Consider the following 144,179-nt stretch of genomic DNA (forward strand, 5'->3'; position numbering starts at 1 on the left):
GAAAATAAGTTAAAAGGGAGACTTTGAAAAAAATATTTACTATTAAGGTAGCAATACACAGTTAGGGGTTTAGTTTCGCATTATGGCCCCTGTGAATTTTTCAAATAGGAAAGTTATTGTGTAATAAAATTCATTTTTAGACAGATGAGTGCTAATTTAGCCTTCAAAGGTGGTTTATAAGAGCATCAAGACTATTTTTTACATGTTTTATGGGCTGTTTTCTGTTTGACAGTCCGTATTTTCATAGCTAGACCGGTCATCGGTCCAGAAATTAATGTACTGTTTACAAACACTCTTTTTCTACACGAAGTTTTTGACGCAATTTTACAAAAAAATGAGACGAAAGACATATGATTTTCATTGGATTTGCTGAATGATATATGTACACAGTTTCAGAAAAGGTATTACTTCAAGCGATTGAAATTCTACTTTTAGCCAAATTTTGGGGAAATATGTGACATCTTTCCCCCCCTTTTTGCAATATTTCATAACAAATAAATGCAGATTGTTGCCATGGATACACCAAAAAGAAATTATATTTTACCATTTTATATACTGGAAATAAAATCTATGGAAGATTCTGATTACATACATATGCCCATATATGACACAAACAGTAAGCTTGATATTGCAAGAAAGCAATGAAAAGGGAATGGTAAAATTCATAAGGGCAAATTTTAGTATTTTTTCCTAACTGTTTATTGCTACCTTATGGCATACTTACCAAGCTCAGAATTGTATACTTTAAGACTTTTCATGCCACAAATCTATTGATATTTAGATTCAAAATCAACTTCTGAGTAAATTAAGTGTTTAACAATGACAATATGTGTCAATTTTATTGTTTACAGTCCTTAGCAACCAAAATTAGACATTTTGACACTAGGCTTATATTTGTACTCTATCGGCTTAACGTTTGCTTCTGATGGATTGGACTGCATGTAGTAGCCCAAGTATTTAACGCGTTGGTTTTTTTCTTGCGAATATATATAATTATTGTTTTTATCAAGATTTCATGTTACATTTTGGCATATATTAAATGTATAATTAAATCAGATGTAAGATATTGATTCCCTATCAACAATTTTTTTAATCAAGTCTTTTGTATGCAATAAGCATAAAGATTAACATTTTTATGCTTAAAATTGCTAAATTTTGTACAATGTTGCATCATCAGAGATCTTATTATAATATTCAACATTAAAAAACTGACAAAAGAGGTACAGTTTTTAAGATTTGGCTAAAAATTGAGGTAGAGACAAGATTTTACACTTTGACTTGGCACCTTTCTTAAAATCAGTTTTTGTCGCGTTTCAGGGTCAACTGCTAACCTTCATAAAATATTCATTACTCAACCAATTTTCAAAAAATAAAAGGCCATTTTACTCGTTTTAGCTAGCAGAACTCAGAAAATAAGTTAAAAGGGAGACTTTGAAAAAAATATTTACTATTAAGGTAGCAATACACAGTTAGGGGTTTAGTTTCGCATTATGGCCCCTGTGAATTTTTCAAATAGGAAAGTTATTGTGTAATAAAATTCATTTTTAGACAGATGAGTGCTAATTTAGCCTTCAAAGGTGGTTTATAAGAGCATCAAGACTATTTTTTACATGTTTTATGGGCTGTTTTCTGTTTGACAGTCCGTATTTTCATAGCTAGACCGGTCATCGGTCCAGAAATTAATGTACTGTTTACAAACACTCTTTTTCTACACGAAGTTTTTGACGCAATTTTACAAAAAAATGAGACGAAAGACATATGATTTTCATTGGATTTGCTGAATGATATATGTACACAGTTTCAGAAAAGGTATTACTTCAAGCGATTGAAATTCTACTTTTAGCCAAATTTTGGGGAAATATGTGACATCTTTCCCCCCCTTTTTGCAATATTTCATAACAAATAAATGCAGATTGTTGCCATGGATACACCAAAAAGAAATTATATTTTACCATTTTATATACTGGAAATAAAATCTATGGAAGATTCTGATTACATACATATGCCCATATATGACACAAACAGTAAGCTTGATATTGCAAGAAAGCAATGAAAAGGGAATGGTAAAATTCATAAGGGCAAATTTTAGTATTTTTTCCTAACTGTTTATTGCTACCTTATGGCATACTTACCAAGCTCAGAATTGTATACTTTAAGACTTTTCATGCCACAAATCTATTGATATTTAGATTCAAAATCAACTTCTGAGTAAATTAAGTGTTTAACAATGACAATATGTGTCAATTTTATTGTTTACAGTCCTTAGCAACCAAAATTAGACATTTTGACACTAGGCTTATATTTGTACTCTATCGGCTTAACGTTTGCTTCTGATGGATTGGACTGCATGTAGTAGCCCAAGTATTTAACGCGTTGGTTTTTTTCTTGCGAATATATATAATTATTGTTTTTATCAAGATTTCATGTTACATTTTGGCATATATTAAATGTATAATTAAATCAGATGTAAGATATTGATTCCCTATCAACAATTTTTTTAATCAAGTCTTTTGTATGCAATAAGCATAAAGATTAACATTTTTATGCTTAAAATTGCTAAATTTTGTACAATGTTGCATCATCAGAGATCTTATTATAATATTCAACATTAAAAAACTGACAAAAGAGGTACAGTTTTTAAGATTTGGCTAAAAATTGAGGTAGAGACAAGATTTTACACTTTGACTTGGCACCTTTCTTAAAATCAGTTTTTGTCGCGTTTCAGGGTCAACTGCTAACCTTCATAAAATATTCATTACTCAACCAATTTTCAAAAAATAAAAGGCCATTTTACGCGTTTAAGCTAGCAGAACTCAGAAAATAAGTTAAAAGGGAGACTTTGAAAAAAATATTTACTATTAAGGCATACTTACCAAGCTCAGAATTGTATACTTTAAGACTTTTCATGCCACAAATCTATTGATATTTAGATTCAAAATCAACTTCTGAGTAAATTAAGTGTTTAACAATGACAATATGTGTCAATTTTATTGTTTACAGTCCTTAGCAACCAAAATTAGACATTTTGACACTAGGCTTATATTTGTACTCTATCGGCTTAACGTTTGCTTCTGATGGATTGGACTGCATGTAGTAGCCCAAGTATTTAACGCGTTGGTTTTTTTCTTGCGAATATATATAATTATTGTTTTTATCAAGATTTCATGTTACATTTTGGCATATATTAAATGTATAATTAAATCAGATGTAAGATATTGATTCCCTATCAACAATTTTTTTAATCAAGTCTTTTGTATGCAATAAGCATAAAGATTAACATTTTTATGCTTAAAATTGCTAAATTTTGTACAATGTTGCATCATCAGAGATCTTATTATAATATTCAACATTAAAAAACTGACAAAAGAGGTACAGTTTTTAAGATTTGGCTAAAAATTGAGGTAGAGACAAGATTTTACACTTTGACTTGGCACCTTTCTTAAAATCAGTTTTTGTCGCGTTTCAGGGTCAACTGCTAACCTTCATAAAATATTCATTACTCAACCAATTTTCAAAAAATAAAAGGCCATTTTACTCGTTTTAGCTAGCAGAACTCAGAAAATAAGTTAAAAGGGAGACTTTGAAAAAAATATTTACTATTAAGGTAGCAATACACAGTTAGGGGTTTAGTTTCGCATTATGGCCCCTGTGAATTTTTCAAATAGGAAAGTTATTGTGTAATAAAATTCATTTTTAGACAGATGAGTGCTAATTTAGCCTTCAAAGGTGGTTTATAAGAGCATCAAGACTATTTTTTACATGTTTTATGGGCTGTTTTCTGTTTGACAGTCCGTATTTTCATAGCTAGACCGGTCATCGGTCCAGAAATTAATGTACTGTTTACAAACACTCTTTTTCTACACGAAGTTTTTGACGCAATTTTACAAAAAAATGAGACGAAAGACATATGATTTTCATTGGATTTGCTGAATGATATATGTACACAGTTTCAGAAAAGGTATTACTTCAAGCGATTGAAATTCTACTTTTAGCCAAATTTTGGGGAAATATGTGACATCTTTCCCCCCCTTTTTGCAATATTTCATAACAAATAAATGCAGATTGTTGCCATGGATACACCAAAAAGAAATTATATTTTACCATTTTATATACTGGAAATAAAATCTATGGAAGATTCTGATTACATACATATGCCCATATATGACACAAACAGTAAGCTTGATATTGCAAGAAAGCAATGAAAAGGGAATGGTAAAATTCATAAGGGCAAATTTTAGTATTTTTTCCTAACTGTTTATTGCTACCTTATGGCATACTTACCAAGCTCAGAATTGTATACTTTAAGACTTTTCATGCCACAAATCTATTGATATTTAGATTCAAAATCAACTTCTGAGTAAATTAAGTGTTTAACAATGACAATATGTGTCAATTTTATTGTTTACAGTCCTTAGCAACCAAAATTAGACATTTTGACACTAGGCTTATATTTGTACTCTATCGGCTTAACGTTTGCTTCTGATGGATTGGACTGCATGTAGTAGCCCAAGTATTTAACGCGTTGGTTTTTTTCTTGCGAATATATATAATTATTGTTTTTATCAAGATTTCATGTTACATTTTGGCATATATTAAATGTATAATTAAATCAGATGTAAGATATTGATTCCCTATCAACAATTTTTTTAATCAAGTCTTTTGTATGCAATAAGCATAAAGATTAACATTTTTATGCTTAAAATTGCTAAATTTTGTACAATGTTGCATCATCAGAGATCTTATTATAATATTCAACATTAAAAAACTGACAAAAGAGGTACAGTTTTTAAGATTTGGCTAAAAATTGAGGTAGAGACAAGATTTTACACTTTGACTTGGCACCTTTCTTAAAATCAGTTTTTGTCGCGTTTCAGGGTCAACTGCTAACCTTCATAAAATATTCATTACTCAACCAATTTTCAAAAAATAAAAGGCCATTTTACGCGTTTTAGCTAGCAGAACTCAGAAAATAAGTTAAAAGGGAGACTTTGAAAAAAATATTTACTATTAAGGCATACTTACCAAGCTCAGAATTGTATACTTTAAGACTTTTCATGCCACAAATCTATTGATATTTAGATTCAAAATCAACTTCTGAGTAAATTAAGTGTTTAACAATGACAATATGTGTCAATTTTATTGTTTACAGTCCTTAGCAACCAAAATTAGACATTTTGACACTAGGCTTATATTTGTACTCTATCGGCTTAACGTTTGCTTCTGATGGATTGGACTGCATGTAGTAGCCCAAGTATTTAACGCGTTGGTTTTTTTCTTGCGAATATATATAATTATTGTTTTTATCAAGATTTCATGTTACATTTTGGCATATATTAAATGTATAATTAAATCAGATGTAAGATATTGATTCCCTATCAACAATTTTTTTAATCAAGTCTTTTGTATGCAATAAGCATAAAGATTAACATTTTTATGCTTAAAATTGCTAAATTTTGTACAATGTTGCATCATCAGAGATCTTATTATAATATTCAACATTAAAAAACTGACAAAAGAGGTACAGTTTTTAAGATTTGGCTAAAAATTGAGGTAGAGACAAGATTTTACACTTTGACTTGGCACCTTTCTTAAAATCAGTTTTTGTCGCGTTTCAGGGTCAACTGCTAACCTTCATAAAATATTCATTACTCAACCAATTTTCAAAAAATAAAAGGCCATTTTACTCGTTTTAGCTAGCAGAACTCAGAAAATAAGTTAAAAGGGAGACTTTGAAAAAAATATTTACTATTAAGGTAGCAATACACAGTTAGGGCTTTAGTTTCGCATTATGGCCCCTGTGAATTTTTCAAATAGGAAAGTTATTGTGTAATAAAATTCATTTTTAGACAGATGAGTGCTAATTTAGCCTTCAAAGGTGGTTTATAAGAGCATCAAGACTATTTTTTACATGTTTTATGGGCTGTTTTCTGTTTGACAGTCCGTATTTTCATAGCTAGACCGGTCATCGGTCCAGAAATTAATGTACTGTTTACAAACACTCTTTTTCTACACGAAGTTTTTGACGCAATTTTACAAAAAAATGAGACGAAAGACATATGATTTTCATTGGATTTGCTGAATGATATATGTACACAGTTTCAGAAAAGGTATTACTTCAAGCGATTGAAATTCTACTTTTAGCCAAATTTTGGGGAAATATGTGACATCTTTCCCCCCCTTTTTGCAATATTTCATAACAAATAAATGCAGATTGTTGCCATGGATACACCAAAAAGAAATTATATTTTACCATTTTATATACTGGAAATAAAATCTATGGAAGATTCTGATTACATACATATGCCCATATATGACACAAACAGTAAGCTTGATATTGCAAGAAAGCAATGAAAAGGGAATGGTAAAATTCATAAGGGCAAATTTTAGTATTTTTTCCTAACTGTTTATTGCTACCTTATGGCATACTTACCAAGCTCAGAATTGTATACTTTAAGACTTTTCATGCCACAAATCTATTGATATTTAGATTCAAAATCAACTTCTGAGTAAATTAAGTGTTTAACAATGACAATATGTGTCAATTTTATTGTTTACAGTCCTTAGCAACCAAAATTAGACATTTTGACACTAGGCTTATATTTGTACTCTATCGGCTTAACGTTTGCTTCTGATGGATTGGACTGCATGTAGTAGCCCAAGTATTTAACGCGTTGGTTTTTTTCTTGCGAATATATATAATTATTGTTTTTATCAAGATTTCATGTTACATTTTGGCATATATTAAATGTATAATTAAATCAAATGTAAGATATTGATTCCCTATCAACAATTTTTTTAATCAAGTCTTTTGTATGCAATTAGCATAAAGATTAACATTTTTATGCTTAAAATTGCTAAATTTTGTACAATGTTGCATCATCAGAGATCTTATTATAATATTCAACATTAAAAAACTGACAAAAGAGGTACAGTTTTTAAGATTTGGCTAAAAATTGAGGTAGAGACAAGATTTTACACTTTGACTTGGCACCTTTCTTAAAATCAGTTTTTGTCGCGTTTCAGGGTCAACTGCTAACCTTCATAAAATATTCATTACTCAACCAATTTTCAAAAAATAAAAGGCCATTTTACTCGTTTTAGCTAGCAGAACTCAGAAAATAAGTTAAAAGGGAGACTTTGAAAAAAATATTTACTATTAAGGTAGCAATACACAGTTAGGGGTTTAGTTTCGCATTATGGCCCCTGTGAATTTTTCAAATAGGAAAGTTATTGTGTAATAAAATTCATTTTTAGACAGATGAGTGCTAATTTAGCCTTCAAAGGTGGTTTATAAGAGCATCAAGACTATTTTTTACATGTTTTATGGGCTGTTTTCTGTTTGACAGTCCGTATTTTCATAGCTAGACCGGTCATCGGTCCAGAAATTAATGTACTGTTTACAAACACTCTTTTTCTACACGAAGTTTTTGACGCAATTTTACAAAAAAATGAGACGAAAGACATATGATTTTCATTGGATTTGCTGAATGATATATGTACACAGTTTCAGAAAAGGTATTACTTCAAGCGATTGAAATTCTACTTTTAGCCAAATTTTGGGGAAATATGTGACATCTTTCCCCCCCTTTTTGCAATATTTCATAACAAATAAATGCAGATTGTTGCCATGGATACACCAAAAAGAAATGATATTTTACCATTTTATATACTGGAAATAAAATCTATGGAAGATTCTGATTACATACATATGCCCATATATGACACAAACAGTAAGCTTGATATTGCAAGAAAGCAATGAAAAGGGAATGGTAAAATTCATAAGGGCAAATTTTAGTATTTTTTCCTAACTGTTTATTGCTACCTTATGGCATACTTACCAAGCTCAGAATTGTATACTTTAAGACTTTTCATGCCACAAATCTATTGATATTTAGATTCAAAATCAACTTCTGAGTAAATTAAGTGTTTAACAATGACAATATGTGTCAATTTTATTGTTTACAGTCCTTAGCAACCAAAATTAGACATTTTGACACTAGGCTTATATTTGTACTCTATCGGCTTAACGTTTGCTTCTGATGGATTGGACTGCATGTAGTAGCCCAAGTATTTAACGCGTTGGTTTTTTTCTTGCGAATATATATAATTATTGTTTTTATCAAGATTTCATGTTACATTTTGGCATATATTAAATGTATAATTAAATCAGATGTAAGATATTGATTCCCTATCAACAATTTTTTTAATCAAGTCTTTTGTATGCAATAAGCATAAAGATTAACATTTTTATGCTTAAAATTGCTAAATTTTGTACAATGTTGCATCATCAGAGATCTTATTATAATATTCAACATTAAAAAACTGACAAAAGAGGTACAGTTTTTAAGATTTGGCTAAAAATTGAGGTAGAGACAAGATTTTACACTTTGACTTGGCACCTTTCTTAAAATCAGTTTTTGTCGCGTTTCAGGGTCAACTGCTAACCTTCATAAAATATTCATTACTCAACCAATTTTCAAAAAATAAAAGGCCATTTTACGCGTTTTAGCTAGCAGAACTCAGAAAATAAGTTAAAAGGGAGACTTTGAAAAAAATATTTACTATTAAGGCATACTTACCAAGCTCAGAATTGTATACTTTAAGACTTTTCATGCCACAAATCTATTGATATTTAGATTCAAAATCAACTTCTGAGTAAATTAAGTGTTTAACAATGACAATATGTGTCAATTTTATTGTTTACAGTCCTTAGCAACCAAAATTAGACATTTTGACACTAGGCTTATATTTGTACTCTATCGGCTTAACGTTTGCTTCTGATGGATTGGACTGCATGTAGTAGCCCAAGTATTTAACGCGTTGGTTTTTTTCTTGCGAATATATATAATTATTGTTTTTATCAAGATTTCATGTTACATTTTGGCATATATTAAATGTATAATTAAATCAGATGTAAGATATTGATTCCCTATCAACAATTTTTTTAATCAAGTCTTTTGTATGCAATAAGCATAAAGATTAACATTTTTATGCTTAAAATTGCTAAATTTTGTACAATGTTGCATCATCAGAGATCTTATTATAATATTCAACATTAAAAAACTGACAAAAGAGGTACAGTTTTTAAGATTTGGCTAAAAATTGAGGTAGAGACAAGATTTTACACTTTGACTTGGCACCTTTCTTAAAATCAGTTTTTGTCGCGTTTCAGGGTCAACTGCTAACCTTCATAAAATATTCATTACTCAACCAATTTTCAAAAAATAAAAGGCCATTTTACTCGTTTTAGCTAGCAGAACTCAGAAAATAAGTTAAAAGGGAGACTTTGAAAAAAATATTTACTATTAAGGTAGCAATACACAGTTAGGGGTTTAGTTTCGCATTATGGCCCCTGTGAATTTTTCAAATAGGAAAGTTATTGTGTAATAAAATTCATTTTTAGACAGATGAGTGCTAATTTAGCCTTCAAAGGTGGTTTATAAGAGCATCAAGACTATTTTTTACATGTTTTATGGGCTGTTTTCTGTTTGACAGTCCGTATTTTCATAGCTAGACCGGTCATCGGTCCAGAAATTAATGTACTGTTTACAAACACTCTTTTTCTACACGAAGTTTTTGACGCAATTTTACAAAAAAATGAGACGAAAGACATATGATTTTCATTGGATTTGCTGAATGATATATGTACACAGTTTCAGAAAAGGTATTACTTCAAGCGATTGAAATTCTACTTTTAGCCAAATTTTGGGGAAATATGTGACATCTTTCCCCCCCTTTTTGCAATATTTCATAACAAATAAATGCAGATTGTTGCCATGGATACACCAAAAAGAAATTATATTTTACCATTTTATATACTGGAAATAAAATCTATGGAAGATTCTGATTACATACATATGCCCATATATGACACAAACAGTAAGCTTGATATTGCAAGAAAGCAATGAAAAGGGAATGGTAAAATTCATAAGGGCAAATTTTAGTATTTTTTCCTAACTGTTTATTGCTACCTTATGGCATACTTACCAAGCTCAGAATTGTATACTTTAAGACTTTTCATGCCACAAATCTATTGATATTTAGATTCAAAATCAACTTCTGAGTAAATTAAGTGTTTAACAATGACAATATGTGTCAATTTTATTGTTTACAGTCCTTAGCAACCAAAATTAGACATTTTGACACTAGGCTTATATTTGTACTCTATCGGCTTAACGTTTGCTTCTGATGGATTGGACTGCATGTAGTAGCCCAAGTATTTAACGCGTTGGTTTTTTTCTTGCGAATATATATAATTATTGTTTTTATCAAGATTTCATGTTACATTTTGGCATATATTAAATGTATAATTAAATCAGATGTAAGATATTGATTCCCTATCAACAATTTTTTTAATCAAGTCTTTTGTATGCAATAAGCATAAAGATTAACATTTTTATGCTTAAAATTGCTAAATTTTGTACAATGTTGCATCATCAGAGATCTTATTATAATATTCAACATTAAAAAACTGACAAAAGAGGTACAGTTTTTAAGATTTGGCTAAAAATTGAGGTAGAGACAAGATTTTACACTTTGACTTGGCACCTTTCTTAAAATCAGTTTTTATCGCGTTTCAGGGTCAACTGCTAACCTTCATAAAATATTCATTACTCAACCAATTTTCAAAAAATAAAAGGCCATTTTACTCGTTTTAGCTAGCAGAACTCAGAAAATAAGTTAAAAGGGAGACTTTGAAAAAAATATTTACTATTAAGGCATACTTACCAAGCTCAGAATTGTATACTTTAAGACTTTTCATGCCACAAATCTATTGATATTTAGATTCAAAATCAACTTCTGAGTAAATTAAGTGTTTAACAATGACAATATGTGTCAATTTTATTGTTTACAGTCCTTAGCAACCAAAATTAGACATTTTGACACTAGGCTTATATTTGTACTCTATCGGCTTAACGTTTGCTTCTGATGGATTGGACTGCATGTAGTAGCCCAAGTATTTAACGCGTTGGTTTTTTTCTTGCGAATATATATAATTATTGTTTTTATCAAGATTTCATGTTACATTTTGGCATATATTAAATGTATAATTAAATCAGATGTAAGATATTGATTCCCTATCAACAATTTTTTTAATCAAGTCTTTTGTATGCAATAAGCATAAAGATTAACATTTTTATGCTTAAAATTGCTAAATTTTGTACAATGTTGCATCATCGGAGATCTTATTATAATATTCAACATTAAAAAATTGACAAAAGAGGTACAGTTTTTAAGATTTGGCTAAAAATTGAGGTACAGACAAGATTTTACACTTTGACTTGGCACCTTTCTTAAAATCAGTTTTTGTCGCGTTTCAGGGTCAACTGCTAACCTTCATAAAATATTCATTACTCAACCAATTTTCAAAAAATAAAAGGCCATTTTACTCGTTTTAGCTAGCAGAACTCAGAAAATAAGTTAAAAGGGAGACTTTGAAAAAAATATTTACTATTAAGGTAGCAATACACAGTTAGGGGTTTAGTTTCGCATTATGGCCCCTGTGAATTTTTCAAATAGGAAAGTTATTGTGTAATAAAATTCATTTTTAGACAGATGAGTGCTAATTTAGCCTTCAAAGGTGGTTTATAAGAGCATCAAGACTATTTTTTACATGTTTTATGGGCTGTTTTCTGTTTGACAGTCCGTATTTTCATAGCTAGACCGGTCATCGGTCCAGAAATTAATGTACTGTTTACAAACACTCTTTTTCTACACGAAGTTTTTGACGCAATTTTACAAAAAAATGAGACGAAAGACATATGATTTTCATTGGATTTGCTGAATGATATATGTACACAGTTTCAGAAAAGGTATTACTTCAAGCGATTGAAATTCTACTTTTAGCCAAATTTTGGGGAAATATGTGACATCTTTCCCCCCCTTTTTGCAATATTTCATAACAAATAAATGCAGATTGTTGCCATGGATACACCAAAAAGAAATTATATTTTACCATTTTATATACTGGAAATAAAATCTATGGAAGATTCTGATTACATACATATGCCCATATATGACACAAACAGTAAGCTTGATATTGCAAGAAAGCAATGAAAAGGGAATGGTAAAATTCATAAGGGCAAATTTTAGTATTTTTTCCTAACTGTTTATTGCTACCTTATGGCATACTTACCAAGCTCAGAATTGTATACTTTAAGACTTTTCATGCCACAAATCTATTGATATTTAGATTCAAAATCAACTTCTGAGTAAATTAAGTGTTTAACAATGACAATATGTGTCAATTTTATTGTTTACAGTCCTTAGCAACCAAAATTAGACATTTTGACACTAGGCTTATATTTGTACTCTATCGGCTTAACGTTTGCTTCTGATGGATTGGACTGCATGTAGTAGCCCAAGTATTTAACGCGTTGGTTTTTTTCTTGCGAATATATATAATTATTGTTTTTATCAAGATTTCATGTTACATTTTGGCATATATTAAATGTATAATTAAATCAGATGTAAGATATTGATTCCCTATCAACAATTTTTTTAATCAAGTCTTTTGTATGCAATAAGCATAAAGATTAACATGTTTATGCTTAAAATTGCTAAATTTTGTACAATGTTGCATCATCAGAGATCTTATTATAATATTCAACATTAAAAAACTGACAAAAGAGGTACAGTTTTTAAGATTTGGCTAAAAATTGAGGTAGAGACAAGATTTTACACTTTGACTTGGCACCTTTCTTAAAATCAGTTTTTGTCGCGTTTCAGGGTCAACTGCTAACCTTCATAAAATATTCATTACTCAACCAATTTTCAAAAAATAAAAGGCCATTTTACTCGTTTTAGCTAGCAGAACTCAGAAAATAAGTTAAAAGGGAGACTTTGAAAAAAATATTTACTATTAAGGTAGCAATACACAGTTAGGGGATTTAGTTTCGCATTATGGCCCCTGTGAATTTTTCAAATAGGAAAGTTATTGTGTAATAAAATTCATTTTTAGACAGATGAGTGCTAATTTAGCCTTCAAAGGTGGTTTATAAGAGCATCAAGATTATTTTTTACATGTTTTATGGGCTGTTTTCTGTTTGACAGTCCGTATTTTCATAGCTAGACCGGTCATCGGTCCAGAAATTAATGTACTGTTTACAAACACTCTTTTTCTACACGAAGTTTTTGACGCAATTTTACAAAAAAATGAGACGAAAGACATATGATTTTCATTGGATTTGCTGAATGATATATGTACACAGTTTCAGAAAAGGTATTACTTCAAGCGATTGAAATTCTACTTTTAGCCAAATTTTGGGGAAATATGTGACATCTTTCCCCCCCTTTTTGCAATATTTCATAACAAATAAATGCAGATTGTTGCCATGGATACACCAAAAAGAAATTATATTTTACCATTTTATATACTGGAAATAAAATCTATGGAAGATTCTGATTACATACATATGCCCATATATGACACAAACAGTAAGCTTGATATTGCAAGAAAGCAATGAAAAGGGAATGGTAAAATTCATAAGGGCAAATTTTAGTATTTTTTCCTAACTGTTTATTGCTACCTTATGGCATACTTACCAAGCTCAGAATTGTATACTTTAAGACTTTTCATGCCACAAATCTATTGATATTTAGATTCAAAATCAACTTCTGAGTAAATTAAGTGTTTAACAATGACAATATGTGTCAATTTTATTGTTTACAGTCCTTAGCAACCAAAATTAGACATTTTGACACTAGGCTTATATTTGTACTCTATCGGCTTAACGTTTGCTTCTGATGGATTGGACTGCATGTAGTAGCCCAAGTATTTAACGCGTTGGTTTTTTTCTTGCGAATATATATAATTATTGTTTTTATCAAGATTTCATGTTACATTTTGGCATATATTAAATGTATAATTAAATCAGATGTAAGATATTGATTCCCTATCAACAATTTTTTTAATCAAGTCTTTTGTATGCAATAAGCATAAAGATTAACATTTTTATGCTTAAAATTGCTAAATTTTGTACAATGTTGCATCATCAGAGATCTTATTATAATATTCAACATTAAAAAACTGACAAAAGAGGTACAGTTTTTAAGATTTGGCTAAAAATTGAGGTAGAGACAAGATTTTACACTTTGACTTGGCACCTTTCTTAAAATCAGTTTTTGTCGCGTTTCAGGGTCAACTGCTAACCTTCATAAAATATTCATTACTCAACCAATTTTCAAAAAATAAAAGGCCATTTTACTCGTTTTAGCTAGCAGAACTCAGAAAATAAGTTAAAAGGGAGACTTTGAAAAAAATATTTACTATTAAGGTAGCAATACACAGTTAGGGGTTTAGTTTCGCATTATGGCCCCTGTGAATTTTTCAAATAGGAAAGTTATTGTGTAATAAAATTCATTTTTAGACAGATGAGTGCTAATTTAGCCTTCAAAGGTGGTTTATAAGAGCATCAAGATTATTTTTTACATGTTTTATGGGCTGTTTTCTGTTTGACAGTCCGTATTTTCATAGCTAGACCGGTCATCGGTCCAGAAATTAATGTACTGTTTACAAACACTCTTTTTCTACACGAAGTTTTTGACGCAATTTTACAAAAAAATGAGACGAAAGACATATGATTTTCATTGGATTTGCTGAATGATATATGTACACAGTTTCAGAAAAGGTATTACTTCAAGCGATTGAAATTCTACTTTTAGCCAAATTTTGGGGAAATATGTGACATCTTTCCCCCCCTTTTTGCAATATTTCATAACAAATAAATGCAGATTGTTGCCATGGATACACCAAAAAGAAATTATATTTTACCATTTTATATACTGGAAATAAAATCTATGGAAGATTCTGATTACATACATATGCCCATATATGACACAAACAGTAAGCTTGATATTGCAAGAAAGCAATGAAAAGGGAATGGTAAAATTCATAAGGGCAAATTTTAGTATTTTTTCCTAACTGTTTATTGCTACCTTATGGCATACTTACCAAGCTCAGAATTGTATACTTTAAGACTTTTCATGCCACAAATCTATTGATATTTAGATTCAAAATCAACTTCTGAGTAAATTAAGTGTTTAACAATGACAATATGTGTCAATTTTATTGTTTACAGTCCTTAGCAACCAAAATTAGACATTTTGACACTAGGCTTATATTTGTACTCTATCGGCTTAACGTTTGCTTCTGATGGATTGGACTGCATGTAGTAGCCCAAGTATTTAACGCGTTGGTTTTTTTCTTGCGAATATATATAATTATTGTTTTTATCAAGATTTCATGTTACATTTTGGCATATATTAAATGTATAATTAAATCAGATGTAAGATATTGATTCCCTATCAACAATTTTTTTAATCAAGTCTTTTGTATGCAATAAGCATAAAGATTAACATTTTTATGCTTAAAATTGCTAAATTTTGTACAATGTTGCATCATCAGAGATCTTATTATAATATTCAACATTAAAAAACTGACAAAAGAGGTACAGTTTTTAAGATTTGGCTAAAAATTGAGGTAGAGACAAGATTTTACACTTTGACTTGGCACCTTTCTTAAAATCAGTTTTTGTCGCGTTTCAGGGTCAACTGCTAACCTTCATAAAATATTCATTACTCAACCAATTTTCAAAAAATAAAAGGCCATTTTACTCGTTTTAGCTAGCAGAACTCAGAAAATAAGTTAAAAGGGAGACTTTGAAAAAAATATTTACTATTAAGGTAGCAATACACAGTTAGGGGTTTAGTTTCGCATTATGGCCCCTGTGAATTTTTCAAATAGGAAAGTTATTGTGTAATAAAATTCATTTTTAGACAGATGAGTGCTAATTTAGCCTTCAAAGGTGGTTTATAAGAGCATCAAGATTATTTTTTACATGTTTTATGGGCTGTTTTCTGTTTGACAGTCCGTATTTTCATAGCTAGACCGGTCATCGGTCCAGAAATTAATGTACTGTTTACAAACACTCTTTTTCTACACGAAGTTTTTGACGCAATTTTACAAAATAATGAGACGAAAGACATATGATTTTCATTGGATTTGCTGAATGATATATGTACACAGTTTCAGAAAAGGTATTACTTCAAGCGATTGAAATTCTACTTTTAGCCAAATTTTGGGGAAATATGTGACATCTTTCCCCCCCTTTTTGCAATATTTCATAACAAATAAATGCAGATTGTTGCCATGGATACACCAAAAAGAAATTATATTTTACCATTTTATATACTGGAAATAAAATCTATGGAAGATTCTGATTACATACATATGCCCATATATGACACAAACAGTAAGCTTGATATTGCAAGAAAGCAATGAAAAGGGAATGGTAAAATTCATAAGGGCAAATTTTAGTATTTTTTCCTAACTGTTTATTGCTACCTTATGGCATACTTACCAAGCTCAGAATTGTATACTTTAAGACTTTTCATGCCACAAATCTATTGATTTTTAGATTCAAAATCAACTTCTGAGTAAATTAAGTGTTTAACAATGACAATATGTGTCAATTTTATTGTTTACAGTCCTTAGCAACCAAAATTAGACATTTTGACACTAGGCTTATGTTTGTACTCTATCGGCTTAACGTTTGCTTCTGATGGATTGGACTGCATGTAGTAGCCCAAGTATTTAACGCGTTGGTTTTTTTCTTGCGAATATATATAATTATTGTTTTTATCAAGATTTCATGTTACATTTTGGCATATATTAAATGTATAATTAAATCAGATGTAAGATATTGATTCCCTATCAACAATTTTTTTAATCAAGTCTTTTGTATGCAATAAGCATAAAGATTAACATTTTTATGCTTAAAATTGCTAAATTTTGTACAATGTTGCATCATCAGAGATCTTATTATAATATTCAACATTAAAAAACTGACAAAAGAGGTACAGTTTTTAAGATTTGGCTAAAAATTGAGGTAGAGACAAGATTTTACACTTTGACTTGGCACCTTTCTTAAAATCAGTTTTTGTCGCGTTTCAGGGTCAACTGCTAACCTTCATAAAATATTCATTACTCAACCAATTTTCAAAAAATAAAAGGCCATTTTACTCGTTTTAGCTAGCAGAACTCAGAAAATAAGTTAAAAGGGAGACTTTGAAAAAAATATTTACTATTAAGGCATACTTACCAAGCTCAGAATTGTATACTTTAAGACTTTTCATGCCACAAATCTATTGATATTTAGATTCAAAATCAACTTCTGAGTAAATTAAGTGTTTAACAATGACAATATGTGTCAATTTTATTGTTTACAGTCCTTAGCAACCAAAATTAGACATTTTGACACTAGGCTTATATTTGTACTCTATCGGCTTAACGTTTGCTTCTGATGGATTGGACTGCATGTAGTAGCCCAAGTATTTAACGCGTTGGTTTTTTTCTTGCGAATATATATAATTATTGTTTTTATCAAGATTTCATGTTACATTTTGGCATATATTAAATGTATAATTAAATCAGATGTAAGATATTGATTCCCTATCAACAATTTTTTTAATCAAGTCTTTTGTATGCAATAAGCATAAAGATTAACATTTTTATGCTTAAAATTGCTAAATTTTGTACAATGTTGCATCATCAGAGATCTTATTATAATATTCAACATTAAAAAACTGACAAAAGAGGTACAGTTTTTAAGATTTGGCTAAAAATTGAGGTAGAGACAAGATTTTACACTTTGACTTGGCACCTTTCTTAAAATCAGTTTTTGTCGCGTTTCAGGGTCAACTGCTAACCTTCATAAAATATTCATTACTCAACCAATTTTCAAAAAATAAAAGGCCATTTTACTCGTTTTAGCTAGCAGAACTCAGAAAATAAGTTAAAAGGGAGACTTTGAAAAAAATATTTACTATTAAGGTAGCAATACACAGTTAGGGGTTTAGTTTCGCATTATGGCCCCTGTGAATTTTTCAAATAGGAAAGTTATTGTGTAATAAAATTCATTTTTAGACAGATGAGTGCTAATTTAGCCTTCAAAGGTGGTTTATAAGAGCATCAAGATTATTTTTTACATGTTTTATGGGCTGTTTTCTGTTTGACAGTCCGTATTTTCATAGCTAGACCGGTCATCGGTCCAGAAATTAATGTACTGTTTACAAACACTCTTTTTCTACACGAAGTTTTTGACGCAATTTTACAAAAAAATGAGACGAAAGACATATGATTTTCATTGGATTTGCTGAATGATATATGTACACAGTTTCAGAAAAGGTATTACTTCAAGCGATTGAAATTCTACTTTTAGCCAAATTTTGGGGAAATATGTGACATCTTTCCCCCCCTTTTTGCAATATTTCATAACAAATAAATGCAGATTGTTGCCATGGATACACCAAAAAGAAATTATATTTTACCATTTTATATACTGGAAATAAAATCTATGGAAGATTCTGATTACATACATATGCCCATATATGACACAAACAGTAAGCTTGATATTGCAAGAAAGCAATGAAAAGGGAATGGTAAAATTCATAAGGGCAAATTTTAGTATTTTTTCCTAACTGTTTATTGCTACCTTACATACACTCTTTTTCTACACGAAGTTTTTGACGCAATTTTACAAAAAAAATGAGATGAAAGACATATGATTTTCATCGGATTTGCTGAATGATATATGTACACAGTTTCAGAAAAGGTACTACTTCAAGCGATTGAAATTCTACTTTAAGGTAAATTTTGGGGAAATATGTGACATCCCCCCTTTTTGCAATATTTTATAACAAATAAATGCAGATTGTTGCCATGGATACACCAAAAATAAATTATATTTTACCATTTTATATACTGGATATAAAATCTATGGAATATTCTGATTACATACATATTCCCATGTATGACACAAACAGTAAGCTTGATATTGCAAGAAAGCAATGAAAAGGGGATGGTAAAATTCATAACGGGAAATTTTAGTATTTTTTTCTAACTGTTTATTGCTACCTTATAAAAAGATGAAGAGCTATAATCCAAAAGGTCCAAAAAGTATAGCCAAATCCGTGAAAGGAATCAGAGCTTTGCACGAGGGAGATACATTCCTTAATTTATAATAATTTCTATCATTTTGTAACAGCAAATTTTAATAACACAAAAAAATCCATATTTTCATGCCAGTACCGAAGTACTGGCTACTGGGTTGGTGAATCCCTCGGGGACTAATAGTCAACCAGCAGAGGCATCGACCCAGTGGTAGTAATAAGATTAACGGTACCAATTTCTTGCAACAGATGCGCATTTCGACAATACATGTCTCTTCAGTGATGCTCGTGCCAAAATATTTGAAATCCAAAGCTTATATAAAAGATGAAGAGCTATAATCCAAAAGGTCCAAAAAGTATAGCCAAATCCGTGAAAGGAATCAGAGCTTTGCACGAGGGAGATACATTCCTTAATTTATAATAATTTCTATCATTTTGTAACAGCAAATTTTAATAACACAAAAAAATCCGTATTTTCATGCCAGTACCGAAGTACTGGCTACTGGGTTGGTGATACCCTCGGGGACTAATAGTCCACCAGCAGAGGCATCGACCTCATCAGTGACGCTCGAATCAAAAATTGTTTAAAGGTCAAATAAGTACGAAGTTGAAGAGCATTGAAGACCACAAATTCCTAAAAGTTTTGCCAAATACAGCTAAGGTAATCTATTCCCGAGGTAGAAAAGCCTTAGTAATTCAAAAAATTAAAATTTGATTAACAGTTAATTTATAATTATGAACATTTCAAGGCTATCTCAAGTCAACACAGAAGTGCTGACTACTAAGCTGGTGATACTCTCGGGGAAATATATCTCCACCAGCAGTGGCATCGACCCAGTGGTTATAAATAAACTCATGATAGACACCAGGATTAAAATTTGATATTTACGCCAGACGCGCGTTTCTTCTACAAAAGACTCATCATAGTGCTGGAAATTTGTTATCGACAATATATGTGTTTGACGTACATGAATCATATTTAGACATGTTCAACAATAAGTCTGTATGCCAACGGGAACTAAAAGGTCAACTATCCTGACCTAATTGCTTGTGCACCCATATCAATCCGAGTTCGTAAAATGCTAAAAACAGAAATGCATCTTTCCAAGTTCTTAATTTCACTTTTAGATATATTGGTGATATTATTTTACCAATGGTAACAGGCTTATAATTTATTTTGTGTCATGTGTACTATTGTTTGTCTGTTTGTCTTTTTTTTTTTTTGTCATGGCGTTGTTAGTTTATTTTCGATTTATGTGTTTGACTATCTCTCTGGTATCTATCATCCCTCTTTTTTAAGGACATACGACACAGTTACAGGGGAAGTAATGACGTTGCTAACGTAAATTGTTACTTTCGCGACGTCAAACTGTGACATATCGGGAAAAGATGCAGTAATTCATTTATCTTGAAAACGAGTTCATGAAACCCTCTTTTTAAAAATGACATTTGGTTTGATAACATATGAAGATTATGTGTACTAATTTTCATGAAAAATTCAGTAATGCATTTTATTTAAAGGAGAGGTAATGACGTTGCTAACGTAAATTGTTATTTTCGCGACGTCAAACTGTGACATATCGGGAAAAGATGCAGTAATCGACTGTTTGTTATCATTTAAACTTATTTATCTTGAAAACGAGTTCATGGACCCCTCTTTTTAAAAATGACATGTGGTTTGATAACGTATGAAGATTATGTGTACCAATTTTTATGAAAAAAGCAATAATGCATTTTATTTAAATTTTATAAATATACAGCAAAAAAAGACGTTTCTTTTTCTACATTCATGAACATTTGATAAATATAAGTTGCTTGTAAAAATAAAATGTACAAATTGATAGGACATTTATTTAAACAGAATTTAAAAATAATTTAACAAAGACAGCTTGTGTTTACCTTTTAAAACAAAAAAGTAATGCATTTCTGTTGAAAGGAAAAATACATCAACAAATCCGAATTTTGAGCAAAGATCTGAAATTTCGACCTCAATTTACTCAAAAAGTAGCACATGGAGGCATATTTGATTACATCAGGTAAAAAAAAATAGCTTATATGCAAATATTCATCAAAATTCATTATGGGTTCAAAACTGCATCGTATGTCCATAAAACGCAAGACGCGCGTTTCTTAAGCAAGGATATTTAGGTAAGCACGTGTTTAACATCTAATTGCCGACATTAAGATGAGTACATGCATCTCATTTATCTAACTTTAGATTTAGAATATCACCGAAATAGAAGGTTTTGGTTCAGATCTTGATATTTTTCGTGATATCGACGTATTCACATCATGCGATGTGTCTGTGTCTTAACCCACAAGCTACATGCTCAAGAGATCATAGATTAGTCGACTAATCTGTAAACAGTACCAGGCTTAGAATTTTATATACCAGACGCGCTTTTCGTCTTCATAACATTCACCACACTGGTGAATGTTATGAAGACGAAAAGCGCGTCTGGTATATAAAATTCTAAGCCTGGTACTGTTTACAGATTAGTCGACTAATCTATGATCTCTTGAGCATGTAGCTTGCTCAGATCAAAAAAGTTATAAAGCCATACTAGTATAATGTTAAAGAGCATTGAGCGACCAAAATTCCAAAACATTGTGCCAAATACGGCTACGGTAATCTATGTATTGGATAAGAAAATCCTTAGTATTTCGAATAATTTATTCTTTGCCAACAGTAAATTTATAAAACTGACCATACATTTGATATTCATGTCAACACCGAAGTGATGACTACTTAGCTGGTCATATCAAAGGCTTATAATTTGATACGTAAATCTACCGATAACACCCTATTCCCTGTTATTACTGGATTTTTATTTGGAGATACATGATACCCTGGATCATACTAGATGTTTCACTGTTTTAGGTGCATACGAATCCATCATGGTTGTTTTAGATATTGATGTTTATATGCAATTACGAGATTTAGCTTACCTAAACTTCAAATAGGTCTGATTTTAGACAACGAATGTACCTAGATACCAAAACATGTAGTCTCTATAATTTAAATCATTATAAGGGCAGTGTACTCAAAATTATTGTAGCAGTTGTGAATTTAAATAAGCATATGATACTGTTTCCAGAGTGTACGACATTTGCATCCCGAATAACCTTTATCAGTATTCAATTACCACAATGTTTTGAACCAACTATACAAAATATTTCTCATAAATTGCAAAAATAGCGCACGGTACATGATTGTGAAAATACATTACACTATAAAACTATTCAATAAAAAAGTTTTTTTTGTTTGCAAATGAAGTGTTCGATAACGAATATTTTTGATTATTTAAGTTTTACATAGTGCGTCTATCTAAAACGATTGAAGATAGCTAAATACCTTCAAACACAATCACTTTGCTTATTTAAATTGTACCAAATGTTCAATGGAGAATTGAAAAATAGCATCGTATGGCATACATGTTGTCATTATTTTATTGTCAAATGGACGAGACGTTCTTTGACATACCCCTGGTTCATCAACTTTCTGCTCAGACACTGCTCACTAATGATTAGTCAGATTTAAAAAATCGGTAAACATAAAGATGATGTACCATAAATCTGAAAACAAATCACACAGTAGAGCATCTTCACATGAACTTCAATTTTAGGAACCTCTTATTTATAGAAAATAGGACGAAACTATCGTACATGGCCAATAGGAGTTAGAGTGAATAAGTATTCGGTAAACAGGAAGATAAAAAAATCGATAACCACACAGCATATGGTATGTTGTTCCTGAGAAAAAATGCGCAGGACGAACCGAAATGCGTTCGGAGAGACAGAGGTGAAATAGTATACCACTCCTTCGGAGCGGGGGAATAATTATTGTTCATATTCATATTATGTATTAAAAGTTTTTCTTATGTAGAACAATTTAAATTCTTACCTCATATTGGATTCTGCTAAAACTTCTTTAAAATCTGAAAAGTCGTCTATCGAATACACCAGCCGTTGTCCTCGTAATGCACAGTAATCATAAGCGTTTTCCCATGTCAATTTAATCATTGCAAAATGAGGTCCTTGTTGCCCTATGAGATCAACAAAAAGAGGCTAAATATGATGTTATATATAGTTTATATATGAAAGGTATTTCAGGCTATGATAACGTGAAGATATGAATTTAGATCCATGATATTCACATAAATGTTGTTTGCGCGTCATGAAACAATAGGCCAACAATACTAGTTCACCAATTATGACACAATAAATATTTTATGAAATAGCAAATTTAGCAATTAAGGAAAGAGTTGTACCATTCACATGTCTTTTGACAGCAGATTCAATTTGGCATACAAACCTCCCTGACAGCAAACGCATCCAGCGTGTTGTGTCAAAGTCGAACGGAGCGACCAAAATTATTCGACTCATCCGACTTTCGACTTATCCAAGGTCAAGTGTGTCGTCGTAAATTTGGAATGCTTGAAAAACGGTATCAGATATATACTTTGAACAATGTAACTGTTCAAGATATGGCACTTGTTGGTTGCATTTTCAGTTTCCATTTTTATAATAATTATACATGAGTACAGATGGAAATCATGAGCAAACATGACATATAAAACAAATTGCAATTTGGTCAGAAATTTGAATTTGAAGTTGCAATTGGTGGAGAGCAACACTTACAGTTAAGAGTCAAGTCAAAGCAATAATCAAAATTCACAGAAATTTGACGAACTGTATTATGACTTTAAATGATAGAGCCCGAGGAAGTGGAGAAATCAAAAGAAAAAAACACAATAAAATATGTGGGATTACCTTCTATAAATCTTTGGAACAAGATCCTTGTGAAGGTGAAATATATCTGGAAAAAAAAATGTTATATGGTGCATTGTATTGGAATTAGTACATTGACATGAATACCTGTTTATGCATTGCTTTTATGTATTTTTCTAATGTTTGTTCCTTGATATTTATTGAACGTCAGGTGGCAGGTACCAGTTTTGATGTACTAGAACATGTGTCTCACTTTGTTATAGTTAAGCAATGAGGTATATAATTGCATCAAGTGGACTAACAATAAAAAATAAAAGCAAATTCAAGGCTATAATACTACATAAGTAAGTAGTTGTATACTCAGGTTTAGGATTTCCTTCACATATGGGTCCAATCAGAAGTCAAAATGGTGGTCACCTCATTTGACGGCATACAATCAAAGTGGGGGGGGGGGAAATTCAGTTTTATGTAAACAAAAATATTTTGAGATTTTGGTGGTAAGGATAGGTGCGACACAACTCTACATCATTGAATACCATTAATCTCTTGAATTATGCTTAGATTCTTGACTGCAATTAGGAGGATTCTGAAGGTGAGAATTAGATTTGTATAAGACCATCACATTTTTTTACTTATTTTTAATGCATTTAAAAATTTAAAATTTCCATGCGGGACAGACACCTTAATCTTAAGATTTTCTTTATATTCAATCAAGTACATACACATCACAGTTTAATACTTGAAACCATACATTTTATTTGTAATTAAGCTTGGTTGATTTTTTAAAGAAAATGAAATCATATCTCCATGAAATTCGCAAGATTCATTGCAAAAGAACTGGTTTCTGTATTTCAACAGCATACAATAAAAGTGGCAGGAAATTCAGTTTTATATTAACAAAAATATCTTGAGATTTTGATGGTAAGGATAGAAGCGGACACACGTCTAAATCATTGAATATCATTAATCTCTTGAATTTTGCTTAGATTCTTGTCTGTAATTAGGAGGATTCTGAAATTGAGAATTAGATTTGTATAAGACCATCACATTTTTTGCCTTATTTTTTATGCATTTATAATTTTTTTAAATTTCAATGCTGGACAGACACCTAAATCTAAAGGTTTTTCTATATATTCACATAAGAACGCACACACATCACAGTTACTTGAGACCATATATTTTATTTTTGAATGAGCTTGTTTTTTTTTAAAAGAAATTTAAATCATATCTCCAGGAAAATCTAAAGATTTGTTGTAAAATAATTGGTTTCTACAACCTCGACTAGTGTTAATCGTATCAGTTTCTCCTGCATTAGAATTTAACAGGATTAAGATGAATTGCTTTATATTGACAGAGGCAAAATAAGTGCATCCTCATTGAGTAAATAAGGATAAGATAAATGCATTACAAATGTATATTTTAGTTATTGTAGAAATATAAAAATTCGGGCTCGTGATAAACATTGGAGGTTATGGGTTATAGACCACACATGTTTTTTATATTTTTCTATTCTTCAACTTAGTTTAACGAGCATAACTAGTTTGTTCAAAGTCATTTCCTTGGTAGTGTAAGATGTCTGTGTACGATTTTTTATTTTATGAGCTAGCATAGGTCTGTTCTTTGTTCCTTTGGTATTTCAACCAAAGATGAAGAACTTGATCTTCCATCACTGTATTGGATACCTAAGCTACATAAGTGTCCTTACAAACAACGGTATATTGCTGGGTCTTCCAAGTGCTCCACGAAACGCCTTTCTAAATTCTTAACATCCATTTAATCAGCAATCAAAGACGGGCTTCTAAGTAATTGTGAAACTGCCTATTCTAGAGATGGCGTGAATCAGATGTGGATACTTAAAAATTGATGATATCGGATATGTTCCTTACGTCGTAACTACAATCCCCTTCCCTTTCATGAATTTGACCTACCGAATTATACTATTTACCGGATTTGTAATCACATAAGCAACACGACGGGTGCCGCATATGGAGCAGGATCTGCTTACCCTTCCGGAGCACCTGAGATCACCCCTAGTTTTTGGTGGGGTTCGTGTTGTTTATTCTTTAGTTTTCTATGTTGTGTCATGTGTACTATTGTTTTTCTGTTTGTCTTTTTCATTTTTAGCCATGGCGTTGTCAGTTTGTTTTAGATTTACGAGTTTGACTGTCCCTTTGGTATCTTTCGTCCCTCTTTCAAGTGCTGATCTAGTACTACGCGGTGAACATTTTGTGTCATTAGCGCGTAGGCTTGTTTTAGATAAAACTAGTAGATGGGTTAAACACTTATTATTGACTCTATTATCATGAAAATTAACATAGGTATACAGTTATTTAAATTGTGAATTTATATAGATAAGAAATAGCTAAGGTAATATAATCCTTCCACAACATTTTGTTTATGAAATTCAAATCAGTTCTTGTTAAAAAAAAAAGAACCGCATTCAAGTCATAGGAAACGAGTGTGTGGTGAAAAATAATGTTTATCCAATTCTTGAACCAATGCGTGTATATATCATAAACTTAGTCCTCTGTGCACGATTTTATCATTATTTTCGCAAATATATCATATAATCGTCAATCTTTTTTCTTCTCTGTTTGTTATGATTTGACAAAGATGGCTGCTCATTAAATGCCGTGTTTTGAAGCCGAGTTTTACCGATTGTCACTTTATAGTAAACAAATCACAAAAAGCATGGGTATTGAGCACGTGTTTAACATGTATAACGTATTGTGATCACCGGATTTTTTCGAGGAGGGTTACGCTCGGGTCACTATGCATACTGAAAATATGTCGGCAAATTGCTTTTCCTGGAAACAAGCAATTAAAAATAAGTAAACTTCTTCTAAATGTGGACAAATTAAAGAATTTTCCTCAGAAAAAAGTATATGTACATAGGTTGTATAATGAAAACTATCCATTTAGATATAAAAAAAACAATTGCATATTTTTTTTTTATTTGAGGTTTCTTATGACTTTAAGTTTATATTTCGACCATTACATACTACTTTATATAGCATTCAACGGAAACAAATGCAATTAAGAACAAATCAATAATTTGATCATCTTGATCAAAAATGCAGATATGCAAGTTGGTATTTGGTCTAAAATACTAGTACCTGTTTGTTTTTGTTAGAACTCATAAACTTCATTCGATATTACTTATTGATAACTACTACTAATCAACGTACCCAAATATACATGACATAAGTATTCATCAATATATTTTTCATCTCGTTATGTTTTCTTGGCATGCAAGTTTGTCTTTCTTGTGACTGTTAATTGAAAAATACACTTGTTAATACAAAAAATCAACTGTAAGCAAGCTTTAATAAAAAAAAAATCACATAACAGTCCAATAATATTTGCCTGTTGCCATACTATATTACGTAATTTGTCTTGAATCTAAAAGTATAGAAAAAAACCGCTCAATGTAGAAATAACGGTAAACACTATTTTTCTATTCATAATGACCCCATACGTCAAACGCTATCAGTACGAATGATACATTCTGGAATAGGACACAATTCAGTAACGTTACAGAGCAATCGAGTTATGGTATCTAAAGATCGTAGACTGTGAAAGACAATAACAATCAAAACCAAGGAGTAAACAAAGACTCATACAACCAAAGGACATTTACATCAACAGTTATAAATAATAAATAAGAAACAACACAAACTCCACTAAAAACCGGCAGTGAAATCATGTGCTCCAAAAGGGTAAGAATTTCCTGCAACGTATACGGCACCCGTGAAAACACGTCACTATTGAGTTACGACACGTACTGAATCGCTCAACTACCAATGATGACTGATAGAACGATCAATTTCAGTACACATGTAATTGTTAATTACTTTAAATCTTTTTTTATATTTATTTCCATTTCTTTATCTAATACGTTTCTGGTAATGGTTCACATATGAATGCGCATATTACTCTATCAGTCTGCACACAGTCATCTGTTTGCAAAAGTATGAATTTTTCGAAATACTAAGGATTTTCTTATCCAAAAGTATAACCTGAGCCGTATTTGGTACTTCTTTAAAATTTGGGACATCAATGCTATTCACCTTTGTACTTGTTTGGCTTTCTAACGTTTTCTATCTGAGCGTCAGTGATGAGTCTTATGTAGACGAAACGAACGTATGTCGTATTAAATCGTCAGACTGGTACCTTTGATAACTATTTACAGATATATCTGGATATAAGATGAACAAGCCTACCAAGCATTGGAAGACAGCTTCCATGAAAAAAAAATGATCAAACAGATGCCAACGGCGTGTCATAACATTTTTTATTGGTATGTTTGATCTCGTTATGGTTTAAAATATATGGATATCATTGTTTCACCTGTATAAGAATATTTTTGTGGGTTGGATCAGTCAAATAAATTGTTAATGCTGGTGTGTTTCACTTTTTAATGTTCACATTCTTTAAATGAATGAACCACGTGTTTAAAACATGCGTAATCTCCACGTAAGATCAACTAAAAAGGTAGCATTTATACATGCAGATGTAATGCATATGGAGCTTGTTTTTCACTTCCAAGTCAATAATACATCAGCGATGTATTTCAGCTTCTTTAAACTAAATTGGACAAAACGGATTGTAAATGGGGAAATATTATTTCGTTTGAAATACGTTTGATGTGAAGGTTACATTTACCCCAAGTCAAGTCATACCGAATGTAGCATCAGCTCACTAGTCGATGATTCTTTATAACATACCTCTCTTTACAGTTGCCGTTGATAGATTTAAGAAACTAAGATTCAAACTCCCAAAGGCAAAGCTTTCATTTGAAGGTCAACTCCCAAGGGAAAAGCTGAGATTGGAAGATCAATTCCCAACGGAAAAGCTGACATTTGAAGGGAGTGTATCATTTTCATCTATCTTACGTCAAAATGGTCTTTACGTTAACATCATTGGCTTTGAACTGTTTTCTGTTGGGCGTTCTTGATAAAGATGCATTTAGAAAAGCACGTTGGACGCATACAAGTGTTAATTTTGTTGTAAGGTTGATATAGGTGCTGGTGGACTATTCGTACCCAAGGATATCATCACCTCAATGGTCAGTGCTTCGATAATTATTTTATCTGTGAAAAACTTCTCTAAAATGTTTCGTTGATAAATTCAAATATTATAAAGAAATAAAGCTCCCTCAAGGAATTCTAACCTTTGATTGGTTTTGGTGTCTCTTTCGGTCATAATGGGTTTGGTCATAATGGTATCCACCCGTTTCGGTATTTTTACATCATAGGCTTTCATCTTTTTTTGCTATGGACGCTTCGGAAGCATAAAACTTAAAAAATATGTGCTTTGTTTTTTTTTTTTTTTTTTTTTTTTAAATTTCTATTTTCTAGTCAAAGCGCTGATAAAAAGGGAATAGTATGTCAACAAACAAATGTTGTGTAAAAAGGGATGCATACATAACTTATGTCGGTATCACGGCACCCAGCTAAAAAAAATCTATATAGTCCGTTCTGTCTAACCAAACATTTTAGCACAATAGTGTCAGATAACAAGAGCCGTGGTGTAGTGGTTAGTGCATCGGACTACTAACACAAAGGTTCCTGGTTCGATTCTTGTTCTGGGATGAAAATTTTCAGTACTGAATTTTCGGCTCTCCCTTGACACCATTTGCGAGTATGGTCTTGAGAAACGACGATAGTCCGTCGGAAGGGGACGATAAATGACTGACCCGTATTAGGAGAGAGCCATATATCTTGCACGTAAAAGACACCCTTGTAGATTTCGAAAAAGAGCAGGCTAATACCGCTACAAGGCAGCACCCGCAAAGTGGAAGGGGATTAATATAAGTTGCAAAACTTGTTTCCCAATCCACTATAAATAAATATGTTTGAGCTAAAGAGAACTTTTAAATTTTTTAAAGAAAGACATCTGATTATTGTGATTTTTTTTATCGAAAAATTAAAAAAAATAATACTATTCACGACACTGGAATACACTATATTATCAAATGTCAATATCACATTCATCATTGGAAATCTAAATAATAATAAAGTCTAACCTGAACCATCTAACGTCTGCTATAGTTGCAAAGGTTTCAACATATAAACTAGTAAACTCCAAATGTCAATCTCTGCATATCGAAACACACAATTTACTTTGAAATTACGAAACTGTCCTATCAGTAACACGTGCATTTTTTTCTGTTTTCTTTGATGCGATATTAAATTGTATCTTTTTAGAAAGGATTCTATGCAAATAATGGATCAAATATCTATTGTAACCCTATCATCAAATGTATAAATTGCAAAGAAATGAAATGATAAAGTGTATTATTTGCTGTGATGATCATTTATTTATGCATAAACAAAAACAATAAAAGCGTTTGGAATATATCTTTAAAACATGTACATAATTGATTTGTTCCCCAAGGTTAATTACGATTTACGATGTTTATCAGATAATAACGTGCAAATGTATAAGAGTTTCTCTAATGCTTACTCGATTTATCCTTTGCATCACCTGTTGATTATTTAACCAACGTGTGATTCGTATGATCTCAGTTCTTCATTGGTCAAAATTCGATTATGACATTGAATTCCCTTTTATGACGCCTTGAAAAAAGGCGACCATGCCTGATGACGTCAAGCAGAAAGAACACATTTTTTATAGGATTTTTCGAAAAGAAGGATGAAGGTTGTCTGCATATTGTCTAAAAATCATTAGAGAAACAGATTCCACTACTGAATCTCGTGCAATTCCATATTTATCCACTCACTGTCAAGAGTTAAATTCCATATTAATCTAACGGTCTCTAGTGGATAAATATCGTATCAAACTCTATGCAGTGGTAGAATCTAAATTATTTTCTACTTCGTAACCTCAACCTAACACACGACATCTGTCAATATAATACAAAACTTTCACATGGGAGTAGCCACTTGCAAAAGTCAAGTGCATTTTTATTCAGGTATTAAGTATACACATAATTCATTTCACATCAATGAAAATTGTCGGTCTCTTTCTAACACATTAATATATTGCGACCCAACTTGGACTGTCCACGTGTAAATAAATGTTTTATAATTGAAGGATGAAGGTTGTCTGCATATTGTCTAAAAAACATTAGAGAAAAGATTCCACTACTGAATCTCGTGCAATTCCATATTTATCCACTCACTGTCAAGAGTTAAATTCCATATTAATCTAACAGTCTCTAGTGGATAAATATCGTATCAAACTCTATGCAGTGGTAGAATCTAAATTATTTTCTACTTCGTAACCTCAACCTAACACACGACATCTGTCAATATAATACAAAACTTTCACATGGGAGTAGCCACTTGCAAAAGTCAAGTGCATTTTTATTCAGGTATCAAGTATACACATAATTCATTTCACATCAATGAAAATTGTCGGTCTCTTTCTAACACATTAATATATTGCGACCCAACTTGGACTGTCCACGTGTAAATAAATGTTTTATAATTATTTATTTCGAAAACAACCTTTAGCAAACTTGACTGCAATGACTCGAATGACTCAAACCACTATTAAACCACCGTGTATGAAATTCTACCCGTATACTTTATATACATTCAATCAAACAGACCTATTCATAAATAGCATAAACACATATACCTTACCAAACACACTTGAATCGATATGTGTACAACTTATATAATATATTGCTCGACTTGATTTTTAATAAATTTGCTGTTGACAAAACTTTTAAAATTGTATTATTCTCTTGCTGTTGTCTATTACATGATCGTTCTGGTATCTGTAACCCCCCTTTTTTCCTTGGCAATGTTCCACAATCTTCAAAGGTATTCTATATAAAAAAATAAGATTTGGTATGATTCTTAACGAGACTTCTCTCCAACAATTACCATCTGACACATTAGTTAATACTTATGTGTCACCGTACTGCCTTCAGCAATGATTAAAACCTATACTGCATGGTCTTCAATTCCAAAAATAACAAATGTATACGAATGATTTAACATCCTAATAAATGAACAAAATAAATTTAGAAAACACACACAAATATAGCATACAGAAAGAAACAACAACCACTGCATAACAAGGACTTGAGATAGACACATACAGAATGTAGCGGGGATTAATTATTTTGGAGGCACGCCAACCCTCCCAGAACTTGAAACATTGTGTACCAGCTAGTGCAACAAGCAACACATTTGCGCGTTATCTCCGTCATCTTCATTTTCAGCAAGAATCACAAGACGTGTATTAATATTTTTACACATTTCACTTGCCTGGCATGACCACAGGTCTGTACAGGAAAGGTTCTGCTCAAAGCATACACATTCTTTTGAGCATACAGATTTTCCTTTACAAGTACAAACAAGGTCTTGTAGGAAGTCTGAGGAAATTTGTCCCTCGAAAAACACAGGCTTCAAACCATCCTTATCAATCCATCCAAAATTTAACGGAGATCTAATAGGTGGTTTTGGGAGGTGCGATGACATCCATATGCTTGTCTGAAAGGATGATCGAGGCAAATGTTGTGTAAATGTTGATTCACAGGGGGGAAGCTTGGCCAGAGACGCATCTTTAGTTGTCGCTAGTTTTACACGCATTTTATTGAGTTCACTGTGAAGGTTTTTGAATTTACCCTTTTGGTCATACAGCATAGCAACGAACTTTCTTGCAACTGAAACAGATTCCTCAACATCACAGTTTGCCATGTTTACTAAACCGAACACATCACCACACACCTGCTTCAGAACTTTGAAAACCGTTTTTTTACCTATTCCAAACTTTGCCGATGTGGTGTCACATCCTGAAATTGCATGCACTACAGGTAAGCATTGACTAACGATGGAATTCAAAGAATTGCATAGTTCATGTATAGGTATAAAACGTCTTGCATCTTTGGTGTTCGTTACAGTTCCTGTTTCAAACCATAGTTCTGTTGTGTTTTTCATAGAAGAAAAGTAGTGGACACAAAGAACTATAACATCCGTGTCAGGGGATTTCACTATGATCCTGCCTTTCAAGTTACCACTACCAAACTGCTTATCAGCATAGATTGCGTGCAAAATCATACGAGTATCAGCTTCTTCATGCGTACTGTAAAGATCAACGCAGTCTTTGACAGTTTAATCACAAATGCGTTTTACGATTTGAGGATCTGAAAAAGTTCCAGCTAACGTAAGTTCATTATTATTTATTAGAGCATTAGCATTATTTGTGTGGTAACCAACTATAAAACTACCAAGAAACTGGAGCAATGCTTGCTTATTTTCGTTAGAAGATAAAAAAAATTCGAGTCTGGAAGGGATCGACCTTCGATTATTTGGAAATCCTTTGCTGTAAAAATGTTTTGATCTACGATCACATTCCGCGGCTTTGATAAAAAGTTTGATGTCAAAGACATCAACAACGGAAGATGCTTTTGAAAACCGCGGAGCTGAGATTGAACGATCTCTGTCCCAATGTCACCAAAAGTTTTCAATTTTTTAGCATTGATACACTGGATAAGAGCCATACCATCCCTTATCAAAACGGAAAGCGATTTATCGAAGTCAGGGAGCGTATGACAATATGATGTCTCGTTTTCGAGTTGATGGCAAAGATCGGCTTTACATGATTTTCTCATGGTTCCTTCACGAAAAAGGGCTGTAGGGATTGGTCCAATCGGAAATGAAAACACCTTTTCAACAGTGACGTCATCTCGACTATTTGCTTACACCAAAGCTCGACGGAACACGAGTTCAGGATTGATATGAAGATTCAAAATTTTACCTGTTCTTTCAATTTTGTTTTTTTCGTTAGGTCCTCAAATGATTTTAACTTTGACCGAGGGATAGAACCAAAGAAACTACGAACCTTGCCTTCACAAAAAGCCCCGTCGATGAATGATTTTGCCATTGTGTTACCATCATCAACAGCTGACGTCAAAGAGGCCTGTATGTCTTTTGAAGCGTACATTCCAGTAGAAATGTTTATTAGTGAAGGTGGATGGAGTTCTGTGGCGAACGGGTCTGTCATTTTTTCTAGAACATGGTCTAAAAATTTTTGAACTTGTTCTTCATCTCGAATCAAAGTTGTTGGCTGAACCTCATCATGCTCAACGCTTTTGTCGTTGATACAACCAGACCGAGTTTTCATTTCTGACGTAAAGTCTGCAAGCACATGTCGAGTCAATGACCATCTCATCAGGGCTGGTTTTTGTCGTGTTATGCCATTGATGCCACCACAACCTATAGAATCTTTTATGACAGACTTTTTAGTTGTCATGTCACTCCATACTCCGTTGAACTTTCCAGGCTTCTGGCGTATAGAAAACTCACCTCGTTGAAATCCTAATTCTACATGTAGTGGTAATGATAGCATATCTAGCAGGTAGACAGGTAGCCATCTTGAGTAGTTGATCCTATTTGTAACATATATATAGGGCAACATTGCAGCAGTAGAGCTTAAGTGAAGGGACCAATTTCCCTCTCTTTCTGATCTTATATTCTGTAAAAGTATTTCTATGGCTTCCAAAAACATGTTCCAGAACATAAATGTAAATTTTCACAACCCCAAATCCGGAACTCTTCGGTCAAAGGCAAAGTTTTTGTTTCCAAAAACAACTTTCACCTCAGCAAAATGTTTGGCTTCTACAGTTTTCCCTTGCTGAAACATTGACATAAACGTGGAAAAAAGGGTCAATGTATTTTCTGGAAGTTTTTCCATCTTATCATTAAGCCAACGAAAGAATGCGCCAAACCACAAAGAGCAAAGTGCCTCGTAAACTAATGTAAGGCCTCTTACTGCACGGTTAAACTGTTTCCCGCATAACATCTGATCAACAGTTGCAGCAGCATACACAGATAAATCAACTAACAAATCACGAAGACCACCATCGCCCCATAATTTAACAATTGCAGCAATAAAACACGATAATGTGTGAAATCCACCCATTCGTAAGACATGGCAGTTAAATGTTGTTGGCAAAACCCACTTTACTTGCTGAGCAATTGCATACAGTTGTTGGTCAAATGTCTGGATAGCATGATCTTGTCCTATAGACTTGGTCATGTCCAAGCATTTTTTCATGGTAGTAAATACTGTAGACATATCACTTGGCTTTGAGTCAATTATGGGTGGGTATGAAATAACTTAATATTCTGTCCTAACTTCTGAAAGAGTGCTATTGTACCCACTCCAGAAAGGAAGCTGGGGAGTGTCAGATGGCAATGCAAAAGGTAATTCAAGTATACCTCTAGACAAAGATCTCAATAGCACCCATAACATATCATGTGAATTTCTATCTGTGGCGCAAAGTGAAATTTTTCCATATGCATTAGGAACTCGGGGTGGTTCTGTTCTATTTTTTGGTTTATGGAAAATAACACAATTCATCATGGACATGGCATCCTCGGTCAGTGTCAACGATCTCTCATTACCACGTTTTATCTTAACTGGTTCAATAGACGATTCTTTGGAATTACTGACTTGGAAAACTGCCCGTGCCATTGAATGAAATGTGTTTTTTCCATCTATTGTGTCCGTATTTAAATCAATGTTATCGGAACCTTCTTGAACAAGACCGCCACCATTTGCAACATGGGAAACATTATAGGGAACGTACACACCATCTTGGATTCGGTCAATTTCATGATTGGCAACACTTGTTAGATACCGTCGAACTTCACTATTCGAAGCACAAAATCCATTGGCGTTCAATGTTTCGATAAGGTGTTTCGAACCAAACTCATGATACACTTGTAACTTGTAAGGCCAATCCTAAATGAAAAGGAGTAAAACTGTTTTTGGCCACAGAAACAATAGACTCAACAATTGCCAAGCATTTACGCAATTTATCAGGTGCCACTTCTTGTGAATATGCTTGGTTGTATGCAGTATCATCAAGTAACCATAAAATAAATTTCAATAAAGACGAAGGCATTGACTGAATTGAAGAAGGAAGAGACATTTCATCCGAAGTGGGGTACTCGTCTGTGGAAATATGTAGAGTTTCGAAGTATTTCCTTAATATACTTGCGGCGGAATGCAATATCGGTTCGTTATTTGTGTCTATTAAAGTTGACATTGATGTCTGCATTTCTGAGATTGTGAGGTAAGTTTTTAATTGACTAGTAGCTGATATGGCATCTCCAATAATTAAATTGCTACTGAATATGATGTTAGACTTACCCTGACCCTGTTGTGTTTGTATGACAACTGAGTTCCTATAAAAATCAATGAGTCAAGACTGCAACTTCCAAGTAGAATATTTAAGATTAGAATCAGGAGGAAGGAAAGATCTGTATTTATCAAGTAACGTTGTCATGAGGAATACTTTTTTCTCCACCATTAAATCATTGTCAATAGCCAAAATAAAATTAGTAAAAGCAGTATCGTGATGTGAGATTTCTGCTTCAACGGGTTCAGATTTTTGTATTTTCGTTTTTAGCAAATATTTTGTAATGCAACAAGAATGATAAAGTGCTTGAAGTTCAAAAGATTGATGGGAAACAATTTCAACTTTTAAATCATTGTCATTGCTTTGCGCCATGGATAAAACATTCTTAATACGCTCATCTGATTGAAACTTGCGTAGTTTTCGATCTTTCTTAAAGGTTTTCTTGCAACAACAAAAACAAGAGCTCCAGTCGAACGATTGCATACTCGAACGCGTACAAACCCCGGAAACTGAGGGGCAACAGTACGATAATTGTTTGTCGTCATTATATATGTCAGACAAGTAGCTTCATCACTCTTAAAGGGGGATCAATTATGTTTACTTGTGTAACTTTTGTAGCAGGACCGATGGTAAACTGCCTGCATTTCTTCAAATGCACAAGTATCAAATGAACCAAATTCATCTAGAACCTTGCTGTACACCTCATCCAATCTTTTATTCATTGCAGAAACAATTATTTAGTTTTTACAGTAACAATTTTCTGATATATTTGATGTTTTATAACCAAAAAATAGAATATAAACATATACAAACAAACTATGTACTATATACTAGTGCATTTAATTGAAAATATTTGTATATAATAGCGAAAATGTATCTTACTCAGGTGGCACGGTAGTATTTCCTGGCCCATAAGGAATAATGATAGCCTTTTTAGAATTTTCACCACTTTCTAACACTGCAAAAAATTCTACATTCACAGTTAACTGAAGTACTTTCATTTTAGTATTCAGAAAAGAATTTGAATATGTACCATGACCGTTTACTTTTTTTTGCTATTTTTAAAAATGGAAGGCCACTAGTACTTTTAGGTCTTTTATGGTGCAGTGAACACAAAATTTAAAAAAATTCTCAAAAATTAATTTTCATCTGTATGTAAAATTATTTCATATTTGTCTACACCTGATTCATCACTCAGTTTAAGAAAGTATGTTCAGTTGATATTTTATTATTTGTCCAATCACACTGCTTAGATACATTTACCTAAGTAGGGTACACAAAAGAGCAACCTAAATTCTGGAAAGCAACCTTCAAATATCAGTTGAGAGTAATTGACCATAAGGTTTAATAATACACAAAACGTGATGGAAGTGAATTGATCAAGTTCCGTGTTGGAATTTCAGTGTTTTAGTCTATTCTTTTTCCTTTGATATCTAAAGGCCTTTTCATATTTAGGTTCCGAAATTTTTATCAATAACTTGTTTTATAAAGTACTTGATGGTTAAAATGTTATTGGATAGCTTTTAATACTACTATAAAGAAGAAACTAAAGTTTGTGTCTGAATTTGCAAATAAAATTACCTCAATTTTCAACAGTCAAAATTAAGTAAAATTAAAAGAAAATAGAATACTGAACATAATAGTTCGACATATGATAATAACTTAAGAAAAAAATATATCAATTAAATGTAAACAAATATGTTCAAATTTTCATTTTGAAAAAGGGTGGTTGAAACATTTCAATAAACTACTAGTCTTTGTTTGTTAGCTTTTTGGTCATGAATGTCTGTCTCTAATATTTAATTAACTGTGCATTTGCATTCAGATATCGCAGATCAAATTTATTCGTTCATTGTGTAATCATGCGTTTTTTGATTGAGTTAAGTCTGCCAATTGATATTTTATCGTATGTTTTTCTATGTTGTGATGTTATGCTATTGTTTCAGAAAAAGGGAGAAGGTTTGGATCCATTAAAACGTTTAATCCCGCTGCAAATGTTTGCACCTGTCCTAAGTCAGGAATCTGATGTACAGTAGTTGTCGTTTGTTTATGTAATATATACGTGTTTCTCGTTTCTCGTTTTGTTTATATAGATTAGACCGTTGGTTTTCCCGTTTGAATGGTTTTACACTAATAATTTTGGGGCCCTTTATAGCTTGTTGTTCGGTGTGAGCCAAGGCTCCGTGTTGAAGGCCGTACTTTAACCTATAATGGTTTACTTTTTAAATTGTTATTTGGATTGAGAGTTGTCTCATTGGCACTCACACCACATCTTCCTATATCTATTTAAAACGACTTTTTAGAAAAATGTGACCATACGAACTTCTGACAACAGGGCAAAAAATAAAGAAGATACATTTGTCTTCAAGTTAAGACCATTTTTAGCCGTGTGTTATTCAGGGAGATTAAACTCGCTATCTAGACGACTTTTTACACTTCTGTCACCGCACTATTATTCCAGGAATAGATTACCTTAGCAGTATTGGCACAACTTTTTGGAATTTTGGGTCCTCAATGCTCTTCAACTTTTTACTTGTTTGGCTTTATAACTATTTTGACCTGAGCGTCAATGATGGGTTATATCAGAGACATATAAATACATGTCTCTGGTCTTATGTAGACGAAACGCGTGTCTGTCTGATGTATTAAATTATAATCCTGGTACCTTTGATAACTATTTAGTTTTTTACCTCATAAGTTAAGTGTTAAACTGAAAATATAAATTAATTGATTTGTTACACTTTTCTGTCTTCTAATCATTCAATTTAAATAATTTGCTGTTTCAGGTTTGTGGTCTTTCTATAATGTTTATCTATTAGAAGTCACTTATTTCTTTTTCCCCGTCTTTGTTTATTTCTAGAATAGCAGGCACCAACTCCTCAACCACTTTGTAGAAAATCATCTGCCTCTGATGTTTTCCTTGTTTCTGGAGTGATGGTGGTTCAGCTTGGAAATCATATTTGTTACACATCATGTTTCTCTTCATGTGTAATCGTGTAGGATTTAGCATGCTTCTCTTTACTGTATGTTTTATTACCTCTGTATTTACCCGTTTGTTTATGAGTTCAAAATGGCAACACCATTATTGAGGAACGATTTTAAAGTAGGCTAGTTTTTTGCACTCAATGGTATAAGATTCTTATCATAAAACCTATCGTACATCTTTTTTGCTTGTAATTTACCTTTTATGGCCAGTCCACTTTATGTCATCTGATTTATTAAGACCAAGACACCGATTACTTTGAAATTGCTATAATATGTTGAAGACTATTTTTTTTCATTATTGTTTAAAGCTCATTATGTAAAATATTTTAATTCTCAAATTTGAAACTCAAAATACAAAAGTTTTCAGATCTTCTTGGAGAATTTTATGGTCTATCGAAGTGATGATTCCTCAAAAAAGTTGGCTAAAGGTAAAATAACATAAATACCGAACTCCATGGAAAATTCAAATCAGAAAATCCATTGTCCAATTGCAAAAACAAAATCTTAAACAAATCAAACAAATTGCAAAATCAAATGCTAAAAAAAAAAGAAAACAACTGTCATATTCCTGACTTGGTACAGGCATTTCATTATGTAGAAAAATGTAGATTTAACCTTGTTTATTAACTAGCGAAACCTCAAACTAAAAGACGAATTGAAAGAGTTGGTATTGCTTTGTTTCATAAAAAAGAAAAGCCAATGTAATTAAATACAAGTATCTTGTAAAGGGATGGATGAATCCTACTTTGTAATGAATCACTCTGATTTTAACAAAAAAATCTCTGAACCAGACAGTATCAAGATGCTTGATTTCTTGACAACATATTTGTTATATTTTGGAGGATGTGTTTTCATACATTTATGTCTTAAAATTTTGTACCAACTATTCCTGATGAAGGTTCCAGATTAATACTTCCAAATTCATTTCTTTTTAACGTTCATTTAAAAATATCTCCCAATTGATACGATATTCCTGTGCTTGCATTTCCTATCATGATTTTCTTGATAGAGGGTTACTGCTCACAAGGAAGCTATTAAACCAAGAGTTCCAAATGGTGAAGTTGAAATCATCCCTTCGTAAATTTTACGGATGCCATCACGATTTGGTTTACCGTTATGGAATAACCGTTTCACAAATGATATCGGATATGTTCCTTACGTCGTAACTACAATCCCCTTCCCTTTCATGAATTTGACCTACCGAATTAGACTATTTACCGGATTTGTAATCACATAAGCAACACGACAGGTGCCCTATGTGGAGCAGGATCTGCTTACCCTTCCGGAGCACCTGAGATCACCCCAGTTTTTGGTGGGGTTCGTGTTGTTTCTTCTTTAGTTTTCAATTATGTTGTGTCATGTGTACTATTGTTTTTTCTGTTTGTCTTTTTCATTTTTAGCCATGGCGTTGTCAGTTTGTTTTAGATTTATGAGTTTGGCTGTCCCTTTGGTGTCTTTCGTCCCTCTTTTAAAGAATACTGCCTCAGAAAACAACAGATAGCTTAAACATATTATCTATCACAGGCTGTTTAGAGAGTTTGCTTCTCAGTTTCAAAATAATTGACTTTTCAAAACACTAGTTTATATTGTTTTTGAGATATTAGCTGTTGAAATTTTGGCGGGAAAAATTCTCTCTTGACTTTTGATAGCTTTATCATTAACAAGCTTAAGTTCTCAAAAACTATTAAAAAATAATTAAAATTGTATAAGACTTTTACAAATGGCTTATCATTATACATGTAAAAGATTTATAAAAAGGAAAATGGGGGTCAATGGGCAATTTTTTTTTAAGGCATTCAAATGGATAAAACCAGAGAACAACAAGAGATATTCAAATTTAAAATATCATCACTTTAATTCACGTATATGATAAATAGTATATATATAACAATCATTTGCACTAAGGTCTTGAAAAAATAAATAGTTTGGAATGTTTCTTTTCATGTACTGTGGGTGCATCATTTTTTTAGGGTACCAATTTTTTTTTATTTCTGTTGTATACACAAACTAAAAAATTGCACATATTTTTTTAAACCAAGAAATTGAGCAAATACAATGACCATTTTATTCTCATTCCAAATAAGTTAGTAACACAATAGTAATGGAGCATTGGAAGTTGATGCATTTTTGACTAAGTCTGTTAAAAGCAATGCAGTATAACAAAAACCAATTAGCAACACAAGAAATGCATCACATCTTTAAAGTGTTTCCTATTTTCCTTTATTTTCGCATTTCAAATTCACTTCTATCAACTGTAAATTCTTTCAAGTATCTTATAGCACTCAAGGTAATGCTGATGAACAAAATTTCCTTTCCACAGTTTTCATTTATACATATTTTGTATAGAAATGAGGGGGAAATAACTTTTTCTTTTCTTTTCTTTTCTGGAACTTCCAGAAGGTCTAAGTTTTACACATTTATGCAGCAAAAAAACTTTGATCATTTAAAAAAAAAATAAATACATTAGATTCATTGAAGCATCTCTTAGAATTCGTAATATAAATTAAAATAAATAATATGAAAGGACGGAATTGTAATAAATCAGAAAATTGTTGAATATAAAAAAAAATCTTTAAAAAATATCGCAATTTAAAATTATCACAGTAAATGCTATTATTAACAGTTCTTTCAGTATAATTGTTTGACTTTTTCCACTGAAGTATTCCAGCTATCCATCCATCTTTGTTCTGCTAATAACAATTTCTGTTTTTCTTCTTCTATCATTTCTAATGTCTTTTCAAACTTATTTTTATACTCCTGAAAGAGAAGATAGTTTTATAAGTAAAATCATCAAAATGAAAATCTATCAAAAATTTATAAGAATAATTGGTTGTTTTCTCCATAATTGTAAATGAGGTTAATACACAAGTAAACGGTTTTATGAAATTAAGTTGGTTTAATACATGTGTTTTTAGTTTTTACACAATGTGTGAAAATAAATATTTTCACATTTCTTTCTCATCAATATTTTTAATCCATAGCTAATATGTTTACGTTTCAGTGGCATAGATGGGAGAAACTTCTAAAAGTGATAAGCAAAAAACTTCAATAGTTTAATAGTCCAAAATTTATTCAGTATCATCTTTGTTTATAATTTTCATATTCTAAATTTTAATACTTTCCTCAGCTCTTTCAGTCGTTCTGCTTGCTCTCTCTCCCTTGTTATTATATGAAGTATATTTTTTTACATGTAAATTGGGGCTTAAATTTTGGTGGTATATTTTTAAACAAACCTGATAAGCTTTATCTCTGGCAGTAATAGTAGCAGTATGTCCCAATGTAGTTTTGGCTGTAGTGACCGAGGCTGTTAGTTGAGGTTTACCGGAAGCTTCAGTAACCAGTTCATTAGAGGGCATACCTAAATGTTAAAAAAAATAATCTAAAAATTAACAGGTTTATGTAAACAAAACAACATATATACTATAAAAAATACATTTTTTTTTTTAAAGAAAAACGAACTATAATAATATTATTCTTATATCATTTGCATATCTACATATACTTGAATGTGAATAGTCTTTGGTTTACACTTGAAGGTGGTACCTAACACTACAGGGAGATAACTCTGTAAAATCAACAGAACGTTTTAATGACGTTGTGTTCTTAAGGGAATACTAAACTTCTCAATGATCAAAATAAGTGTTTGTCAAACTGCTATATAACCAGTGTAATTTTTCTGATTAAACCGTTGGTTCAAATCTTTTGAAATTTTTATATTTTTGTCAACTTTGTCAAAATTTTAAGAAAATTACAACGAGCCAAATTAATTTTATTTAAAGTGTTAGGTATCACCTTAACAGACTCTGATGCCAAACTACTTACACAACATATGAAAATACTATGTCGATTTCACTATGATAAATACACAGACACTAGACATGATTGGAATCCTGGGGTTCAAAGAAATTAAAATTGGGTGAGAAAAAAATCAAACAAATGTATTGGTTAAGATTCAAAAAATTAAACACATTTTTGCTAGATGTTACTGGTGTGTAAAACTCCAAGACTCCATAAAATCTTCAGTTAGTGAGTTTTAAAAATTGGCAAAGTTTTCAAATCAATAACTTGTTAAGGATATTTATCTTTGTTATAAACTACTAACCTGTCCATGTATTTTTTCCTCGTGGGAGGGCATTTTTATCCTCATCATCTTCCAAAGGCAAACCTTGGTTCCTTCTTCTTATGAGTTCACTAGTTGGGTATTTCTTTGGCTCTACCCCTGCAAACATAGATTAAAGATCATGTATATCATATAAGATATTTACCTGCATAGACCATTTCAATGTAATTTATATACATAACTAGAAAATGCGCATCATAATTCAGCATTCAGCAAAGTGCTAAACTTGTATGAACTTTTTTTAAATTGTAATTTAAAGTTTTATTTAACTAATATGATATGACTTTCTATAAATTTAATGCCTCCACTTTTGTTGTCAGTTGTCTGTAAAAGGTGCTTGTAAGTATGGAGAGGTTAAATTACTGCTTTCAATTTGAATAATGGAAACTAAAAAAACAAAATTACACTGTTTGTTTATCAGTAATATTCTAGACTGACTTTCTCTTCATCTTCATCATCATCATCATCATTTATGCTAAAAAAAGGTTGACATAGTATATAAAATTGAAAAAGGAAATGGGGAATGTGTCAAAACGACAACAATCCGCAGACAACAGCTGAAGGCCACCAATGGGTCTTCATTGTAGAGAGAAAGTCCTGCTCTGGTAGGTGTGCTATATGAATATTTTTCATTCTCATCTTCCTTCCCAAAGCGTTCCAAAAATATTTCTCCTCAACATAATGATAAATCATGACTTACTTCCTTTCTCCACATCATCCACTGTCAGAAGATTATCATACTGAACTAGTTGATTTTCTGCAGTTCTGGACAACTGTTCCACAAATGTCTTAGCTTGTTCTAATGTCACAACCTATTGTAAATAGAACAACATTGATAGAAAAATGTTACAAGATAAATAAATCTTTTTCAATATTCATCAAAATCATGTTTTTGTGATAGTTTAATGTAAATGTGATAATTAGCACCCTCATAAAAGGTGTGCATGAGTCTTAACTTTAAAATTTTGTCAATGTGAGAAATTAATGAAAATGTGGTTTCAAAACCCAAAACCTTTATGTTGGAAGCTGTGAAAGGGATTTACATTCAGAGCATGACTTCAAGTAAAGATAAAAGGTAAACTTATAACTTTAACCTTTAATGGTTTACTTTTTAAATTGTTATTTGGATGGAGAGTTGTCTCATTGGCACTCACACCACATCTTCCTATATCTATTAACATCTCTCTAACTCAAACAAAATCCTCAATCTTAGTTAATCCAATCCTACCTGCAATTCTTTAGTCTGTTTTTCTACAGCAGAAATATAGGAATTATGTCTTTCCAACTCCTTCTCACCAAGAGAAGCTATTCCAGTCTTCTGATGTGGGTGTCCTAGAGTAGGACGTAACAAAGTTGAATGTTCATTCTGAAAATATATACATGTATGTCAACAATATAGATAGTGCATCATCTTATATAATGCATTTGCCATTTTAAAATTGTATGATTTTTCAGAATATACCTTATAGTTAAGTACACTTGTTATTCCTGTTTTAAAAATTAAATCTCACATAAATAACATAAACTGTCCGGCTGGCATGAAGACCTTGTAAGGTACAAATATACCAAATATAGGTATCCTATTACTCATAATAAGAGAAAGACAATGAACAAGTGCAAACAGAAACTTAGTAACATAAGGCATATATATACAAAGTATGAAGCATCCAGGTCTTCCATCTTCTTAAATATAAAGATTTTATGATGTTAGTTGACCCCTCTAATGCAGCCCCCGCCACCGTCTCAGGATAACTTTACCTATGTCAAGCTTTCTGCGACAAAAGACGCTGGCTTGACAAAAATTTGGATAACTGACAGATTTTCCTGATTTTTGTGAATTTGACTTAGATTAATTAGATACCAATTGGTACCTGTTTTGTTTTATATTGACAGATCAATTAGATACTGATAAGTTTACCTGTTTTTTGTGAAGTTGACTGAGTGTTACAGAGAACTGTTCAGATACAGTGTCTCTGGCATCTTTAGATTTGTTAAGCTCAGCCTCCAGTAAATCTTTAAGTAATAAATCAGGTACATGGGAAACAGCCTCTTCAAGCTGCATCAACTGATTTCTGAATTCTGTAAATTTAAATAATAAATTGAAGTAAGAAAAATACATATAAGTCCTATAGTTATTATGGGGACGTAGTCCCTAATAACAGTAGAAAATTCAATAAAAAAAAAGGAAAATTTCCCGAATTTTTCATTGTACTAATGAACTCAAAATCAATCAATTTTTTTTATGTCATGTTTTGAAATCCCGGACCTGCGCAGAAATCTACAATGTACTTCCTTTTTCCAGTCTCGTTTGTATGAAACTTTGAGTAAAATATATATTTATCAGTCTAGTATAAAATATGAAGGAACGCAATACCAATTTCATTTTTTAATAATTCCTTGATATGAAAAAACGTTACCTGATGAAAGCGTTTCTTGTTTACATTGCATATGACATCATAACTTAAATAACATCACAGCTAAAATCCCTTACAACAGAACCAAAATCGGAAACGTTACGATATTTCCGTTTCTTTTTGTTTTTACAAATATTGAAGTTCCAAAAAAATAATTCATACAGACTTCGTCCCCATTTACAGGTAATGCCTGCCTCATATTATAGGGATAGCTTACAATCAATTTTAATTGGATGATATTTTTAGACAAAGAAGCATATGTTTGTGTCAAACATTTGATCACTTTTGTTGAGTAAATACACAATTTATCCAAGACATTATATTCTACAGAGCTCGTTATACAGTGTAGTTGGGTATCATATAAAGAAAGTAAGAGGCTGACCTCAAGATATCCTTTTGGCTACCTTGTATTCTTGCTTTGCTTTTAAATTCAACTTTGCACTACATCTCTTTATATAATTATTTACCAGTAAAATTTACCTGAAATGACATCATACAAACCTTGTAAACATTGATTGTGATACTCATCAGCCTGTGTGAAATACGACTGTAATTTCTGTACAACAACATCAGCACATAGTTCAAATGTCTCTTGTAAAACCTGTGGTCTAGTTACTTGTCTGTTACCTTTGTTCTTGTAGTATAGCTGTTCAAAACAACAAAAATCAGTAAATGAATTTTAAAGCTATCAAAATAACAATGTTGACATCCTAAATGCTAGCAGATATAGAACATATAACCATTCCAGCAGTATGAGATATTATTGCTATTTTACAAAATTTTCATTTGATCTTCCTGACTGACAATTTCCCTTCTAAGAACTGAGGACAAACAGGCAGTGTCAATGAAATTAACAACTTCGTAAAAGGCTAAATACTAATAAACAGATTATCATTGGTCATCTGTACTGACTCAAGTAAGAAAATCAATCTTGTTGAGATGACCAACAATAATCTATAATTATATTATTAAATACAGTTTTATATTTTATTCTGGAGAACAAAATACATGTATATCTAAAACATGTTTTTGAAAGCATGTCCCAATTGAATACACTATGTACCTCTGTTGTTAACTTTACACCCTAATGGAGCTATTAAATGAAGGATTTGATTCTTAAATAATTAAAAAAAACCATTCAAATTCTTATATACAGCTGTGGTAATGCTTATCTTAATTTATTTTTAAACAGAATGATTACCTCTGCAGACGTCAAAAGACCATCTAATGCTTCACGTAAATTTCTCCTTATAATTCCCAACAGGTGGTACTCTTCTCCTTCTTCATCTTTCTCTCCAAATATTAAATATTTTTTGTCAAATTTAGTAGATTTACTACTTCTCCTTAACCTGAAAAATCATAAAATGAGCATGTACTGCCTAGATTTTGATGTATTACAATGTTATAAATAAATTAAGATACACAAATTGAAATGATGGGATGATGAAAATGACAATCCCTGAAATCAATAAAATAAAATAAGTTATAATGGAGCAATCCCAAAACATTGAAAATAACTAGCATTAAGTTAATAATTATCATAAAATTCCATAAACCCCAAATGCACATGAAAAAATCTTTGAAGAATTTAAAAAAAATCATTTGCATGTAAGTCTATGAAGCAGTAAATTACAAGACGACAACCAAAACTGATTATTTTTTTAATACATTTCATAGATAAATACTCCAACAATCCTGCAAAAAAGGATAAAAAAATTCCATAACCAGAAGTCACATGCAAATTATCAACAATTAAGAAAATACCAAACAACTGGAAACAAAATTAAAAAAATCTTGCTTTACAACAGAAACCTTACATATGTTGAATGAATGCATATGTAAGAGGGTAAAATATGTAAACAAAACAAATTTTACAACTCAACAATAAAAAAACTGTAACAAAATTTTCAGTAAAATTTGTGTTAACCAAACCCTGAAGAAACCTAGAAGTTGTATTTGAACTTCACTTGTTCTGTTTCTCCATGAATAATTTCATTGTTTTAAACCAACTAATCAGAACAATCTATTCAAACTTTTTAGCATCAGAAGGGTTTGGTTTATACAGATTCCCTGTCTAAAATTACCCTGGCTTTATGGCTGCTTTCACACTTACAATCATGCCAATTGTTTGTAATGGTACCATACTATTAAAACAATACTAATTGATATATTTTTATAAAAATAAGAAGCTGTGGTAGCTTCCTTTAAAGTGGGGTATAATTTGGTTTCAAAGAAGCTTTCTTTTCATCCCATCACCAGTAATTTTCTTTGTTTTACATATTTTACTATCAAAAAAATACATGTCAAAAGGATAAGACACAAGTTATACAACTTGTAATTGCCTACCCTAAATTTTTAACTTTAACTTGCAGTGAGGTGTGTTTTTTTCTCCATGTAACACCCTCACTATGAATTTGATATCAACAGCAAGACAATAGCTGTTTCTTTGCTTTGCATGTACTGATTTTGTATAATGGAGGGATACCCCCAATCCTTTGTCTTTCTATTGAATGCTAACAAAATATCATACAAAAAACATCCTTATCCCTTAAATATGAAATATTTTCTGATTGTTTTTACCTGTTTATTTTGACCAACAACAATGAAAGTTTAACAACCTTGACTGGCTATACAACCCTTGCACGGTCAGTGTTTTTACCAGAAATGAAATGGTCCTTTATGTACATGTGATTGCCACTAGCATAAAAAATGAACAGAACAATACTAAAACAAATTCTTTTATAAGTTGTCTAGTAACTATTGATATACAACAAAGGCATATTTTCTAGCTTTACACAAGATGTCTACCAAATAAAACAAAAGTTTTGTCAATCATTTATATATTAATCTTCAGGCCTTTGGGGAGTCTTTAGTTAGGATTGTATTTAAAAGTATTCAGCAATGAACTTATCCTGAACCTGACATTAGATTTTAAAATAACTGTATATAATTGTCAATTCTTCTTTACTTATAGTCATCAAATGACCATAATATTAACTGATAAAGATATGGTTCTTATTCACATAAGATCTGACAAGCTAAAAAATTAGGCAGAAGACACCAAAAGAACAATAAATTCTGTTTTTTATACAGAATACTGTAAATTCAAATATTATTGCAAGCTTTTTGTAAAAGCAAATAATGCGACTGGATGACCAGCACAATAATAACAATGTGCACTCTGATATCAGAAACACATATCTGTATGAAACTTTTTCTTAAATGGCAATGATTGATATTGCAGTTTTGTCCATTCTTCGAAGAATTGCAATATCTAGTGCACGCAATAATTCCTAAATTTACAGTATTAGAATTTTTTTTTATTAAGACACTAACACTTTTTATAGACTGTCATGTTTTTAGTTAAGCTTAGGCTTCATTATAAGTTGATGTTTGATAGCAGGCATCCTGGAACAAAACATGACCACCAAAATAATAAGTTAATATATCAGACAAGTTAAGGAAGGGGAGATAACTCAAATCAAATAATTAGTAAAATCTGTTGTCCAACACCACCACTTGTTAAAACGTGCACCACACAACCACACTTTACCTAGGGGCCGCAGTAGGCGTCCCATGAAAGCTTGGTTCTCTAAAAAATTAATTCTCTTGTAAGTCTTACAAAAGGTTAAAAATTTACCTAGACACCGATCCTTCTCTTTCACTAACAAAAAAAATTTCATAAAATACATAAAATGCAAGTTTTCAATTAATAGTTAGTTTTCCATTAATGATTATAATAAAGAACACGGTTTTCTATTTTGATTTAATTTTTTTGTTTTACTTCATGCTATTTTTTCACCAATATAAAAATAATGAGCAAAAATCTCCCCATTTAACCAGTAACATTCACTGGTCGTTTAACATTGAAAACTATTTTTCTATGTTATAATTTCATTAATTCCATACTAGTTTTTCTTTTTATTAATATTTGAATTTGTGGTTTATGCCAAAGTCTGCATATAAATGTATAGGAAATTTGAACTTATTGAACTTTTGAATTTGTACTTTACCTTTAAGGACTTAATCCACGAAAATTGGTAATTATACCACAGTACTTAATTTTTTCTTCTTAAAAGATTTTACATAATGGTAAATTTGTGCTATACAGGAAGTGTACATTTATAAGGCCATTAACTATACATTTGATAAATACAATTTCACAAAGACACATATATTGCAATACACAACTATGAATATATGAATACATTGGGATATACAAATATAAATATTGGGATACACAAAAATATATAGATTTTGGAATAATACAGTTGAATTCTATTTTTTGTTAAACAATCTTAACCATATGTTATTTTTTTACAAGTCTAGAGATATAAACCAAGTTAAATTGTTTAAGAATCCCCGCCATATTGTTTTTAATACCATAAACTGTAGAAATTATCAAATTCTATCTTTTCAAGTTAAAGCAATTTTTTTTTATTATTTCAAATTGAATATTGGTACTAACTTAAAATCTATTCATCAAATATCAACAGCAGGTTTAAAAAATTAACAAATTCAATAACCTAATCAATTAATTTGATGTAAACCCTTGAAAAGAAATAAACAACAAAATTCAACTGTATGTGGTTGTTTTTAATATTAATCAGGAGAGAAATACATACCCTGATTGGACTCTCTTGGGAGGACTATCTGTTGGGAGTCCACTATTTGGTCCTCGTTTCTGTTTGGATTTGTCTGTTGGGGTGCTGACTGACAATGATGACTTCATTTTCTCTCTCATTTCCAACTGCTGTCCAACTAAAAATAATTACAAAATTGATTACATTTATAAAATATTAATTGGTAAAGTTAAGTTTTTCAACTTATCTGTAGTACTAGAATATCTAAAAACAGTCATGTAATTTTTGCACTATCAATAAAGAATTATTTTCATTTATATTTAGAAAAAGGAAAGGTTTCCTCATCTGTAGGGTCTGTATGAAAATAGACCAATGGCAAATTTTGAGGAAGTGATCATCATATGATGGGTTAAATCAAAATATTGAAATAAATTTCAAATTCAGTTAGACATACATAGAGTTGTTTTTGTTTATTTGCGTTTGTGATATATATGGCTCATATGAGTGCATATACATTTTAGGGGTATCTTATCTCTATGATACTTTAAATGGTTGAGTTGTGACCAATTTAAAATTGAATGATTTACACTTACATGGAGTTGTCTCCCCATCTATGTCAGCATCCATTCCAAACCTCATCTTTGTTTTCTGTGTTCTGTTAATTAGCAAAACAGAATATATCAGTGAACCAAATCATATGTTTAGTTAATTCATGTTACAACTTTCAACTAAACTAGAGGCTAGTCAATTCATTTTACAACTTTCAACTAAACTAGAGGCTCTAAAGAGCCTGTGTCGCTCACCTTGGTCTATGTGCATATCAAACAATGGACACAGATAAATTCATGACAAAATTGTGTTTTGGTGATGATGTGTTTTTAGATCTTTAATTACTGAACATTCTTGTTTCTACAATTATCTCTATCTGTAATGAACTTGGCCAAATAATTACAGCTGAAAATATTTTCTAAAAATTTACAAAAATTTACAAAAAATTTACCATAAAGGGCATTAACTCCTTGAGGGATCCACTGACCATTTTGTTCATGTTAACTTATTTGTATATCTGACTTTGCTGAGCATTATTGCTGTTTACAGTTTATCTATCTATAATAATATTCAAGATAATAGCCAAAATCTGCAAAATTTCCTTAAAATTACTAATTTGGGGGCAGCAACCAAATAACGGGTTTTCTGATTTGTCTGAATAATTCAGGGCAGATAGATCTTGACCTAATAGACAATTTAATCCCTGTCAGATTTGCTCAAAATACTTTGGTTTCAGAGTTATAAGCCAAAATCTACATTTTACCCCTATGTTCTATTTTTAGCCATGGCAGCCATTTTGGTTGGTTGGTCGGGTCACGCAACACAATTTTTTAAAGAGTTAACCTAATGATGATTGTGGCCAAGTTTGGTTACATTTGGCCCAGTCGTTTCAGAGGAGAAGATATTTTTTAAAGTTTACAGGCGACGGACGCAGGACGCCGGACGACGGACGCCAAGTGATGAGAAAAGCTCACTTGACCTTTCAGGTCAGGTGAGCTAAAAAGCAAAACTGATTTTATTTTAAAATTTAACTGGAAATTATTTGAAAAATGTAATCTTAAGGAAATGTTGAATTAACTTACTTCTTGGAAGTAAATGCTACTATGAATAAGATGCTCTTAGGAAGAAGATGCTATTCCGCTAGTTTCATTCAGGCAAAATGCATTTCTGTTTTTAATACTGTACATAAAAATATATATCAACAGTTTAAAGAGATTGCTTATAGGCTTGCTGATTGTTGAAGGTTGTACTGTGACCTAAAGTTGTAAACTTTTACATCATTTGATTTTTCTAGTGGTTGCTTGTCTCCAAGTCTCCAAGTCTGAGACTTCCACAACTACCAAGATTTAGTTGCAAAAGTATCATAGAGTATTAGAACTGACATAAAAAGCATGGCATTTTGGCATGAGAATCCTAAAATGGTTTTCTCCTGAGTACATGTGAAGTATTTGGCCTTGTCTGAGGGAGACTTACTTTAATATACTCTTGATAACCCCAACAGAGGGATCTTCCGTTGGTTGTTTTCCTGCTTTACTGATGGGTGTTGGTGTTGAGTCGGCTCCAGTGAAGACAACACGTGCTGTCAAAATACAGTATAATAAGTTTGCATATCATACTCAGATGATGCAGACATAACATTAATCTCTAAATTGAATAAATGTAATAAGGTTACTGTAAATTCAGGAACTATTCCATGCATTTATTTTGCAAATTAGTATTGCGATTTTGTCATTTAAGACTAATATGTGATTTTAAATTTTGAGATATTGAGAAAATCCTGTTTAATTTATGTAAAAAATTTCATAATGCGAATTTAAATTATTGCAATTATAACCATGTCACATTTTGCAAAGATTTCTGAATTTACAGTATCTAAATTTACTGATTTAATAACACATTGTGAGGTATTTGATACAGGAGTTATTTCTTATTAAGCAGCTGTTTTTACAGAATATCTCTTGTCGAAAATTGTGGATTAATTTATATTGAATTGTTAAATGACCAGTGGCAGATCCAGAACTTTTCTCTGACTGACCTAAGGGGAGCCCCGCTCCAGTGATTCTCTATATAATTAACTAATTTTTTTCCACAAAAGGGGACTCACCCTCGATTCCCTTATGATGACCTATCTTCGGTAAGTGTCATAATGTCTAAATAACATGACAGGGGTTTATTGTAACTATCTATCTATAAAAATTTGCACAAAAAGCTTCAGGATTTTTTTTTTAACAATACTATTTAATTCCACAGACAAAATATTCAATAACATAAAAATATTACCAATAGCTGGAGGTCCCTGCATTGCAGAGGTTGGTCTGGTAATTGTGTCCTTTGTACAATTCAAGAATATACTTCTGGCATGGTAGGAATCAAACACTAACTTCAGGGATTCATTCAATTGTGTTGATGTTATTTGCTGTAACAATAAATTCAACATAATTATTGTACAGAACAATGAGAAAACTGTGATTTTGCAACAAACAGAATTGCTTAATTCAATTCCAATCGTCAAAAGGTCAACATCTGAACTGAATTTTAATGTGCGTATTGTTATGCGTTTACTTTTCTACATTGGTTAGAGGTATAGGGGGAGGGTTGAGATCTCACAAACATGTTTAACCCCGCCGCATTTTTGCGCCTGTCCCAAGTAAGGAGCCTCTGGCCTTTGTAAGTCTTGTATTATTTTAATTTTAGTTTCTTGTGTACAATTTGGAAATTGGTATGGCGTTCATTGTCACTGAACTAGTATATATTTGTTTGGGGGCCAGCTGAGGGACGCCTCTGGGTGCGGCAATTTCTCGCTGCATTGAAGACCTGTTGGTGACCTTCTGCTGTTGTTTTTTTATTTGGTCGGGTTGTTGTCTCTTTGACACATTCCCCATTTTCATTCTCAATTTTATCTTAGACAAACAGATAAAAATTTATTAATCAATATCCACAGAATAAACCCTTGCCAGCAAATATGTTTAACCCCACCACATTCTGTATTTACCTGTCCCAAATCAGGAGCCTATAATTCACTATTTGTTATCTGTTGCTGTATATTGTATTTGTTACATAAATCAGGCTGTTAATTTTCTCCTTGATTTGGTTTACAATTGTCTATTCATTGTCTTTTATGGTTTTCTATGCGGTATGGGCATTGTTAATGGCCGCACTTGAACTTATCATTATTGACTTTTACATCATTACAGCGTTTGGTCTCTGGACGAGAGTAGTCTCATTGGTAATTTCACCACATCTTTTTATTCTTATATTTAATTATATTTTTTCTTTTTTCAAAGAACCTTTTTTTGTTTATTTCACCTCTTTATCCAAGTTAGGTCTTTCACAAGCATCAATCCTCCTGATAACATCATTGAGGTACTGGGCTAGTTGTTGAGCCTGAGAATTACTATTGGCTACCTCAGCCTTTATTTTTACTTGTGTGTTTGTCAACCATCTAGCTATCCTCTCCATAAATACAAGGTCTATCATATGGTGTTTAAACCTAAAAGTATAAAATGTAATCAGCAAGGTATTCATTTTCAAAATGTTTGAAGTAGACATTTTAGTAACTTACTAAAATAAAGACAAAGTTCTTGGAATAAAAAAATCTATTCACTTCTTTTAAGGCTGAGCTGTCCATTTATATATATACCAGTAATGGAATCCACTTTGAAAACACATGTACAGATAGGCATGTAAAATATAAATAAAAGGAGATGTAGGGTAAAAGTACATTTTGGAGTTAAAAAAAATCATTTATCTTATATTGCAAAATACTGCTACAATTTTCCTGATTAACATAATAATGTTATATTAATGTTTGAATGGAATTGGCCTGTTATGTATGTCTTGATGTTTTTTTGTAGACAGCTTCAAAACAAACCTCCCTGCTTACTATTTAGTGAGTACACAAAGCAGCATGCCATTTTTCTTTTCTTAATTTACGATTTCATTCATCTTTGCTTTATATTTGTTTCATTAGGTATATTCAGCAATAAACTATAAATCAATTTGGTTGCTTAAATACTATAACCACAATAATGAGTACATTTACTTAAGTCATATCAGTTTGAGATCATTCATTATTCACTAACCTGTCATCAAATTCTACGACCACTTTAGTGACCTGTTCTCTACGTTTAGATTCTAGTCCCTCCAGTTCTAACATTATAGCACCCTCACATTTATCTATTTTCTGGGAAGATTGGTCCAACTTTTTACAATATTCTCTAATTTCCTCTGGACAAAAATTACCACCATCAGAAAATACCCTGAAAATAATTTCCCAATATCTCAATGACTTATCTTATTAATTTCTCTACACATATTTTGTTTGTTTGTTTGTTTTGTATTTCTAAACTCATTGAATGACTGCATGGGTATTATCATTTTTTATTTATTAGTAACTAAATTTTGTAAAATATGTAGGTCTTGATAAATATAATATTTAAATAACTTTTATGTTGACGGTACTTTTAAAATTTAAGGAAATACTGTCCTATATTCAATGAATACCCAATATAGAAATCCTCACTTCAAGTAGCACTAATGTGCAGTCTTGCTTTTCTGTATAAATGAAAGGCCAGTTATAATTTCAAACAAAAACATAGTTTTCTATAAATTGTACTATACAAAGTCATTAACAATGAATTTAACAAATCAAGAACCATCAACAATCCACGAAAAAATCAACATCAAAGAAATTAATACACTTATTGCTGATTATGTGGATCATAAAGAAAGACTATCAAAACCTACTTAAATGATTTTATAAATCTGGCATTTGATTCACGTAATCGCTGAAGTGTGTCATCTAGATGCTGACGGAAATTCTTCAATGATGTTCTTATCATTGTCATAAACTTTTCTGATTCTTCTTTCAACTGCATACGTAGAGAAGCCAATCTACAAGAAAAGAATTAAAAAATGTAATTTCTATTCTTCAAATATGTGAACCTCAAGATTCATTTGGATTTCCAGTTACAAAAAAAACCATCATATGTATTAAAAAACTTCTTAAATCTTCAGTTTTGCGCAATTTTGTCCACATGCACATTTTTTTTAGAAATAAAAAAATAATAATGGGAAAATAACTAAGTTAAACAAAACCTGCATTTTCTCAAAATATATCCAATATAAAACACAAAGTAGGTTAAAATAGCTTACAATTACACAAATATGGAAAAATAGCTTACAATTACACAAATAGGGAAAAATAGCTTACAATTACACAAATAGGGAAAAATAGCTTACAATTACACAAATAGGGAAAAATAGCTTACAATTACACAAATAGGGAGAAATAGCTTACAATTACACAAATATAGAAAAAATAAAGCAGGTTAAAATAGCTTACAATTACACAAATATGGGAAAAAAAGGTGCAAGAACTACTTTAAAGGAGTCGGCCGAGAACTACAGTCCTTACTAGATAATAAACTGAATAATACTTACTTTGAAGATTTAGTAGCATTGATAAAGACCAGTTCTAGAGCCTCAATATCTTCTCTGAACTTGTGTGTTAGTTTATTATGCTGTTCTTCCATGTTTGTAAACTCTTGTTTCAGATCAGTCAGAGCCTGTTGAACACCTTTGGTGTGTCTTGACACTCTCTCAGAATGCATTACAAGTTCAGCTGAAAGAAAATTAGATAGTGATTGTTTATTGATACATGCCAAGTTTGAAATAGTCATAACATTGAGAATAGAGACAACAACCGACCAAAGGTAACAATTTACGTTGAGCAGAATATATGAATTTATTTTTTATTTTTCTGAATTTTTGATTAATTAGATTTTTTATATGATTGATAAAATAATTGCACACAACTTTTTTTTTCATCCTATATCAATTATAATGAACAGTTCCTCAAAGAAGTGTTTAATAATAATGCTGAAACGTAAAATATTTAAATTTGTACAATGCCCTTTCCTTTGAAAATAAAATAAATTAAGAATGTCTCTATAGGCCACAGATGCCCCAATTTATAACTAAGGACGAGTGGGGGTGGGGGGGTTGGGGGGGGGGGGGGGGGGGGTAGGGGGGAATTAAAACCAAACCTTAAGGATGTTCTTAGGTGATCTAAGGTAAAATTAAATAAATCAAGAATTAAAAATTGATACTTTAAGCAGAAAGAGTATTAGTTAAGGATCAAAATAAGCTAAAAATGTTAGGTCATGGGACTCCTTTTTGAGATATTTGATTTATAAAATATGACTGGAAAAGGCTGACTCAGACTTTATATTTGCATTGCTAGCATTTGGGTCTCAAATCAACAGTAAGAAAATCAAGAATCTGCTTAAATTTTGTCAAATGACCTTTTATGAGCTTTTTTAAGTCTTATGTTAAAAGATTAGTAGGTGCTATGGGGCAAATTATTTTGCCTTGTATGGTACGGAAAAACACCAAGGAGTCCAAACATTTGACACTTATTCCAAAACCTCACCTAAGTACATCCTTAAATAAAGTTAGTAACTGTGAAAATCTAAATAATGAAGGGAGATAACAAATTACCTGCTCTGACATTATGTACATCAAATTCTGCTCTACGAGACCTTGGTTTGTGAAGATGTAACCGTAAATCTAATTCACTGTTCAGTTCTTCACACTAAAATATAAGGAAATAATTGTTGAATAAATGTTATGTATGTTATAAAGAGATCTCAGATTATACAAAACTTGTACACTCTTTCAATAATTTTTCTGAAAAATGGCTGAAAAAGCTCTTAAAGTTTTTTTATATTAGAACTGTCAATTCAATATCAAATAAATGCATGTAATACTGTAATTCATACAGTAATGTCTGATAATATATTCAGAAGTTAATACTAGTTGCTTACTTTAGAAACAACCACACTTTCAGACCTCTCTGAGGCTTGTTCTGTCCACTCTTCTAAATGGTTCAGGAAATTCAATCTTATGCTGTAATATATAATAATATAATCAGTGGAAATCAAACCATGTTATTGTGTTAAATAAAAGAGAAATACAACGCAAACCATAATGTCTAGTAGAAAGTCCTGTCAAATATCACAGACAAAACTTATCTGAGGAAATCTATTGTGGACTCATTTATTTTCAACGGTACCAATTTTCGTTGATTGATGAAAACTTGCATAATATTCATTGATATTTAAATTTATGGTTTTGACAGTCTGCATACATTCCTTTCCCAAAAAAATTGTCATTGAACATTTAAATCAGTGGTTCCCCTGTACTTGTGAAATCCACGAAAATTGTTATCCAACGAATATTAACGAATTCACAGTAGTGTCAAGGTTCATTATGACATATAATCCACCTTTTCCTCTAAGAATAACTTAACTATTAAAAATCATTGAAGCATAAAATTTAGGTTTATATATAATAAGGTGATTTTAATACAATATGTTTGAACTTTTTGCCTTGCCCTTCACTATGGAAAGGCTGGATGTCTTCCAGCTTTTCATTACATCCTTGTGCAAAAATCTGATGTTCTATTTGGAAAAGTCATAATTAAAAATCTCAGAAAATCCTTGTTATATTTTCATTGTTTTTGAAGGAAAATAGTGCCAATGTTAAATGTTTAGAAGATCTAGAGGAAATATTTCCCGCCATATTTATAATGACTTTTATATTGAAAACAAGCACACATACCCATATTTTTTTATACTATTAATTTATGACAGTCTTTTAAAAAGTTTGTTATTTTGAAACAGAGTAGCGAACATCCTTAAGAATCGTTTCAACTTACCCCTTTTTTGTCTCATTTATTAATGAGACTTCCACAGTAATATTCTTAATATAATCTGGTTGTGTTCTTGGTGATTCTACTTCAGTTAGGAAGGCAGCAGTCTGTGATTTGTCTCCTGTCAGACCATATTCCCCTGACTCAGTCGATATATAAAACATTGTTCCTTTTTCTGTCCTTAAAATCTCTGTGATGGCTTCAGAATTAGTAGTCTCCTTAGCTTTTCCCTGTTAAAAGTTTCGGTTATTAGTAAAATCATGTAAATAAACAAAACAAAAACAAAAAATATAGATATTGGAATTCAGGGTTTTTGCACAGCAACTTAGATTTTTTTAGAAATAAGATAAAATTTTATCTTTATATTTATGCACTACTGAATTGAATATTTTAAATATAATGTTGAAGGAAAGAAGTATTAAGGCTATCCCCCCCCCCCCCCAAATTCATATTACACCAAGTTTGATTTAACAAATTCATTCAGGAGCTTTTATCAGACTTTCATGTTTATTTTTGTTTAAGTCAAATAAGAAAACCAACCAGTTTGCCTGCAACATGAGGACCACATAGGAAATAACTCAAATTTACACAAATTATTTAAAAGACAACTATCTATAGACCTTTCATAATTAAATCCCACTTGGTAACTGTATAAACAAATTTCTGATTTTACATTTTGCAAATAAAATGAAATAAGGGAAACTGCCTTTGAATGGAAAAAAAACATGAAGTTTTTAGAATATATCTGAAAGAAAATTTGTAAGGGTTCCGAGGAACCCAGTGTCTTGCCTACTTTTTGCTGTAAATCGCAGGCTCAACAAAAATGAGGAAAAAACTCAATAAAAATATTCCTCTTGATACAATCTTCTGATTGTTAGAAGCTTTTTTCCAAGTTTGATTAAAATCCAGGATAGTTTATGAATTTAATAAATGTTTTAAAAACAACTGCAGACTGTACATGTATGTATGGTTAACTGGAAGAAAATCTTAAGTCCATTAAAAAGTAAAATACGGAAAAAACAGATTTATTTTTTTACAAAATTAACTTCTGGATGCTATTATAAGATCATAATTAAGCTTCTGTCCAAGTTTGGTACAAACCCAGGATAGTTTAAGAAAGTTATTAAAATTTTAAAAACTTTAACCACAGAGTGAATGTAATGTTTCACCGCAGAAAACTAAGTCCATTTAAAAGTAAAATATGGAAAAAATAGATTTATTTTTTTACAAAATTTACTTCTGGATACTATCTTATGATCATAAACAAGCTTCTGTCCAAGTTTGGTACAAACCCAGGACAGAAGAAAGTTATTAAAATTCTAAAAACTTTAACCACAGAGTTAATGTAATGTTTCCCTGTAGAAAAACTACGTCCATTTATAAGTAAAATTCGGAAAAAATGGAATTTTATTTTTACAAAATTTACTTCTGGATACTATTTTATGATAATAAACAAGCCTCTGTCCAAGTTTGGTAGAAATCCAGTATAGTTTAATTTCAAAAACTTTAACCAGAGTGAATATTTGTGGACGCCGCTGCAGCAGCCGCCTACGGAATGTAGGATCGCTTAGTCTCGCTTATTTGACTAGGTCAATGGCTCGACAAAAAATGATTCTCTGATATGTTTCCAAGTTAACTTCTGACAGATTTGTTTTCCTATAGGAAGGCTTGCACTCTTAATACATTTTGTTTTTGTACCAATACAATATTTACTGGTAAACAATGAATTTAACCTGATATCAGTTTGCAGAACTACTCAAAGGTGATCTTTGTTTGTTGTATTAAAAGAAACATTTTAATTAAATGTACAATCACAAACAAGTTTGTCTACAAATTAGAAAGGAGACATGATTAGGTGAAAACATGCTTGAGGAGCAAGAGGAATTCCTGAAATAGGAAATCACAGCAACATGCATATCTGGAATAGAAAACTGAATAGACAGACAATGTGCAATATAAAACATGCAATGTGCAATTTATTATTGATCACAGATTGGTAAAGTTGCTACAAAGGTTCCATGCATATTGCTATGTCACTCACATCATACTCAAAATCATCATCTTCATCGTCCTCATACTAAAATACAATATACAATGAAACTATCTATCTAAATAATTCATCATCGTGCTTTAATAAGGTACAATGTATACAGGGTCAGGGAAGTTATATTTAAAAAAAAAAAGTATACGGGGGGGGGGGGGGGGGGGGGGTATTCTGGCTGATCTAAAAGGGGGGGGGGGCGCAGTCACATTTCAGTGATTCCCTATATAATTAACCCACAAAAGGAGCCCCCTTTAATTCCCCAATGCGTTTTCAAATTTATTTCTGTTTAAGCAGAAACCTAAAATTTGTGTCTGAGTAAATACTGATCAGTGTTAAATAACTTTTTTTCTAGAACTATCATAATTTGTATAATTATACTTTTAATGATGTGAAAAACTTAATTAACTTTTAAAAATCTAAATAAAAAGAAACAATTAAAAAAGGATAATCTTTAAAATATCTGTGAAAACAAAAGGGGAGATAATTTGACCATATGTTTGTCCTTCTTTAACCCCAGTGTATGTACTTTCCCATGTTGCACCTCAATATTTAAAACTCAGTATTGATTTCTTCATGGTCTATAACTCTTCAAAAGAATTCCAAACCAGTTCTACAGCTCTAAATAAAGCTACTTGTTTACCTGTGACATCAAAGTAAAACTACCCAGGTGACTTAATACACAATTGGAAATCTTATTCAGTAAAGAACAGGTGAGATTTAAAAATCATTTTTCACTTATCATTATTATAGATTGACCTTAAGTGTGAACTCTGTAATTATAATATGGTAAAATATGGATATGTGCTTTATTTTTATGGACATTGATATTGAATATTGAATTTCATTTTGAGTTTTACTAATGCCGGTCAAAAATTGTGTCTTTCATATAATTTCTTTCATTCACGATTTTTAATTATGCTTATATGAAATCTTTAATTCAAAATAATCTAATTCTGTTCATATTCTTAAAACGTAATCCCCAAATAAAAGATGGATTATATTTTTTAAATTAAATTACATTTCAGTTCTATACCATATGTGCGTATCCTATTTGACAAGATAAGATACAAAACAAGACCCCAACGATCCCAACCCCATACCATTTCATTCCCCTGTCTTTGTTTCCATCAAAGAATATATTTTACTTATAATTGGTGGTAGAAAGGGTGAACAATCTTTAAAATCATAAAACTCAAATGTTTTCATTTGTACTTGTAAGTACCAACTAAAAACAGGTTTAAAATTCAGGGTTTTGCATGCATGTGAAGCCTGTTAATATCCATAAGGAAATATCATCTTAATTCTTTTGTACTGTAAGTATTTCCATGTATACATAAACTATTATTGCTTATAAGTCTATGTTATACAATTCAGCTCCATGGAAGAACTGGTTCATGTTAAAATTATGCTTATATTTTATGCATCAAATAAGCCAATCCCACTCAGAGAATGATCAATACCTTTATACTTTATTGTCAATGTTTTATTTACGTTTTCAAAAAACTTTGGACAACAGTTATAGTGTCCGAACACCTGATTATGCATGAAATATTTGTCACTGGACATGAATATATATCATTCAATCAGTTTCTGAACAATTTTGGATTCTTAATTTAACAACCTTTTTCAATCCAGAGAATTAATGATCAAGAATAAGTCGGTAAATGTATCAATTCATTATGTGGCCTTTAAATAATGAACAACCATTAAAAAGGTAACAATTAAAGAAACTAAATAACTGAACAGTCTTTAACAAAATACTATTGTTATGAACATCACAAAATATCCAAGTGTTTTTTTAAATTAAAAAAAATGTTATATTTTTGTGTTTATTGTTTGGCTATACTGATACCATCTTTTAAAAACTTTTCAATGGGGCATGAAAACATTATTTTTGCCTTAAGTATACAATAAATAAAAACATATCTTTGTTTCTTAGTAACCTCAGATCAAATCAATAATATATTCCTACATAATATCATTAAATAACTTTGATGTCAATATTTCAAGTATAGGTGTTGTAACCTGTTATCAAAATCATCTTAGAAACAATTATATTTTCAATAGCTAAAAATTCTTTGTCATTGGAATTTTTCTTATCCATTGTACATTTGCAAAGGTAATTAAGGAATACATTTATTACTGCTGTTGGCAGTTTACTTAATTATTTACTTCAAGAACATTGATTAGAATACATATGTTTAAGCACTGATTAAAATGAAGGTAAATAATTTATTTATATATTTTTTGCTTACAATGTATAACATAAAATGCATATCTCTACATGTACAAATAAATCTTAAAGGCTGAAAACTGATCTTACAAGTGTTTGTTTAATTTAAATTCACAGTGACTGATTTCTGCCAAGGAACTTTAATGAGTGATAAAATACTTATATGTTGATGTGGGTGGGTGTCTGGGTGGGTGTATGTGAGAAGTGTCTGCTCCTCTTTTGTTAACAACAACAAAAACCTTCAAGGTCTGCTTTTCTTTAGACTGGTTTATTTGTTTTGGGTCTTGTTGCCATTTACCCTGTATATCCTTCTTTTTTAATCAAACAGTATAATTTCTTTCTTAAAATTTCAATTCCAAAAGTACATTATATCATTTCAACTTTTTAGCAATACATCTTTCATTTGAAACACAGACATGAACTTCCTTGCCCCTTAGTAATTGATATTAGCTTGTTCAAGTATATAAATGTACCTAAAATATGTCCAAAATGACACAAAAAAAATTAATACAACAAATGCAGATTTGGAACATGTTTCTCAAAGTGGTGCTTGAAACCAGTACTGAATTTATTTTTTTCAAAGAGAATTTAAATTACTTGAATACACATTATTCAAAATATGTCAAACTGAAAACTTCTTTAAGAATATATCAACAATATTAGAAAATCACAGAAAGAAGAAGCTGTAAGGTTGGCATACAGACATAAAGTAGTAAAAATATGTGAAAATATGTTGAGTTAGAATACTAGAAATCCTCAATTATCCAATGAAAAGCTAAATAAATCCCCAATATCTCTTTAAAGCATAGGAACATCCTTATATTAAGTAGATAACCATAGATTTCAACTTCTTCACCTTTACATAAACTGAAAAATGCATAGTTTTCTATATCATTAAATTTCAAATCTTGTATTGTTGTCACAACATATGTCTATACTTTTTTCAACAAAAAATATTAATTCATCTTTTAATTCTTTTATAGAAATGAATAAAGATCAATGTGATATATACTGGTGACCATGGGTACTGCTATAGAATCTTTAGAAGTAGACCTAGAACATGATATAGATGAACAGTACCAGTATCAACCAGGTGAAATACTACGAGGATATATTTCTGTAACAACGTCTCGCCAAACTTTTATCACAAAAATCTATATTTCAATAACAGGACAAGGTGCGGTAGCATGGGAAGACCCCCAGTTTGGGTCATTCAATGCAAATGAGGAATATATCAATGCTAAACACTCGGTGGAAGACAGAGGACTGAATGATCCATTACTTCTTGTAAAAGGAGAACATAAATTTCCATTTGAATATCAACTTCCCGATAATCTCCCTTCCTCTTTCATTGGAAAATTCGGTAGTGTGACTTATGTCCTCAAAGTAATTGTAAATGGTGAAAAAAGTGAGACTAATATTACAAGTGAACCATTTCTGGTAATAAGGAAAGCAGAGATTCCGGAAACATCACGAAAATCTGAAAGCAGGTCAATGGAACAACGATTTTGGGGCCTGTGTTCAACTGGAAAAATAAAATTTGATATTACAATCGATAAAGTGGGTGTTTGTCCGGGAGAAGATATTTACATTCAAGCTGAAGTTGCTAATACAAGTCCTCTATATATAACAGCTGTTCAGGCATCTATTGTAATGAACACTCTATACCATGCACGTAAAAAACTTATTCCCTTCCGTCAAGTTGTAAATAAAAGACGTGACGAACAGGAAATGACAGAGGGAGATGGGCGCAAGTGGCATAATGTACGATTGACAGTGCCACCATATATACCAGAATCAAACTTGGATTACTGTGATATTATAGAAATATCTTATTCTTTCCAATTCAGGGTGGAAATATCAGGAGGAAAAGAATTACGAACAGAAATTCCATTATTAATAGGATCCAAGCCAAAAGGATTAGAAATTCCAACTACACACAATCCATTACTTAACAAAAACTGGGGCAGTCCAGGTGACGATATCATAAATAACGGAAATAATCAACATGAAGTAGATTACAGTCATGAGGCAAATGAATGGCATCGTGGGATTGTTCCTGAATTACGACCTTTTGACACCACAATGAAGAATCCTTTGTTTGAAAATACAGGAAAAGCTGATTTACCAGAAGAAATCATTGAAAGTTCTAGACTTTGATCAAAATACTTTTTAGTAATAACATTTTTGAATTAATGTTCAGTTCAGCAGGTTCACTCAAAGCTATCAAACTGACTTATTTTCTTAAAATTTGAGGAAACTGCTGGAAATGAAAATATCAAGGTAGCCAAAACTATCACTAATAATATAAATGGTGCTTTATTTAAATTATTTTTTCAAAAATGCAATGTTTTATTTTCTTCCTTACTCGAAACTCGCCAAAAAAAATAAATATACATAAAGGTTATAAAAACAACAACTGTGTATAATATGTCAATCTGTGAATGGGGGCATGTGGCCAAGTGGTCTAAGTAGTTCTGCCACTGTAATCAATAGCCATTCAACACTGAGGTTATAAGTTGGAACACTGCCCGTGCAGGTGCACTCGACTACAATCTAAATTGACTAGGATTATGATTGTTAGTTTTCCTATCAAAGGTCCAGGCACACTGGCTTCCTCCAACTATAAAAATTACCCAAAATGGCACATGAAAGTGTCGTTAAAACACCAACAATCAATCAATCTGTAAAATGAAATGCTATTCATTTGTTAATTTTTTTGAGCCCAGTTTTTGGCAAGTTATATAAAAGTGTCAAGGAAAAGTAGCTTTTGATAACAACTGTCAATGAGCAAAACCCATACCACAGTCCACTATAAAATTGTCTCACCTACCTTCCAAACATGTCATCATACATATCAAAGTTAACTGTAGGACTGAGGAATTATAGAAAACACTGCCATTCTATACATGACATGACCCGTATTTTCAAGTTACATGTTATATGCAACAATTGAGGAAATACAGTCTGTTGTTCAACTTGTGGTTAAACTAATCATATGATTAATTTTAAGGACTTGTTAGCACTAATGACTAGCTGAACATTGGATCCCAGATATCGTATGAATATAAAAATAAGGAGATGTCGTATGATTGCTAATGAGAAAGCTATCACAAGAGAACAATGATGTAGATTTAAGCAATTGCCTTAAAACACCAATCTAATACTAGTGTAGAATCTAGAATTTTGAAAAAATGTTACTTCTATTTCTTCTTTCCCCTTTGCTACTGTTTAATTGATACAATAGATAAAGGAAGATGTGGTATGAGTGCCAATGAGACAACTCCCTATCCAAGTCACAATTTGTAAAAGAATAACCATTATAGGTCAAAGTACTTGGCTCATACTGAACAGTAAGCTATAAAGGGACCCAAAATGACCATTCAAACATTGGTCTAATGACTCTAATCTATATAAAAAACGAGAAAACAAAAACTCTTATGAACCACATCAACAAACGACAACTCCTGAACATTAGGTTCCAAACTTAGGACAGGAGCAAACAAATGTGTCCGGTTAAAATGTTTTTAGAGGTACCAATCTTCACCCTTACCCGAAACAATAGTGCAACATCACAACATAGAAAGACACTATAAGATATCAATGGAAATGGCTCAATTCAGTCAAAAGACATTTAAACACAAGTGAATATGTATAAACACATTTTTTTTTTAATCTGGTTTAAAAAAAAATTACAACCTAAAGCAATTCTTGCTCCTGATTGATTAATAATTAAAAGTTTTTTTCCACACGCTATAAAGCCAAATGCATTAAAAATTCATAGGAAAGTTCATTAGTAGGAGATCCATTACAATGAATTGCCAATGTGTAATCATTGATTACCTTACATTACAGCAATGATTTTATATCTCAAACTCAGTACCAATCTTGTCGCAATAAAGTACAGACTCGTATCCATGTTTTGAAAACAAAAATGCACTTTCAAAGTCGTTGTTGGTTATGAACTGTAAGTTAAGATATTGTTTATTTCAAGTAGATATCACCCCTCCCCCCCCTCCTCTTCCATTTGAAAATTCCATGCTACAGGCTTGAAGTATGGAAGTTAAAATCAAAATATAATGTTATAAATAAATAATATATCAACTGAAATAAAAAAGCAAAATATTTTCAAACTTTGCAGGATTTTTGAGGAGAAAGCCTCTACAAAACCTTCTGATAGGTTGCAGATTAGGTGGCAAACAGGACCATTATAAAAAATTACAATGTAAGAATTTAATAAAATAAACCACACAATTTGATGAAAAACATGGCAGCCTAGAGAAATTTTTGGTTCCTGTCATGTAGTAATTTTTTTAGAGTACATTTTATCTACTGTTGCAAGTTCTGTTGAATGATATGATATATGCCAAATAAAACCATAGTGCAAGATATTCATAGAATGAGATGTCTATATTAATGGCATGTTTTAAACATCTATATGTTAATCAGGTGTATGAAAGATCCTTGGAGCCTCTAGTTACAACTGTATATTCCTTGCAAAGTAGAATTCAAACTATAATTGGAAAGATTATTTAAATTTTTGTCCTTGAATAATTTTCTATTTAAATTTTTAAATTTTAGAATCTATGCTTTTATTTAACTAGGAATACTAAATAAAGCTTTACTTCCTTATAGCTAAATATAAAAAAGAAGATGTGGTATGATTGCCAACTTTCAACAAAAGGTTGCTCTATTCAAGAATATTCAATAGGATTGTAACCTCAACTTATTTTTAAACATTGTCCTATTCATGTCAGAACATACAATGCCATTGTTACTCAACTTATTTTTGAATCTATATCCATTTTTTATCTATGTATCACTTAAATGACCTCCTTTAAATCAGTAAGATTGCCTTTTTATATTTTTTTAGTTTCATTAGAAAAAAGTAAAATCACAAAAGTTCTGAACTCAGAGGAAAATTTTAAATTGAATGTTCCTAATCAAATGGCAAAATCAAAAGCTCAAACACATCAAACAAATAGATAACAACTGTCATACTCCAAACTTGGTACAGGCATTTTAGAGTATATTATTTTAATTATTGTTGCAGAGTAGCTGTGTTACATGGCTATAGCAATAAATATACAATTTATCTTAAAACTAGATGTGTCAAAGCGACACGAATAGCCTCGTCCCAAAAAGTTGAAAAATCTGCAATTTCAATATAAACACATGTGGACAAAAACATGATGGTAGTCTCACATATCAAAAATCAGCACAAAATCTGGAGGCACAACAAAAAAACCCTGTATAACTGTGATTTTCAATAATTTATCAAAGTCCAAAGCCCATAATTTCAGCAAAAAATTAGCAAAGCAGAACGAAACTTTAACTTGACCTGTAACTCATCATGGTTAACTCACATGCCAAAAAACAGCCCAAAATCTGCAGGCATTTAGAAAAAAAGTCTGTATAACTTTGATTTTCAACAATTTCTCAAAGTCTAAAGCAAGTAATTTCAGCAAAAATTAGTTGAGCGGAACAAAACTTAAACTTGATATTAAACTCATCATGGTTAACTCACAAACCAAAAATCAGCCCAATATCTGAAGCATTTAGAAAACAAACTCTGTTTAATGGTTTGTTGCGGAATGACTGAATTACGAAATTTTGGACAAGGGTAAACCTACATGGCACCGACAACTTCATTGTGGGGCCATACAAATTTAAAGTTTATATCATTTATTGCAATTCTTAAACTTAGATATATGAATTTTTCATAACTCAGCGTTGTACAAGTCATTGTATTCAAAATAATCCAATTTAATATGAATTTATGGTAATAAGTTACATAATGGCAACTGGATGTCAACTACTTAAAAACTTTTCCATCTCATTTTAAATTGATGCATCTTTATATTATAACTTGTAACTGTACACATCAATGATCATATTCATAATTCATACAATTTAATGCATACACAAATTTTAAATGAAAATAAAATTGAAAGCTTAGGTAAAGAAATATATGGTAATTATTCTTTAAAGTTGTTAAATTAGGTGATGATTTATTAACCATGCAAAACTGATACATAAAAAAACATATACACTTTATCAAAAGTATAAAGGTAGTAGTCCAAAGATAAGGGAATTAACTCTTAAAATTAATTGGTACATTTTTGTCATACATTTTTTCATGGGCTGTTCATGAACTGAAATTATGTGAGTGGCACTTGTTTAGGACCGAAACCATCCATAATATTAAATTTTCATTTTATAATCATATGCACAAATTTCAACCACTCAAAATAAATTGAAAGAATGATCACAATCGTTCTTTATTCTTTTTCATTGACAACTCCCATTTTTTAAAATTATTTTCTGTGGAACTAATCTTTTCAATTCAGTAATTTTATCCAACATGTTCTTGCTCATACCAACACTAAGTAGTTGGTGCAAATATATATTTGTAAAATTTTATGCAATCTTACTCAACACTAAATATAAAGTTCTTTTTTTGTGTACTAGATTAAAATAAAACTAGAAGTGACAGTTTTGTCTTGCTGATACATGTATTGTCCATGAAGAGAAAAACAAACTTTTTTTTTTGGTTTTGACTTGAATTTTATATACTTTATTCATTATGTGTATGTGTATGTTTAAAGTTACCTTGTGTTCACTGTACAATCAATAAAGAAAAAGAACAAAAAAAATCAACAATGTGTAGCTTACCCATTCCTAAATCACAACAGAAAGAGAATTCAACCTTTTCAATTAGTCATCATAATAAAGTTATCCCTTATTCAAAAAGTATAAGTTATAAATAGTACACAATTATCTGGCCTGCTTTACCAACTTTCTGGTTGAGAGTCATAGAAAAGAAAAAGTGATTTGCACAAAACATGCTTATATATATAACACTGGCTTACATTTTGAATATATATAACACGTGATTACAGGTCAATGCAAAACAATCACTTTTATATATTATATATTTATGATGTAATAATGAAGAAATGATTACCTTTTTTGTCTTTGATGGACTTTTAGTAACCTTCTCTGATCTACCTTGGCCATCCTGGAAAAAAGTTATACAATCCTCAAAATAAAATAAAATAAATTTAAATGCAAGTACTAAAAACATTTATAGTAATATAATAATTATATTATAAAATGATTTAACTATGTTTTAACCTTGTGGATAAATTTCATTTGTATTTATTACTTTTAAAATAATGAAAGGATTAAAAAAAAAAATATGCTTTGATTGGCTTGTGGAGCTGAGTTGAAAATAGAAATGTTGACTGCACGAAAACTATGACAAAATTTAACAATTTTTTTAAAACATTGAGTTATTTCTCTTTGACATATTAACAAGTTTGTTAAAAACAAGAAAAAGGTTTTGAAAGCCCTAACAATTATCTTGTTATAGCTACCCAAGGAGGTTATATTAGAAGGAGAGTGAACACTCTGCTTGATACAAAATTAGCATCCCCAGAATAGCAGTTCGATCAGAGAAAAATGGTAAAATTATAAAGAAACCGACATGTTTAGCACCCACTTGACATGGCCCTCTGATGTACCGGGCTGTTACCGCGAGAAGTTAGGACCATTAGATAAATCGCATATGTCACGTGATTGTTATCAGTGACTGGGTCATTAAATTTCAGGTGTATTTTCGGTACCAATGCAGTGTATAGGTGTTTATGATACGTAAAACGATCGGACGCGCAATTTCAAAATCAATCGTCTGTCTACGGTGAAAAAGGAGAAAGAAATGACAAAGTTATGAGGGTTTTAAGGAAAGTTAGTTCACCTGTCACTTTCTGCTTATGAGAATTGGCAGGTAATAATCATAGAAAATATACGAATATGCAAAGTACTTTAGTTTATATGGTGACCTGTAACGACCGGAAGGAATATTTACAATTGAAACATAGAGAAATTTATCGGGAACAACGTAAAAGTGACGTTCTGTTATGACTGTTGATATTAACATTGACGACAATGAGACGGATATTCGTTTTATTTCTATTGGTAATAAGTTTACTTTTAACATAAAATTTTAATTTTTATTTATTTTATAAAAAATATCACAAAAAATCTTATTAACATTTAAATAACTGTATATCCGGTCAGTTTATGACACCTCGGGTGTTTCCGTTCTTACTCGGGTATGTAATTAGGACAAATCTCCCTCTGTGACAGGGTCGATCACAACTAATTAACACCCACTTACAGAAAAGTCGGTAATATTTTATGTGTAATTATCGTCTTTCGTCCTCTCTCCTTCTAATATAACCTCCTTGAGCTACCCTTGATGGTAAAATGCATTGATCTCATTAAATGTAGATATGCAAGGAACTTCAAGGTTCAGCAAGCAAGAAAACTAGTCAAAAATATTACCTTTACCTACACACTCAATGCATTTTGCTGTAATTTATCTCACAGAGATCTGACTAAGCATGCTCCAAAGCTAATACAAAAGGGTCAATACTTTACTTTTATTCTTACCTCTGGGTTCCTTCCAACCATAAAGAATTTGCAAACAGCTAAATCATAACCCTCCAATTCTTGTAATACCATATTTGGGTATGTCTTTACTATTCCTGTCTGGTCTTGATGAAATATTTCATACCTATAGTAAAAAATTAACATACCTTTGAAGTTATTAGTTCATGTATATTTACCATTTGTTTTAAAATTCAGTATAAAATACTAACAATGATTTCTTTTTTTTTTTTTTTTTTTTTTACATATTTGCCTGTGTCAGTGATGAATATTTACGGTACCTTTCTTTTACAAAATGCAAATAATTTAACAATGACAAATTTCTCAAATTACTTACGCATCTTTAATTTTGTCCAACATTTCTAAAGCTTTATTAAGATTGACTTTGAGTGCTCCTTCAGTAGCATCCTGTCTCATCTTATCCATCACTATATCTAAATTAGCTTCTTTATCCTGAAAAATAATCCAATAATATACCCTATTGCTACATTTTTCATAAACATTTTGGTGCTTTTGTGTTTATAGTAATAAATTTATATTAAAGTTACCATACATGATCTTAAGAGATCTTAAGTTGTATTTTACTTAAAATTTGGACACATTTATACTTTTCATATTTTTTAGTTTAAAAGTTTTATGTAAAACACCAAAAAAAAGTCATTATTATCTACTTTTTCAGAAAGATAACATAGCTTAAAAAAAAGAAAAGAGAAGATATTTCTTCCCATTTCTTTTTTCTGCTAATCATTAGCAATGTTGCAAAAACATTAAATTTGGATGCAATATTATCTGCCCTTGCTACTATATCATATGTCATTAAATTTGAACTAACATTGCTAAGAAAACAGATATTCACAAAATAAAAACAAATTTCAATTGACAAGTTACCACAACTTACCTTCAGAAAATTGTATAACTGGAAGAATAACAACTCTAAGAGTCTCAATCAACCTACTACAGAGTTATCTTCCCTTATCACTAATTTTCATTTCTAATGTTTCTGTGATTCTGCTCTTTCTAAATACCTTTAAGAGTTATCTCCCGTTATACCTTAATTCAAATGTTAATGTTTAATTCTCCTTCAAGGATAACCTTATTACCTGGTTTTGATTGTCATGTTGTTGTCTACAGTTTTCTAGTTTCTCCTGTAGAGCTCTCTCCTGCTTAGCCAAACCAATTTCATGTACATCCCAAACATGGGCGGATCCTTGTGCATATTTAAATAATGACTTCAGCTGATCATTGGTCTTTGTATTATGGTCATCTAAATTTTTCTAAAGAAAAAGAATGGTTAATATATTATATTTTCTGAAATGGATTTTTGTATTCAAATTCTGTCTTCAAGGTGAATAATTAAATTCGTTAAATTTTATACTGTAAATTCATAAATTGTTTCAAGATTTTTTTAATGGGGCAAATAATGCAATTGAGTGAGTAGTATTAATAAAATGTCTCAAGTTTCTATTAAAATACTGCCACCAATTTGGCAATGTGTATCCTACCTCATCAATGATTTACCACCAAAATTTCTGAGTTAACAGTTAGCTCAGACAGATATCATTGGGGTATTTGAACATATTCAAAAACTCCTATTATATATTTTTAAAACACAAGTATGAAAGATAAAATGGTTGTTGCCATACCTCCATTGTCTCTAAGTTCTCTTCATATATTCTTTGTCTATCGCCAACCAATGGTAACATCTTATTCTCCACTATATGTTTAGCTTTCAACAAACCACAAATTCCTGCTTCTATCATATATTTCTATAAACAAAATAGAAGTAATATATTGTTTTTGTGGCAATATTAAATTTGATGATTTCTTTCCAACACAAATTTTGTTTCCAGCTGACTGAATTTCCCTGATAATTGTTTTAGTTCAAAATCACCATCTGAAATTTGTTTTGTAGGAATATAAAAAAAATTGATCTGAAACATAAGAAATTTATTCAAAATTAAACTTTTATAATCTGACTGTGCATTTCCAAATAAGGACGTTTTTTATCCCCTTGGTCATTCTTTGAAACTAAAAAACAACAATAATAAACTTGAACCAGTTTTTTTTTAAATATACTTTAAACTAAATTAAAGTACTTACTTTTATTGCATCAACTTGTTCTAAACAATCTTGACAGACTTTTTCATATTCTTCATGTAGTTTAGTTAAAAATATCTGGTTAGTACTGTCTGTAAAGAGAAAAATAACATGAAAGAGGAAAGCATTTTATCATTTGGTAGTTATCATATCTGAAACATTTTAGACTTGAAAATAAATCTCAAAATCACTACTGAAATAAATCATCGAACTGCATACCCAATCTTATGTGGATTAATTTATATTTGTTGGTATCAATTTTCGTGGATTGCTTAAATCTTACAGTGTCATGGATATTTGATTTGGTGGTTTTGCCCATCTCTGTATACATAGGGTATTGAAAATATGTTATTCATTGAACATTTGAATTTGTGGTTCACCTGTACCCAAGAAACCCACGAAAATTGGTAACCTACCAATAATAATGAATCCACAGTAAATAGTAAAAGTTTGTATATAGCTTTGGTAGCTTATTTTTTTAATTTTGTGAATAATACTCTTTAACTAGAGGCTCTAAAGAGCCTGTGTCGCTCACCTAGGTATATGTGAATTAAACAAAGGAAGCAGACAGTTCATGACAAAATTGTGTTTAGGTGATTGTGATGTGTTTGTACATCTTACTTTACTGAAAATTCTTGCTGCTTACAATTATTTCTATCTATAATGAACTTGTCCGTGTAGTTTCAGTGGAAAATGTCAGTAAAAATTTACAAATTTTATGAAAATTGTTAAAAATTGATTATAAAGGACAATAACTTCTTAGGGGGTCAATTGAACATTTTGGTCATTTTGACTTATTTTTGAGTTTTTTATTAAATTGCTGTACATTATTGCTGTTTACAGTTTATCTCTATCTATAATAATATTCAAGATAATAACCCAAAACAGCAAAATTTCCTTAAAATTACCAATTTAGGGGCAGCACTCTAACAACAAGTTGTCCCATTCATCTTAAAATTTCAGGGCAGATAGATCTTGACCAGATAAACAATTTAACCCCATGTCAGATTTGCTCTAAATGCTTTGGTTTTTGAGTTATAAGCCAAAAACTGCATTTTACCCCTATGCTCTATTTTTAGCCATGGTGGCCATTTTGGATGGTTGGCTGGGTCAAAAAACACAAACTTTAGACTAGAAACATCAATGATGATTGTGGAAAAATTTGGATTAATTTGGCCAAGTACTTTCAGAGGAGAAGATTTTTGTAAAAGATCATGGATATTTACGAAAAATGGTTAAAAATTGACTATAAAGGGCAATAACTCTTAAAGGGGTCAACTGACCATTTTGGTCATGTTGACTTATTTGTAAATCTTACTTTGCTGAACATTATTGCTGTTTACAGTTTATCTCCATCTATAAGAATATTCAAGATAATAACCAAAAACAGTAAAATTTCCTTAAAATTACCAATTTAGGGGCAGCAACCCATAAATGGGTTGTCTGATTCATCTGAAAATTTTAGAGCAGATAGATCTTGACCAGATAAACAATTTTACCCCTGTCAGATTTGCTCTAAATGCTTTGGTTTTTGAGTTATAAACCAAAAACTGCATTTTACCCTTATGTTCTATTTTTAGCTATGGCAGCCATTTTGGATGGTTGGCCGGTTCAAAAAACACAAACTTTAAACTAGATACATCAATGATGATTGTGGCCAAGTTTGGATTAATTTGGCCCGGTAGTTTCAGAGGAGAAGATTTTTGTAAAAGATCATGGATATTTACGAAAAATGGTTAAAAATTGACTATAAAGGGCAATAACTCCTAAAGGGGTCAACTGACCATTTTGGTCATGTTGACTTATTTGTAAATCTTATTTTGCTGATCATTATTGCTGTTTACAGTTTATCTCCATCTATGATAATATTCAAGATAATAACCAAAACAGTAAAATTTCCTTAAAATTACCAATTTAGGGGCAGCAACCACACAACGGGTTGTCTGATTCATCTGAAAATTTCATGGCAGATAGATCTTGACCTGATAAACAATTTTACCACATGTCAGATTTGCTCCAAATGCTTTGGTTTTTGAGTTATAAGCCAAAAACTGCATTTTACCCCTATGTTCTATTTTTAGCCATGGCGGCCATCTTGGATGGTAGGCCGGGTCAAAAAACACAAACTTTAAACTATACATCAATGATGATTGTGGCCAAGTTTGGTTTAATTTGGCCAAGTAGTTTCAGAGGAGAAGATTTTTGTAAAAGTTAACGCCGGACGCCGGACGACAGACGACGACGGACACCAAGTGATGAGAAAAGCTCACTTGGCCCTTCAGGCCAGGTGAGCTAAAAATGGAGAATTAACCAGTTTTCTGGCAAGTGGTCAAATCTTCATTGTCTGTTTTTGAGTTATGTCCCTTTAAAATAAAGCTGTTCAAACCAAATAACAGTTTGCCTAAGAAAATATTATGTACATTAAATGAGTAATTTTGTAATAAAATCATTTCAACCTATATTGTTTGGATTGAAAGAATATAACTTAATACTACAAACCTATTTCTTTTGATACCATTTGAATATTTTTATTCCACTGGTAAACAGCTGATTTAGTGGATGCTGGTGGTTTCAAATCCCTGAAATGTTTAAAAAGCAAGTTAAAATTTTATATTTATTTAACTTTTAAAGGCAATCTAAGAAACCAGGAAGATTTAGATTCATAAAAAGTTGAAATAATAATTATGCTACATCCGTACTATCATTTTCTATGTTCAGTGGATTGTAAAAATGGGGTAAAATCTCTAATTTTGCATTAAAATTAGTAGAAAGATCATATCGTATGGAACATGTTTACTAAGTTTAAAGTTGATTGGACTTCAACTTCATCAAAAACTACCTCAACCAAAAACTTTAAACTAAAGCGGACAGACGGACGAACGGATAGAGGAAAAGACGGACAAACACATGCATAGACCAGAAAACATAATGCCCATAAATGGAGCATAAAAAGAGTTGATTGGTTGATTGATTCTTATTTAACACCCCCTCAGCACTGTTGGCTTTCTAGTGGTGCTCAGTTTTTATCAAGAGGAAGCCATGTTGCCTTGATAAAACCACAAACCTTCATAAAGAAAACTAACAATCTTAAACAATAAGGATTGAAGTTTTACACACCTGCTACGTGCAGGGTATGAATTCACAACCTCAGTGTCGACATGCTAGTGATACAAGAGTTGGACTTTTTACACCACTTGTTCACCAAGGATCATAGGAAAAACTCAATAGAACCTACCTTAATTGTATGACTAGTTCTTTCCTCTTATTACTGAGTATGTTCTGATCTTCAGCCAGTTGTCGCATAACTTTCTGTACACTTGGTGGGTCTATAATATTGTCTCCTTGGATATAGTCACTGAAAGGAAATTGGACCAAATTCTTATACTTTATATTATACAAACTCTATAATATCAAAACAAAATGTCTGATCTTTACTACAGAGAAATTCTAGTATCTGGACTTGATCAACAAACTTTAAATTTAATATTAAATCTCATATGAAACTCATCAAAGAAAAAAATTCACACTTACAATATTCATTTTCAAAATAAACACTACAAATACGAAACTGAAGAAAACAAACTTTTTTGTCTACTGACTGTGTGAATCTTTGACAAAGTTTTTGATTGGGAATTTGGTAACTATTAACTTTTGCATATTTTCACAAAATTGTAAGCAAACTGTTTTTTGCAAAAAAAGTATTTTACAACTTCCAAGAGAACAGAAATAATGCAAATAAATGTTGTATATTTGTCATCTTGATCTGCCCTTTTTCATATATGTACACGTACACCCAAAAAAAAGTTGGAAAATTGTAAACATAAATTGACATGAATTGTCCATAAGGGACTCAGAAGTCTACAGTAACACTAGGTTTCCTAAGTTATTTAAGAACTTACATGAACTTTTGAATGGCAAGGTCAGTCTTCAATTGTCGCCAGTCCTCTACACGTCGTTTCCAAGTTGTATGTTGTGTCTTTTCCCTCTCTATGTCAGATGACATAAGTCTAACGAACAAGTCAGAGTAGGCTCTTCTATTACTCAACATGGTCTGATTAATTACCTACAAATATGAACTACATTAGTGTTTGTTCTTTAACTAACTTACCATAAAAATATTTAGTTGAAATCCCAGCGAATAAAGGAACAAAAGTTTGATTCCGCAAATTTGAAGATCCAATATTGCTGTGGTGTTATTTAGAGTAATTATGAATATATGTATTTTACAGTTTACAATTATGATCTTTGATTATCTGATATTTAGCAATCTTATGACTTTTTGTCTCCTTTTCTTATTCATGTAATTTGCATTTATTTGGAAATACAACTAGAGGCTCTAAAGAGCCTGTGTCGCTCACCTTGGTCTATGTGCATATTACACAAAGGACACAAATGGATTCATGACAAAATTGTATTTTGGTGATGGTGATGTGTTTGAAGTTCTTACTTTACTGAACGATTTTGCTTCTTACAATTATATCTATCATGAACTTTGCCCATTAGTAACAGAGAACTATATTTGGTAAAAATTTACATAAATTTACCAAATTAATGAAAATTGTTAAAAATTGACTATAAAGGGCAATAACTCCTTAAGGGGTCAATTGACCATTTAGGTCATGTTGACTTATTTGTAGATCTTACTTTGCTGAACATTATTGCTGTTTACAGTTTATCGCTATCTATAATAGTATTCAAGATAACCAAAAACGGCAAAATTTCTTTAAAAATTACCAATTGGAGGGCAGTAACCCAACAACCAGTTGTCCAATTCATCTGAAAAATTCAGGGCAGATAGATATTGACTTGATTAACAATTTAACTTCTTGTCAGATTTCCTCTAGATGCTTTGGTTTCATAGTTATAAGCAAAAAACTGCATTTTACCCCTATGTTCTATTTTAAGCCGTGGCAGCCATCTTGGTTGAATGGCCAGGTCATCGGACACATTTTTCAAACTAGATACCCCAAAGATGATTGTGGCCTAGTAGTTTCAGTGGAGATTTTGTAAAAGATTACTTAGATTTATGAAAAATGGTTAAAGATTGACTATAAAGGGCAATAACTCCTAAAGGGGTCAACTGACCATTTTGGTCATGTTGACTTATTTGTAGATCTTACTTTGCTGAACATTATTGCTGTTTACAATTTATCTCTATCTATAATAATATTCAAGATAATAACCAAAAACAGCAAAATTTCCTCAAAATTACCAATTCAGGGGCAGCAACCCAACAACCGATTGACCGATTCATCTGAAAATTTCAGGGCAGATAGTTCTTGACCTGATAAACATTTTGATCCCATGTCAGATTTCCTCAAAATGCTTTGGTTTTTGAGTTATAAGCCAAAAACTGCATTTTACCCCTATGTTCTATTTTTAGCGGTGGCGGCCATCTTGGTTGGTTGACCAGGTCACGCCACACATTTTTTAAACTAGATACCCCAAAGATGATTGTGGCCAAGTTTGGATTAATTTGGCCAAGTAGTTTCAGAGAAAAAGATTTTTGTAAAAGATTACTTTAATTTACGAAAAATGGTTAAAAATTGACTATAAAGGGCAATAACTCCTAAACGGGTCAACTGACCATTTTGGTCATGTTGACTTATTTGTAGATCTTACTTTGCTGAACATTATTGCTGTTACAGTTTATCTCTATCTATAATAATATTCAAGATAATAACCAAAAACAGCAAAATTTCCTCAAAATTACCAATTCAGGGGCAGCAACCCAACAACCGATTGACCGATTCATCTGAAAATTTCAGGGCAGATAGTTCTTGACCTGATAAACATTTTGATCCCATGTCAGATTTCCTCAAAATGCTTTGGTTTTTGAGTTATAAGCCAAAAACTGCATTTTACCCCTATGTTCTATTTTTAGCGGTGGCGGCCATCTTGGTTGGTTGACCAGGTCACGCCACACATTTATTAAACTAGATACCCCAAAGATGATTGTGGCCAAGTTTGGATTAATTTGGCCAAGGTAGTTTCAGAGGAGAAGATTTTTGTAAAAGATTACTTTAATTTACGAAAAATGGTTAAAAATTGACTATAAAGGGCAATAACTCCTAAAGGGGTCAACTGACCATTTTGGTCATGTTGACTTATTTGTAGATCTTACTTTGCTGAACATTATTGCTGTTTACAATTTATCTCTATCTATAATAATATTCAAGATAATAACCAAAAACAGCAAAATTTCCTCAAAATTACCAATTCAGGGGCAGCAACCCAACAACCGATTGACCGATTCATCTGAAAATTTCAGGGCGGATAGTTCTTGACCTGATAAACATTTTGATCCCATGTCAGATTTCCTCAAAATGCTTTGGTTTTTGAGTTATAAGCCAAAAACTGCATTTTACCCCTATGTTCTATTTTTAGCGGTGGCGGCCATCTTGGTTGGTTGACCAGGTCACGCCACACATTTTTTAAACTAGATACCCCAAAGATGATTGTGGCCAAGTTTGGATTAATTTGGCCAAGTAGTTTCAGAGGAGAAGATTTTTGTAAAAGATTACTTTAATTTACGAAAAATGGTTAAAAATTGACTATAAAGGGCAATAACTCCTAAACGGGTCAACTGACCATTTTGGTCATGTTGACTTATTTGTAGATCTTACTTTGCTGAACATTATTGCTGTTACAGTTTATCTCTATCTATAATAATATTCAAGATAATAACCAAAAACAGCAAAATTTCCTCAAAATTACCAATTCAGGGGCAGCAACCCAACAACCGATTGACCGATTCATCTGAAAATTGTAGGGCAGATAGATCTTGACCTGATAAACATTTTTATCCCATGTCAGATTTCCTCAAAATGCTTTAGTTTTTGAGTTATAAGCCAAAAACTGCATTTTACCCCTTTGTTCTATTTTTAGCCGTGGCGGCCATCTTGGTTGGTTGACCAGGTCACACCACACATTTTTTAAACTAGATACCCCAAAGATGATTGTGGCCAAGTTTGGATTAATTTGGCCAAGTAGTTTCAGAGGAGAAGATTTTTGTAAAAGATTACTTTAATTAACGAAAAATGGTTAAAAATTGACTATAAAGGGCAATAACTCCTAAACGGGTCAACTGACCATTTTGGTCATGTTGACTTATTTGTAGATCTTACTTTGCTGAACATTATTGCTTTTTACAGTTTATCTCTAACTATAATAATATTCAAGATAATAACCAAAAACAGCAAAATTTCTTAAAAATTACCAATTCAGGGGCAGCAACCCAACAACGGATTGACCGATTCATCTGAAAATTTCAGGGCAGATAGATCTTGACCTGATAAACATTTTTACCCCATGTCAGATTTGCTCTAAATGCTTTGGTTTATGAGTTATAAGCCAAAAACTGCATTTTACCCCTATGTTCTATTTTTAGCCGTGGCAGCCATCTTGGTTGGTTGACCGGGTCACGCCACACATTTTTTAAACTAGATACCCCAATGATGATTGTGGCCAAGTTTGGTTTGATTTGGCCCAGTAGTTTCAGAGGAGAAGATTTTTGTAAAAGTTAACGACGACGGACGACGACGACGGACGACGACGGACGCCAAGTGATGAGAAAAGCTCACTTGGCCCTTCGGGCCAGGTGAGCTAAAAATGAAACATATGGAAATTACATGAATTCATTGATTGATAGCCTAATATACCTATAGTTAACTTCCTACAACTTTTATGGAATAATAAACCTATTAGAAAGTTTTGATTTGGTGTATGCTTTACAAATAGGGCTCTTTACAGTTGGTTCGGCCATATTGAATAGGGGGCAAATTTTCATAAAAGAGGTAAAAATGGTGTGAAAAAAACGTGAAAACATCAGTAAATCAGAGCAGTTGCTTGGAAACATACATAGTTTTTCCCAGTCTTTTATCCTATTTCCACCTCTATCAAAAAAATGTGACCCCTATCCAGTATGGCCGAAATTACCATGAAGAGCTCTATTATTACCCAATATGTATACAATTTAAACAACATCTTTAATACTTCATTCCAAGGTGAAATACTCCAAATATTTCTAAAGTAAAGAACTTTGTCTATCTGATGAGTTAAGCCTTTTTCAACTGATTTTTATAATTCGTTCTTATGTTGTACTGTTATACCACTGTCCCAGGTTAGGGGGAGGGTTGGGATCCTGCTAACATGTTCAACCCGCCACATTATTTAAGTATGTGCCCCAAGTCAGGAGCCTGTAATTCAGTGGTTGTCGTTTGTTTATGTGTTACATATTTGTTTTTTCATTCATTTTTTTACATAAATAAGGCCGTTAGTTTTCCTTGCTTGAATTGTTTTACATTGTCTTATCGGGGCCTTTTATAGCTGACTATATGCGGTATGGGCATTGCTCATTGTTGAAGGCCGTACGGTGACCTATAATTGTTAATGTTTGTGTCATTTTGGTCTTTTGTGGATAGTTGTCTCAGGATTGCGTACACTGGTAACTAACCTGAGCTTCTTGGTCCATGAACCTTTGTAGATCTGGAGACATCAAATGTGATATTTTTTCCAGTTTCTTGGCATAGTCCAGAAAAACATCTCTGATCTATAAATATAAATAAAGTTTGCAAGATTAATACTTTGAAATAATCTTAATTCTGGTTTCTAAAGAGCTTTGAAATTTGAAAAGGAGTCATATAATGTTTACCAACTTATTTTTTGCAGATACTTTATTTTGCATTTAACACTTTCTATACCACTTTGCAGCAATTTAGTTTTTTGATTTCTTGAAAAAAATATTTTATTATTACATTGTAATATAAAAAATTTATTAAATTATTCCAATAACATTTGTCAAACTTAAGAATTTTCAATCATATGAAACATAATCTTTTCCAAAGAATATTTAGCCTTTACTTATTTTCATAACTCACATAAGGTTTTTAGGTCATATTTAACTTTTTATATTCAGAAATTTTTGGGTACATTAATTATGGCAATCGTTGAAGAAAGTACAAAAATGCAAGAAATTTTTTGCGATTTCATAAAATGAAAAATACAAAAAGTGCTTTCAGAATGTAGGTTAAGTTTTTGAAACACCTATCCTCCTGTATCATATTTTTCAGTGGTGACAATATCAGAAAATTTCTGAATGTACAGTATATTTTTGAGGTTGATGTGTTTATTTGTTTTACCCTATCCATTCTCTCATCTTCTATTTCAGACAACTGTACGTCTAGAAATTTAATCCATTCCTGTCGTTTGTATGTATGTCCTTGAACTTCTTCCCAGATTATATATAAATCATCTAAGGTGTAGGTCAAAATATCCTGAAATGAAAAAATCAAGTTTACATTTTTATTTTTTTTCATAATTTAAAAACTTCCAATGCTAACTTATAATATTTATTACATTGATTGCATGTGTAATGTTGACTTAAACTAGAGGCTCTAAAGAGCCTGTGTCGCTCACCTTGGTCTATGTCAATATTAAACAAAGGAAGCAGATTGAAAATTGACTACAAAGGTCAATAACTCCTACAGGGGTCAATTGACCATTTCGTTCATGTTAACTTATTTGTAGATCTTACTTTGCTGAACATTATTGCTGTTAACAGTTTACCTATATCTATAATAATATTCAATATAATAACCAAAAACAGCAAAATTTCCTTAAAATTACCAATTCAGGGGCCGCAACCCAAAAACAGGTTGTCCAATTCATCTGAAAATTTCAGGGCAGATAGATCTTGACCTGATTAACAATTTTACTTCGTCAGATTTTCTCTAAATTATTTGGTTTTTGAGTTATAAGCCAAAAACTGCATTTTACCCCTATGTTCTATTTTTAGCAGTGGCGGCCATCTTGGTTTGATGGCCAGGTCACCGGACACATTTTTTAACAAGAAACCCCAAAGATGATTGTGGCCAAGTTTGGATCAATTTGGCACAGCAGTTTCAGAGAAGAAGATTTTAGTAAAAGATATATAAAATTTACGAAAAATGGTTAAAAATTGACTTTAAAGGGCAATAACTCCTAAAGAGGTCAACTGACCATTTTGGTCATGTTGACTTATTTGTAAATCTGAACTTGCTGAACATTATTGCTGTTTACAGTTTACCTATATCTATAATAATATTCAATATAATAACCAAAAACAGCAAAATTTCCTTAAAATTACCAATTCAGGGGCCGCAACCCAAAAACAGGTTGTCCAATTCATCTTAAAATTTCAGGGCAGATAGATCTTCACCTGATTAACAATTTTACCCGATGTCAGATTTGCTCTAAATGCTTTGGTTTTTGAGTTATAAGCCAAAAACTGCATTTTACCCCTATGTTCTATTTATAGCCATGGCGGTCATCTTGGTTAGTTGGCGGGGTCCCCGGACACAATTTTTAAACTAGATACCCCAATGATGATTGTGGCCAAGTTTCAAATAATTTGGCCCAGCAGTTTCAGAGGAGAAGATTTTTCTAAAAGATTACTAAGATTTACGAAAAATTGTTAAAAATTGAATATAAAGGGCAATAACTCCTAAAGTAGTCAACTGATCATTTTGGTCATGCTGACTTATTTGTAGATCTTACTTTGCTGAACATTATTGCTTTTTACAGTTTATCTCTATCTGAAATAATATTCAAGATAATAACCAAAAACAACAAAATTTCCTTAAAATTACCAATTCAGGGGCAGCAACCTAACAACGGAATGTCAGATTCATCTGAAAATTTCAGGGCAGATAGATCTTAATCTGATTAACAATATTTCCCCCTGTCAGATTTGCCCTAAATGCTTTGGTTTTTGAGTTATAAGCCAAAAACTGCATTTTACCCCTATGTTCTATTTATAGCCATGGCGGCCATCTTGGTTAGTTGGCGGGGTCACCGGACACAATTTTGAAACTAGATACCCCAATGATGATTGTGGCCAAGTTTCAAATAATTTGGCCCAGCAGTTTCAGAGGAGAAGATTTTTCTAAAAGATTACTAAGATTTACGAAAAATTGTTAAAAATTGAATATAAAGGGCAATAACTCTTTAAGTGGTCAACTGATCATTTTGGTCATGTTGACTTATTTGTAGATCTTACTTTGCTGAACATTATTGCTTTTTACAGTTTATCTCTATCTGAAATAATATTCAAGATAATAACCAAAAACAACAAAATTTCCTTAAAATTACCAATTCAGGAGCAGCAACCTAACAACGGAATGTCAGATTCATCTGAAAATTTCAGGGCAGATAGATCTTAACCTGATTAACAATATTTCCCCCTGTCAGATTTGCCCTAAATGCTTTGGTTTTTGAGTTATAAGCCAAAAACTGCATTTTACCCCTATGTTCTATTTATAGCCATGGCGGCCATCTTAGTTAGTTGGCGGGGTCACCGGACACAATTTTTAAACTAGATACCCCAATGATGATTGTGGCCAAGTTTGGTTAAATTTGGCCTAGTAGTTTCAGAGGAGAAGATTTTTGTAAAAGTTAACGCAGGACGACGACGACGGACGACGACGGACGACGACGGACGCCGGACGCCAAGTGATGAGAAAAGCTCACTTGGCCCTTCGGGCCAGGTGAGCTAATAAAAACCTAATAAACAAAACCAAATGATAAAGAAAGAAAAAAAGCTAGACAGGCTGTGACAACCGTAAACTACATCAATCTCCAGTGTGGATGGGATTTTTTTTTTTTTTATTCAAATATTTTCTTACGATCCTTTTTCTTAATCTTAAAGAACCTGCCAAGTTTTATAAATCTACATAAAGGTTTAACAATGCTATTGATGTTTAAATATTAGACTTAAAATGTACCTAAATGTTAACTACAAAAACTAAATCCATCCATCAGTTTTAAGTACGAAAAATTTGTCTTCTGGATACTGTCTTTTGATCATGAAGAACCTTATGTCAAATTTTAATTAAATATATATTCCATTAAGGTTTGGCAAGGTTATTGATGTCTTAAAAATCAATTGAATCTGTGAGCTACTGCTCACTAATGATACCCCTGCCCGCTAAAAGTACAAAGTGAACAGGAATTAGTTGAGTGATAAATGAAAACACATCACACGGTAAAGCTGACTTATATAAATCCAGAACCAAATTGAGAAATCCTTGTAATGTAAATCCTGAGAAAGATGTGATGAAGAATATTCATTTGGATGAACTGACAGATGCCAAACAGTATACCTCACTTTTTTTTTAAATCAGGGTATAATTAAACAAAAGACTGAATTAAATATTGATTACACTGATGCCAACAGTGGGATCCCTATTTCTCATTTCCACAGCCTTGACAAAAATTAAATAAAATCAGTATAAAAAGTATATTTTCTGGTTATTTATATATTTGTTTAGTATTTTTTCGCCATATATACCTCATCTGTTTTGATTCTCTCTAGAATTTCCGCTATTTGTTCATCATTTTCTTCCAGTTTATTCATCAGTGTTTCACAATTCTTTTCTATTCTGGGTTCTATGTCCTAAAAAAAAAACATTCTACATTTTAAAAGAAATAACTTATAAAGAATAAGAATAAGAATAAGAATAAGAATTTTATTAGTTTGAAATCCAAACAATAGGATTGTTACTAAAATACACAACAAAAAAACAAACAAACAGGCATATTAAAATTACAAAACGATAGTCAATAAACAGTTACACTACAAACATGTAGCATTGAAAGAAAAACAAAAACATAGATTAATAGTATTAATTATAATACTATTTTTGACAGCATGCCTCCTCTTTAAAGTTATGTATTAAAATATTATGCTTATGTATCAAAAAATATGTTATAATATTCATTACACAGTTCATATATTGACATTATAATTGTTTCTCTCATTATACATTTCACTTATGTAGTTAACAATGATAAGTAAAATATCACATTCTTCGCAGGAAAATATAAAATCAAATTTATTTTCTTCACTCATGGAATTAAAACAGGGGACAATATTAGAAATTTCATTAAACATTTTGATTCTAGTTTTATTAATTTCTGAACATGTAATGATGAAATGAAATTCATCTTCCAACTCTTTATGGCATAAAGGACATATTCTATTTTCTAGAGCTGTTTTGTTGTATCTTCCACGTTCAACAGCCAACATACTATTACTTATTCTTATTTTAGCATAATTTTTTGTAACATTTTTATCTAAATTCAATAAAAGGTACTTTTCTAGTTCATACTTAACTTTAAATTTTCTGTAGGTTCTTAGTTTATTTCCCTTTATTGAATTATCATCATTAAAGAGACAATTTTTCCAAAATATAATGTAATATATATATATGAGATATGAGATTGATTAATAGAAGTCTAATTTGCAGCTAATCGATCATAAATTTTGATTCAAAAATATATAATTTTTCTTATGAAAAAGTCATAATGTAAATCTGATATACTGATTGAGTTTTTTGTTTATTGATTAGTTTCATAATTGACCAATATTTCATACAACTGCAGAAGGAATGCATACAACCTTAACCATAATAATTCAGTCCCTCTCCATTATCAATATCTCCTTCTTGCAAGGGCATGCTTTCTTTATGCAATAAAAATCTGTCATGACCAGGATTTTAACTGGTGCCAGACAGATGCCTACATTGTAGTATATCTATTATAAGATACAGATCTAACATTGTAAGGCTGTTATTTAGATGAATAGTATAAAATACAGTATATAGTATGGGTTTTTATCTATATCAAACCCTATACTATGCATATGTCATATTTGACTCTCAAGCGAAGCTTGGAATTATAAGGATTTCAAAGGTCAGGAAACAGACCCTTATTAATGTGATATGATTTTTTTATTTTCAAATTTTCATTTGTATCTTTTTGAAGCTGGATATAAGGGCAGGCAATATATCTTCTTGCCTGTGAAATGACGATTTAAGTCGACACTGTATTTTCCTAGCAAAATTGGTATACAGGGGACAACTTGTGTTATACCTAATAACTTACAGAGTTAATCACACTTAGTTCTTGATGCATATCTTCTACTTCAGCTTCATGTCTATAGAAACAAATAATAACAATTTATGAATGAAATTGTAAAGAAATTACAGAAAAACAAGTTCAATGTTTTAAAATATAAAAACATGATACACAAAACAAAATCACTTTGGTCATGATTAAGACTAATATATACATGTACATTATCATAACAACACAAAGCTAAATTTAAATTTTCAATTATTCCTTTTGTTTGTTTATCTGTGTACACTTCTGAAAATATCTTTTCAATAATGTTGAAAAAGTATCAAAACAAATAACACCTAAGATATTGGTAGTACATTTCTGTATTTGTAAATGTCGTTGACCAAATTATTATATGTTCAAGTAGGTATTGTTATTTATATCATATATCAATTAGCACCCTATTGTATTTCCTGGATTTTATTCACCTGGAGTGCATACAACTTGTTTTCACATGACATTTAAGATGGCCTACACTGAGAATTTTACCTGTCATTTCTCAGTGATATTTATATCCAAAAGTAAAATTAAAAAATACCGAAAACAGAAGAAAATTCTGAAGGAAAAGTCCCTAAGAAAATGGTATAATTAAAAGCTCAAACACATCAAACAAATGAATAACAACTGCCATAATCCTGACTTGGTTCAGGCATTTTCTTATGTAGATCATAATAATTGATATTGAAGTTTATTGGATTTTATCAATTTTCAAAATCTACATATAACAAAATGTCCTATATAATATATTCCTCAGTCAATCAGTTTCAACAAAAAGCATATATTTTATCTCTCCAGGGGCAATGACTGCTCTTTAAAACTTTATATAAGTATCTTAAAGAAATGAAGGCTTGAGAGCAAATATAATGCAATTTTCCATATAATGAATATTTCAAAGGGGCACAACTCTTTAAAAAATAAATGATTACCATTAGTTTTGAAATTGTCTGAGACATTGTTGATATAAACCTGAAGTTTAATAAAAATTTGAACATTCACAATGCAATTTGCTAAAATTATTATATTTCAAAGGGGTGCAATTTGCTAAAATTATTATATTTCAAAGGGGCACAATTCTTTAGAAAATAATTGATAAGTACTAATTTTTAAACTTGTCCAAGACATTGCTGATATAACCTATGATATAAGTTTGATAAAAATATTGCAAGAATTGTACACATGAGAGCACTACCAATGAAGTTTTCAAAATAATTAATATGTCCAAGGGCCATAACTTTAAATAAGGAATAGTATTTACCCCAATGTGTGCTAGATCAATTTCTGAACTGTCTAGTTTGTTTATCAATCGATATCTGATTTCCAGGATTAAGGTTTACCCTTGTATATTAATATAAAATAAATAATAATATTTTTTTGTATTAATAGTTTTTGAAGGCCTCATGGAAGATTAACATGTAATTGTTAAATGTGTTACCTTCGATAAATTAAGAATTTTATTATTATTATTTTTATAACTTAAATTTTCAAAATAGAAGTATTGTGAATAACTGAATGTTGGAGGAAAACTGGATGAATGTACATGATGTATCTGCTATGATATCACTAATTGAGTACCTAAGACTAAACAATGACATACCTTTCTTTTCTGCTAGCTGCAATTCTATCAATAATATTGGATCCCATTTTAGCAGGAACTGAAATTATTGAAGAAATAGAATGTAGACTGTATTAACTGAAACCTTGTCAACTGAAGATATCATTAGGTAATATAGTTGTTTGGTATACTGAATACATTAAATTTCTGACAAATGTCAATAGTGGAGTATACATTTGTACGTAGGAACTGGTGATCTTTAAGGATAACATTGAATTACCTATTTTGTGAACTGTTGTATATGAATAAAATACAGCTTACTACATGGTTTTGCTCATTGTTGAAGGCTGTAATGTGAAGTGTTATCCTCTCTTAAAAAAAAAATCATTTATTTCTTCTTCAAAACTAAAGTCATGTACATGGAGGTAGTAACTTATTTATCACAATATCTTACCGACAACATCTGGCAGACCCTGTACTTCTTTTCCAAAGAGACTGCCTTCACTTTCTTTCTGTGTTGCCTGGATAAACTCAGAATACTGCCTATAAAATAAAAGTGATATAATTATAAAGAGTCTTATCAAATGTTTCTAAAAGTACTGATTTCAATACCAAACTTTTTTGAAAGACTGTTGCTAATTGTTAAATTGTAACTTAAATAGACAAATTAAGAGAAAACAGTTCTTGTTAGCTTGGTTCCTTCTGCAAAAATAATACATGGCATCAAACAAATATTAATGACCATGATTATTATGTAAGCAAACTTACTTGTGAAGTGCTGGATTTTCGATATATGGTTCATTTGGGAAACCATCTGCCCAAGTCCTTTGTCTTTCAGTAAGTAAACCATGACTTACTTCATCTCTAGTAAGTTTTACTAATGGTATTCCAGTACTTTGTCTTGTCAGAGCCTTACTACTTTGTGTATCTTCTCTCTTTATTTTTGTTAAACTTTGTGTCAGTTGTAGCTGAAAAGAAAATAACATTGTTCATTATAATGTTTTATCATCACAGTTTTTAAGGTTCTCAGCTACAATGGTCAATCAGAAAAATATCTATATGTACTATCTAATTTTATCTAAATTTTCAGATTTACTGACTTTATGTATGATCTAAATATTTTCAAACTGGGAAAAAAAGTTAAATTATAGAAATTTATAAATGTTTTTTATAAATATTTCAATATCAGCTTTATATTAAAAAACTCTTGCATGCTTTTTCTTCTTCTGATTTTCAAGCTTCATAATACCTACTCATAGAATTTGCAAAATCATAAGTTTTACCCACATATATTTATTTTTGGACTCCAAAAAATAGATTTTGTGTCCATCAAATTTTGCATATAGCACTAGCAGGATTCACACAATTTCTCAGGTTCTATTCTTTCAGGATAACATTGTATTATGGTATATTTTTATACATAGCATGTAAAGCAATACAGAATTTTTTTAAATTCTTGTGAATTTAACCCTTTTGCTGATGAGTCCCTGCTTACCGGGATTCACACTTCAGACTGCTGATGATGAGTCCCATTTTACCGGGAACGGAATACATCTTTTATATTTCCCGCTCAAAACAGTGCAAACATAAGTTATTTTTCTTTGATGAATACCCGGATGAAAGTGTAAACATGGCGCCTCTGTTTGTTGAAAACTGTGTCGAAATCAGAGGAAATTTACGAGAATTTGAAATGAAGGAACCTTTTTTTGGAAAGAATATGAAAGAATTGAAGCCTAACTAGTATACTTTTTTGACATAAAAAGTCGTTTAAAGTACAAAACACTTGAAATGGAAATCCATCAGTGTGAGGAATTTGTACAGCCTCATAAAATTTTTCAAAATTTTGCCGTCTTGAGTTTAAAAATTACTATTTGGGGTCAAAGAGCAGAATTTTGAGAATTGCACCTAAATAATGCCGAAAAATTGAAAATTTGAATATTTTATGAGGAAAAAATTATCAAAATATAAAAAAACTGTGAACATGGTATTAGTAAATGAAATAAATACACAAATAACTACAAACAACTTTTTATTGACATTTATTATGAAGATCTCCCACTTGAGTAAAAGTAGCCAGGGAAGCCATCGTCTTAGAGTAGCTTCTGTCTGGGCAGCAATTGGTGAACTAGGGTTAAATAACGTCTTACAATGTATGACCATGAAATCTAATTTTAAAATCGATCAAGCTAGAAATAGGGGCCAAACTGGGGCCTTACACAACATACTCCTTTGAAAAAACTTACATCTTCTTACCAAAGAGTATGATGTTAAAACGAAATAACTTATTAACAGGAGCTCATCAATACACCTTGTTGCTAATCCTGGCTGACCCCAGAATCTGTCATGCTCAAACTATTGACGTCATACAACGCCAACAATCACTTTTCCATTGTGGCGTCAGATATTTTGCATTATGACGTCAAATGTTTACGGGAACCTGTGTGATGTCCAGTAATGGGGGACAGATAGCAATAAGGTGTACATGTATGGCCAGAGGGAGCACCTGTCTTATATTATTGGATTATTTCAATCTATTTGCTTTAATTAGGTGTATGGTATGTCTTATTTGTGTTTCATGTTTTGACACCATAAGGCTTGTGGGTGTATTTTCTATCATTATCTTACTTAGTTTAAATACAGATTTTTGTTTTTAAATTTGAAAACATTTTCATAACAGTATCATCACTGATCATAACAAGCAGACTTTTGGGTTAAATTATGAGAATCCATCTCTAACCTGGGCATCAAACATCTGCCGGTAAATTTTCCCACTAGGGACAACTCTGGCAGATGCCGCTTCAGACATCTTATCTAGAATCAGGCGCTTCAGACCAAACAAAACAAAGTCAGATTAAAAATAAAATTTGGCCGCCATATTGCTTATCTCCACAGCAACATATAAACGGACTGTATCACAAAACGAATGTCAATACCAATAAACTGTTTTTGTAATTTGATTAGATTATGGTGATATTTAATATTTTTTCCTGAATTTTCTGTTTGATATTGATATGAAGAAACATTCATGATATTGATTAAGTTTTATTTTATAAATAGAAAATTTTGATTCGTTTTGTTAGAAATACTTTAAAGGTTTAGTCAAAACCTACCAATAACTTTGACATAGGACATACAAAAACGTACATAATTAACATTTTTTCAATTACCGGCCGATAACGTCTGTTGTAACATAAACTGTTCGTGGTATGAATTTCATATTTATTTTAATAGTTATTTAAAAATAATGATAAATGAATGAATGAAAACATACAAATTAAAATCTTACATCCGATGTCTCTGTTTATGTAACGCATCATGTACACATAACGGAATTTAATGAGACTGTTATTAAAGTGAGAGGGTTAGCGCTATAGAACCAGGTGTAATCCACCATTTTCTACATTTAAAAATGCCTGTACCAAGTCAGGAATATAACAGTTCTTGTCCATTCGTTTTTGATGCGTTTTGTTATTTGATTTTGCCATGTGATTATGGACTTTCCAAATTGATTTTCCTCTGAGTTCCGAGTATTTTTGTGATTTTACTTTTTAAGGTATATAACTATAAATCAGATATACAATATGGGTTGTAATGATCAGCTGTTTTTCACAGAGAAATGTCGGCCTTTTTAGGTTCAAAAGAAAAAATAGAGACGAATGGAACAAAATAAAATGCCACTAGTGGACGGTTGCTATCACAATGTGTTTTATATAGCTAACAATTATACTATTATTGATGATATAAAAAAAGAGTTTCAAATCAAATAATAAAATAAGATACAACTTAGAAACCGGATTGCCACGGTGTAGCTTTATTCCAATCTCAGTACCACTAACTGTCACTGAACTATTTTTTTCAAACTATCTTTCTCCTTTTTACCTCTCGACATTTTTTGTCTATCCTATCTAAACCTTATTCCTTTTAGTCTCATTGTTAAATTTTTCTCAGCAACCAATTTCGCTTCAAGTTTTCTTTCTCCTTTTCCCATGTTCAGCTGCTCATACCGTACCATGACTTACGTTAAACGTGCTATTTTTACAAGATTCGTCTTAGTAAGCAACATGTATTTGTAAACAACTCGAGGCATGGTAATCGTAACAGGGTGTGATACTATTACAAGTGACAAATCATGATGTTATAGTTTCACCTGTTTATAATTACAATCATCAAAGTTATTACCCTAGGTGATGCGCAGTCATCAAGAAAGTGAACAATTTATCTATGTTTCGAGAAAATGAATTACATGTATGTTACAAACAGCAATGAATTAGCTGAAACAGTCTAGATATTTAAAGCTTTTTATTTCTCTGAAAATGTTGATTGAATAATTGATTGATTCATTTTGGTTTGACGTATTTTTAGCGCAATTAAATATAATACGAAGACTTTTGAAAAGACAAATCAGACTATTTTTTTTATTATCAAAACGAAGATAGACCACATAAATCGCAATGATAACAAAAGCAACTAGAGGCTCTAAAGAGCCTGCGTCGCTCACCTTGGTCTATGTGAATATTAAAGTAAACAAAGGAAGCAGATGGATTCATGACAAAATTGTGTTTTGGTGATGGTGATGTGTTTGTCTTTAATGACCATTGTTGCTGCTTACAATTATCTTTATCTATAATGAACTTGGCCCAGTAGTTTCAGAGGGAAATGTTAGTAAAAATTAACAAATTTGATGAAAATTGTTAAAAATTGATTTTAAAGGACAATAACTCCTTATGGCGTCAATTGACCATTTCGGTCATGTTGACTTATTTGTTAATCTTACTTTGCTGAACATTATTGCTGTTTACAGTTTATCTCTATCTATAATAATATTCAAGATACTAACTAAAAACAGCAAAATATCATTAAAATTACAAAATCAGGTACAACAACCCAACAACAACGGGTTGTTCTATTTATCTGAAAATTTCAGGGCAGATAGATCTTGACCTGATAAACAATGTTACACCATGTCAGATTTGCTCTAAATGCTATGTTTTTTTTAGTTATAAGCCAAAAACTGCATTTTACCCCTATGTTCTATATTTAGTTGTGGCAGCCATATTGGTTAGATGGATGGGTCAACAAACTCATTTTTTAAACAAGAAACCCCAAAGACGATTTTGGCTAAGTTTGGATTAATTTGGCCCAGTAGTTTCAGAGGAGAAGATTTTTGTAAAGATTACTAAGATTTACGAAAAATGGTTAAACATTGACTATAAAGGGCAATAACTCCCAAAGGGGTCAACTGAACATTTCGATCATGTTGACTTATTTGTAAATCTTACTTTACTGAACATTATTGCTGTTTACAGTTTATCTCTATCTATAATAATATTCAAGATAATAATCAAAAACAGCAAAATTTCCTTAAAACTACCAATTTAGGGACAGCAACCCAACTACAGGTTGTCCGATTCATCTGAAAATTTCAGGGCAGATAGATCTTGACCTAATAGACAATTTAACCTCATGTCAGATTTGCTCTAAATGCTTTGGTGTTTGATTTATAAGCCAAAAACTGCATTTTACCCGTGTTCTATTTTTAGCCGTGGCGGCCGTCTTGCTCGGAAGGCTGGGTCACCGGACACAGTTTTTAAATAAGATACCCCAAAGATGATTGTGGCAAAGTTTGGATTAATTTGGCCCAGTAGTTTCAGACAAGAAGATTTTTGTAAAAGATTACAAAGATTTACGAAAAATTGTTAGAAATTGACTATAAAGGGCAATAACTCCCAAAGGGGTCAACTGACTATTTCGGTTATGTTGATTTATTTGTAAATCTTACTGTGCTGAACATTATTGCTGTTTACAGTGTATCTCTATCTATTATACTATTCAAGATACTAATAAAAAACAGCAGAATTTCCTTAAAATTATCAATTTAGGGGCAGCAACCCAACAACGGGTTGTCTGATTTATCTGAAAATTTCACGGCAGATAGATCTGGACATGATAAACAATTTAATTCCATGTCAGATTTGCTCTAAATGCTTTGGTTTTTGAGTTATAAGCCAAAAACTGCATTTTACCCCAATGTTCTATTTTTAGCCGTGGCGGCCACCTTGGTTTGATGGCAAGGTCACCGAACACAATTTTTAAACTAGATACCCTAATAATGATTTTGGCCATGTTTGGTTAAATTTGGCCCAGTAGTTTCAGAGGAGAAGATTTTTGTAAAAGTTAACGACGACGGACGACGACGGACGACGGACGCCAAGTGATGAGAAAAGCTCATTTGGCCCTTCGGGTCAGGTGAGCTAAAAACGGGAAAAAGAAGCATGTATAGCAGATTTTGTTTTGAGACGTATGTCCCATTTTGGTCATACAGCCCATAACGATTTTATGTATTGTTTATGTCCTTGTTTATTTCCTTTACAAAATACTATCGATTTTCCATTTTATCTTGAATCTTGAATGCTGTTTTGAATATTCTTTACTGAATGATGTCTCGACCAGCGTGTATTAGTAAAAGGATACAGACTTTTCTAGTTTTTGATTTGTTAAATTGGAAATAATTTTTTATAATTTAAATTGAAAGAATTCGCCTGGAATCATCAGCAATATAGTCAACAAATTTAAAATTATTTTTTGGTTCCTTTTACTGTTCACTCTGTAAAAGATTTCAGTGACACGTATGGTAGTGTATCTTTTTGGACATGGGATCATAGATTGGACATATAAATACGGCGTACCATAATTTGCTGTTTTTTTATGTTGTGTCTTTTGTACTATTATTTGTTTGTTTGTCTTTTTTGATTTTTTAGCCAAGGCGTTGTCAGTTTATTTTCGATCTATAAGTTTGAACGTCCCTCTAGTATCTTTCGCCCCTCGTTTGCTGCCGTATCGAAAATACTCAGCCCCGGCCTTTAAAAAAAAGGTGTACGCACAATTGAAAATTGAGATCGCTCGAGTAAGATATATAATAATACTCAATTAATTTATAAACACCTCAGATAGCAGGATGTTTAAAATAATTTTATCTCCTCATTTACTGAATTCCGATGGACGGTATCTTAATTTTCTGAAAAAAATCATTAACTCAATTTATGTCATCCAACATAACTAAAACCAGCTTTATTCGACAGCAAATTAAATGTCTATTTTATTGATCTTCCGTAGAATATTTCCAGAAGAGGTCCAGATTCAATTTCTTTTACTCTTCACCAGAAGACATTCTGAAGATGTGTAGAAGTCAAGAGACCAATAAAAACGCCCTAGTATTGATTCAATGATAAACATAATGCTTTTTTAATAAAAAATCAACAGTCTTTCCCCTTGATCTCTCATATTTGGCAATTCGGTGCTTGATATATATAGGATTATTGCATGCAGTGATAGCAATGATTTCCTTAAATCAAGTTTGAATTTAGATATTGATTAAAACAAATATAAATATGGACCAATTCAAGTGAACCTTCTTGGGTGCGCTCGACGTTAGTGACTTATCACAAGGTAATCTGGAATTTAAAGGTTGTTTTGGACGTTTTGTAAACAATTAATGCTAGCACATCATACAAAAACAAGTGAGTAATATATGTTAAAAATTTCTGTGGATTTGTTACAAAATTTTTTGGTAACATAGGTTTATTTGCCAAAAAATCCTCTTTTTCTATTAAATGGATCCTGGATTTGTACCAAACTGACAAAAGCTTTTTTTAATGATCATAAGATAGCATCCAGATGTTAATATATTTACCCCCCCCCCTCCATTTTACTTATAACTGGACTTAGTTTTACTGCAAAGAAACAATGCATTCACTCTGTGGTTAATTTTTTAAAAATTTTAATAACTTTCTTAAACTATCCTGGATTTGTTCCAAACTTGGGCAAAAGGTTGCTCGTCGTGATCAAAAGTTGGTATCTAGACGGATTTGTTTTTGTATTTTACTTTTAAATGGACTGAGTTATTTTCCCAGTTTACAAATTACATGTACAGTTTCCAGTTAAAGTTTTTAAAACATTTATTAGATTCATAACTATCTTGGATTTTTACCAATCTTGGACAGAAGCGTCTTACAATAAAAAAAATAGTATCGGGAGGAATATTTTAAATAATTTTGTTCATCGGTTTTATTTGAGTCTGCGATTAACAGCAAAAGTAGGCGAGAATACATTAAGCGGAAATCAACGACCTACCAGATAAAATCACTGTGAATTTATTTATTTTCGTGGATATTTGATTATAGATAATGTGTTGGATATCAAATTTGTGGTTCACATGAAACCAGGAAATCAGCGAAAGTTGGTATCCAACGAATAATGCTGAAATAAAAAGCTATCAAGTTATATAGCAAATTTTAATTCATTAGACAAATCCTTATACTAATATGAATTAAAATTTAACATATAAATGTTCAATTGATATTTCTACAGTTCAGTGATTACTACGATTACAAGTGAACTGATTTTGACATACATTGTGCAATCTGTTAATTAGCCGTATATTTATAACGTTATATATTAACATTGACTTAAGGATTTTCACAGTTAGCACCCTTTATTTCATCTCATTTAATATTTATTGTACACTCAAAATGTAAGAAATTTTATAGCTAACTGAACATAAAAAGTGTCAAGAATATTAAAAAAGTGATATGCAAATGAAAACTCAAAAATTTGGTTCTTCATACAGGTATATATTGCAAATTGTAAAATGTTAAAAGACCGTTGAAGTATGACATTTTCATTTCAATAAAAAGCATATATTTTCTTATGTAATGTCGTACTCTAACCTAATGAAGGCTAACTGAAGGAATGAGTACCAACCTTTCCCAGACAATGGTAGACAGTGGCGTTGTCCCCGATGGACTGTGGTATCCACAGCCCTGACGGAGTAGAACTCCTGTACTGTCATAGCCATTTAGGATCTCTGTCATATTGATATTTATACAGAGCATTCACTGGGAGAGGATTTGGGGTCATGTATAGGACTAAGGGGTAATGTATAGGATTATGGGGTAATGTAAAGGAATAAGGGGTAATGTATAGGAAAAAGGGGTAAGGTTTAGGGGTAAGGGTCATGAAGGTGGGTAAGGGTCATGTTAGGGGGGTAAGGGTCATGTTTGTTAGGGGGATAAGGGTCATGTTAGGGGGATAAGGGTCATGTTAGGGGGATAAGGGTCATGTTAGGGGGATAAGGGTCATGTTAGGGGGTAAGGGTCATGATGTCAGGCGGTAAGGGTCATGTAGTGTATGGGAAATGACGGGTTGTATTTTTGTTAAGGGTTAACAGGGTCAACATGGTAAGGTAAAGACTCTCAAAAGGGTAAAGGGTTAGCAGGTTCAGCAGGGTAAGGGTCAACAGGGTAAAGTCTCTGTGTGTGAGAGAGAGGAGCTGTGTGTGTGAGAGAGGAAATGTGTGTGTGAGAGAGGAGCTGTGTGTGTGTGAGAAAGAGAGGAGTTGTGAGAAAGAGGAGCTGTGTGAGAGAGCTGTGTGTGAGAGAGGAGCTGTGTGTGTGTGAGAGAGTAGCTGTGTGTGTGTGAGAGAGGAGCTGTGTGTGTGAGAGAGAGGAGCTGTGTGTGTGAGAGAGAGGAGCTGTGTGTGAGAAAGAGGAGTTGTGTGAGAGAGCTGTGTGTGTGTGTGAGAGAGAGAAGCTGTGTGAGAGAAGAGAGAGAGCTGTGTGTGAGAGAGTGGTGCTGTGTGTGAGAGAGAGGTGCTGTGTGTGTGAGAGAGAGGAGCTGTGTGTGAGAGAGGAGCTGTGTGTGAGAGAGGAGCTGTGAGTGTGTGTGAGAAAAGCTGTGAGGAGACAACGTGTGTTGAGAGTAGAGTGTGTGTTGAAAGGAGAGGGTGGGTGAGAGCAGAGTGTGTGTTGAGAGTAGTGTGTATGTGAGGAGAGTGACTGTGTGTGAGAGGAGGGTGCACGAGGAGATAGATATAGGGTGGAGTAGAAGAAGAGGAGAGTATGAGTGGAGACAATCACAGAGAACGTGTGAGAGGAGAGAGTAGACATAGTGTGTGTGAGTGAGAGGATTGCATCAGTGTCTAGGTATGTTTATGAGAGAGCAGCGACAGTTTCTCTGTGTGTGTGAGAGTGAGAGAATTGCATCAGTGTCTGGTATGTTTTGGAAAGAGGAGCGACAGTTTTTCTGTGTGTGTGAGAGTGAGAGAATTGCATCAGTGTCTGGTATGTTTTGGAAAGAGGAGCGACAGTTTCTCTCTGTGTGTGAGAGTGAGAGAATTGCATCATTGTCTGGTATGTTTTGGAGAGAGGAGCGACTGTTTCTGTGTGTGTGCAGGTGGGTGTGAGAGTAAAGAGTGAGCAGCATGGAGACAGAGTGTGTGAGAGAGTGGTTGTGGGAAAGAAAAGACAGAGGATGTTAGAGAGTCTATATATTTTTTTTTTTAAATCAAAATTATTTGAAGAAAAATAGAGATACGTTCATTACAATCTTGAATCTGATTTGGATATCATATAAAATTGCGTAGAGTCACATTCTTTAACAGAGAACCATGGTGTTTGTTTTCAGATTAAACAATTGATTATAGTATCAACTATTTTAATTCTCAATGAAATTCGAAATATAATCAAAGCTGCCATTCTAGTAAGTTTTACCTTTTATAACGATGCAGGTGGAAATCTATATATACTTCTGTTCAAAGCCATATTTTGGTTTATTGGTTTAAGAAAATTACATTTCATCAACAGTACGTGGAATCTTCTTGTGTACCAAGGTGTTTTCTTGGCTTCTAATAGGTTTGGTTTGATACTTGATATAATTTGCTTGTGAGCAATTGATGGTCAAAATTAAGAAATATTTCGAAAATATTCCGCGAAATGTGACTAAAACAAGACAGTTAGTTAAAAGGAACCGACCAGACTTGTTGTAGTAAAATTAACCTGTACTATTGTTTACTGCCTAGGAGGCAACAGAAAATACAATGTGTATTTACAATTAAATATCCAACGGCAAATGTGGTGAGATTAAGAATGAGATATACAAGTAAAATAGTTAAAGATGTATTCAATCTGTTGGTAGCTGCATTGTGTTTTTTACTGTGTGTTTTATGTGTTATCACATCAAAGTCTAGATAGGGAAAATAATGAAGTATGTATGACTATACAACTGTCCCAGTCCCGTAGCCGTAGCCAGAAATTTCCAAGAGGGGGGAGGTATTTGGACTCACGAACTCAACTTTACCAGTCACAATTCAAACAAAACGTTGACTTATACGTTTTCAAAGGGAGTTGGTTGTACGAACCCCATGAACCCCCCTGGCAACGGGTATGTGACCTCATCACTTATTGTACCCAGACTGTGAGCACCATGCATGCGTTGTTGACTTGTTATTGTGTATCTCTGTTTGAACTTTTATCGGAGTAGTCACATGGTGTTTGTTTATGGGGTTCGGTTTATCTAATTTCTTTTATGTATATGAAGTGATGGTTTGGTTACAGTCTTAAGATAAGTCATTATAGAGAATGTTGCATCTCAGCAACAATCTAGCATTAACAATGAACTACACGATTAGATTAATAGCAAGATTTTGCTGGAATTCAATATTTGACGTCAAACAATTCAGCATAAGCTAGTTGATTTTAATAAAGCTTGAACGATCACAAAATCAGAATATCATTAACAGTAATGTTTAATCAATCAGTTCCATGGATGCCAGTCGTGGTTGCTGCAATCCTTTTAACAAAGTATGCAAACTTTCTTACATATCACCAGAGCTCTCAGTATTTTTTAAGAAAATAAAATTGTAGCACATTTTATTTCATACGATTTGATGTCTTGCAGTTTAGTTGTGTATCTGTTCAAAGTGACGTCATATCACATCTGTGAATAGATAATAAAGGTTTTTTTTCTTTAGACCATGACTATATTATAAAGGTATATAAAATAGGTAATTAAATCACACAAATAAAACAAAGGTAAAATAAACATACATGATTCACCAGTTGCCGTGGAGCATCTTTTACCTGCGAGAAATATTCATACAGCAATAGATTTATTTACCTGTCCAGATCTATGTGGTGATATAAATTAATGGCTTTAGGACATTATATCTATCAAAGAATTTTTGTTACTTTATTTATTCACCTTTTGTAACATCACGAAAAGACAGTTCCAGAAAAGTGTTCATTAGTGTATATAAAACGACAGCCCTGACATCATTATACAGTTCGTCTATAGATTCTGGATGATAAAGCTGTTTGAATTGGACTTCCTATAAAAACTGTCAGTGTTCTTTATACAGAAAAGTTGGAATAAGTTTTGACGACTCCAACAGTCAAAATGTCAATGTTACCTAGATCGGTGCCTATCCGATATGAAAGAGACTTTTGGCCGTCGTCTTATGACCGTCGAATGCCGATTTATCACGACTCTTTCCCCTCATATGACTATAGATATTCAACGTCAATGCAACCATCTATGCCTATGACAACGTACAGAGATCCGATTCCATTCGAATATGAGCGACCTTTGCAAGAAACCAGAGTGGTGCCGAGTAGCAGCGTCGACCATGAAATGAGGAGAATGAACGATGAAATGAAACGCATGTGTGATAGTATGTCTCGAAGTGTAGCAGTAGCTCCATCACAGCCACCCGTCTTGCCGTCAGTCGACGATTGGCGTCTAACAGAAAATTTTAGGATGGACAATCCTATAACCCAGGAACGTGACGGTTCAAGAAAATTTTATCTAGAATTCGATGTTGCGCAATTCAAACCGGAAGAAATTACGGTCAAAACAACTGGAAATCAACTGTCCGTTCATGCTAGGCATGAAGATAAAAACGACCCAAACAGATCAGCTTACCGTGAATTTGCTAGACAATATGTCATACCAAAAGAAGTAAGGCCAGAGTTTTTGACATCAAAATTGAGCGATAGGGGAAAACTGATCATTGAAGCACCACTACCAGCATTAACAGGAGGCAGAGACAAGCTTATTCCAATTGAACATAGGAAATAACTAGACTTGTTAGACTTTTATGTTAGAAACAGGATTTAACAATGCTTTCTTGGATAAACATATTGAATTTTGTGGATTTTAAGTGCCTTAACAGTAAGATATCTGCAAGGTTGCTTTTTATATGACAATTAAATGCTTTTATAGAATATATATCAGGCCTTCAAACATAATTATTAAACCCTGTTGTAATGTCTCTTTCTGTGGTTGTAAAATTTGTTGTTGTTTATGAACTATTTTAATGTTGCTGTGAATTACACAATTAAAATATGCTTGACTTGCTAAAACTACATGAACTCATACATCTTGTATTATATATAATTTTGCCTCTGAACTATTCTCATCCCATGGCGTCCGTGGTTGTCGTCGTCGTCTGTCGTCTGTTAACTTTAAAATGATATTCTCTTCTAAAACAACTAGGCCAATTGGAACCAAAATTGACGCCTCCGGGTGCGGGAGTATCTCTCTGCATTGAAACCCTATTGGTGACCTTCTGCTGTTGTCTGTTCTATGGTCGGGTTGTTGTTCCCCATACCATTCTCAATTTTATTTATTGATCATTTGGGTATCTCGTTTGAAATTGGGTCCTATGATCCCACCTGCCAACCTATATGACCGACATGGCTAAAATTGAACATGGTGGTACAATGCAAGTTTTGTTTATTATATTGAAAACCAATACAGATAGAAACATAGATAGAAAATATATGACAAGGGCAGGAATATTCAGATTACTGTCCAGCTAAATCAACTTTTTCAGAGGACTTCTTACACTAAAAGTACTATAAATAAAATGGAATAATTGATAAGCCCAAAAAAAACAAACAGCAAGGCACATTTTCAGATTGACTTCTTATCATGGTTAATGCTTTTAAGGACGATTAGAATAAGAGTATGCGCTATTGAAGAAGATCAAGTGGCACAATGTTGAGATCTTCAGTTGAATCAATCTTTCAACTAGTTAAGGTAGAACATAGGTACATATATATTTCTTGAGATAGACTCCAAGCCTAAAAGCGTTCACTCCTCACTAACATTTAAATGCTTAGCATAGACACACAAAATAACATTTTTTTCTAGAATTTGGGTTGACCTGGCCGGAGTTCAAACTAACCATCTCCCACACTTAGGCGAATACGCTACATCGAGACCAGTTTTAGATTTAAATATGGATAATCCTAATTTTTCATAAATTCATACATTTCATCAAAAGTTATTCTCATTTAAATCAGATAGATGTAAAGGAGATGTACATTCATTGTAACCTATGCCATTTTTTTACAATAAGTTCTTTTAAAATGCGTAACGATGTGTGTTTGTTTATTTTGCATTAGCTAGATGTATAAAAGGGGGGGGGGTGAAAAATCACAAAACATGTTTAACCCAGCCGCATATTTGTGCCTGTCCCAAGTCAGGAACATCTGTCTATGGTTAGTCTTTAATGTTTTTAAGCTATGACCGTTTTTCGGTCTGCGCGTCCGTTCGTTCGTTCGTTCGTGCGTCGGTCCCGCTTCAGGTTAAAGTTTTAGGTCAATATAGTTTTTTTATGAAGTTGAAGTCCTTGACTCCCTTCTCGTAAATATGCGATCACAAAAATAACAAACGACTCCAGTGGTCTGTCCCAAATGTGTGATGGTAATGTGCGATTTCATCCTGTTTTGTTTTTGTTGGAAAAAGATTTACCAAAAGTAATTCAATTCAATGTCGCCTGTTCATTGTATGCACAATCTATCCAAATCTAGGCAATTTTCAACGACTAATAGCTTGCTAAATAGCACGGTTACCCATACTTTTATTTTATTTTTGAAAAAAAGCAAAGTACAATCTTCACTTTGGCAAAGTATAAGAAAATTCTATCTCAAGAAATATATATACCTATGTTCTACCTTAACTTTTCAACAGAAGATCTCAACATTGTGCCAGAATATCACAACCGATACCAGAATATCTCAACATGACATACTTTATAAAATGTTCAGCTTAAAAAAATTGTATTCGTAAAGAAAAAGAACAAACTGTAATTTTATGTTTATAAGGTTTTAGAATTACCAATTTACTGATATATATGTTAGCTTTAACGATGATCGCACTGTCATTTTGTCAATAACCGACTGTACTGGCTACATTTACCTGCTGGAGAAAGTCATTTCGATGTCATTTTAAATCATATTGGTCCGTGTTATACACGAGACGAACCCTAATTCAATTATCTATGGCATGACATTCTCCTCTTTTACAAAAAAACTTATTGATTTTCAGTAAATTGACGAAAAGTCAACCTACCCTGTGTTTATTTTGGATATTTTGAACCAGAAAAGCTCATCAGGAAGTGCCAGAATACTTTTTACCGTATCAACCATTTGGTTAAGATTAGATGGTTTACTAGGCGTGAAATTCCAGCTTATTTTCCTGTATGTTTAGATGTTCTTGTTCATACTAACAGAGACAACCTTAAAATGGAAGCTGCTTATATGTGACGCCCCTGTACTATTATTTTCAAAATAAAAAATCGCACAGTGGAATGAATTAATTTCTATGTGACTCTCTTTGTCTAATTTTTTGTCAACTTTCCAAATTGTTCACGTTTTTTTTTACGAGCAAATCTATTACGGAAGAATTCGTCTATCTACATGTACCAACATGACCATGTTTGCCATCGCACGCAGTGTTTCATTGTCAATCATACCACATCTCCATATTTTATATTTTGGAATATTCTTTGTCATTCCATCATTTTTTGTCACGGAATTGTTTTTCAAATTTTTTTGGCATCCACTTCCTTCCACCCCTTTCTAAATGAGCAGTAATCAAGATAAAAGAAAGTAGTTTATTTATATTTTCCATTGGAACAAAATCATTAAGACTTATTATTTGGCGCTGTTTAAATAAAGAAAATACTCCGAATTGTTCTTTGATTATATATTCTAAGCTAGAAAGATTTCCATCAAAGTTTTTAGTCCATTCATCCAATCAAGTACAACATCACATCATCCTTACTCGTTAGGAATAGCTGCAAGATATTTAACATGAATAAATAAGTGATCAAATTAAAAAGGCCACAAAATACAACTTCTTATATAAAAAAATATGAAAAAAGTAAGAAGCAAGGAATATTTTCAATTGAATCTGCTTTGAATTGACAAGCAATTAAAATACAGAAACAAATACACCACGGAAACCATACATCTTTATTATTTCTTATGAGTTTTTGCATGTTAAAGAATCCTCGTAACATCTTTTTGAGGGATCCGTAGATGTCCTGTTGCAAGGCAAAATTTCGGTCCTTATCCACCATAGTGACACCATTGTTTTCCAGTTGCAGTCCAAATTTCCCGCAATTTATCCATGTCTTACGTCCCATCTTGTTGAACCTACATATTGTATTAATTTTTAATAATTTCTCGCACTGAATATGCACGAACCAATTCCAACTGGATGTAAAGTAAACAGCACTGAATCGTTAATTTTTTATTTCTAAAATATGAGTTTGATGATGGATAGGAGTTTTGAAAAGTTCAGAGATTATTTGATCTTTACTCTTAACAAGGCAAAAATTAAAAACAAGTTGCTTTCTTAAAAAAAAAAGAAAAGCAATACATGAACCTAAGACCGCACTGCCGGGTCACAAAAAGATTGTTGCTGAATTTGTGTTTGCTTTTAAATTGAAATAATTGACTGAATAGAAGAAGCCAGTTGAAAGTATATATTTACAGCTTCTATTTGAATAGTTATTTTAAAGCTCGACTATTTTATGTATTACTTGGGAATGTACATAATTTTTCCGATTATAACTTTTTGGCAAATCCTAATTTCTACTGACCGGATGATTTATGCAAATTGCACAAACCTATCGCAATATTAATTTGTGCACTCAGTTTGCTTTATAATCTAGAATTCTGGATGCATTTATTTTATCTATCATATCTTTATATTTTGTTGTCATGGTAGATGTTGTATGCGGTGAAATCTGTGGCATGCAATTGATTGTGACCTCTTATGAAGAGACTTATTTTTGTCTCATAAAACATCTCAAATTCTAAGGATTTCCTGATTTTACTTAAATCATGCAATTCAAACATTATAAGGGAAACTTAGTTTTGCTGAAGAATTTCTTAGTTCAGAAGTTTAAGAATACCTTTACACACTTTCGAAATAACCAATTTATATAAAAAGGTATGTAGATTTTAAAAGATACCAGAATTAAAATGATGTTCGCCAGACACGAATTAAGTCTCCATAAAAGCATAAGTGACGCTCGAAGAAAAAAAGTTAAAACTCTAAATACATGTACATTACAAAGTTAAGGAATCTATACTTTGGGTAGACAACCCTTAGCTTTCCGAACAGGTCAAAGTTTATAATAAAACAGTAACTCAAAAAAGAAATAAAATAGAAACAACTCGAGGTCAGAATACCGTTAGTAATGATGACCGTGCTTGAAAGTCACATGTATATAGCTCTTTCTGCCGCGTCCTGTATTTAGATAACAAAAACGAACATAAGCTTTCACGAGTGATTTTTTAGCAGTATTTTAGCGCACTAAATAGTAAATAGAAAGCATCTCAGTGATACTCAGGAAAATCTAATAGTTGAATTCGAATGTCAAACGGTCTACATTAAATGTTTTGACACCGGATTCATTGACATTTAACCAGAATTTTTGAGAACGCAAACCGATAGTGTGCTTTTGAAATGTGATCTATAATGTGAATGAATCAAGACGTTTCGGATAGTTGGTCAACACAATGAATACAATTTCAAAACCGTACCATAGTACAAGTATGTAGAAGGTTAAACTATTAAAACAAACAAACAAAATTTGAATTGAAATTTCATAATAAACTAACGTTCCTGTTAGTATTTCTTTTTTCAAATCCTTTTAATATATAAAATAAAATATCAATAAACACGAACGTCAAGTATTAATGGATGGACATTTTATTTTTCGAATGAATCTATTTTCAAATTCAAACATTCCACTATGTGAATATATTACTATGCAAAATATAAGCAAAGGCTTCTAAATCCGATACTAACACAGTATAAAATAATCAACATTATGGTCGTGATTAAATTTTGTTGTGATAATTGTAAATTACTTTAACGGTTAATGTGAGCTGCAAGGATTTATCTTACTTTCCGTTTCTATGGATCCATTATAATACAAAAAAAAATTATAATTACTCATAAAACCCAAATAACAAAATGGTATGAAATAAATAACGTAAAAATATAAGGATTATTGTTTATAAATTTTTTTTTTGTATGATGCAAGAATTTATTAAGATTTAATTTTATGTTTCCTGTACAAATGAATATTTAAAAAATACCAAAGCAAAGTATCTTGTCATATAAAATGCTTATTTCTTAATTGCAACATTAAAAACATTCTGATTTCAATCATTGTTAGTTTCTTCAGAAACATAAATACAGTATATATTCTATATATATTTCTTTGATTCGGATTGAATAAGATAAATTTGATAAGAATATAATATTTCTGTTTTCCGATCTAATATTTATAATTTGGCCAGAATGTTCTCTCTCGTAAATCTATGATAATGACAGTATCCCGTGGTTCAATCTTCAAACATAATTCATGTTATCGAGACAACAGACACTACCACGTTATAATTGATCTAGATACACATGTGTATATATTGGTCGTTTTAAAACATAATTGCATCGTCAAGGGACCACATCAAATACTTGTTAACGACCTGTTAAGACCTGTATAAATAACCGAAAACTTTCGAGACGTTCCGAGAATTTTATTCTGACTTCCGGCCGAGAGATATCGAGTGGCCCATAGACACATCCAAAACTCGCCAATATATGGGGTTCATGCAAAAATACCAAATATCACAATGCATTGTTAGTAATTTTATGTAAGTGTGTATGTAAAGAGACAGCTTGACATTTTGTATAGTTATAAGTCTTTTGTCTCATTTCGGGGACTTTTATAGCTGACTATGCGGTATGGGTTATGCTCATTGCTGAAGGCCGTACGGTGACCTATAGTTGTAAACTACTATGTCATTTGGTCTCTGGTGGAGAGTTCTCTAATTGGCAATCATACCACATCTTTTTATCTTTATTTCTATTGTCATCTGGCATGGCATTTGTGTTGTGTAATGTTAATGGGCGTACTGTCTGAATGATTTGAAATGAACATTTTTTCATAATATATCTAGAAGTCGACATCTGATCTTAAACAATTTAAAAAGTGTCTATACAATGATTTCTTTTTTGCTCGTAAACTACGAATCATTAACTTGATGATTCTTACCAAACGGTAAACCTAAAGCAGCTTTAATGCTTTGTACTTTAGAATTCATTAACCCTCCACAGCCGCCCATATGCATCTCCCAGTCCATGTAAAAACTTTCGTCCATATACTTAGGATATTCCATAACTGCTGAAGAGGAGATCCAGCCGTTCATAAAAGCATTCGGAGGATGTCCGTTCCCGATTGTGCCATGTTTGGGATCGAATAAAAATGTTATATAACTGTTGGGGTTGGAATCACAGTTTCGGAATGTAAAGTCCTTTCCTGCAGCTGTATATCCCTGTATGTTACGATTTTGAGCTAAGTTTATAGGCAGAAAACCGAGAAATAAATATGGATGAAGTTGTGAAGTTAAAAACGTTGGTCCTTGATACAATTGATGAGTATTTGATTGGAAAGATAGAGAAGACTGGTGCTGGTAGGCTAGCAAATTTTCAACTTTAACTTCCCTCTGCTCTCCGTTTGACTTAAGAAGACGTATTTTTGCAAATTTATTTGTAGAATAAAGTTTTGCAATATCGAAAGCAACCCCTGAGGATTTTCTTGAAATGAATGTGTATCCATAGTCGCCCTCGAACGAACAGTATACTCTAACAGCCTTTTGCAATGGATAAATAACATAATCTCCGCTTGGACTTAGATTGTCATCTGTGTAGATATCTTCGCAAGATTCTACAAAAATGAAAAAAATTGACATGAAATTTAAAACAAGGGATTCACTTTCATAAATAAATATTTACTGCTTTAACACATGACGCCATGAATTTACATGAACGTTAATGGAAACATACCGCTATAATGATATTCAAACCACGGCTCCTGGAAAAGTTCTCTTGTAGGGTAAGGAAAGGGGAAATATCGCTTTTATTAATTAGGAAAAGGTTGGTATAGCTTTTAACTTATTTTTTTATAACATTATTTGGAGAATTGCGTTTTAATTGCAGTTCTGTGAAAATAAGATGTGTTATGATTGCCAATGAGACAACTATAAAACAGAGTTCAAATGAAGTGAATTGTTTCTTTAAAATTTATTCTCAAGAATATGATCATATGAAAATCAATTGGAGATGTGCCTAAATTTACAGTGCATAGAAAAACAGAAAAAAAAAATTCATTTTTTTTTAGCTGTGCATTATCGATTATTGCACAGTAAGAAAAAAGAGATTTTGCACATGGCATGTGTTAACACGAAATATTGCCCATAACATTTTTTCCGTTTGCCAACTTTATAAAAAGTTAGATTTTATATATTCAGTACATTATTGTCACAATTTTTTTACATAAAAAAACTAACTGTATGATCACATATTTATAGAAGAAGCTGTAAACTATTACTCAAAAATTGTTGATATTGGATGCAGAAAAAAATGTAACCCCACAACCGTCCGAAAAGGAAAGATAAACATATGAATGTGAATATCGACTGCAAATTGTCTTACGATGATAAATTGTAGACTCTGTATCGAAGATTACCTATCTAGGTCTGAGATTTAAGGGCGATTGGGGAGTAAAAATTCCAAAATTATATGCCTTTCAAAATTACAAAAGATGTATCCATCTGCTGATAAAAAGTAGAAGTTAGAAGACATATACATGCAGTTTATGATTACACGCTTACCTTTTGAGTAATAGTTTACAGTTTTACTGTGTTAATTTTTACACATTATGCCCGACTCTAAATAAAATTTAATTACTTTCTTACTTTTATGCACAGGCAAATAACTATTTATCTTAATCATGGCTGCAGTAATATTTCATAAAATGCAACCGGTTACCATTTTTTTTTCAAGTTAAAAGCTATTCTGAAGAGAGCTCTGCTTTGTCGTTTGCGTGTTCAAAAACTTAGTGACACAAGGTCTTTATTACAACACGAAAATTACATTCTAAGAGAGGCAATCACAGTTGTGATAAATGCGTTTTACCTTGATAAAAAACGCTTTTAGTAAATGAGACATGAATGCTAGCATAAGAAACCACAAGAATCTACGTTTGAAAGATGGGACAAAAACTTGTTGATTAAAAAAAGTAAAACAAAAATACAGAACTCCAATGAAAATTCAAAAAGGAGACAGTCCACAAAAACTGACAAAATTAAGCCCTATTAATCAACGGATCAAGTGAAAGGAGAAGTTAAAAGACAAATTGCAAGAGAAAATGCACAGTCAAAGTATGAAAATGAAATTTACCGATTTGCAAATCTCGTACATTCATTTAAAATATACAAACCAAGCGAAAACCACCATAAGGAATCGCATAAAATCCTATAAAAGTCTACTGCTATGTATGAATCACTCGCCACGCGAATCTATGTAGACTCAGTTTAAATGTCACCATAGGGAATGGGTCCGGCACAACCGCTTAATTTACAGATCAGAAGGATATTCTGGTATCTTAAGATCTAAGACCGCGAAAACATGTTCCTCGATAATAGAGACTCAGCCGCGTCGTATCGATCAACCAATTTGTGATGATGAACGTAAAACTTGTGAACAGTCGATTTCATTCGATCATCCTGCTAAACTTGCTGTAGCAGTTTTTACACCTCTCAGAATTCCCTTGTTAACGAATTTCCTATATTGTGAACACGCACATGCGGTAAAGTATCAATTGAGATATGTAAACGTAATAAGATGGGACAGTGAGTATATTACTTATGAGAAATGGGAAGTTGACTTTTGGGCACTAAAATCGTGATGTAACTTCAGGAAGGCAACCAGCATGTATCACAGGTACTGTCTAGCCTAGGTATACAAATTTACACGTGGTCATAAAGAACTCGAATTATTACGTCTTTGACCACCTATACAGTAAAACAAAGCTCATTTCATATCAATATGGGTATTCAATTACAGAGGCACTTGTTCTGAAAATTGTCGCTTAAATGTTTGATAAATATTAACAAAATATGATATCTATTTTGCAATTTTCTTACTTGGTTTGCGATTCAAAGTTTTCAGCTCTAGTCGTATTTCTGTAAGAGCAGACGTGATCTTTTGAAGATTATTATCTACAGACAACATTGTCAAGTCCTCCCTGGTTGCTTCAATCTCAGAGCCATAAAATAGACAAATTAATAAAGCTGTAAAAAGCATTTTTTTCCCTGATAAATAACTTCGACCCTATTTCTGTTTCTGATTCTGAAATTTAAAAAAAATGTTTCATTAGTTAATTGCCCTAACGCATCTGGTATAAAGATATTTGTTTAAATTCACATCCCAATACATACAAACTATAAAAATGAAAAAAAAAAAAAAAAAAAAAAAATTATACACTGCATGGAATTCAATACAAAGCACAATATACTAGTTTGTGAGCGCTATATTAAATCGTGCAATACTATGGTTTGCTCTGTATACATTCTCAAACGAGCTCCGTACACAAGTAACAATTTCCAGTATAGTCATCAAACAATGATGTATCTTTTGCACCAATTATAATTCCTTAGTTGTTTAAAATTGCACTCATCAAAATTAAAGACAGAGAAAATTAGAGATATGTCGTACAAACAGCACATATCTTTCTACAGCTGTTCTTGAAATTACCTTCATCAAACAATAACTTGTCATATGTAAGATACAGTTTGTTGACATTTAGTTTTTTTTTTTATTGAATTGCTGTTATTCATACTTACAAATATTAGTTGCGAATCCAGTGTGTTGCACAATTGTTCTTGAAAAGTGTTCTAATCAAACAAAGACGTATATATTTATATTTTATAATACACCTATTATAATTACGCTTTAGTCATTGATATTTTGTCGCAATGTCATCATGTTTTTACTGAATTTACTACGTTTTAATTTTTATAAGCATTTTATTTTATTTCAAGGACTTCATTACAAACTATATGATGACCAAATGTAAATAGGTTTTGTCAACAACGACGACGAGGGGTCGGGGGTTTAACGACCTTGATTACCCACGAGGGTCTTGCACGGTCAGTAAACGAAGGTTCTATTTGTTCACATTAATTTAGTTATAATGTAGGGATTTACACCACAAAAAAATAATTTCATATTTCAAAAACTGTAGTTCCCAGAGAGACTACTTTTGTCTGTAGTTTAACACCTCGTAAATTACCACGAGGAATAAGAGACTTATAAGTTTTGTTTTTCTTCATAGAAAGTGCACAAAAAGGGATTTTTTCAAACGTCTCGTGTGTGCCCTGTTCATTAACTGAAGCTTGGATGATTTCGTTTTTATGTTATATCGGTATGATCTTGCAAAATACATTTTTTCTTTTCAACTTTATCTTCCTGGTACGAAAATTGCGTAGGTATAAATAAAATGTTAAATATGAATGAAGTGCATCTTATTTATGCTAATGTGCAGATCAAATAAAAATCGTATGCATGCCAATACAATTATCATGATTATGTAATCACCTTGGAACTATCTTCTGGCAATTCAAGATTATAGCCAAATACGGATTTGGGAAAAGTTTTCTTTAGTACATCTAGATCACCTATGCTGCAAAAACAACCGTTAAAAACAAAATTTACATCACTGAGAAAAATATGTAATGTACTAATTGAAATAGCGTAAACTAATATTATTTTGGCAACTAAAAAAATATTACACCTGTTCAGAGACATTTAATATGTAGTGTATGTCTCTCATAAAACTAACCACATTTGCAAGATTCTTTCAATTATCCTTGCTACCGTAAATGGAAGGCATTAAATGATTACTTGTCTGTCCCATGTCGGAAGCTCCGATCATGAGAACTCGTAAATTTCAGTAATGAGTACCATAGCATATTGACCAATTGAACTTTTCGAGAAAAAACATTGTTTTCGCCATATGTAATTTTCTACAGTGTAAAGTTTTGGATTATAATCATCAAACAAATGCTGTGAAAAATTTAAAAAACAGCAAGGCCCCTGGGTTTGATAAGGTCATTAATGAGTATATTAAATCAACCATTAATGCTTCTTTGCCTATTTATAGAGAGATTTTTAATATGATTTTGAATACTGGTGTAGTTCCTCAAATCTGGACGGTTGGAATAATTATTGCTATATACAAAAAGAAGGGCGATCTGAACAACCCAGATTCGTATAGAGGCATTACATTAGTGTCCTCACTTGGTAAACTTTTTACAGCAGTACTTAATAGTAGGTTGACAAAGTATGCTGAACTGATAGACACTATACCAAAGGCACAAGCCGGATTTAGAAAAGGATATAGTACAAATGACAATATATTTATACTACATGTTTTGATAGAATTATACTTTTATAATAATAAGAAACTTTTCTGTACTTTTGTAGATTTCAAGAAAGCTTTTGATACTGTTTGGAGGGTGGGGCTTTGGAAAAAACTTATAAATTGTAATATCACGGGAAAGATATTTAAAGTTATTTATAATATGTATGGCAATATCAAGTCTTGTATCAAAAAGGGGGGTGAGTTATCAGGATTTTTTCCTTGTGAAGTTGGTGTTCGTCAAGGGGAAAATTTATCCCCTTTTTGTTGTTATTTATACTATTGTATGCTGATGATACAATCATTTTAGCTCAATCAGCAGCAGCTTTGCAAAAGTGTTTAGATGTATTCGAACAATATTGTAATATATGGAAACTGTCAGTAAATGTTGAAAAAACTAAAGTAATGGTATTCTCCAAAAGAAAGTACACTATGCTTGATAATTTTAAACTATATGGTTCAATTATTGAAAGAGTGGAGTCGTACCCTTATCTTGGTTTGCTTTTAAACCAACACGGGAAAGTTATAACAAAAAAGAAGTTAGCAGAACAAGGACAGAAAGCACTTTATGCTCTATATAGAAAGATTAGGAATATATCTATTCCAGTAGATCTACAGCTTAAGCTATTTGGTTCTTTAATTGATCCTATACTTTTATACGGTAGTGAAATTTGGGGATATGAAAAATTAGACATATTGGAAACTGTGCACTTGCAATTTCTAAAAAAGGTGCTCTCTGTCCGTAGATCAACGCCAAACTTCATGGTGTACGGCGAAACAGGTAGATATCCACTAGATATACATGTAAAATTACGTATACTTAATTTTTGGGTAAAACTACTTTCGAATGATTCTAAACTGTCTAGTATTATGTATAAGTTATTGTATGAAATGCATTGTTCAGAAAATATGCAATCAAAATGGTTATTAAATGTGAAATCTATACTGAATGATGTTGGCTTATCGTTTGTATTGGATAGCCAAGAAATTCTTAGTAAAAATAGTATAAAATATTATGTTAAACAAATCTTACAAGACCAATTTGTACAAAAATGGCACAGTATGGCTGAAAGTCCCTCTAGAGGGGAACTTTATTTAGCATTTAAAAGGGAATTCTGTCTTGAAGGCTACTTGGTAAAACTAAATAAACAACGCAGAGTACAATTGAGTAAACTGCGATGTTCAAATTTAAAATTCCCTAAAGAAGCCGGTAGATGATTAAATATACCTCGTGAGGACAGAATATGCACATTATGTGACATGGGGGTGATAGGAAATGAATTTCATTATCTGCTAGTATGTTGTAACCCTAATATTGAAAGAAGTAGAAAAATACATATACCAAGATATTATTTTTTTAATCCAACAGAGGACAAGCTATTTGGTTTGCTATACTATTGTAATATAAAAGTACTCAATAATGTCGCATTGTTTTTGCAAAAAATCATGAAGTATTTTTGATAAAAGAAACTGTCTAGTACTTACCTAATTCAAGTTGTGTGTTATAATCCAATTGATCATATTATATATATAGAGCCCAGGTGGTCGTGTGGTCTAGCGGGACGGCTGCAGTGCAGGCGATTTGGTGTCACGATATCACAGTAGCATGGGTTCGAATCCCGGCAAGGGAAGAACCAAAAATTTGCGAAAGCAAATTTACAGATCTAACATTGTTGGGTTGATGTTTAGACGAGTTGTATATACATTATGTACACAGCCATGTATCACCATCATTGATGGCGATCCGATCGATACATCTGTTGTAGGGTTTTCACTGACTCAGACGTACTTATATATATATATTTATACAACTCGTCTAAACATCAACCCAACAATGTTAGATCTGTAAATTTGCTTTCGCATATATACATATACAACTCGTCTAAACATCAACCCAACAATGTTAGATCTGTAAATTTGCTTTCGCAAATGTTTGGTTCTTCCCCCGCCTGGATTATATATACATTTTGTATATACAACTCGACTAAACATCAACCCAACAATGTTAGATCTGTAAATTTGCTTTCGCAAATTTTTGGTTCTTCCCCCGCCGGGATTATATATATATACAACTCGTCTAAACATCAACACAACAATTTTAGATCTGTAAATTTGCTTTCGCATATATACATATACAACTCGTCTAAACATCAACCCAACAATGTTAGATCTGTAAATTTGCTTTCGCAAATTTTTGGTTCTTCCCCCGCCGGGATTATATATATATACAACTCGTCTAAACATCAACCCAACAATGTTAGATCTGTAAATTTGCTTTCGCATATATACATATACAACTCGTCTAAACATCAACCCAACAATGTTAGATCTGTAAATTTGCTTTCGCAAATTTTTGGTTCTTCCCCCGCCGGGATAATATATATATACAACTCGTCTAAACATCAACCCAACAATGTTAGATCTGTAAATTTGCTTTCGCAAATTTTTGGTTCTTCCCCCGCCGGGATTATATATATATACAATTCGTCTAAACATCAACCCAACAATGTTAGATCTGTAAATTTGCTTTCGCAAATTTCTGGTTCTATATATATATCATAGGTTTGAACGTAGTTTTCAATTTAGACTCGTGTATATATATATATATATGTGTATTTGTTTTGATCGTTTAAATCACGTGTCAAACAACCGTATGTTACGGTGTGTTTGATGACTTATATTCAATTGACCTGTATATATGTTAATTTCAATTTTGCTCTGTTATTTTACAAATCTTATACCACTTCTGTCAAGCTGTATATTATGTATATCTGCCTCTTGTAACAGTGTAAACTGTCAGAGTGTACAATAAAATCTTGAAATCTTGAACAACTAATTAGATTAGCTTTTAGTATACATCCGAATTGAGGTATTTGTGAAATAATATATATTTTTTAAATAACCGATAAACAGAATAAAGGATTTTTTGTTTTTGATACTGACTTTATCACAGTAAAATATCAGGTGACCCCGAAGGGCGAGCCTGATATTTTCTGTGATAAAGTCAGTATCAAAAACAAAAAGTCCTTTATTCTGTTTATCGGTTATTTAAAAAAAATTCACTACAATGATAGAGAAAATAACAAACGAACTTCTTTTTCGCGTCGAATCACGGCGAATCACACTTGACGTCACATGCCAAATATAATGGTTGCATACCGGTAAGTCAAATTTCTTTATTTTTCACAAAGCATCAGCATAGCCATGCATAGTCAGAAATTAGAATGATACGATATGAATCAGCAGTTTTTTTAATCGATCATCATTTTTAAGTTCAACGATAAGTTATAATTATATATTACTTAGTTTAGTGGATAATATTACATTTATCTGTCACTATTATTCGCTCAGTGTTCATCATGAAAACGATCAGACACATTGATTTCAAATAATTTTAAGAAATCACTGTGAGCAGACATTTCAGGAGGCAATGTAAGCTGACAAATTTATCTGAACAAGCTAATTTCTTGTCGACTTCATAATTGAAGGCGACCCGGGTCACAGCCCACAGGCACTTGTTTCTATCCATTGGAAGAACCACTATCAACGTATATTTACGAGAAGGTACCCAACTACTTTTTTCACCTCTCCGCTTAAAACCCTTATTTCTCTGTCAATTCAGTCTCAATTTTTTTGTAACATACACCATTCGATTCATGAAAAGTTTATCTTTCAGATGATATGCATTGTATTTACCCTTAGAATACCCCTTACCCCCAGTACACAAGATTTGTCAATAAATTTTCATGTGATCGTTTTTAGTCCTCCTACAAAATACAACTATTTCCGTTTTAGATCATTTGCATAAAACAGTAAAGGATAAATCTAAAGAGTCACAAATGATTAATGTAAAGTCTAGAGAGTGAATGACCCTATGAACTATGAACCGACCAATCACAAGTGGTTTTAAATCTTTCTGCTTTAAACCGGTTGTTGTTGTATTTTGTAGGAGGACTAAAATGAGAATATGAAAATTTATTGACAAGTCTTGTGTATTGGGGGTAAGGGGTACTCTAAGGGTAAATACAATGCATATCATCTGAAAGATAAACTTTTCATGAATCGAATGGTGTATGTTACAAAAAATTTGAGACTGAATTGACAGAGAAATAAGGGTTTTAAGCGGAGAGGTGAAAAAAGTAGTTGGGTACCTTCTCGTAAATATACGTTGATAGTGGTTCTTCCAATGGATAGAAACAAGTGCCTGTGTCACAGCCATCCCTTATACAGGTTACAATTCTGGTCAATGCAGACTTTTATAGTTTCGTGCCCCCCGGTTATCCCCCTTTTTAAAATTTATCCTAGATCCGCATTTGAATCTGTTCACTTTTTTGTTCTTTGTTCCATAAAAATGTCGAAAATGCGTAAATTTCATTTTTTTTTCTAGCTTCTCTCATGCGATAGCAGTACCTTTTTGGTCACTATTTATGTGTTGTGTTTAAATATGAATTGTAACACTTTATAGTGACTGAACAGGTAAAACAAATACTTCTAAAAAAAACAGAAAAAGAAAACTACTTGGAACAGCACCAGGCTATGTCATGTATGTATTGGTATTGTATTGAATAAAAACTCAGATTGGAACAACAATCAGCATGGACGATATGTTAGTTGTACGTCATTGTGAATAGCAAGGAAAGCTTCATATATCAATTCTAGATATTGAACGCATTTTTTTTAAAAGTCTATCGGGGTTTTCGTACATTTTCTGTTAACATTTTCACAACAATCGTTCAAAAAGGCGAAACTAACTCAAGAACTGTGTGAAATTTTCAACCAATGTCAAGTGTTTCATTTGCCAAAAATCTCGTGCGTTTCTGCGAAAAAAAAAATCACGCGCAATTTTGTGAATGAAAGGGGAAAGTAGATCCTTACGCGTTGCATTCGCGCATGTCATTTGCGTACTGACCCAATATTTTTTATATAACGGCCAGTCCACTGATACTAACATTATCAGCGAGTACAAATTAAAGGTAGAAATACACAGTTAGGAGTTTAGTTTCGAATTTTGGCCCCGGTGGATTTTTCAAATAGGAAAGTTATTGTGTAATAAAATTAATTTTTAGACACCTGAGTGCTAATTTAGCCTTCAAAGATGGTTTATAAGAGCATCAAGATTATTTTTTACATGTTTTATGGGCTATTTTCTGTTTGACAATCCGTATTTTCAAAGCTAGACCGGCCATCGGTCCAGAAATTAATGTAATGTTTACAAACACTTTTTTCTACACGAAGTTTTTGACGCAATTTTACAAAAAAATGAGATGAAAGACATATGATTTTCATTGGATTTGCTGAATGATATATGAACACAGTTTCAGAAAAGGTATTACTTCAAGCGATTGAAATTCTACTTTTAGCCAAATTTTGGGGAATTATGTGACATCTTTTCCCCCCTTTTTGCAATTTTTTTAACAAATTAATGCAGATTGTTGCCATGGATACACCCAAAAGAAATTATATTTTACCATTTTATATACTGGATATAAAATCTATGGAAGATTCTGATTACATACATATGCACACATATGACACAAACAGTAAGCTTAATATTGCAAGAAAGCAATGCGAAGGGGATTGTAAAATTTATAAGGGCAAATTTTAATATATTTTCCTAACTGTTTATTGCTACCAAAGGAAAAATGTACACATTACCGATAAAGTCACCTATTCCGCGATGGAATTCAATTAACGCGTAAGCGTTTTCTCCAAGAGATGGAGCATAACAAATTCGACGCTTCTGTCTTGTAGGCATGACATTGGAAAACATAGCTTTTTACATGTGATCTGTGAAAATCTCTATGAGATGAAATTGGAGAAATTGGATTTAGTAGAATCATATTCAAAACAGTGTGGTCCTGGTCATTGATTGACGACCTAAATTATCCCATTGACTGGGACAGATTAGGTGAACGTTTGTCGGTAACAATCACTGCTCACTATGTACTTGTTAAAGACACTGAATTTGTGGGGTCACCAAAGGTTCTCAACACCTAAATAAAGCAATTCGAAAAACGAATCCAGAATAATACGATGTGTTGATTTATATCAAAGGTTATTCCTGAATAATTTTTCGAATTATTTTATTATTAAAGGCGTTAAGAACCTTTGGTGACCCCACAGTTTAAATTCTATAATAAGTAAGAAGTGAGCAATGCTCGTTACAGACAAACTTTCACCTAATCTGTCCCAGTCAATGGGATAATTTAGGTCGTCAATCAATGGCCAGGACCACACTGTTTAGAAAATGATTCTATATATGTGACACAACTGAGCTATAGTGAAACGCAAATTTGCACGGAAGAGAATAACACTTTCTAAAGGTAGCCATATGCATATCAGTATATGTGATATGATTGCCAATGAGATAGCTATCTATCAAATACAAAATGACGTAGATGTAAGCAACTATAGTTCACCTTACGGCCTTCAACAATGAAAATTCCATATCGTATAGTTTTACTATAAAAGGCCTCGACATGACAAGAGGTTAAACATTTCAAATGCTGAAACTTGCGGTTTATCTAAATAAACTTAGTATTTTTTTTAAATAATAAAGTTTTTCCACCTCAGGAATAGATTACGTTAGCTGTATTTATCAAAACTTTAAGGCATTTTGGTCCTTAATGCTCTTCAACTTAGTACTATATTTGGCCTTTATTTCACTTTTTTTTATTCGAGCGTCACTGATGAGTCTTTTGTAGACGAAACACGCATCTCGCGTAAATACAAACTTTAATCCTGGTATATATGATGAGTTTATTTAGTAACTAAAACTAAACAGATTATCTAGTTAGTCTAAAGCAAAACCAAACATTTGTGAAAAGACATAAAAATTATACACATATATAAGAATTTACGAACATATATAACTTTAAAAAGGACTTGATCGAAGCGGAATGAAATATGTGTAACATTTATCTATCATATTTTATGTTAAAATCTCCCATCACTTTTATAATTGTTTCACTGTATACTTTACTAACGTTGCAAATAAGTATTAGTTGCTGAGGCGTGTAAATATAAAAGAGAAAATATCTTTTTAATAGAATAATTGACATTTTTCCTCTGGTCAACTTTAATATTACACATATATGTTATTAAAGAAGATTAGCGAAAAGGCTACAACATTTTTTCTTTTGTGGTGCAAGTTTTCCAGGGCGTAGTTGGCAAACACACAAATAAACAAGGGCATAGAAACACAACAACTCGTGGCTGGCGGCCATTGTAGATCTAACGCTCCTTGACATAAGACATTTATCTTACTAGACCTTCATAGGAAAAAGGAGGGATTTCATAAAAAATGTCATACCTTTCAGACACTGTACCTGTTAAATATGAACGAGAAACATACAGAAGTCAAACGACTTCTGAAAGGCGTATACCAACATACAGTGATTACACACCATATGACCATCGGTTGAATAAATACGAAAGGGACATACCAACAAAGTACTCTACCAAACCGTTGACGTATACTAACACACATTCTACATATAAAAAGGATATTCCGTATTCTAGTTATTCTCCGGTCTCCAGTTATACTAGTCGACCTTTGAGCTATACGCCTGTCTCTAGTGACACGAGTCGACCGCTCAGCTATAAGCCTGTCTCCAGTTATACGAGTCGACCGCTCAGCTATACGCCTGTCTCCAGTTATACGAGTCGACCATTCAACGATACCACTGTCTCCAGTTATACGAGTCGACCATTCCACTATACGCCAGTCTCCAGTTACAAAAGTCGACCATTCCACTATACCCCGGTCTCCAGTTATACGAGCAGACCAATCACATACAACAGTACGAAAAAACCTTCTACTTCAGACGATAACTGGATCACATATGACAAAGAAATGACTCACGAAAGTGACGAAATAAGAAAGGAATGGGAGGATACCTTCAAGAAAATAGCACCAAGAGCTGACCAATGGTCTCTTGCCGATACTATCTCAAAACGAATGGTCCCGGTTACTGAGTCTGATGACTGGATTACTGGAGGAGATAACAAAGCACATGACTTCATTGTACATGACGCAGATGGAAAACGCAAATTTTATGCTGAATTTGATCTGTCACAATTCAAACCAGAGGAAATCCAGATAAAAACAAGTGGGAGCTATCTTACGATACGTGCAAGACATCAGGATAGGGATCCAAGTAATTCATCGAAAAGAGAATATTCTCGCGAGATTCTCCTTCCAGACGAGGTCAGTACGGACTTTATAACATCGAAACTAAGTCGAACAGGAAAACTAACACTCGATGCACCGATTTTTGGCTCTCAGCGAAAAAACAGAGACGTTTCAATTCCGGTTGAATACGGATATTAGAAAACGTATATTGTATATATTCTGTGTATTAGTCTATATGTTACGAGCAAACTAAGACATGGGAAGGAAATTAATAGTTAAAACAACAGTAATATTTCCAGGGAATTACGTAGTCGAAGGAGAAGTGGTAACATGACTTTAATAATACCCTTTAACAGTGTTTTGCATAGATTATCCATACCCGAACAGAAGGCAGTTGTAAATAATATCAATAATGTGTTGTATTTAATAAAAAAAAAGTATCAATACGAAAATAATTTTGCTGTGGACTACATGTAGCTGTTGAAATAATATAATTGTTAACCTACTGATTTGTATCACTTATGTCGTCTGAGTGACAATAGCCTAACAGACAAATATTTCAATGCATTATTCATATTTGGATTGTTAACATTCAAATGTTAAACTGAAGTGTAAATCAATACAGGAAAAAGAAGGTTTAGTGCAATTTGAATCGTTTTTATGACTCTAAATATAAATTGTAAGTAAAAATAAAAATGAACAAAATTGAGGAAATAAAATAAAAAGAACTTGAAACTACTATTTACTTTGAAATTGTGTGATTATTATACAAATACAATAACTATGTATTCAGGGACAACATTTTTTATAGAATAATTATTTATAAATGTTTTAAATTCTTTGTCGTACTTTTGCCTTGCCCATAATATTAATGATTTAGACTGGCTATGAATGAGGGTAAGGGAACGTATACAAAACAATAGCACAGACGTCAACGAATATGACGATATCTTAAACCATTTTTTTTAAAACATAAGAGACAAACATGGTAACACTAATGTATGGCTTTTAATCCATAGGATGGAGAACATGTACGTCAAAAGAATTAGCATTTCTCGATTTGATCAGACACACTACTTTACACAACTAGGGGGAAAAAAGAGGCGACATATATCAAAGGGATACCAAAAAGTCATGTCGAGAAAAATTGACAACACCATGACAAAAACAAAATACAAAGAAAATAGAAAAGCACTGCAGAGAAAACGACTGAGCAACACGAACCCTACTGTAAATTGGGTGTTATTTATTATAGGTGTTCCGGAAGGGTTAGCAGATTCTACAACACATGTAAAAAAAAATAAACCGTCTCATGCACATACTTATTAAAAGTCACTTCAAAGAGAATGTAAAACTATTTATATCGATACGAGTCTTAGATAGAAGTGAAGAAGGACATAACTGGATATAGAGCAACAAAGGTCAACATACTTCATATTTTGAATCGAACGCCACGGGTCATAAGGGAGCAACCATTTAACTTCAAGGAGGGGGGGGAGTATTTTTTTAAATTTTTAAGTCAAAATATTATTTTTTACTGTACAGCGCGAACCAATTCATTTAGTTTTTCGATGCGATCAATCAGATTAAAAAAAAACAAAAAACAACACTATAAGTTATTGGGGGAATTTCATTCAGATTTTTTTTTTTTTATCTGCTTTTAAATTACCAGAATATTTGTTTTCATCAAATTGGGTATCAGAATATTTTTTTTCTCTCAGAGAAAAACCATAACCACCCCCTGGAAGTTTGATGGTCGTTCGCAAAGTATGTTGTAGCCGAAACGACCGTTTGGCGTACACAATGTTAATCCTGGATTCTATGCTAAGTTTATTTAAATCAGCATCTAGTTCTCCTGTAACAAACTTACAGTTCCATATACGGTGCCATCAGAACGTACTTATGAACAATCATCACACTAAATGCTATATACTGATAATATAAGGGACGTCCAGTCCTCTAGATACGATTACTTGTAAGATACCGGCATACGCATGGTATCCTCAGAGAACCAAACAAATGTTAAAGGGTCGAAGAAATTGTTGTTTGTGGATAGTTGTATAATTGGCAATCATACCACATCTCCTTATTTAAAAAAAAAATCTATACACAAACAATTTTAACACATTGTTTCTATATACGGCACCTCACTTCTAAATCAACACATATCACACGTAAATACCAGCCATTGAACTGAATTCTGAAAGAAAACAAACACATTCGAGTACAATAATATGTTTCTCGTGTAAGCTATTGCAATAGGAACTCATATCTTGTGTATTGAAATGTATTATCGTTCAAATTAAAGATAGTAAAAGGTATAAATATATGCTATACAGTTTCAGAGTAGAAGGAATTGTGAATAGCAAATAAACTTAAAAGAATTGAAAGGAATCATTATGGATTTTGACAAATCACTACATGTATTGCAATATGGCAACATCTTTATGAGTGGGTTGTCATAATAAGGCCAATATCATCGGTCCAGTGAGACGGATAGGACAGGTTATATCTTAAAAGGCCAAGAAGGAACAAAAGGCTAAACATGACATTACTAACACCTATACAGCGATGAAATATTTGTTAACACTACTCTACTTCGGTTATAAATACGTCAAACCATAGGCGATCACCCACCAAGAAGGGCGATTTTGTGTTAAAGCCGTTTACGTATTTCTTAAAAGAACTTTTATCTTCGCACCAAAGAAGACATTAGTGTTTGGTGCTTTTGGTTTAAACTTGAGAACTTTAGATTTTTTAGTTATCCTCTCAGCTCGTCTTGTAGTGTATACGATATTTAAATTTCATTTTCTACACTATTTTTGGTAACAATATATAAGCGATATTGGTCAGAGATTGTTCTTTCAATACAAAAAGTCTAACAAGATAACATACCCACATCGCACAGTTCAGTGTAACTAAGGATCACTTTCATAACCGTTGGAGCTTTTTTGTAAAATGCCATTGGTTGTTGGTATAATTGCATGTTCATTGAGTCCATTACGGAGCAATGAGCTAATACCAACTGTTCTGCGTATAAGAAATATCTACTTTAAAATTAGGGAATGACTTTATCAAAATAATAGTGGCACCAGATGTGGGATTTAAAAACATGAACTCCACCAACAATCTAATGACTAAATCATATCCTCCACAGAGTAAGCAAATCAATACTGTTGTCTATTTGAGTTTATCTTAACAAAACACAAATAATATGAAAATGAAATAGTATAAGAAATCAATCACACATGCATAAAAATTATCTGCTTTGTACTCAAACAACCTGCCGAATTTATTCTCTTCTAACTCTTTATTTCCCGAGGTACACATGTTTGCATGTTTACTGTGCGTAAAAGGTAAAAAAAACTACAAAGGTATTTACGTTAATGGTTTTTTTTTATTTTTTTTTTTAGAAATGAACTATCATTCCAAAGGTTAGACAATTGTATACATAATCAAATGAGTCATACGATTTATCGAGAGCTCAGTCTATCAATCTTCGTTTCCATGCATGTATTTATCTAACGCAGGACAATGGTCCGGTGATCGAGAAGCTTATAGGTCCGCTATTGAAAGTAATTTTTATCAAACTTGCCGCAATAAATAGAACTAGATAATTTTCATGTATTCATAATAGTTGTAGTTGAGTTTTGAGTTATTGCAAAATAGTCGATCTTCACCAGAAGAACAACTGTAAACCCAAGAATTAATTAGATGCGACAGTATTTAACCAATGCTTGAAAATCAAAAATTGATTTTGAATGTTCAATATAACAATTAAGAGATACGCATGATTGTCAATGAGAAAACTATACACCAAAAATCTACGGACAAGGATATAAACAGTTGCAGGTCAATACAAGACCATCTACAAAGACCGAAACCCATTTGTTAAGTAAGGTTGAGAATCTGTTCAACAACAGAGAAAACAAACAGATTGATTTCATTTAAGTCATTTATTATGAAAAATGAAACAAAATACGTCCAAAGCCCAAGTACAACCACCTGTCTTCAAATAACACAATTTTGAGTAGCAATGTTTTAAATTGGCTGTTTGCATATTTATCCAAAGTATACTGAAACAAAACGTACTGTCATATTTGTTGTAATAACAATGAAATGAACTTGTTTGAATAGCGACAAAATGAGACTCAAAAGTATTTATAAAGGTAACAGTAGTATACCGGTGTTCAAAAGTAAAAAATCGATTGAGAGAAAACAAATCCGGGTTAAAACTTAAACAGATGAAAACACTTCAACTATAATAGAAGGAAAACAAAGGAACAACAGGAATACTGATGTGCAACAAAAACAAACGCCAACATACAAAGGAACGAATATTTGATAATAAATGCAAATGAATGTATTGTTTACAAAAATAATCATTTGCAATTTCGTCAAAAGCGCATTTCTTAATAAAATTTCATCATTAACGCTGTAATTGAAAATTGAAAAATCATAGATGTAGAAATTACAAAAGGAGATATATGAATAAAAGGGACGCACACATAATAGCCAACCAACTGTCTCTCATGAAGTTGTATATCAAACTACCAAAAAATGAAATCAATGTTAATACTGATAAGTATAATCTATACAGATCATACTGAAATGTTGATTTACAGCGGATTTCCTTGAGTGTGTAACCAAAGGTAATATCTTTGGTTAGCTGAACCGTGAAGTCATTGTTAGGTTAGGTAAACTACCCTTCATTAAGAGTAGACTAGTCCGTCATATAATCAATATATCTGTTTGTTGAACTAGGCTACTTAGAAATGAGGGTATTATACCTGACCTATAATGACTTCACGGTTCAGCTAACAAGCAAGCTAACCAAAGATGTTGACTTTGGCTACACACTCAATGAAATCTGCTGTAAATCAACATTACAGTAAGATCTGTATTGATTTTCCTGAGCACATTAATCTACAATTGAGCTTGAAAATATATATGGAGTGAAAAGGACTCTAAGAGAATATCACCGTCTGAAAAGGCAATCAAGACCGAACAATCGTCTCTTTAGTTTAAGGCATAAACAGATTTGTCTAAGTTTTAAGAAACCCCGACAGAATCCTATGAGTTCCAAATGGAACGATGCCATGTGAATCTAGACTCGTACACAATGTCACGGATTAGGAGTCTTGGCACAATTTAAATCAATTATCAGACAATAATATTCTGGTTACTTAACTGCTGAAACAGCGAAAAAATGTCTATCGTAAGTTATAATAAATACACATTACATTGGTAATGTTTATAGACGATTTTAAGTAATGAAATCAGTCAATGTTTCACAAAAACTTGTGTGAAATACAGTGAATTTTCGGTAAGTTACATATTCATATCGGTAACATTTTTATCGGTTGGAGACCATGTAAATCACATGTGATTTTAAACGTTCCTTTGGCATTTCAACCAAAAAATGAAGAATGGAATCTTCTTTCACTCTCTCATAAATATCGGAAATTTTAGATCGTTGTTACAAAAAGTAAAATCACAAAAAGACTGAACTCCGAGGAAAATTCAAAAGATCAGTTACATCAAACGAATGGATAACAACTCATATTCCTGAATTGGTTCAGGCATTTTCTTGTGTAGAAAATGGGGGATTGAACCTAGTTTTATAGCTAGCTAAACCTCTCACTTATATGAAAATCGCATCAAATTCCATTATATTGACAACAATGCGTGAACAAAATAAACAGACATACACGGGTTATGTTCTTCTCATATATGTTATGATGGTATGGTACTAAACCCCTAACGGGAAGGATTGTGCCTGATGTTCATATGATGAAATCATAATCTTTCAGTCAGTTTAATTGAAGTCTGGAGCTGGCATGTCAGTTAACTGCTAGTAGTCTGTTGTTATTTATGTATTATTGTCATTTTGTTTATTTTCTTTGGTTACATCTTCTGACAACAGACTCGGACTTCTCTTGAACTAAATTTTAATGTACGTATTGTTATGCGTTTACTTTTCTACATTGGCTAGATGTATAAGGGGAGGGTTGAGATCTCACAAACATGTTTAACCCCGCCGCATTTTTGCGCCTGTCCCAAGTCAGGAGCCTCTGGCCTTTGTTAGTCTAGTATCATTTTAATTTTAGTTTCTTGTGTACAATTTGGAAATTAGTATGGCGTTCATTATCACTGAACTAGTATATATTTGTTTAGGGGCCAGCTGAAGAACGCCTCCGGATGTGGGAATATCTCGCTACATTGAAGACCTGTTGGTGACCTTCTGCTGTAATTTTTTTCTATGATCGGGTTGTTGTCTTTTTGACACATTCCCCATTTCCATTCTCAATTTTATAATAGACAAAAAATGTCAAAAATAGGGACACAACAGTCAACATTGTGTTATAATCTTAATCACTATAAAAACAAACAAATATGTAGCAAAGAAGCACAAAAGACATGTATCAAATTTAATAAATTTTTAATACTGAGACCGAATCCTTACCTTGAAAAGCATATGGGTAGGTTAACATTAACTCCGACGCAGAAACGTGCGTTTAATGTAGCATATAAACTGGGTTCTACAAATATATATCAAACATCTTTTTAAACTACTTTAGTATTACCATGTGTCATGTCAGTAATCAAAGTCTCGCTTCAAATTTATTCTGAACATACTTTATTTAGAGGTAACGTGATTCAGATAAGCAACTAGATGTCCCTTCTTTTCACGGGTGAACGGGTATCATTGTATAATCGCCGGTAAGTTTTCTTTGTAAACTTTAGTGGACTGGTGATGGCCTTTCAATTCAATTTAGTCCTATTGTTGACTGTCTTATTTGACTAACGTCTTTTTTTGTAAAATTGCCATTTATACACTTAACACCGAGGTTTTGCTATCTTTAAGGTTTAATTTACAAATTTCTACATAAGACCATGCCTGTACCAAGTCAGGAATATGACATTTGTTTTCCTTTAGGTTGATGTGTTTGAGCTTTTGACTTAGGAATTTGATTACTGTTCTGAATTTTCCTTTGAATTCGATTTTTTTTAAATTTTATCTTCTGACATCTATTATTTTTGAAGGTTGTATGATTCACAGAAAAATACTATTTTATAGATAAATCACAAATTTGCATTGGTAAATACGCTTTTACCCCTGTGGATATCATTTAGCTAACTGTGACATTTTTGCAGTTTGTTCAATGTAGGTTTTGAATGAACAATTAACACATCGTAAAGTTTTTACTTTTAAGTCAATGTAATAAGATTGACACACAGGGTGTGAAACTACGTATTTGTTTTGGAATGAGTGTGCTACTGAATAGCTAATCATATGAACTAAAAACGCTCTCCTTTTTGGGCACAATTTTTTACATTTATTGAAGTATATTGTGAAAACATAATAATAAACATGCAAATTTATTAAAGAAGTGGTTTTCACACCAATATTATATATAATATATATATATTAATCCAATGAAGAAAGCCGCAATGGCCGAAACGTATGGGAATTTGTATTATAGTTATATATAAAGCAGGTTCATGGTTTCAAAGGAAAACATATGTTTGTGACAAAACATATCACAGCATTTATATGTATACATGTATGTTTTTTTTAATAATCTTCCCGAGGTAAGCTCGTTATTTTTTGGGGTCTTCATAATTCATGTTTGTTTTGTTCAACAATTCAAATGAGGTCATACGAATTGCATGTGGAAAGATATTAACCCTAATAGACAGTCATGCCTGGACTTGGCATGCACATGCATGACGTATTTGTCACTGGGTATTAAACAAATATCAAGCAATTGTTAGTTTGGGGATTAGAAACGGGGTTGATGCGAGTGTCTGACTGTATTAAGTTTAATGCCGAATCATTTCATTGGTATATTGGTCAAGTCAGTGCATTATTTTCGTCTGTATACTACAATCGAAAAATGATGTGTACCTTTCAGATTTATCATTTTGTTTTCTTAATATTAAAACAAAATGCTGATCAAGTTTTGCACCATACAAGACCACTTACCTTCGCGGAGTAACATTGTTACGTTTCAAAATGCGATTTTTAAAAATCAGTCCGATCGTGAACATCTTCGGTTGATTCACAAAAATATTATCAGCAATAAGCAATTAACGTAACATTTTCTTCAATTTTGACAGCAAATACGAACAACAATAATTTTTGTTTCAATTTTATTAAAGAAACGAGTTTACGTCGCTCCTTTATTGCAAAAGTGTGAACAATTCCATTGAGTTAACAGACCAGAAGTATAGGTTGAAGGCGTGGCTTACACGGCCAGTGACTGTATGACAAACATGTATATAATCGACATATTTTTGATACTAAAATAGAACGATTGAAGTATAACAATAAATATGTTAGAGCAGACCTTTAAGCTCTATTAGAAGCACTTGCAGTTCTCTGATGGTGAAACATATGTTTGTTCGACTAGCATAGTAACATGGGTGCAGGATTTACAAAAGACCACGAAAATGAAAAGATTGGTGCTTTATTTCAGGCAATACGGAGAGAGAAATTTCAGCTTGCCATTGATTTAATTTCAAAAGGCGCAGGAGTCAATTGTATTAATTACTTTGGTAACACACCGCTGATAGAAACATGTCGAAGCAACCGGGCATCCAACAAGAGAGGGAACACAGTTGAATCTGAGCGAGAGCGTTTTGTTAGATTTCTTATTAGTAATGATTGTGATATCACCAAATATGATATTTACGGATGGACAGCTCTCATGTATGCCGAGAAAAATGGCTATGATAATATTGCTGATATATTGGAAATAAAAGATAAGGGAACACGTAGTGGCGGTAAGGTCTCTAAATTTAGAATAGTATAAATTGTCAAATGTAAAATCAGACAAATACTTTAATTCATGGTTTATAACGTTTATGGTTTCTACAAGTCATTGTTGTATTTTCAATGGCTTTTAAAAATTTCCGAAAGAAGGATATTTATTGCTGTAGAAGTTTAATTAATTTCAATGTAATTTCCTGTGAATAAATGTCAGCAATATATTTAGATAATTCTTGATTATTTAACAAAAAATAATTTATCAAGAAAATGGTTCGTGTTGTTGAATTTATCAATTACACGGGATTTAGATGGATTTTGTACTGAGTTTGACCATAAAGTAATGTGATAAGTATGAATAGTTATCCAAGCCAAAGGTACCAGGATTATAATTTAATACGCCAGACGCGCGTTTCGTCTACATAAGACTCATCAGTGACCCCCAGATCAAAATAGTTGTAAAGCCAAACAAGTACAAAGTTGAAGAGCATTGAGGATTCAAAATTCCAAAAAGTTGCGCCAAATACGGCTAAGGTAATCTTATCATGAAAATATATAAACTATAACTTCAATAGATAAAGGATATATCCCTAGCTCACCTATCAGTGCCTTATTTGTGCTTCTACTTCCTACTCCTAGTGAAAATGTTAAAAAGTGAGTTTTGAATAACCTGATTCAGTTTGCAGTCATTTGCATAAACTTTTCAAAATAATCTCCTTTCCAGTTTTTTTGTTTTGAATCTAGAGTGACCAAAATTTCACTTCCATACGTTAAAATTGGTTTCACTGTGTTGTCTAATACACTAGTATATTGTACAGTTGTAATTTTGGGTTTAAAACCTTTAAACATTTTATAAAAATAAAAAAGGGCTTTGAGTCCTCTTCTTTATAGATCGTGTTTTGCCTCTGTAAAGCTTATACAGGAATAAATCCGCTTTTAAAAGGACATAATTGTTACCATTATAGTTATACATACAGAATAAATAGATTCAGGAAAAAACAGGATCTACTTAGAAGACATGATTTAAATATTAATACACCTCATTTTTGTATGCCTTATTTTCGGATTCACGCGAGAAAAAAGACTGTGATATCACCAGGATCTAGACAGGATAAACTCAAAAATCTTCTTATTTGCAAATATTCAAAATTATAGAACAGATGTTACAAATATTTAGAGTAACATACTTATGATGCATTAAAAACGTTGCAACCTTCTGCTACACAAGGGACAATTCAACGGTTATAGACCTTTTCAGAAGATCAAAATGTATAGGCTCGTCCATTATTATGATCCGAGAGCGATCTCGATTTCCCGTGCACCTGCCTTTGATTGTCTCGAAATTTATCGTTCATTAACAGAGCAACGGGAGTTACCATCAGTTTCATTTCACAGTATATGCATGTCAATACAATTTCTTTTCAATATAAAATGCGAATTAAAGTTAATTCGGTTTAAAAAAGTCACAAAAGCACTTTGACCCAAGGTTTTGGAAATGCATAAAGTATAACTAACAATTTGAAAGAAAAAAAATATGTCGATACCGTTTGAGGTTTCTGAGTAGATGCACTAGCAATTAAGATTCAAAATTTAAAACAAGTCTTTAAGCTTTTACCTTCAACTGGATTTTCTACTTATGTGTCAATGATCTCATATCAAAAACAAACCAATGCCATCAATTTCGTAAGATTAATGAATTACAATGACATACCAATTATATCGAACACAAACAGGGATTTATTCTATAATATATAACCAGATCACTTTCTTAGCTGCAAAAAATCAACCAGAGACATCTTCTAAGTTTCTGAGGAGAAGCGATTACAAGAAACGCGATATAAGGGGAGTTAAACTCCCATATGATAAATTGATTGAATAAAAAGAGGGAGTTTCAAACGCGCAAGAACTGATCGATATCATTTATCAAATATGGTATCACCATGTCGAGAGAAACAAAACGATTTTTCAGGAACAAAAGTGGTGGAAGAAAAACCTTATAATCAGGACAAAATCAAAAAGTCTTTCTACGAAAAAGGGAAAAGATATAAACAACAGATTCATTATTAGTATATATAGTAATTGAAGTCAATAACCAGCAGTACTGTATTTATCAAATAGTTTAAATAAAACTTACAAATGGTATGTATGGTGTGTATCTAGGACGATGAAGATACATTCATAAAAGCAACAGTAGTGAACGCTATTCGAAAGTCATTAATCGATCGAGACAAAAACTAATCCGGGTTACAAACTTAAACCGAGGGAAACCGAAGGAAAACAACGAAACAACAGAAACACTGAAGTGAACAAAAATCAAATGAAATTGCATCACACACAAACACAAACTATACGATAACAACTGGCATTTTCCTGACTAACAAAACCTTTAAATAAACTTATTAAGAAGGGATATATTAACGATACTGTTGTCAGGTCGTTACAGATTGCATATTTTGGAGTTATTATTGATTCACTTATAGGGTTTTTGCATCGGAACTAAACACATTTATTAAATAAAACAGTTGTTGGCATGACGCGGGTTATGTTCCTTTCATATATGTTATGATGGTATGATACTAAACCCCTAAGTGGAAGGATTGTGCCTGATATTCATATGATGAAATCATAATCTTTCAATCAGTGTAATTGAAGTATGGAGCTTGCATGTCCGTTAACTGCTAGTAGTCTGTTGTTATTTATGTATTATTTTCATTTTGTATATTTTCTTTGGTTACATCTTCTGACACCAGACTCGGACTTCTCTTGAACTGAATTTTAAATGCGCGTATTGTTATGCGTTTAATTTTCTTCATTGGCTAGAGGTATAGGGGGAGGGTTGAGATCTCATAAACATGTTAAACCCGCCTGTCTCAAGTCAGGAGCCTTAAGCCTTTGTTAGTCTTGTATTATTTTGATTTTAGTTTCTTGTGAACAATTTGGAAATTAGTATGGCGTTCATTATCACTGAACTAGTATATATTTGTTTAGGGGCCAGCTGAAGGACGCTTCCGTGTGTGGGAATTTCTCGCTACATTGAAGACCTGTTGGTGACCTTCTGCTGTTGTTTTTTCTATGGTCGGGTTTCTCTTTTACACATTCCCCATTTCCATTCTCAATTTTATTTGGTACAGGACATTTTAAGAAAAAATGGTGGATTGAACATAATTTTGTGGCTTGCCAAACCCCGAACTTGTATGGCAATGTTAAATATAACACTAACAAGAAAACATTACATTAGCGAAATACAGAACAAATAAATAAACATTCAGGACAGAAAAATACACAAATAAACAATACAATAGTACATTTCGACATGCTAACCACAGGAAAAAAAACCGAACACATAAACCAACATAGGACAGCACACACAACAGTCCAATAGAACCACAAACTGTCTTTCAAACGACTGCGTCTACGCCACAAAAGTGACATCACAGGTAAGATTGTATTGACGAATGTTTAAACAACAACTTTTGTATATGAGATTTGGCACGAATGGGGTACCATCACTGACTTCGAATCGACGACAGTAAAAAAAAAGAAAAAATAAAGTACAGAGTTGAAAATGGCGGACTAAACTTAGTTTTATAATTATCTTAACCTGTCACTTATATAACAGTCGTAGAAAATTCTATTATACTGTCATATTCCTGACTTGGTACAGGCATTTTTAAATGTAGGAAAAGATGGATAAAACCTTGTTTATAGCACTAAACCTCTCACTTGTATGACAGTCGCATCAAATCCCATTATATTTACAACGATGAGTAAACAAAACAGACATAAAAGGTAAAATAGTCAAAATATGGGTACAGCAGTCATCACTGGGTCGCAATCTCAAAACACACACATATTTAACAATAAAGCACAACCGTGACTTGTGTTTTAATTTTATTACTATAAAAACAAAGAAACATGTAACAAAGAAACACAAAAACCAGAGAAAGTCTATTTGTTATAATAATTTTGTTTAGTTAAGTTCACAGTTGGTGATAACACTATCGTCATATTGAATATTATTGTCAATTTTCGAATCTCTTGTACGAAATAGGTAATGTAAACCAATGGCATAATGTAGAGAGTCGTAGTTAATGTTATGAAAATAGAGTTAAAATAAATGGGTTTCTGATTAATGACACAGGCAAGAGAAGTGATTGGACAGATAAATCAATTAATAAAGAAAAATAGTGCTATCATGTGGTTGTAAAGAAATATGTTAAAACTACATATTGAACAGGTTTCCATTGACGGCGAACTCCACCATTCTGAAATGGAATAAATAAAATAAAAAATGTTAATTCATTTTTAACATTTTACATATTATTTTTATGCTAAACAAATGGAAATGCTATATAACCCATGTCATCGGATTATTGTAATTTATCACTCAAAGCGCTGTTGTTTTCTTGTTTCGTACAAAAAATAAATTTAACAGTATAGTATATAGATAAAGCTTTTATTTCAGAAACCTTTTTAAAAATTTGTTCAAAGTAGTGGTGATATGTTCAGTCGTTTATTTATATTGTATTCCTGTAAAAGAGTGGTGAAAGATACCAGAAGGACTCAGACATCGAAAAAAACCCTGACAACGCCACTGCTATAAAAGAAAAAGACAGACAGGAAAATAATAGAACACACTACACAACATAGAAAATTAAAGATAAAGCAACACGAACACCGACAATAACTGGGGGTGATCTCAGTTGCTCTCCTTAAAAATGTCCTATGTATCAAATCAGAAATATGGTAGTTATCAAATAGTTTGTTGTATTTGTATGTTGGATGTGTTTCCCTCGGTTTGTGACCCGGATTTGTTCTTGCCTATTCGATTGATGACTATTGAACAGCGGTATGCCATTGTTGCCTTTATTCATATTTGGAATGTCTTTTCTGTGTGTGAGCTGTACTTTATCAACAAATAGACTAACCAGCAAAGGGGGACATTTGTAAAACATTTAAAACAGCCTCACCACATCAGGTGCCTGTACTGAAAAGCACTATCTGAAACATGTGTTGTTCATTGTTGTTGAGCTTTGTACACTTGCCTTTTAGAAAGAGTCGAACGTTAACCGTTATCATAGTTGTACTGTCTGATATTTTTGGTATTTAAGGTTAAGGTTGTTTCAGTTGCGCCAAATCTACATGTCGGTTTAACGTAACTCATGTATACTTACCGGACAATGTTGCCGTTTTATAGTACAATATTGCAGGTATGGGTATATAAATAAGCAATAACACAAGAAATTAGTCGCTCATCTTCAAGTTCAATGACTCAAAGCAGTATAACACATTATTGAGCTGATCCGGTTTGCTTTTGAGATTGTCGATGCAGGCGTTGTAGGCAGTGTAATTCGTTTGTATAATGTCCATTATGCAATTCTTGTTTGGTTCGTAAGAAATTTCCAATGTCAAACACGACATAAAACTATTGATCCATATAATGATGAATACCAGCGCAATGCACGAAGGTCATTTGTAGTCATTTTCAAGGATATTTCTTGTTCATTTTATAATTTCCGAAGCCTTGTGATTAATTTATCTTTTTTGGCATTTTTATTTATTCGTTTTTGTTGAATTTAACTGGGAAACTGAATACCATTGTAGGGTTTGTTTGGTTTTTGGGTATGTTTGATTTGTTTTTTTATTCAATCGAATGGACAATTTTTAAACAGTCTCATTAAAACTGGTTCCGCCAGATGCAAAAAAAAGGAGAGTGGATGTTGGTGTTGACAAATGTATTATCTGCGATTCTGTTGTTGAAGAAATTTTAATAAAATCAACAGAATCTGGAAGAAAAAGTCTGATCAGCAAGTGAATTACCCATATTAAGGTAACAGGTCATTTTATAAGAGCTACACAAGTAAGCAGAATTTAAAATCACTATCATGTTCTTCAGCTGGAAAGGAAACACCACGTATAAATTTCGATTCATCAAATTCTTTGATGCCTGAAAATATTGATCACAATACATCAAAGTGTATTATTTGCAAAAAAAATCTCATAAAAGGGTGAAAACATTACATACAATTTCATCTCTGAAAGGTAAGTCAATCTTAAAGATGCTGATGTTAGAGCATGCGACGCTGAAAAGATTAATCGAATAGGGCAAGATGATTTGCACAATAATGCAGTGTATCACGCAGCATGTCTGACGACTAGGCATGTAGACCAAAATCCACTGACAAATCTGCGTATGATTTGGAATTTGAAAGAGTAGTTGAAATTCTGGACATATAACTTATTCGTGACAAAAAGTCTCTCGTATAGTCATTACATTTGACAATGTACCAGTCTATGCAGAATTAAAAACGCTTGGGATAAAAGCCAACTCAACTACATGTAGCTCCACCAAAACCAACGAACAAACCAATATGCATGTACTTTATGAAGCAGCCCTAATATTAAGACAAAAAATGGAAAATGTTTATATATCTGGAGGTTATTATCCTGAAAATGACGGAGTATCGTTTGAAATGTCATAAGCAATGTTACTTGGCTTCTTGAAAAAAAAAGTCTTTTGAAACATTTTCTTCAGTATCAATGGAGAAAATGAACTGCTCTCGCAGAGTGCCTGGTGTAAATTTTAATAACATAACTACTCATTTAGTCTTAATCTTGCAGTACAGTTGTGTAATGAGTTCGGATCGAATTTTTTGATTGAAAATTTAAATGCACATGGTTTCTGTGTCAGGTATAACGAGGTTCGGAGGTTTTCTAGTATCGCGAATGCTGAAATAACAAAAATACAAGTTGGCTGTTATGTCCCATTCGGTTTACTTAACTGTGGTTCCTTAATCCAAGAAGATGTGGCCAATATTGAAATTAATACTGAATCGATTGACGATAAAAACACAATTTACTGGATGGCGCGTTCCATATTTCAAAATTCAGTTCTACATGGAACACTCGGATTTAGAATCAGACCACGATTTGAACGGAAACAGGACAAATAATAGGTCCATGAAGGAAAAGTATCTTCGCTGATGCAGTGCTTTCCCTTTACAAAACCAAAAATAACAGGCGAAACGTCGCGACGTCAAAATACACTTGAACTTTAATACACTTGCAAAGATCCATTTGGCCAGACTCCAGATATGTTGTGGGTAAGTCTAAGAATGATATGCAGAGAGAGATCTGTCTTGACACATGCATCGTCTAGTAATTGTACCGAACAACTTGCTCTATTTTGACAAATTTAGCCAACCCAAAAATGATAATAGCCTCCCTTGGCTGGTGGTTTGAAAACTACGCAAAAAGACAAGTTAGAGCCAGTTGTCTTTGAGGGACAAATGGCGTCAGAATTTTTACAAGATCTAATATGTTCGTGAAAGGGGGAAAAAGCATGCCAGACAACATGTGTTTGCAAGGACCAAGGTCTTTCTCAAGTTGCACTGATTTATGTTTTTGTCAAAATTAAGGTAGTTGTAACAATGTCCAGGCAGAATAAGTCGATATAGCTGATGACACAGATGAAATAACACGGTAATAGGCCTTGTTGTAATATTTGGTAACTTTATTTTAATTTGCTATAATTTTTTCGACGTTTCATTTGGTATGAAAATAAACTCATAATAGATATGAAAACAGTCTTGTCGCAATTTTTGAATTTGTTCTACAACACGCTTGCACATATTGAGTAATATATCACTCCAATAACTAAATTATATGAAAAGGTATTTCGGATACTGTTTGGAAAACTTTATCATAAAGTATTCAAGAAATGCTATTTGTCGATGTCAAATATCTAGGTTATTCTGTTACTGTTTTTTTTTATTAGGCTTTATAATTTGTTTACAAGTAAACACGGACTACATTAAAAAAAAAGTTAAATAAAACGTTGTTCTGACGTCATGTGCATATATGAAAAAGGAAAAAGATTTTGTATGAACTAACTCATTTCTACATAATACTACTCATATCATTTATTGAACAGATTATTAATTTTGAAAATATCAATGGTATTGTTTCTCCAGATGAAAATAGTATTTTTTTAAGTGATGACTTTTGACCTACCTTGATTTTCGGTATAATTGATCCAGATTTTATATTTTCGACACACGATTTCGGCTTTCCAATGAGCTATTAAAATGCCATGAGGTGTTTAGGTAATTTATATTTCTAAAATTGTCCTCTCCTCCGCTCCACTATAAGTAGAGACAACTCAAGGTAAGAAACTGGGCAATTTAAAAGACATTTGTGTAACAGGGTCAATTCTTTGGTCAAAGTAATAACTAACTATGTTTACGGTTAGGATGATTTAATATACCAGTAGTAAAATAGACTCTGAAAAAACAATATCGCAATTATAAATAACAGTGCTATTATAAAACTCAAGTACCCTAAGTTATACATTACCACATATAGTAAATAAGTATGGCGTTAATTATCACTGAACTAGTATATATTTGTTTAGGGGCCAGCTGAAGGACGCCTCCGGGTGCGGGAATTTCTCGCTACATTGAAGACCTGTTGGTGACCTTCTGCTGCTTTTTTTTTCTTTGGTCGGGTTGTTGTCTCTTTGACGCATTCCCAATTTCCAGTCTCAATTTTAATGGTGAAATACAATGCACTTTAATACTGTGTACTATACTGCGAATACATATAATAGACAATCAGTGAGCTGATGTCACGTGTACTTTTAATTCTCATTGTGATACACTACACAAAATTGTAACCCTTGATCGTAAATAATATACTATAAAGTGTTTACTGGTTTACTATGTGTACGGTACAAAACTAAACTGTAGGGACGGAAAGGGGTATATCACAAATCTGTATTTTTTCCTGAGATGTATCATCCTACTTTAGTACATATTTCTGAAGTAGAATGCAATTTATTTCATCTAAATCCTTCCACAAATAGTGGACTGTTGCCACTTTAAAGATGGGTACCCTCTGACGTTTTTCTAAAGAATCCATTGAAAATTGTCAAAAGTACTTGCAGTTTGAATCTTTTTTTAACAAAAAAGTATTCTTTGATATTATATATTCCATTATGAATGATGGGAAGAATGTAATAGGTGAACCTTTTCAGAGCATTTTGGTTCATAAAAAGTAATGTCTTTCATATCAAAATAAAGAAATAAAAGGGGAGGTAATAATTAATTTTATTATTATTTCTCCATATTTGGTAACAGTATTGTAAATGTTCACAAGTCGTCCAAAAAGTCAATAGTCTCACATGAAATGTCTCTAAAAAACCACCACAGGTTATCCTGTCTTCTTATTCTGCAGAAACCTGAAAAATAAATAAAAATATGTCAAGACCTTTGAAAAAAAACAGCGAAATCATTTATCAATAAAAAAAACACAAGAGTGGAATATTTAAGAAATAATTCATGGGGGCTTGAATATATCGTTATTTTACCACGGGTTGGCCCTTTATGACAAATATTTTACCCTGAGCGATAGCGAGGGGTAAAATATCGGCATAAAGGGACAACCCGTGGTAAAATCTAGATATATTCAAGCCCCCATGAATTATTTCGATTCTAATAGGACAAATACGGCAATTTTTTTGGATCGAAGCGCTCTAGGTGGAGGCCATTATTTGCCGTTCCCATAAATTAACACACTTTTAGATTGGCGTAAAAGAGCGCAGAAAACAGAATAAGTGACATGCTCAAACTATTTTCAAAACTTATTTCGATAGATTTGGATGAATTTTAATGGTAATTTACTTATATATGTCTTCTAGGTATATAAACAAATGGGCTTATACCACATTTTAGCATCGTTTGTTTACGTTTCCTTGTTGTGATGATTTTCGGTATCAAAAGCGTGTATTTTCCCGTAAAATGCTTAAATTATAACGTCATCATTCTATGACGTCGGGTACTTCATTCATAAAAAAACATATGACGTGGGAGGACGATCGGAACAGCCAATGCAATATATTCATATTTTACCACGGGTGTGTACTCAAAGCGTTTGAAGGACGTCATGTTAGAATTATGTATATATTTTCCTATCCCATTTTTTCTTTGGCTCCATGGCAATTGCAGCTGTAATAAAACATAACAAACATCATAAATATAGAATCAAGAATGAAGAAAAGTAAATAAAGAAATACTCAGCATCATAATTTTTGCTGATTTTACACCAATAAACATGATAAATATAACATAACAGATCTTGAAAATGAATTCTTTTTATGAACAAAGTACACAAATAAAAAAAATAAAAGCATGCAAAATAACAAGTAACATATAAAAACATGCAAAATAAACAAACATTACTAAGATCATTGTAAGGCCAACTAAATTTCTTTGTTCTTGAGCATGATGAGATGTTTTAAAATTATTAAAAAATGAACAAGAAGATGAGAAGTCATGCTACACTTACTTTTCTTTAATCAATGCAAAAAAGTTAATATAAGTGAAATATAATTGGTTAAAAGTTCATGGTGTTAGGGCTAAAAACAAAGAAACCTTTAGGTGGTCTTAATAATCCAATTAACTGCAGGACAGTATCATCTTTAAACTTTTAAGGGAAAATCGTGAAAATCATATTTACATTTCTGCAAATTTATTGATTTATAGATCTATACATTGTTGCTAGTTAATGTGCAACTATTCAGAGTATCAATGATTTAGAATAGAAATGGGGAGTATGTCACCAAAGAGCAGATAACATCCTTGTCTAGGACTGGAATAAATTCAACGCATCATAATCACATGTATAAATAAAATAACAGATGTTCAAGATGATACTGCATAAATGTTTACAAAACCGATATTGTTTATTTTCAGAGAGAACAAACATGCAATCATGCAAATCAAATTTTTAAGTGTTTAAAAGTGTCATCTGGTCAACAAATGTGCAAGTTGCAGTGTCAAACAACTTCTGCATCTCACCACTGGCACATCTGGAATAATTTCCAGATTACCATTTCTATAGTCCTCTTTAAGTTTATATGTGTAAATTGCAGTGGGTGTAGTAGTATCTTCCACATCTTTGTCATATATAATGTTATAAAAGTCAGAAAATCCTTGAACAACACTAATAACTCGACCATTCCATTTTCCGTCTTCAAAAGTATGTACAACTCGTTTCCCAACAAATAACGGAACATTCTGAGATTTTCTCTCAGACCCTACACTTTCACCAGCATCTTTAATCAATTTCAACACATTTTCTGTTAATTTGTCAATTGAGTGGGCTTTACCCTTTTCGGTTACATGATAAATCTTTTTATCACTTACGCTTTGCTTAAGCACCTTTTGTCGAAAGCGAATTTGGGAAATTAATGCTTTCCTCTTTTCTGACACCCCAGGTATTTCCTCCAATATCGTACCTACCTGATCCCTGTTTTGCCATAAGCCAAAGTATATAATGTCATTTGTATGTTTGCTCTTTGCTTTTAAGACCGCTTTTTGTTTTTTCTCCAATGCAATTTGCTTATCCTTTAACTTTTGCTTTCTGTGCTCTGTAATTTCTGCTAACCTTTTTCTATACTTAACACGAATTTCCCTTCCTTCCTTTATACTGTCATTGAGAAGCTTTTCTCTTTCTTCCTGTGATAATGTTTCTAGCCAATCGGATGACTTGTTAAATACAAACATTAAGAATGCTTCATTTGAAATTGTAGAAGCATTTGGTCTATACCTTAGAAAAAAATCCAACATACCAAATACGCGCTCTGGCAATTTATTATGTGGAATAACAGATTTAGATTCATTAAGCAATTCTTGTGTTGGCTCAAAGAATTTTCAACCAGGCAGTTGCTCCTTCATTGCCCTTTCAAGTACGCCATGTAATCCTTTAAATGCCATTTGTGCAAAAGCACATGCCTTTTCATCAATGCCATTTACAGGTTGGATAAGGTTATAAAATTTTTTGTCTTTTTCCATGAGATCATCAGAGAACGGATATTCTTCTCCACTAACAAATGAATTTGCATCTTTACTCATTCTCTCTATATATTGCAAAAGTGCAAAATAGTTTTCATTTAAGTGTAACACATGTTTATTGCTTTCAATTAACCTCCAAAGAGGAGCAGTAATTAATTTTGAAATTAACCCCAAAACTTTACAGCAAGCAATTATGTATGTTTTTTTCACAAGTTGTAATGTTAGTTTGTGCAGTTTGTTTTTTGCTCCATGTACACTTTCGAAGAAATTAAGTATCCTTGGATGATGATAATAGGCAATTTGTCCCATTAAAAATATAATATTAAATCTATTTCCACGAAAATCAACAAACAGGACTTTCTCGTTTTCGTTCTCTACATGTGTTCGGAAAGAGCTGTAACAACCACTTTTTTCGTCTACACCACGACCAAAACATTTACCACAAAAACGCAAAAAAGATCTTGTTTTAGAATCAGTAGAGAATACTTGGATTTCTGGTGCTTCATCTTCATCTGAAAAATTGTCTTGTAAAGAAGACTCAGTTTCTTGCATTTTTTCAAATAACTTTAAAATAGGAGACAGACACTCAGCAAAATTGACTAACAAATGTAGCCCACAAAAACAAATGTTAACTTTAGATGTCATTGATCTTTCAGCATCTGATAATTTGTTCCAATTACTAATAAAGTTTGGCATGATGTCTAATCTATACTGCTCAAGAAGGTCATTAAAAGCAATATTAGTTTGCGCTCTGTCAGACATAAAGTCCCGAATGTTGCATAAAATACTATGCCCTGGAGATATTATATTTTTTTGTCTGTTTTGTTCACATATATCAGATATGTCGTCAAGTATGTTTTTAAATACATCCAATGTCGTACTTCCAGCCTTATCTAACATGTCCCTTAACCCAAGAAAGTACACATTTTTGTTTTCGTCACTAAGCAAAAAAGTTTGATAAGTCTTGCCAAATTTTCTAGTCTCATCGCCATACAAACATGTGATTTTTTGTCCAATAAGTGTTGTCCCTATCTGTTTTTGACCAATGGCAATTTTCTCTGCAATTATATTGTCAACAGTTTTTCGGGATGGTACAGCATTTGGGCATTTATTTGCAAGTTTCAATACTTGTTTTATTACTGGTCCAACATTTTCAGAAGATACATTATGGGAGGTTAAATTCATAATACATTGTCGAGTCTGTGGAGTGTACCTATTATTTTCTACATCAAAAAGGCTCAATTCTGAATTGTCCAGCAAAAGTGTGTGCAAGTAGTCACGTTCTTCACTAATACTTCTGATGCTAGTTTCAAGATCTGTCAAGGACTCTTTTTCCTCCATAGAATGTAGTTGATGCTCAATGGTTGTAATTTTGTCTTGCTGTTCAATAATTTTGGCTTTGAGTTTCATGTTATCAAGTTTCAAAGTTTCAACCTCACTAATATATTTTGTTACTTTCTTTTTTTCTTGAATTACAAGTTTGCCCAATTTTGTACCGATTTTTTGCTTATGCTTTTTACTTTTATACCGTGCCAATTGTCTCTGTAACAGGATATGCTTGTATGTTAAATCTGTCTTTGATTTCATTACCTCCTTTAATTTTTCTACAGATTTTTGCTTTTTGTTTGACTCCAGAAGTGTTTTTTTGTCACTTTTTTTAATTGCTAATTTTAGCTTCTTTGTTGATGTGTTTGTATCTTGAGCATGAGACCTTTTTAATGATGATAATTCCTTCAAATGCCTATATTTTATTTGTTTTATCTCATGTTCATGTTTGTTTTTCAGACTCTCTAAATCTAGTTTTGACTGAACTTGTTCATTGTGTAAATCTGAGGCTATACTTACACATGTATTTTCATAGGCAGCTATTTCAAAATTATGCAGTTTGCCTTTACTTTTAAAAGAGGATGTGTTGGTTGCGACAGGTATAGAAAATAAATCATTTTCAAACTCAATTTTAAATTTTCCTCTTTTCGCTTTTATTTTAGACCGATAACGATACAGTTTGGAAATAAGTGCATTTTTACTAATGGATGAACTGTCAATGTTAGCAACAGATGCAAGTTTTTCAATTAAATATACTTCATCTTGAGACTTACTCTGCTCAAATATTTCTAACGCAGTTTTAACATCTAAATTATAAGTCATTTTAATTATTCAGTAGATATCTTCTACTTAAAATATCTACATATGTACATAATCAGTCATCAATGATTTTTTATACTGCATTCATGTATCTGTCACGCATGACAGTATTTCTCATATTCGAACACAAGTTATGATATGGCGGATTTTTCAACCTCCTGTCGTCCAGAGTATTAAGTAAGGCTTTCTCTATTTTGTTGATTAAATAATCTGTTAGTTCTTTGAATAGCTTTTCTTTGAAATGAATCTTCTCTGTTTTTTTTAAGTATAAGACCAGTTCATCTCTTAGAATGAGGACTTTAGTGTCAAAATCCCAACAAAACCAATTCCAGACATCGTGTGCATCTCCATTTCTTAATATGACTTGGTCTATATAA

At 32.0% G+C, this 144,179-nt stretch overlaps 5 protein-coding genes across 10 annotated transcripts; 2 read left to right on the plus strand and 3 right to left on the minus strand.

The window, feature by feature from the left end:
• Nucleotides 1–40,624: 40,624 nt before the first annotated feature.
• On the minus strand, nucleotides 40,625–91,400 carry LOC134707712 (coiled-coil domain-containing protein 180-like). Of its 5 annotated transcripts, none has more exons than XM_063567713.1 (37): nucleotides 91,230–91,400; nucleotides 89,261–89,460; nucleotides 88,947–89,035; nucleotides 88,535–88,592; nucleotides 86,926–86,977; nucleotides 85,331–85,435; nucleotides 82,143–82,277; nucleotides 81,458–81,553; nucleotides 76,902–77,065; nucleotides 76,238–76,357; nucleotides 75,502–75,581; nucleotides 73,006–73,094; nucleotides 72,549–72,671; nucleotides 72,006–72,179; nucleotides 71,243–71,358; nucleotides 70,909–71,032; nucleotides 69,419–69,472; nucleotides 58,181–58,404; nucleotides 57,288–57,369; nucleotides 56,962–57,055; nucleotides 55,903–56,083; nucleotides 55,207–55,353; nucleotides 54,543–54,719; nucleotides 53,767–53,950; nucleotides 52,741–52,876; nucleotides 51,934–52,039; nucleotides 50,505–50,566; nucleotides 49,954–50,089; nucleotides 47,413–47,472; nucleotides 46,530–46,677; nucleotides 45,830–45,974; nucleotides 44,833–44,993; nucleotides 44,143–44,280; nucleotides 43,615–43,726; nucleotides 42,897–43,013; nucleotides 42,028–42,152; nucleotides 40,625–41,551 (listed from the first exon to the last, which is right to left on the minus strand). In XM_063567713.1, the coding sequence occupies exons 1-37, from the start codon at nucleotides 91,296–91,298 to the stop codon at nucleotides 41,423–41,425; spliced, it is 4,512 nt and encodes a 1,503-aa protein (XP_063423783.1). In that variant the 5' UTR covers nucleotides 91,299–91,400; the 3' UTR covers nucleotides 40,625–41,422. The 5 variants fall into 5 exon arrangements, with proteins under 5 accessions (XP_063423783.1, XP_063423784.1, XP_063423785.1 ...); XM_063567714.1 differs by lacking the exon at nucleotides 47,413–47,472 and adding an exon at nucleotides 48,882–48,920; XM_063567715.1 differs by lacking the exon at nucleotides 47,413–47,472 and adding an exon at nucleotides 48,969–48,992.
• LOC134707714 (arrestin domain-containing protein 4-like) lies at nucleotides 60,799–64,787 on the plus strand. The gene is made up of 2 exons (XM_063567720.1): nucleotides 60,799–60,928; nucleotides 63,435–64,787. Exon 2 carries the CDS (start codon nucleotides 63,472–63,474, stop codon nucleotides 64,609–64,611), a length of 1,140 nt encoding a protein of 379 aa, XP_063423790.1. The 5' UTR covers nucleotides 60,799–60,928; nucleotides 63,435–63,471; the 3' UTR covers nucleotides 64,612–64,787.
• A 9,103-nt stretch (nucleotides 91,401–100,503) lies between the features above and the next one.
• LOC134705922 (uncharacterized) lies at nucleotides 100,504–121,871 on the plus strand. The gene is made up of 2 exons (XM_063564637.1): nucleotides 100,504–101,402; nucleotides 120,203–121,871. Exons 1-2 carry the CDS (start codon nucleotides 100,724–100,726, stop codon nucleotides 121,228–121,230), a joined length of 1,707 nt encoding a protein of 568 aa, XP_063420707.1. The 5' UTR covers nucleotides 100,504–100,723; the 3' UTR covers nucleotides 121,231–121,871.
• LOC134707716 (uncharacterized) lies at nucleotides 104,215–111,454 on the minus strand. 2 transcript variants are annotated; one of them, XM_063567723.1, is made up of 4 exons: nucleotides 111,322–111,454; nucleotides 110,623–110,827; nucleotides 107,691–108,362; nucleotides 104,215–104,411 (listed from the first exon to the last, which is right to left on the minus strand). In XM_063567723.1, the coding sequence occupies exons 2-4, from the start codon at nucleotides 110,780–110,782 to the stop codon at nucleotides 104,395–104,397; spliced, it is 849 nt and encodes a 282-aa protein (XP_063423793.1). In that variant the 5' UTR covers nucleotides 110,783–110,827; nucleotides 111,322–111,454; the 3' UTR covers nucleotides 104,215–104,394. The 2 variants fall into 2 exon arrangements, with proteins under 2 accessions (XP_063423793.1, XP_063423792.1); XM_063567722.1 differs by lacking the exon at nucleotides 104,215–104,411 and adding an exon at nucleotides 104,443–104,772.
• Nucleotides 121,872–141,516: 19,645 nt separating the features above from the next.
• LOC134705923 (uncharacterized) lies at nucleotides 141,517–143,967 on the minus strand. Its single transcript, XM_063564638.1, has one exon. It carries the CDS (start codon nucleotides 143,803–143,805, stop codon nucleotides 141,517–141,519), a length of 2,289 nt encoding a protein of 762 aa, XP_063420708.1. The 5' UTR covers nucleotides 143,806–143,967.
• Nucleotides 143,968–144,179: the final 212 nt, after the last annotated feature.

Source organism: Mytilus trossulus, chromosome 2 (assembly GCF_036588685.1).
Source record: "Mytilus trossulus isolate FHL-02 chromosome 2, PNRI_Mtr1.1.1.hap1, whole genome shotgun sequence".
Classification (NCBI taxonomy): domain Eukaryota; kingdom Metazoa; phylum Mollusca; class Bivalvia; order Mytilida; family Mytilidae; genus Mytilus; species Mytilus trossulus.

What these genes read in the sequence shown, in the direction of transcription:
- LOC134707714 (XM_063567720.1), top strand. Translation starts at nt 63,472, where the DNA reads ATGGGTACTGCTATAGAATCTTTAGAAGTAGACCTAGAACATGATATA.
- LOC134707716 (XM_063567722.1), bottom strand. Translation starts at nt 110,782, where the DNA reads ATGCTTTTTACAGCTTTATTAATTTGTCTATTTTATGGCTCTGAGATT. An exon ending in AACTTTGAATCGCAAACCAA is followed by an intron (nt 108,363 to 110,622) that starts GTAAGAAAATTG and finishes TCATTTTTGTAG; the next exon opens with AATCTTGCGAAGATATCTAC. An exon ending in TGCTTTAGGTTTACCGTTTG is followed by an intron (nt 104,773 to 107,690) that starts GTAAGAATCATC and finishes TACAATATGTAG; the next exon opens with GTTCAACAAGATGGGACGTA.
- LOC134707712 (XM_063567713.1), bottom strand. Translation starts at nt 91,298, where the DNA reads ATGTCTGAAGCGGCATCTGCCAGAGTTGTCCCTAGTGGGAAAATTTAC. An exon ending in TTGGACAAAATTAAAGATGC is followed by an intron (nt 71,033 to 71,242) that starts GTAAGTAATTTG and finishes TTTTTACTATAG; the next exon opens with GTATGAAATATTTCATCAAG. An exon ending in GTCTTTTGACGTCTGCAGAG is followed by an intron (nt 45,975 to 46,529) that starts GTAATCATTCTG and finishes TGTTTTGAACAG; the next exon opens with CTATACTACAAGAACAAAGG.
- LOC134705922 (XM_063564637.1), top strand. Translation starts at nt 100,724, where the DNA reads ATGTCAATGTTACCTAGATCGGTGCCTATCCGATATGAAAGAGACTTT. An exon ending in TCCAATTGAACATAGGAAAT is followed by an intron (nt 101,403 to 120,202) that starts AACTAGACTTGT and finishes TTTCATAAAAAA; the next exon opens with TGTCATACCTTTCAGACACT.
- LOC134705923 (XM_063564638.1), bottom strand. Translation starts at nt 143,805, where the DNA reads ATGACTTATAATTTAGATGTTAAAACTGCGTTAGAAATATTTGAGCAG.